Source organism: Pogoniulus pusillus, chromosome 1 (genome assembly GCF_015220805.1).
Source record: "Pogoniulus pusillus isolate bPogPus1 chromosome 1, bPogPus1.pri, whole genome shotgun sequence".
NCBI lineage: Eukaryota > Metazoa > Chordata > Aves > Piciformes > Lybiidae > Pogoniulus > Pogoniulus pusillus.
In genome coordinates this window covers 21,202,702-21,313,179 of record NC_087264.1, presented here as the reverse complement: position 1 = coordinate 21,313,179, position 110,478 = coordinate 21,202,702, and the positions used below count along the sequence as shown (strand labels likewise).

Below are 110,478 nucleotides of genomic sequence, written 5' to 3'. Positions count from 1 at the left end.
TTGCTGTTTCAGTCTCTACTGGGTCTGTGCTTGGGGCTTGATCTTTCAAGTTTCATAGGCTCACAGGATGTTAGGGGTTGGAAGGACCCAAGGAGATCATCGAGTCCAACCCCTTGCCAGAGCAGGACAATCCTATGTAACACAGATCACAGAGGAACACATCCAGACAGGCCTTGAAAGGCTCCAGAGAAGGAGACTCCACCACCTCCCTGGGCAGCCTGTGCCAGTGCTCTGGGACCCTTACAGGAAAGAAGTTCCCCCTTGTGTTGAGGCAGAAGCTCTTTTTCTGCAACTTACACCCATTGCTCCTTGTCTTATTCCAGGGAGCAGTGAGCAGAGCCTGTCCCCCCCTCCTGGCAGCCCTCAGATACATATAAACATTTATCAAATCCTCTCTCAGTCTTCTCCAGACTAAACAGCCCCGGGTCCCTCAGCCTCTCCTCATCAGCCATGCCCTCCAGTCCCCTCATCATCCTCACAGCCCTCCACTGGACCCTCTCCATCTTCCTCTCCTCTTCCTTGAGGATCTTTTGGAATCTCCTAAGTGATCTCCCAGGTGCAACTGGAAGAAGGTTTTCCAGGAAATATTAGGAGCAGCTGGATAAGACTTCAGAAATGATCAACACATGCTGTCCAGACATGGAGTCATATCCCTACCTTACCAAGACCAAGGGAGGTTTGGGATGGAGCAATAGGAGATGTCTGAAGAGGATCACTGCTAGTGTGTCATTTGAACACATCTCCAATTCTAAACCACAGTTTTCTGTTGGCTAGGAAAGTCTAGAGACATCCACACTCAGACAGAGGAGTACTATAAGTCTGCACTCCTGCTTTAATGAACATTCTCTTTCTTTGTATTTCTGTTAATGACAGCAAGAGATGCAGGGCGGTGGCAAATAACTACAGATTGCAGAGGTGGAAATACTTACACCACTTAAATTCACTTAATTGCACAGGTATTAATTACTTTCTTCCTATTAGACCTTAAAACCGTCTGTACCCAGGTTTTTCCCTGCTCTCCTCGCAAAAGCTATTTCACAACCTGCAAGACCTCATTGGTAAAGTGTCATGAGTTACTTTCAGCTTTGTTTTTATCTCTCTTTGGTTTACCTTACTAATTTGGCTTCCCTCCTGCTTGGGTTTACACCTTGCAAATGTTTATAAACTGTTGCCATGTGCCCTCAGAGGCAAGGGCAGCACAGAGTCACTGCAGATCTGTAGGCAGATGCTGAGCTATCACCTTCCTTACCACCTCCTCCCAGTGTGTCAGGATCTGCCCTGAACTGAGCAGTGGGCTCCTGCCCAGCACTTTCCTCCATGCTGCCTGGGCACAGTCCTGATTCCAGTGCATTGCCTTCCTCTTCTCTAATGTTGATATCCTTCTGTCCTCTTACCTTGAGTACTGTGTTCAGTTTTGGACTCCCCAGTTGAAAAGGGACAGGGATCTGCTGGAGAGGGTCCAGCGGAGGGCTATAAGGATGATGAGGGGACTGGAGGGCATGGCTGATGAGGAGAGGCTGAGGGACCTGGGGCTGTTTAGTCTGGAGAAGACTGAGAGGGGATTTGATAAATGTTTATATGTATCTGAGGGCTGCCAGGAGAGGGGGACAGGCTCTGCTCACTGCTCCCTGGGACAGGACAAGCAGCAATGGATGGAAGCTACAGCACAGGAGGTTCCAGCTCAACACAAGGGGGAACTTCTTTCCTGTAAGGGTCCCAGAGCACTGGCACAGGCTGCCCACAGAGGTTGTGGAGTCTCCTTCTCTGGAGCCTTTCAAGGCCTGTCTGGATGTGTTCCTGTGTGACCTGAGCTAGATTGTGTGGCCCTGCTCTGGCAAGGGGTTGGACTGGATGATCTCCTTGGGTCCCTTCCAACCCCTGAAACCTTGTGAGCCTGAGATCCTGTAATCCTATGTTTTGCTCAACAGTTTGACTTTACAGAACTGCTCCCCATTCTGCCATGGAGAACGTTAGTGAATTGCCATTGGAATGGGCTGCCCAGGGAGGTGGTGGAGTTGCTGTGTTTGGAGGTGTTGAAGCCAAGCCTGGATGGGCACTTAGTGCCATGGTCTGGTTGATTGTCTAGGGCTGGGTGCTAGGTTGGACTGGATGAGCTTGGAGGTCTCTTCCAACCTGCTTGATTCTATGATTCTATGATTTATTTCCTCATTGCTAAATAGCTTTTGTTTTCCATGTTGAATCCTATCTCCATCTAGTTGGCAATTTCTACTGTCTCACACTGTATTTACACTGTAGTTGGGAGGACCATAACCTAGATGTCGTGTAGCTCATGTCCTACTTACTGCTGCTTAGACTCCTCCTGGTTTTGCACCAGAATACTTCTGCCCCTTCCTGAGCCCTGGGAATAGGGAGAAGGTGACAGCTTTGGGGACAGGAGAGTATGGAGCTCTCTTGGCATAGTTTTCAGGCTGCAGGCTGCTGGTATCTCCCAGCACAGTGTCTTCTTTCTAGCTGCAGATTGAGCACAAGAACCCTGTGCCTTCCCAAGGGGCAAGAGAATGAATGTGTCCCTTCTTTGCCTGGAGATTGCTCTTGCACCTGTTCCAGGCACAGCAGAGCCTCTCCAGCACAGCCTTCCCTTGTCAGCTGGACAGTTTAAATAGTGGTTTAAAACTTTAATGAGGCATTCAGTCTTACTGATCCCCATCCTCATGTGATTCCCTCTAAACAGTGCCAAAATCCCTTGTTTCCAGTGCTACAGCCCCTCTGTCTGAGCTAATGCTGAACAGAAACTTCCATGCAAACTGAACACACCTGCTTGGTGGACAAGTTCTGAGACCCAGCGTGCCATGATGTCACTTCAGCAACCTGATAAAAACCAAAGTTCTCTGGAAGGTGTCATTGTTGGCATCTTTTACCCACTCCTGTGCTTTGGCTTTTGCCATTCTTTGCTGCTGCTCTGCCTGCAGCCCAGGCACAGCCTGCCTTTGCATTCTGCTGTGGAGAGCAGGGTGGGTGTTTGCTTTCCTCCTGTCACCACAAACTGCCTGCCTGGGAGATGCAAGTAAAGCCTTCCTCCTGCCTTGGGTCGCAGGTACTTTTATTCACCCCCATGTTCCAGTGCAGTGAGCACACAGCACCCTGAGTGTCTTCCAAGTAACTGCCCATGGCCAAGGCACTATCCCTATCACTCGCAGCCCAAATGCTTTGCTTAATGGTGTCATTAAGTGACCTCAACCTCTTCAAATGAGTCTCTAGAGAAATGGACCTTCTGGCTGGGGCAGATGCACACAGCAGAGGGGAGCCAGGGCATGAAGAAGTAGCTAGAGATGGCAATATGTGTCTGAGGATAACAAAGAGGACTGTCAGAAGCAAAATGTTAGGCAGCCACTGAAAACGTATTTGCAGTAGAAATACTATGCCCTCAAAGCCATAGGGTAGGGCCAGCACATGATCTGTGCTGATTCTGAGTTGTTATTAGTGTTCACCTTAGAATCACAGAACCACCCAGGCTGGAAGAGACCTCCAAGCTCACCCAGTCCAACCCTAGCCAAGCAACCGGACCATGGCACTAAGTGCCTCATCCAGCCTTTGCTTCAACACCTCCAGGGACAGACTCCACCACCTCCCTGGGCTGCCCATTCCAATGCCAATCACTATCTGCCAACAACTTCCTCCCAATATGCAGCCTAGACCTGCCCTGGCACAACTTGAGACTCTGTCCCCTTGTTCTGTTGCTAGTTGCCTGGCAGAAGAGACCAACCCCACCTGGCTACAGCCTCCCTTCAGTTAGCTGCAGACAGCAATGAGGTCTGCCCTGAGCCTTCTCTTCTGCAGGCTGCACACCCCCAGCTCCCTCATCCTCTCCTAATACCTTGCTGGGTGACACTATAGTGTGTGCTGTTCAGTGTCTCATCAAAAACACTTCATCCTCAGCAGTGAGAAGGCTTTGTCAGTTCCTGTCTGAGGATCTCTGGACAGTTGTGTTCTTGATTGAGGGCTGGCAGCAGTGCTGCTGTGTGGATGCTTTCTTGGGGTAACATTGAACAGCTCTCTGTTTGGCTTTGTGCAAATCTGGCACATCTGCAGTGGCCTTTATATTTGGCTAAATCTAGCAGCTACCAGGACTGAAAGAAATATGGAAAGCTAGCAGAGAAAGTGCAGTGAAAATGAGGGACCTTGTCACTGCCTATTTCCATGGAAACAAGTACAGATATAAGAAGAGATTTTATTTGCTTTTGAGGATACTCTGTTGTCAGTGGTTATTGCTGGAGGAATTAGAGTGCTGGCATATTTTGGCCTGAACCAAATCCAAGATGCAGCTGCTGCACCTCATGTACTCATTTCTTCTGGTCAGGTTTGGCTCCTTATGGGGAGCTGATGGGTTGCAGGGGAGTTATGGAGCCCTGCACATAGTGAATTATGGAGAATAAGTTTGGCCCCAGGGAAACAGAGCAAGTGTAAGTTGAGGTAAACAGATACATCAATCACTTGGAAATTAGTGTGGGGATGTCTGTGTTATATGAGAGGTCAGAGCTCACTACTGCAGCGATCTGTGCAAGACTACAAACTGTATGTCCACGAGCTATTACCCAGATACTAATAGTGCAGTGACCCAGAGTCACCTCTAAAATGCAAGTGCCACTGAATTTAAACTCAACAGGAAAATCAAATGCTAAGGCTCATTACATTTTCAAGCTGAAGCTGAAATGCAATTAAGTCCCATTAATTTCCTTGAAAGCTGTTGGGTTTAAGCAAATGATCAGTCTTGCCTGCTGCTTCAGTTTCCAGGCTGCACTGTCTGTTCCAGCACAGCCTGGAAATCACAACATGAAGCTATTGAAGGACAGTGGGAGCTGTGACATTGCTCCTCACACTCCTCAGAGGAACTAAAATGCAGAGTGCAATTAAACAGAATAAATGCTTAGATTAGGACTGGAGATTTAAAATTATTCTCATTTTAATTAATCTGAGGTGTTTATTAGTTGAACAGTAAGAAATTCTTTATCTTCTGGTATGAAGAATTCTTTATCTTCTGGCATTTCTACCCTGCTGCTGCCACAGGTTTTAATTGCTTTGGTGAGCTGCAAAAATCTCATGTTGCTTCTCCTTACCATATCAGAAGCCACACCAAAACATAGTTTTCTGTAGAATCATAGAATCAACCAGGTTGGAAGAGATCTCCAAGCTCATCCAGTCCAACCTAGCACCCAGCCCTAGCCAAGCAACCAGCCCATGGCACTAAGTGCCCCAGCCAGGCTTGGCTTCAACGCCTCCAGGGACAGCAACTCCACCACCTCCCCGGGCAGCCCATTCCAATGCCAATCACTCTCTCTGACAACAACTTCCTCCTGACATCCAGCCCAGACCTCCTCTGGCACAGCTTGAGACTGTGTCCCCTCATTTGGTTGCTGGTTGCCTGGCAGAAGAGCCCAACCCCACCTGGCTACAGCCTCCCTTCAGGTAGTTGCAGACAGCAATGAGGTCTGCCCTGAGCCTCCTCTTCTGCAGGCTGCACACCCCCAGCTCCCTCAGCCTCTCCTCACAGGGCTTGTGTTGGTGCAGAGACAATGTAGCAATGAAGCTATATATTAAATATATTAGACAGATTTGGCAGCAGGAGAATCTCAGGATGGTTGGAAAGTAATTTAAATTAATCACAGGATTTTACAGTAAAGGAGATCTTGTCCTTCAGCTTCTGGGAAAGAGAATGCCTCAGACAAGTGAGAGGAGGTCCTCTGTACCTCTTTATTGTAGCACATAGGCTGTCGTATCATCAAATAGATACTAAAGGGGTGGCTATATTCCCAGAACAGGTTTGCAGAATTGAGATCCCATTCTGTGATTCTGTGCTCCACAACCTCCCTGGAGGTGTTCAAGGCCAGGTTGGATGAGGCCTTGAGTGACCTCTTCTAGTGGGAGGTGTCGCTGCCTGTGGTGGGGGGTTGGAACTGGCTGAGCTTTGAGGTCCCTTCCAACCTAAACCATTCTATGATTCTATATATGTGTATGTAGGTCAGATTCTGTAGTTCCTTTGCCTACACTAACAGTCTCACTGGACTTGGTGATTTGGGTTTTGTTGTATGTTTTCTTTTCTCCAGCTCTCCTGCTTTTTGGCATAACCTAAGAACGAGATCCATGAGATGATGCTGAAGAAGCTGGAACACCGCAGTAAGATCCCATGCAGGATGGTGGCTGTACACCAGCACTAGGCTAGGCTGGGGTTTGAGTGAGTTCTCTTGGCCATGGGGTAGGTGCTGGTTTGAGGGTGGCTCTGAGAGGTGAATGAAATACTAAAAATGCCAATGTGATCATTGGACAAAGTGCCACTGGGACAGATGTGGAAGTGCATTACCAGTTGGTGAGGTACCAAAGAGGCCCTGTGCTGGACGCAGTGTTTGTCCAGTATTAGGAAATCCTGCAGGAATCACTCTGGTGTTAAGAAGCATAGAGTGGTTTAGGTTGGAAGGGACGTCAAAGATCATCCAGTTCCAACCCCCTATCATAGACAGGGACACCTCCCACTAGAACAGGTTGCTCAAGGCCTCATCCAATCTGGTCTTGAACACCTCCAGGGAGGTTGTGGAGCACAGAAGCACAGAATGTGATCTTCTGTCCTCCACAACCTCCCTGGGCAATCTGTGCCAGTGTCTCACCACCCTCACTGCAAACAACTTCTTTGATCACATTCTGTGCTTCTGTGCTCCACAACCTCCCTGGGCAACCTGTGCCAGTGTCTCACCACCCTCACTGCAAACACCTTCTTCCTACATCCAGTTTCAATCTCCCCTCTGCCAGTTTAAACCCATTTCTCCTTCTCCTGTCATTACAAGACCTTGTCAATAGTCCCTCCCCAGCCCTCCTGTAGGTCCCCTTCAGATACTGGAAGGCCACTCCAAGGTCATCTCAAAGCCTTCTCTTCTCTAGGCTGCAGAGCCCCAACTCTCTCAGCCTGTCCTCATAGCAGAGCTGCTGCAGCCCTCTCAGCATCTTGGTGGCCTCCTCTGGACTGGCTCCAACAGTTCCATGTCCTTCTTGTGTTGGGGGCTCCAGAACTGCACACAGGACTGCAGGTGGGGTGTGAGTAGAGCAGAGCCATGGGGCAGATTCCCCTCCCTTGCCCTGCTGCCCACACTGCTCTTGCTGCAGCTCAGCACAGGGTTGCTGTCTGGGCTGAAGTGGCTACCAAGAAAGAGTAAATGAAGCCTGAGGCAGCAGGGCAAGTCATTAGCTAGCCGTAGGACGGGACACTAAAAGTGCTCCGGTATCCAAGCCTGTAAAAGGAAATCTCAGGCAGGATGTAGCAGATCTTGACAGCCTCAGTGGGGCCCAGGCAGTTTGCTCAGGCAGTGCCTTTCACACAGCCTGCATTTCACTGTGCTAACCCAGCTGCATGTCAGTCAGCTGCAGCAGTGCAGGCTCTGCAGAAGCTGCTCCTGTGAGAACCAGGCTAGGTTAGCTGTTGACTGCAACGAGAGCAAGACCTACTGGAAACTCTCTTTTCCTTGCTCTGAATAGTTGGCCCTTAAGTGGAGTGGAATTAAAACCATTGTGCTGTGTGGCTTGAATCTAGCACAACTGGAGCAGAAGTCAATTTGCTGTATTTGAAAGAAAATTAATTAAGGCCTCATTTGTTTCCCTCAGAGGGAAAAGCTCTGGGTAATTTCCAGCAGATGCTTTTTCCCCCCTTGAGCTTCTTTGGTACAGGCCTATACATACAGAACAAATGTTGTACAAATTCAAGCCCCAAATCCCTGTAAGAGGCTGTGAGCTGGGTCTTCTAGCTCTCACGAGGGGCTCCAGTGGCTGCTCCACAACCATGCACTGCATTTCAAGCCACAGAAAGGAAAAGTCTCTCGATGCAGTAGAATCATAGAAACATAGAATCAGTCAGGGTTGGAAGGAACCACAGGGATCATCTAGTTCCAACCTCCCTGCTATGGGTAGGGACACCCTACCCTAGAGCAGGCTGCCCTTAAACACCTCCAGCCATGGGGCCTCAACCACCTCCCTGGGCAACCCATTCCAGCCTCTCACCACTCTCCTGCTCAACTTCCTCCTCACAGCCAGGCTGAATCTCTCCACCTACAGCTTTGCTCCATTCCCCCCAGTCCTGTCACTCCCTAACAGCCTAAAAAGTCCCTCCCCAGCTTTTTTGGAGACCCTCTTCAGATCCTGGAAGGCCACAAGAATGTCACCTGGGAGCCTCCTCTTCTGCAGCCTGCACAGCCCCAACTCTGTCAGTCTGTGCTTACAGCAGAGCTGCTGCAGCCCTCTGAGCATCCTCCTGGTCCTTCTCTGGACACACTCCAGCATCTTCACATCCCTCTGGTAATGGGGGCTCCAGTACCTGCAGTACTCCAGGTGGGGTCTCACCAGAGCACAGTAATGGGGGAGCATCACCTCCCTGGCCCTGCTGGTCACACTTCTGCTGCTTCAGCCCAGGCTCTGCTTGGCTTTCTGGGCTGCAAGTGCACACTGCTGGCTCCTGTTGAGCTTCTCATCCAGCAGCACCTGTTGCTGTTCCAAGAAGGGGAATGTCATGGCAGGAACGATGCCTGTAGCCTGGTTTAGCCGCACCTGTCCTTCCTCAGCAAGCTATGAACTGTGCAGAAAGAGTGCTGAAGGGATTTAGGGACGAGGGGCTCAGCATCATCTTCCATTTCTAGAGTGCCCCAGCAAGGTAGGAGTGTGGGTGGTGTGCCAAGATTTCTGTTTGACTGTTGGTTTCCCTGTGTTGCTTCAGTAGGCATTTGGGTATGAACTTCTCCATTTGCTCCTGCTGTGAATATTAATGCATTAATAATGCCCTGTTGAACAGGAAGAATGTGCATGGGCTCCAGTGTGTATGGCCAGGAGGGGTACCGAGGGCTGGCAAAACAGGAGATGTGTGCAGAAGGATGTGGGAGAAAACAGCAGAACAGGAGGGCTGAAATGCACAGGAGACTAATGAGCTGCAGGGATTTCAGGAGCACTTGAAAACTGATTTGCTGCTGCATGAACCCCACTGCAAGCAAGTTGTCAATGAGGTCACATATACCTGTTCAGCAAGAAGGCAAAGGAGCAGGAGTGTGTGTGGCTGTCGTATGTGCCCATGTGGGAGTGATGTCTGGCATGCTGCTGACTCTGGGGAGCAGAAGATGCCTCCAGTGTAATGCCAGCTACCTGCTTTCCCCTGGGATCTGGACGTGTGGGGTTGATGGAGGCAAAGGTGAGTAACCCTCCTGCATCTTAATAATTAAAGTTGAGAGCTGTCTCACTAAGCAGAAAAGGTTTGTGTGGGAGCTCTTTGAAGCCAAAAAGTCTTTGGTGACTGAGCTGGGTGCCTGTAGCAGCTTGTTGTTGGAGTGATGCTGTCCCAGCTTGCTGGAAGGGCAGCTCTGCAGAGGAGGGAGCAAATGACACAGAGCAGACACTTCACTCCCTCGTTGTCTGTGGGAGTGCTGGGGAGGAGGATGTCGCACAGGGTGGTAGTGTTAGCAGGCTCATGGGCAATGATGGGTTGTGTCACAACCTGAAGTAACTGTATCTCTTAGGCTGTTTCTTTTCCCTCCAATAGTGCTTTGACTGTCATGAGATCTTTCCCAGCTAGACACTGCCATCAGGAATCAAATTTTATCTGTGGTTTCTCTCTCAGGAATGATATTAACTTGAAATTGGGGTGATGTTAGATACATGGGCCCTGGGCAGACACTGATAACCTATGAATTCCATCACAGGATGGAAGGGATGGGCAAGTGTGTGTGTGAGGGCAGTATTTGTTTCCATGGGCGTGTGAAGGGCTTTCAGCAGTTTGAAGGAGAGGATAAGAATTTCATGTCTGGGATTATAAAGATGTTGCTTTTACCCTCAAGTAGCAGGTCTGGATCTGGAGGGCAGCTACTGTCCCTGTAGAGATCTGTCAAGGTGTGCTGAACAGAATATACTTGCTGTGCTTGTACTGCTGTGGAACAAAGCTTCTCCAGCTCAGCCTCCCCTGGCATCCCACTGATGCGAGTTTGCCAGAGGCTCTGGGGCAAAACACAGTGCAGGGTGCCAAATGCTCCCCACGTATGAGCTGCCCTCTTATCCCAGCCCTGTGCCAGTGAGTCACATCTCCACCAAATGCCCATTTACTTCTCTTCCAGGAAGGAGCATGTGGATAGAAATACTCTTTCAGTGGAAGAAAAGCACCACCCATAAGCACCAGAGATCAATCATTTGATCAGATGGGGCCACACAAAAATGTGCCTTGCCCTTCTGATGAAGTTTGGTAGCTTTTGTGCTTTAAAGTTTCTGCTACTCAAATGTTTTGATGAATCATTTCCTTTCACACCTGTCCAAGCTGAAAACCTGATGTTCAGTGTCAAGAAAACTGTACCAAAGTACCTGGGTTGAAACTGTAAGATTTTTGCCTGAGAGAGAGGCACTCTGGTGGTGACAGCTCCTGATCTTACATTATCCATGTGTGTAACAAAGGGAAAATATTTCCCCTCCATGATCAGAACCTGGAACCCTAAAGAAACAGAATCAGTATCAGTATAGGTTGGGGACTGGAGAGCAGTGAAGGGGAGAAGGGTGTGGGAGTCCTGGTGGATGGTAGGATGGCCATGAGCCAGCAGTGTGCTCTGGTAGCCAGGAATGCCAGTGCCATTCTGGGGTGGATTAAAAGGGCTGTGGTTAGTAGGTCGAGGGAGGTTCTCCTGCCCTTCTGCTCTGCCCCAGTGAGGCCTCATCTGAAGTATTTTGTCCAGTTCTGCACCTCCCAGCTCAAGAGGAACAGGGAGCTGCTTGAAAGAGTCCAACACAGTCACAAAAATGATGCAGGAAGTTGAACATCTTCCTTGTGAGGCAGATGGGGCTTGAAGTTTGGCGAGGAGTACACTAAGGGGTGACCTCATCTATCTAAATATGTAAGGGATGAATGCCAGGAGCCAGGCTCTGTTGGGTGATGCCCAGTGACAGCACAAGGGGCAATGGGTGGAAGCTGAGGCATAGGAGGTTCCATGTGAACCTGAGGAGGAATTTTTTCCCTGTGAAGGTGCCAGAGTTCTGGAACAGGCTGCCCAGGGGGGTTGTGGAGTCTCCCTCTCTGGAGATGTTCAAGAACCCTCTGGATGCATTCCAGTGTGATTGCTCTGGGTGATCCTGCTCTGGCAGGGGGGCTGGACCAGATGAGCTTTTGAGGTCCCTTCCAGCCCCTGACATTCTGTGATTCTATTCTGTGATTCAGTAGGTGATAAGCACTGGACTGTGAGGAGAGATATACCTGTTTGGGGGGCAGCTTGTGGTATTTACCTCCCCTGAAGCATCAGCTGTTGGCTAATGCTGTAAGCAGGATGTTGGATTAGACAGATCAGTGCTCTGATGCAGTATGGTAAATCCAATGTAAAAGGCATTAGTTAATGTCTGTGCCATACTCAGGTGATATAAAACAGTCCATAAATGCTGATTTCTGCATTTCTACAATAAGCAAAGTAACAAGTACAGCCACCTGGCATTCTCCTCAGCTCTCTGTTCTTACAGAGGTCTTTCCAACCTTTTCCTTCAGGCCTAGCAGCAAAGCTCTGACCAACAGTTCAAACCAGAGCAAAATCCAAGGATGGAAGGGGCAAGAGTGAAGCCATTGGCACACATCCAATATTTCCCAGGCAGGGCAGCTGTGTGGATTGCAGGGTTTGTGTGCAGCTCTAGCACCCACTCTATTCCTTAGAAACATAGAATCAGCCAGTTGGGAAGAGACCTCCAAGCTCATCCAGCCTAACCTAGCACCCAACCCTAGCCAATCAACCAGACCATGGCACTAAGTGCCTCATCTAGGCTTGGCTTCAACACCTCCAGGCATGGTGACTTCACCACCTCCCTGGGCAGCCCATTCCAATGCCAATCACTCTCTCTGACAACAACTTCCTCCCAACATCCAGCCTAGACCTGCCCTGGCACAGCTTGAGGCTGTGTCCCCTTGTCCTGTCACTGGTTGCCTGGGAGAAGAGCCCAACCCCACCTGGCTACAACCTACCAGAAGGCTGGGGAGGGACTATTGACAAATTCTTGATGAGGAGGAATGGGTTTGAACTGGCAGAGGGGACATTGAAACTGGATGTTAGGAAAAGGTTGTTTGCAGTGAGGGCGCTGAGACACTGGCACAGGTTGCCCAGGGAGGTGTTCAGGACCAGGCTGGATGAAGCCTTGAGCAACCTGTTCTAGTGGGAGATACACCCTGCCTATGGTGGGGGGTTGGAACTGGATGAGCTTTGAGGTCCCTTCCAACATAAACCATACTATGATTCTGCAGGCTGCACACCCCCAGCTCCCTCAGCCTCTCCTCATAGGGCTGTGCTTCAGGCCCCTCCCCAGACTTGCTGCCCTTCTCTGGACACCTTCCAGCACCTCAACATCTCTCTTGAGGAGCCCAGAACTGGACACAGTACTCAAGGTGTGGCCTGAGCAGTGCTGAGCACAGGGGCAGAATAACCTCCCTTGTCCTGCTGGCCACACTGCTCCTGAGCCAGCCCAGGATGCCATTGGCTCTCCTGCCCACCTGGGCACACTGCTGCCTCATCTTCAGCTATTCCCTACCAGCACCCCCAGTTCCCTCTCTGCCTGGCTGCTCTCAGCCACTCTGTCCCCAGCCTGTAGTGCTGCTTGGGGTTGTTGTGGCCCAAGTGTAGAACCCTGCACTTGGCCTTGTTCAATCTCATCCCATTGGCCTTTACACCATCCCATTGGAAGTAAACTTCCCTCCACCTTTACAGGAGAGCTACCTATGCTTCCCCTGCTTCACATAAGAGAGAGAAGAGCTCACTCCTTATAGCAAAATGTGAATAATTCATAAGTGCTAATCCAAGGAAGAGAAACGAAAGCAAATAAATATTCCCCATGTGCAGTATTGGGTATTTCAGTGTTGTTTGGGAGGGGCAAATAGAAGATGAAGGGACAGGACACCAGGGAGGTGTGGAAAAATATATTGACATCTATTTACAATTATATACAACTTAGAACTAACACAGAAATCCAATCCTCTCCTGGCAGACAAAGAAAAGTCCAGTAGGAACCAATGCCACCTTCTTCTTCCCCCTCACATAGAAAACCAGCAAGATCTCAACACCTTATCAGTAAAAGGTTAGTACACAGTGTGGGGGAGTCAGAGAGGTGAAGGAACAGTGACAGAGCCCAGAGCACAAGAGCCAAGAAAGTTGAATTGTTTATGAATTGCTGGTTTATCCCTGCTAGCAAACCAATGGATGGTATAGATTTTTATCATGATTATCCTTTTTACAACCAAGGCCCTGCTCATTCAATCTATAGTCAAAAGGATGTCCAGGAAGTTCCTCTCTCATGTGTAATTTATAACCAAATGCTTGCTGAGATGGGTAAGAAAAAGAACTCAAATATAGGTAACAGTAGGTAACAGAGTTTGCTCTTCTGGCTTTGGGCTGCACTTCTCTCTCTCTAACCTGCTGTCTGACTAACCCTTCTGCTTCCTAACCCCCCTGGCTGGCCCTCCAAACTCACCTTGAACATAAAACAAAGTTTGGAGTAAGGTAGAGAGATGGGGAGAGGGTGGAAGGGTGGTTGGGAGTCCCTCCTGAGGACTCTGGTTTCTGGGAGGACTGCTGTGTTTTTGTGTTACTTTTAACTTCTCTGTCTCTGTCTATAGCTGTATAGATTGTAAATACCTGCTTGGATATTGTGCTAAGCTGTAAATATAGCTTCATTTTCTTTAATTTCCAGCCAGCTGGGTGATTTTTCACAAGCGTGGGGGGCAGGTAACACCCAAACCCTGACATCAAAATAGAGCATTAGCTCTCGATCTGCTACAGGATATTAACAAGAACTTCCTTACAGTGAGGGTGATGAGACAGTGGAACAGATTGCCCAGGGAGGTCATGGCTGCTGCTTCCTTGGGTGTGTGCAAGACTTCATCTAACCTGGCCTTGTTAGACCAACCTGGTCTAGTGGAAGGCATTCCTGGGCACGGCAGGGTGGGGTTGGAACTAGATGATCTTTAGGGTCTCTTCCAACCTCAACCATTCTGTTGATTCCTTGGAACTTCCCCCTACACCTGTGCACACCAAACTACCATGACTGTGTTGTTCTCCAGCATGGGCTGAGCCTTGGACCTTCCAGCCCATAACCTTGTCTCCGCTGGTGCTGCCCAGCAGGATGGAGCCAAATGTGCCTGGCGCTTCCACAGCACTGCGGCCAGCAGGGTCCGCGGGCGGGGGAGCCCCAGGCACTGCCAGCAGGCGGCCCGCGAAGACCGAGCAAGGAGAGGATTAAAGAGCAGCTGCCGTGCTGCTGTGCTGTCTTCGCTGCAACGTGCCGATGGCCGAGCCTCTTCTGCCCCCAGACGCTGGTTGCGATGGCTCTCGGCGCTTTACGGGAGCTGCCAGCTCCCCGTGCCGAACGCTCGCCCGGGGCTGGAGTGAGCGAACCCAGCCCCGCTGAGCCCCCGGCAGCACACGGTTAGGCGGGGCACCACGGCGCCTCCTAGCGGCCGCGCTGCGCCACCGCAGGCCGCCGCCCGGCTCCTTTAAGGCCCGCCCCGCCCCACACGCCGCCGGCCGGGGCCCTCGGGGCGGGGCTTGGCGGGCGGCAGCGGCCGGGGCGTTGGGCGGGCGAGACGCTGGGGCGGCCGGGGCGTGCGGCCGCCGACCTTCAGCCCCCACTGCTGCGGCACCGCCGCCCCGCCGCCCCTCCACAGTGCGCCGTGCTGCCCGCCTGCCTGCCTGCCTGCCTGTCCAGCTGCCGGCCTCGCCCCGCGACCCGCCGCCGAGCTGCCCGGTGAGCCGCTGCCGCGGGGGAAGGGTGGTGCAGCCCGTTCCAGCGGCGTGCCCCGCTGAGGGGGCCGCCTGGGCCCGACCGGTGCGCCCGGCGGGGGGACAGCGGCCTGGCTCCGGCGGGGCCGGGAGCCGGGCCTGCCTCGGGAGCGCGGAGGAGCGTGTGTCGCCTGTCTTGCCACGGGTGCGTGTGTGCCGGCGGAGGGCTTGGCGGCGGGTGCAGGGTGCCGGCGAAGGCGGAACGTCTTGGCGACGTTTCCCCGGGTAGAGGCAGAGCGAGAAAGGCAGAGTCCTGCCCGGCCGCCGGCCCCTGCACGCGTGTCCGGGGGACGGCGTTCGCTTCCCGTGGAGCTGAGGGCAGCCACGTCCCCGCCCGGGAGGAAGGCAGCGGGCTTCCCGATCGGGTCGGTTACATAATGTCACCTGTGGTACCGGCCTCTCCCTCGTGTCACGGCGGCATGTGGCCGGTAACGACAACAGAGCTGGCTTTGCTCTGAGGTCTGCGATCTGCGCAGCTTCTCTTCAGGCTGGTGGCTCCTTGCGGTGCGGATGAACCTTCAGGATTGAAAACCCTCGAGAGGGGTAGCCGAGAAGGAATCGTTGCTCTCTTCTTTCAGTAGAGTTTATGGGCGACTGGCAAAGCGGGCTCGGAGATGAAGGTTCATCAGTGCAGGCACTGCTGTAGATGACATAACGTGAGAAACTTGGTGTTCATTAGGGCTTTATCCTTGCTTACTTCTTTATAGTGCCTTAGCAGTGCCTAGAGGTCAGAGCTTCCTAAGCAGCCGCTTTTACATGCGTGTGGTGCTCGGGCTGAGCCCGTACATGCGTACATCAAATCCATCATAAATTCCCTTGAGAGCCTGGAACTCCAAACCAGCCAGGCTGGGCTTTTGGAAAGCAGTTAACTGTTGTCAGTATCCCTAAAATGGAGTAAGAGACGGAAAAAAAATGCCATCATAAGTAGTTCTTGTGGTTTGCATAATTCTATTATAAATGACACCTTCCCCCCCTCCCCCCTTTTTTTTTCTTCTTCTTCTTTGTAGTGTACTTTTAAACAGCTTAATGCAAATATTGCAGTTTCAAGTAGGCTTATTCTCGGGGGGGCTTATGTTATTGTTGGGAACGGATTCTCTATTGTGTGGAAGGAGGTGAGAGGAAGTAAGCATTGAAATTAACAACGTCCTGAGGTCTTCTCTGAAATGCTTGAGAGGTGGACTGAGCTGATGAGCAGAGAGGATTTTGCACTTGTCTGGTTGCACTTCCTAGTGGCTTTTTGTACGTGTTCCCATAAATGCTATTATGTAATGCTGCTTCTCTTGGCAGGAGTCTATTGTCACCGTAATTCCTGAGGTTTCTGGAGCGATGCAGCTTGTTCAGGAGAGTGGTGGTCAGAACAATGGGAAGAAAAGTTCTTAAGAGGAGATTTTTAACCTCCTCAATTTTTCATGCGGTAGGACTGAGCTCAGGACATCTGGATCTCTTCCAGAGTATCTTTACTGTTCAGCTTGTCTTACTCGGCTCTTGGGCTGTGCTGTGGATGTCAGGCACCAGCCTGCTGCTTGCGTCCTGTGTCAGAGCTGGGGAGATACTGCCTCTCTCCTTAGTAATAGCGTCTGTATTTCTCATTTCTGTGGATTTTTTTTCCCTTTCCCCTCTGAGCAGAAGCAGAAGTGATACAGTTATTTTCAGAGCACTTCACTGCTGCTTAGTAAAAAAACTGCTTGAGGTAGTGGGGAAAAGGGACTCTCCCCGCTCTACAGATCTAGTCTGAACTTGTCTGCGTACATCAAAGGGAGGCAAAACGCCTAAGCCGAGAGAGAGAATTTGCATAGCAAATGTCAGTGCTCCGAGGATCAATGCTTTTGTGTCTGCAGTGTATCATGGATTTCATCCACCACCTTCTCTTCAGGTGTCTGTCGTGAATCTCTTTGCAAATCTGTCTGCTTTTCTTTTTGTGCCATGCCATCCTTAATTATAATGGTTACTCTTTTTTTTAATATATATATTTCTGTGCAGAAGGAATACTTCTGTCTAGTGTTGTAATCTGGTGGCCACTTGTGGCAGTGGCCACAGGTCACCCTTTTGCTTCTTTATAACTTGCTCAGTTTTTCAGGTCCACATCCCTTAAGCAGAGCACAGAGCAGAAAATAGCTGTTGTTTCCTTGCTTGAAGCGCCATCTGCTCTCTTAAATTGGTTTATCCTCTTGTATAAATCAGAGTTTCATGGACCACGAGAGAAAAAAGTACTGTCCAAAAGTAGCAAGGTATGTTTCTCCAGGAGGCTGCTGCAATGAAGGAAATGTGCCTGCAAGATCTGCAAGCTAATCTAATTAGCTTTAACAGTCGAAGATGGTTGTTATCACTTTCGGTGTTTCACCTCGTTGTAGAGCAGAGGGTCACATGCCAAGGCAGCCATAACCTCCTCTTAGACAAGGCCCTGTCAAAATCCAGATGCCCCCATGTTCCTCCTTTAAAGCTTGCCTATTTTTTCTTCCCCCATACTGCAGCAGCTTCAGTGGAATGGGGGTTTGGGAAAGTAGTCTTCTTGAGGCGGAAATTTTCCAGCCACAGTGTTACTGTAGCAGGGATTTTGGTGCTGTCACCTCTGCTCTGCTGGTGGTGCAAATTGGCCACCTGTGGTCTTTGAGGAGAGCCCAGTGTCCTTGAGTTGTTCCGTGCGCCATGTCTCTGCTGAAACAGTTTCCAGACTGTTATCAGCAGAGTTTATATTTAGTGCCGTGTGTGAAGGTGGACTGAAATGGCTGCTGGAGCTCACAAAGCTGCCTGGGGAGTCAGCAAGTAATGGTTCCTGAAGTCACTGGACGTGTGACTTGCCTGCAGTGTAGCGATGCTGATGGGGCTGTTTCTGTCCTGTGATCACGACTGTTTTCAGCTGTTTTATTCCCACCTGGAGAATTGTTTCATCTCTTGGAGCAGTCTGCAGTGGTCTTAACTTCAGCTCTGCAACTGTGTAACCTCCTAGCTGCAGATGTGGGTTGCCGTGGCTGTTCGTGTTGCATCACTTCTGCTTTTTATCGGCGTGCTTGCTCATACCACAGCCACCCACTACTACGCCACCCAAATACATCTCTTCCTTGTTCTGCTTTCATGAGAAAGCAGATGGAAGCTGCTGACTTCTGTCAGCCCAGGATGGTTTGTGCCCGCTCCCAGAGTCTGTGTCAGGCCACTGCTGTCGTCTTTTGCCCTTTTGAAAGTTCCATCTCCTCTTGCTGACCTGAAATCCTCCTGAAGAAGCCATTACCTGCTGATAGCTGCCTGAAAGGTCAGTAGCTTGGAAGCTTCAGCATTTCCTAGTCTGCATCCTGTAGTGCACTCTGTCTGGTACGCACTCCCATAGCTCCCTTGCCCTCTAAGCCACTTGTTGGCTGCTCTTGCCAGCTGATCCCAGCTCATCAGGCTTAGCTGGGAGAGATGTGATCTTTGACTGGCAGGGCTGGGCCCTCTTGCCTCAAGGACTGGGGACAGAAGGGCAGAGGCAGCAGGGGTTGAGTTCTACTTTAGCGGTATGTAAATAGAAACACAAAGGCCTTTCCCAGAACAGGGAAACAGAGAAGTGGGGAGGGACTATTGGCAAGGTCTGTAATGGCAGGAGGAGGAGGAATGGGTTTAAAGTGGCAGTGGGGAGACTGAAACTGGGTGTTAGGAAGAAGCTCTTTGCAGTGGGGGTGGTGAGACACTGGCACAGGTTGCCCAGGGAGGCAGTGTGATCTTTGATCACATTCTGTGCTTCTCTGATACCCAACCTCCCTGGAGGTGTTCAAGGCCAGGTTGGTTGAGGCCTTGAGCAATTTGTTCTAGAAGGAGGTGTCCCTGCCTATGGCAGGGAGTTGGAACTGGCTGAGCTTTGAGGCCCTTTCCAACCTAAACCATTCTATGACTCTATAACTTAACCCATATGTAGCAAAGGTGCTTGCTTATGGTGTGGTATTGGCTACAGAAGATTTCTCTTCCCAGAAGCCAGGTAGTGTGTAATGATGTTTTAGCAGCTGTCATGAGAAGCATCATGTCTTTAGAAATGTCATCATGCATGTTTGATCTCTGTTGTGGCGCTATTCTGGACACAAATGGAATTGCTTCAGATGTAATGATGTAACTCCTAGCACAGAAAGCAGTAGCTGGGGACAGGTAGATGAGTTGGATCAAGCACTCACTCTCAAGTCTTTGCAAGCCCTTCTGTGTAGTTCATCCAGCTTAGTGCTTCTGTGGTTACGCACACAGTGTTTTCCTTCACCCTCCTTTCAGCAGCTGCACAAACTGATGTTAAGTTTAAGCAGTGGGAATGCTTCCTGTAGATTTGAAGCAGTGAGTTTCTGTATGTAGAGAGGAATGTTTCCAGCAGCCAGTTGTAAGCTGTGTGTCTGGCTCCTGAGCAGTGGCAGCTAGTGCTCTCTCCTGGGAAGCTTGGTGCTCTTGCACCACTTGCTTTGTGAGGCAGATGGCAGGCAGAGTATTTTCAGGCTCAGCCTAGTGATGCTAGTAAGAAGCTATTGGAAGCCCTGCCTGGTTTTTGCTTGCTTATTTATCTGTTATAAACTAACGTCTGTGTGTTATAATTCAAGGCAGTTCATTGGGGAAGCTCATTCTGTCAAAGAGCTGCAGGACCATGACAGGTCCTGCGTCTGGGTGGGTGCAATCCCAAGCACAACTTCAGGCTGGGTGGAGAATGGCTGAGAGAAAAGGCCCTGGGGGTCTGGGTTGGTGAAGAGCTCAACATGAGCCTGCAGTGTGAGTGCAGCCTAGAGAGCAACCATGTGCTGGGCTGCAGCAAGAGCAGTGTGGGCAGCAGGGCAAGGGAGGGGACTCTGCCCCTTGGCTCTGCTCTCCTCAGACCCCACCTGGAGGCCTGTGTGCAGTTCTGGAGCCCACAACGCATGAAGGACATGGAACTGTTGGAGTGAGTCCAGAGGAGGCCACCAAGATGTTCAGAGGGCAGGAGCACCTCTGCTCTGAGGACAGGCTTCTCTGGAGAAGTTGGGGCTTCCAGGAGACCTTGGAGTGGCCTTGCAGTATCTGAAGGGGGCTCCAGGAGGGCTGGGGAAGGACTATTGACAAGGTCTTGTAATGGCAGGACGAGGAGGAATGGGTTTAAAGTTGCAGAGGAGAGATTGAAACTGGATGTTAGGAAGAAGTTATTTACAGTGAGGTGGTGAGACACTGGCACAGGCTGCCCAGGGAGGTTGTGGGTCCTCCCTCCCTGGAGGTGTTCAAGGCCAAGTTGGATGAGGCCTCGAGTGACCTGTTCTAGTGGGAGGTGTCCCTGCCTATGGTGGGGGTTGGTGCTGGATGAGCTTTGAGATCCCTTCCAAACGAAACCATTCTATGACAGGAATTAAAGGTATAAACCTCCTACCTCAGTCTTTGTGCTTTGGCTGTGCCCTGCCCCAAGCTTCTGACTTCCTCTACCCATGCTGAATGTCAGCAGGTTCCAGAAGCAGTGTGTACACTTGAGAACCTTCTCCACTCAAAAAGGGGTGATGTGGCTCATGTCAGCTCTGGTGATTCTCTTTGTGTCTCATGTCTGCTGTGGTGATTCTCTGAAGGGAACTGCTGTCCTGGCAGCCAGCTCACCCAGCGGTCAGTTTGACTCCTGTGTGAGTGTGAAGTGGAATGAGTTGGTCATCACCTCCGGAGCTGTACTTTGCAGGCAAGGTTAAAGTACAACTTCTGGAGCTGCTAGAGGTGGGTAAAGGGAAGCTGGCTTCTGGAAGCACTGCGATGAGGAGAATGAAACACTGCATCTTCTTGATGCTGTAGACTGGAATGGCTCCAGTCCAGCAGCATGAACTCACTTGCCATAGGAGTGAGTGGGCACTAGGAAAAAGTATTTCACAGCAAGAGTGGTCAGGCACTGAAATGAGTTGGCCCAGGGAGGTGATGGAATCACCCACCCTGGATGTGTTTAAGGGTGGTGGATGTGGTGCTTAGGGATATGGTTTAAGGTGAATCTTGTAGAGCAGGGTTACCTGGGGGAACTGATAGAGAGTAGCTGAAGATGAGGCAGCAGTGTGCCCAGGTGGGCAGCAGAGCCAATGGCATCCTGGGCTGGCTCAGGAGCAGTGTGGCCAGCAGGAAAAGGGAGGTTATCCTGCCCCTGTACTCAGCACTGCTCAGGCCACCCCTTGAGTGCTGTATCCAGTTATGGGCTCCTCAATTGCAGAGAGATGTTGAGGTGCTGGATGGTGTTTACAGGGCGATGAAGCTGGTGAGGTGAGGAGCCTGGAGCACAGCCCTGTGAGGAGAAGCTGAGGGAGCTGGGGGTGTGCAGCCTGCAGAAGAGGAGGCTCAGGGCAGACCTCATTGCTCTCTACAACTCCTTGGAGGGAGGTTATAGCCAGGTGGGGTTGGTCTCTTCTGCCAGGCACCCATCAACAGAAGAAGGGGACACAGTCTCAAGCTGTGCCAGGGGAGGTCTAGGCTGGATGTTAGGAGGAAGTTGTTGTCAGGGAGAGTGATTGGCATTGGAATGGGCTGCCCAGGGAGGTGGTGGAGTCGCCGTGGCTGGAGGTGTTGAAGCGAAGCCTGGCTGGGGCACTTAGTGCCATGGTCTGGTTGCTTGGCTAGGGCTGGGTGCTAGGTTAGGCTGGATGAGCTTGGAGGTCTCTTCCAACCTGGCTTGATTCTATGGTGACCCTGAGGGGCTTTGCCAACCTGCACATTTCTGTGATTCTGTGATTCCTCACAGACATTTGAGCTTTGCTAGGATGCAATGTGCACCATCTTAACTCCATGCTCAGATATGAACCAGTTTCTCCTTGTCTCTGTTGGTAGTATAAAAGCTTCAGAACAATTCTGAGGACTTTGAAGAATTTGTTTACATTCTCTTTAAGTTCCCTTTCTTCCTGCTTTGTAATGAAATGTTGCTGTGGTTTGCTTCCCTTCCTGGATTTTCCCTCCATTGATTTAATGGGGCTTTATAATGAAATGAGTGGGAATTGAAAGAGTCTCTGATCAAGACCAAGTCTGCATTTTGTTTGGCATTGTAGATAAGAACTTAAGGCTGAGGTGTTTGGTCTCTTTCTGCAGGGCTTTTAAGGGAGTCTAAGTTTCAGGAGGGGAATCCTATTGTTGCATCTCTCTTACTTAAAACAACCCAACAACAAACTAAAGAAACTCAAACCAAACAAACCTCTCCAATGCCTAACCCCAAACCCCCAGTTTCTGTAACTGAGCTCGAGAGTGATAGTTTTAGGCTATATATATATAGTCTTAGGCTACATAAAAGCATACATTCTTCAGCAGCTGAATTTACAACTTGATTTGCAGCAGTAGCTACCAAGGGCAGCTTCCTTTAGAAGGAGCTACAGTTTGTACATGTAGTTTTGAATGTATAGATGAGTGAAATGCTTGAATGTCAGACCTGCTTAAGATGTTTGATTTGTCTTTTTTTCTTCTTGCTAAGTAAATGCTGGAAAATCTTCAAGCAACAGATAATGAATCAGCTCATCCTAATGCCATTATTTTGTGGGATTTGCTGAATCCCCCTTGGATGTTGGAGCCTATTTGTGCCCATCACTCTCACAAATAGAATCAGTCAGGGGTGGAAGGGACCACAAGGACCACCTAGTTCCAACCTCCCTGCCATGCCCAGGGACACCCTACCCTAGAGCAAGCTGCACACAGCCTCAGCCAGCCTGGCCTTAAATACCTCCGGGCATGGGGCCTCAACCACCTCCCTGGGAAACCCATTCCAGCCTCTCACCACTCTCATGCTCAACAGCTCCCTCCTCACATCCAGTCTGAATCTCCCCACCTCCAGCTTTGCTCCACTGCCCCCAGTCCTGTCACTCCCTGACAGCCTCAAAAGCCCCTCCCCAGATATTTTGTAGCCCCCTTCAGATCCTGGAAGGCCACAAGAAGGTCACCTGGGAGCCTCCTCTGCTCCAGCCTGCACAGCCCCAACTCTTTCAGTCTGTGCTCACAGCAGTGCTGCTGCAGCCCTCTGAGCATCCTCCTGGCTCCTGGACATGCTTCAGCATCTCCACATCCCTCTTGTCATGGGGGCTTCAGACTGGATGCAGTACTGCAGGTGGGGTCTCAGCAGAGCACAGCAGAGGGGGAGAATCACCTCCTTGGCCCTGCTGTTCACACTTCTGCTGCTGCAGCCCAGGCTCTGGTTGGATTTCTGGGCTGCAAGTGAGCATTGCTGGCTCCTGTTGAGCTTCTGCTCCACCAGCAGCACCCCCAAGTCCCTCTCCTCAGGGCTGCTCTCCAGCCAATCACTGCCCAGCCTGCATTTGTGCTTGGGATTGCCCAGACCCAGATGCAGGACCTTGCACTTGGTCTTGTTGAAGTTAGACCTATCAAGGTGCTTTTAATCCTTTAAATGAGGGGTAGGGGGAACATGAAGATGCATACTGGATATCGTTGCTCTCCAATGAGCCAAAAAGCAAAAGAGAGCTGATGTGCAGTGGAGAAAACTTAGTAGTACTCTATTCTCTGCTGTGAGGGGATATATTGCACTTGAAAGGTAAGAGAGACACTGCCCCTGAAACAGTCTGCATGGGTTCTCCTTCAGCATTGGTACATAGCCTGAAGAGCATCCTTTCTCTGCCAGAATACCAGCCTGGAAGGGTGATTGACAGCTCTGCTTTTCAGGGGAAGCATCAGAATTGCTGAGTGTTGCTCAGAGGGTATGGAAGGCTTCACTTCTCCATCTGCTGCTGCATATGCCACTGGCAACCTAGTGACCATATGTGGGGTCTTCCTGAAAGCTTTAAACACAGCTCCTTTGAGGGCCCCTCACTGCTTCTGAAAGTCCTAAAAGGCTGCACTGCTTGCTTCAGGAGAGAGGCTCCTCTTTTCTCTTTAGGAAAGCCCAGTAGTACCTCTGTGTGAAACTGAAACCTTATTGCAGAGAGCTTGCTGATCCTGAAATGCTGCAGGTTGGTTCTGTTCAACAGAATGTGCTGGGGGCTCATTGCAAGCCTGGCCCTGGCTATGTTGGCAGAGACTAAACCATAGAAGCCTGCTAGCAGAGATCCATTAAAAGCTGCACCATGGGGATGAGGGGGAGCAGGATCGGGGTTTTGTCTTTTGGTGAGCTTGTGATTAAGGTGAGTAAGAGACATGAGGAGGAGTTTCTAGGTTTGCTTTTCATTTGATTAGCTGTGAGAACCTCCATCTCAAGTCCTGTTTCTGGTTTGCTGTCTTGCAGAGCTTGCACACTTGTGCTGACATTTAGATGTGACAATGGAATGTTTAACAACCAAGCAGGTCCTTAAGCAGGCTGGACAAAAACTCCTTTCAGCTGCACAGCTTTTTACTTTCACTTTTGGGCGACCAGTTTGCTCAGTTCTGGGTTGCTCTTGTTTTCTGAAGTGGAGAGGGTTACCTTCTGAAGAGTGTTAACCGTCTTTCCTATTTGTGTTTTGGCATTTTTGTTGTTGCTGCTGAATAAGAAGGGTGTGTGTTGGGGATAAGAGGCGATAGAGCATAGTTATGCTTTCGTTGGCACTGCAGAAATATCCTTTCTCCTATGCTTTGGATGTATGCAGTATTGGTGATCACCATGTTGTTATTTGTAAGTGTGTATTGCAGGCTCACAGGATATTAGGGGTTGGAAGGGACCAAAGGAGATAGAGTCCAACCCCCCTGCCAGAGCAGGACCACACAATCTAGCACAGATCACAGAGGAACACATCCAGACAGGCCTTGAAAGGCTCCAGAGAAGGAGACTTCTCAACCTCTCTGGGCAGCCTGTGCCAGTGCTCTGAGACCCTTACAGGAAAGAAGTTCCCCCTTGTGTTGAGCTGGAACCTCTTTTGCTGCAACTTACACCCATTGCTCCTTGTCCTATCCCAGGGAGCAGTGAGCAGAGCCTGTTCCCCGCTCCTGGCAGCCGTCAGATGTTTATAAACATTGATTAAATCCCCTCTCAGTCTTCTCTTCTCCAGACTAAGCAGCCCCAGGTCCCTCAGCCTCTCCTCATCAGGCATGTCATCTGATGGTTGGACTTGGTGCAATTCTAATCTCTGTATTTCAGGTACCTTCTAAGTTTCTATCTCCTTAAAGAAGAAGAATCAAACAGATAAAGCCCAAAGCACCCCAAAACTTTGATGCTACTGAAAAACGTTTTCAGTAACTCTTCTCTGCTGAAACTTCTACTTGAGATTTTTAAATGGAATATATGAGGGTAGGTTTGTCGGTTCTTTGTTTCTGTATAACTTGTGCAATATATCTCAAGTCCAGGTTTGAGCTGTGCAGCCTGGTCTAGTGGAAGGTGTCCCTGCCAGTGGCAAAGGGGTTGGAACTAGATGATCTTCAGGGTTCCTTCCAACCCAAACCATTCTATGAACCTGTGAGTTTTGCATCTACGCTCTGTACCTGAAGCATAGCTCTGAGCCTGCGTCCCAAACATAACAGAGCTGCTTCTGTTCCTCAGCCCTGAAGCTTTTTTGATTCTTAGCCCTTCTGAACTCACAACTAATACTTTCTTTGTGTATTCCTAGGTGTGTGGATCAACCTGTCCTCACTGAATCATCTCTTTAATCACACTGACTTGACAGCCGTTGTATGCTAGCGTGTCCGGTAAGAGAAAAGCTGATGCCAGTCTTCTCCTCACTCTACTTTTGAAACCTGCATTTTCTGCCATGACTCCTTTGTAGGCTGAAGTCAGAATGTGGTACCTTCCATGTTCTTCTGCAGGAAGACAGCCAGTTGCTGTTAGTATTACTGGTTTCAAGACGAGAGTTCAAAGAGTACTAATCAATGGTGCCAGGGCCAGCTGCAGAGCTGTAACCAGTGGAGTTCCCCAGGGATCAATGCTGGGTCTGGTGCTGTTCAACATCTTCATCAGTGACATTGATGAGGGCACAGACAGACATAGTCTGCTCAGCAGGTTTGCTGATGACACCAAGCTGGGAGGCTTGGCTGATACAGCTGAAGGCTGTGTGGCCATCCAGAGACCTGGACAGACTGAGAGCTGGCCACAGAGGAACCAGATGAGGTTCAACAAGGACAAGTGCAGTGTCCTGCACCTGGGGAGGAATAATGAACTGCAGCAGTACAGGCTGGGAGGTGATCTGCTGGAGAGCAGCCCTGTGGAGAGGGACCTGGGAGTGCTGGTGGCTAACAAGTTACCCATGGCACAGCAATGTGCCCTTGTGGCCAAGAAGGCTAGTGGGATCCTGGAGTGTATTAAGCAGAGTATGTCTAGCAGATCAAGGGAGGTTCTCCTTCCCCTTGAGTTCTCACCCCATCTTAAGTAGTGTGTTCAGTTTTGGGCTCCCCAGTCCAGAGAAGGGCAACGAAGCTGGTGAGGAGCCTGGAGCACAGCCCTGTGAGGAGAGGCTGAGGGAGCTGGGGGTATGCAGCCTGCAGAAGAAGAGGCTCAGGGCAGAACTCATTGCTCTCTACAACTCCCTGAAGGGAGGCTGTAGCCAGGTGGTGTTGGTCTCTTCTGCCAGGCACTCAGCAACAGAACAAGGGGACACAGTCTCAAGCTGTGCCAGGGGAGGTCTAGTCTGGATGTTAGGAGGAAGTTGTTGTCAGAGAGAGTGATTGGCATTGGAATGGGCTGCCCAGGGAGGTGGTGGAGTTGCCGTGGCTGGAGGTGTTGAAGTGAAGCCTGGATGGGGCACACAGGGCCATGGTGTGGTTGATTGGCTAGGGCTGGGTGCTAGGTTAGGCTGGATGAGCTTGGAGGTCTCTTCATGTTTGAGACACCTTCCAGTACCTCAACATCTCTCTTGAATTGAGGAGCCCAGAACTGGACACGGCACTCATGGTGTGACCTGAGCAGTGCTGAGCACAGGGGCAGAAGAACCTCCCTTTTCCTGCTGGCCACACTGCTCCTGAGCCAGCCCAGGATGCCATTGGCTCTGCTGCCCACCTGGGCACACTGCTGCTTCATCTTCAGCTATTCTCTACCAGCACCCCCAGGTCCTTCTCTGCCTGGCTGCTCTCAGCCACTCTGTCCCCAGCCTGTAGTGCTGCTTGGGGTTGTTGTGGCCCAAGTGTAGAACTCTGCACTTGGCCTTGTTCAGTCTCATCCCTTTGGCCTCTGCCCACCCATCCAGCCTGGCCAGGTCCCTCTGCAGGGCTAAGGAAGTGTACTGAGTTAGCCTTTTTAGCCTTTCCTTGGAAGTACAAGGCTGATAAGCTCATCATTCTGCCTCTAAAAGCTGTTTGGTTTGTGATAGTGAGTTGTCTGTGGATAGATGTTGGCAATCCCCTGCGGATAATCTCTGCTGAGTCTGGCTGAGCTGGCCTTCTGGGGAATTTGTAAGAGACTTGCTGTCTTTCTGTTAGGGACTGTTCTCTGCAGAGTGATTTGAGGCCCTCTTTTAGTATCAGTACAGAGTAGAGGCACAGGAGGGATTTAGACAAGTGAAAGGTCATGCCTAGAAGGCAGAGATTGAGTGCCTGCACACAGCTGGGCTTCACACAGCAGCTCAACACTGTGAGACTGCTTAATTTTGACAGAGAATACTCTTTCCTGGTGCAGAACTGGAAAAGCTTACAGTGCCCTAAAAAACTGCTATCTTAGCAATCTGCACAGTTTTGGGCTATGTAAACATAATGTTTAGGTAAGGTAAGCTCAAAAAAGCATGCAGGATGGTGTTGGAGCAGAGGAAGAAAGGCTCCATCGGAAGATGCCCATCCGAGACTGATTTCAGTATCTGAAGGGGGCTTACAGGAGGGCTGGGGAGGGATTATTTACAAGATCTTGTAGTGGCAGGACAAGGAGGAATGGATTTAAACTGGCAGACAGGGGATTTGAAGTGGATGTTAGGAATTAGTTGTTTGCAGTGGAGGTGGTGAGACACTGGCACAGGTTGCCCAGGGAGGTTGCAGAGCACAGAATGTGATCCAAGATCACATTCTGTACTTCTGTGCTCCACAACCACCTTGGAGGTGTTCAAGACCAGGTTGGATGACCTTGTTCAGGACAAGGTTGGATGACAAGATTGTACAAGTGGGAGGTGTCTCTGCCTATGGTGGGGGGTTTAAATTGGAAGATCTTTGATGTCCCTTCCAACCATTCTAAGTGCTTTTTGGTAGTGAGTGTGCACAGATGTGGACAGTCCAGAGTGGCTCCTTGATGCAGACCTATGTTAGAGCATTAGCTGCAGGAAGCTGATCAGCACTTCCTAATGGCACTTGCTTAGGGTTGGTTCTGTTGACCGTGTCTTGAAGAGATGTCAGTAACAGATGCAATGAAACACATTTTATGTGGGCTAGGCATAACTGCCTTTTCTTAGCACTGCTAACCCAACGGGTGTTAAATCCCAGTAAATGCTCATTTTTAGAGTAGTGGTTGCTTTTTTGTCCTGAAAATCATAGAATCAGCCAGCTTGGAAGAGACCTCCAAGCTCAGCCAGTCCAACCTAGCACCCAGCCCTAGCCAAGCAACCAGACCATGGCACTGAGTGCCCCAGCCAGGCTTGGCGTCAACACCTCCCGGAATAGCAACTCCACCACCTCCCTGGGCAGCCCATTCCAATGCCAATCACTCTCTCTGGCAACAACTTCCTCCTAATATCCAACCTAGACCTCCCCTAGCACAACTTGGGACTGTGTCCCCTGAGTGCCTGGGAGAAAATAACAACTGGAAGGCATCTGTGTTGTTTGCTTTATCTTTCCTTTCCTCTGCATTAGTGTATGCAGGGCATTTCCTGCAAATGACTGTCCTGTGCTGCGTTAGTCACATTCTGTCGCTTTTTGTCCCATAGCCTGCTCATCTTTTACGGTTTGAAACAATTATTCTGAAGATACTGGAACGTGTCCAGAGACAGGCAGTGAAGCTGGTGAGGGGCCTGGAGCACAGCCCTGTGAGGAGAGGCTGAGGGAGCTGGGGGTGTGCAGCCTGCAGAAGAGGAGGCTCAGGGCAGGCCTCATTGCTATGTACAGCTACCTGAAGGGAAGCTGTAGCCAGGTGGGGTTGGGCTCTTCTGCCAGGCAAGCAGCAACAGAAGAAGGGGACACAGTCTCAAGTTGTGGCAGGGGAGTTCTAGGCTGGATGTTAGGAGGAAGTTGTTGTCAGAGAGAGTGATTGGCATTGGAATGGGCTGCCCAGGGAGGTGGTGGAGTCGCCATGGCTGGAGGTGTTGAAGCGAAGCCTGGCTGGGGCACTCAGTGCCATGGTCTGGTTGATTGGCTAGGGCTGGGTGCTAGGTTGGCCTGGATGTTGTTGGAGGTCTCTTCCAACCTGGCTGATTCTATGATTCTTTCCACCTTAACATTTCCCACCCAAATGCAACACTTCTGCACTAAGATTCCATTTTTCCTTTCCAGGCCAGGTGGGAGCTCTGTTTTCCCCAGTCTGGCACCTACCTGAGACCAAATGACAATATGAACACAGACTTCCTTGTCTGGCTACAGCAATGCTGACACTTGCCACCCCGCTCTGCACTCTACATAAGCATTCAGGCTCTGTGGCCACCTATGCCCCATACAGATACGAGGTCACCACCTCCTCATGTGCCAGGTGTGGCTGGCACAACCCTACACCAGCAGTCAGAAGCTTGGCAGCCATGCAGCCACACGCTGGAACACCACAACACAACTGAGTCACGGGCCACAGCGCCAGGTGTGCGGCAGCCACATGTCACACGCCCTGTGACACTGGACACTGTCAGTGTTTTTGGAAGTCAAACCACATCATTCCTACTTGGTGAGCTTTTGCTTCCCTGCTTTGGCTACTCTGGTTGGTCTTGTTCTAGAAGTCATCAGGAAAGGTCATCTGGAGTTACAGAGGATTACTTAGGAGATACAGCCAAGTGCAAGACTTACAGAAACATAGACTGGTTTTGGTTGTAAGGGACCTCAAAGCTCAGCCAGTTCCAACCCCCTGCCATAGGCAGGGACACCTCCCACTAGAACAGGTCATTTAAGGCCTCATCCAGCCTAGCCTTTAACACCTCCAGGAAGGTTGTGGAGTACAGAATCACCCAATGTAATCTTTGATCTTCAATCACATTCTGTGCTTCTGTGCTCCACAACCTCCCTGGGCAGCCTGTGCCAGTGTCTCACCACCCTCACTACAAAGAACTTCTTCCTAACATCCAGTTTCAGTCTGTTGTCTGCCACTTTAAACCCATTCCTCCTCATCCTGTCATTGCAAGACATTGTCAATAGTCCCTCCCCAGTCCTCCTGTAAGCTCCCTTCAGATACTGGAAGGCCACTCCAAGGTCTCTTCAAAGCCTTCTCTTCTCCAGGCTGCAGAGCCCAAATTCTCTCAGCCTGTCCTCATCAGAGAGGTTGCCCCAGCACTCTGAGCATCTTCATGGCCCTCCTCTGGACTGGCTCCAACAGTTCCAAGTCCTTCTTGTGCTCGGGGCTCCAGAACTGCTCTCCTGAGACCCTGCCTGGAGGACTGTGTGCAGTCCAAAGTTCATCCTCCAAAGTTCATTCAGTCCAGAGCAGGAGCACCCAGAGCAGATCACGCAGGAACACAATCAGGAAGCTCTTGAATATCTGCGGAGAGGGAGACTCCACAACCCCTCTGGGCAGCCTGTTCCAGGGCTCTGGCACCCTCACAGGGAAGAAATTCCTCCTCATGTTCACATGAAACCAGGCTCTGCCGGGAGATACCCAGTGACAGCACAAGGGGCAATGGGTGGAAGCTGAGGCAGAGGTCGTTCCACATGAACTTGAGGAGGAATTCTTTCCCTGTGAGGGTGACAGAGCACTGGAGAAGGCTGCCCGGGGGGTTGTGGAGTCTCCCTCTCTGGAGATGTTCAAGAACCATCTGGATGCATTCCTGTGTGACCTGCTCTGGATGATCCTGCTCTGGAAGTGGGGCTGGACCAGATGAGCTTTTGAGGCCCCTTCCAGCCCCTGACATTATATGATTCAACAAACCAACACTGCACTTTTTACTGCATCCACCCTATCAAACTCACCACTTCAGGAGATTAAATGACTTGGGGTGCTGGAAGGAGAGAAAGCATTGCCCTGAACTTCTGAGCAGTGATATCTTCACAGAATTCAGGATATGCAAGTGCCCTCAAGACAGTGATGTATTGCCTAAGCTAAATAATCTCTCTCAATAACTCCAAGCACTACTTTAAGTAGGAAGAGGGTGCAAAATTCCCTTATGTGCTGGAAGCCTGTTAAGCAGTTGGCACAGAAAAAGAAAAATCAATGTACTCTTGAGACAGCAGGAATCAGTTACACAGCAATTAAATGCACGCTGCAGCAGGGCTACAAAACAACAGCTCACTCTAGCCAACGTGGTTGCCTGCCACCAAGCATCTCAGAGGAGAAAAAATGCACATCTTCTCACACATCTCCAATTCTGCAAGGATTGTCTGCAACCATGCTTGGATGCATATGCATCAGGCTGTGGATGGAGTCTGCCTGGACTGCAGCAAAGCCTTTGACATCATCTGCCACAACAAGCTCCTGGCACAACTGGCAGCTCATGGCTTGGACAGATTTACTCTGATATGGGTCAAAAACTGGCTGGAGGGCTGGGCCCAGAGAGTGGTGATGAATGGTGCCACATCCAGCTGGCAGCTGGCACTGGTGGTGTGCCCAAGGGATCAGTGCTGGGCACAGTCCTGTTCAACATCTTTATTGACGATCAGGAACAGGGGATTGAGTCCAGCATCAATAAGTTTGCAGATGACACCAAGCTAGGAGCAGGTGTGGAGCTACTGAAGGGTAGGAGAGCCCTGCAGAGGGACCTGGCCAGGCTGGATGGGTGGGCAGAGGCCAAGGGGATGAGACTGAACAAGGAAACTGCAGGGTTCTACACTTGGGCCACAACAACCCCAAGCAGCACTACAGGCTGGGGACAGAGTGGCTGAGAGCAGCCAGGCAGAGAGGGACCTGGGGGTGCTGGTAGGGAATAGCTGAAGATGAGGCAGCAGTGTGCCCAGGTGGGCAGCAGAGCCAATGGCATCCTGGGCTGTCTCAGGAGCAGTGTGGTCAGCAGGACAAGGGAGGTTCTTCTGCCCCTGGGCTCCGCACTGCTCAGGCCACACCATGAGTGCCGTGTCCAGTTATGGGCTCCTCAATTCAAGAGAGATGTTGAGGTGCTGGAAGGTGTCTCAAACATGAAGAGACCCCCAAGCTCATCCAGCCCAACCTAGCACCCAGCCCTAGCCAAGCAACCAGACCATGGCACTAAGTGCCCCAGCCAGGCTTCGCTTCAACACCTCCAGGCACGGTGACTCCACCACCTCCCTGGGCAGCCCATTCCAATGCCAATCACTCTCTCTGCCAACAACTTCCTCCTAACATCCAGCCTAGACCTGCCCTGGCACAACTTGAGACTGTGTCCCCTTGTTCTGTTGCTGAGTGCCTGGCAGAAGAGCCCAACCCCACCTGGCTACAGCCTCCTTTTAGGGAGCTGCAGCCAGCAATGAGGTCTGTCCTGAGCCTCCTCTTCTGCAGGCTGCACACCCCCAGCTCCCTCAGCCTCTCCTCACAGGGCTGTGCTCCAGGCTCCTCCCCAGCCTTGCTGCCCTTCTCTGGACACCTTCCAGCACCTCAGCGTCTCTCTTGAATTGAGATGCCCAGAACTGCACACAGCACTCAAGGTGTGGCCTGAGCAGTGCTGAGCCCAGGAGCAGAAGAACCTCCCTTGTCCTGCTGGCCACACTGCTCCTGAGCCAGGCCAGGATGCCACTGGCTCTGCTGCCCACCTGGGCACACTGCTGCCTCATCTTCAGCTCCTCTCTACCAGCACCCCCAAGTCCCTCTCTGCCTGGCTGCTCTCAGCCACTCTCCCTAGGAGAGAGGTCTCCACTGCAGCTGCCTGAGACAGGGGTGTCCTCTGGAGTGCTGTGCCCCTGGTGAAGCTGCAGGCTGTGGAGGTGCAGTTTCCTGTGATGGTTTTTAAATCACTCAGCGTATCTAGAATGCAAACATGCAGTGGTGGCTGTACCGCAAAGGAAGATTTGTTTAAATCTCTTCTGAATAGAAGCTCAGGATACTTTGTCCTGTGGTTTCAGCTTGAGACCTATCAAATGGCCAAGTCTGGGGGTGTACAGGGCTCTACTTTGGGACAAGATGAATTTGAGTGCTAAGCTATCTCCATTTTCATCTAATAAAAGCATTTCCTCCCCAGGAGGGAACAGGACAGCTGAAATACTTGGTGTGCAGAAAAATTAACCTCTTACCCTGAGGTTTCTGGAATGCCTTCTGAGCAGTGACTACTTCAAGGCACTTAGATCAAGTGGGACCAAATATTCAGGTAGTCACAGTTCTCCATCCTAAGATCACATTGGGTGATTCTGTGTTCCACAACCTCCCTGGAGGTGTTCAGGACCAGGTTGGATGAGGCCTTGAGCCCTGTTCTAGTGGGAGGTGTCCCTGCCCATGGCAGGGGGCTGGAACTGACTGAGCTTTGAGGTCCCTTCCAACCTAAACCATTGATTTGCCATTTTGTCTACTCCTGGTGCTCGACTCTTGCAGTAGGCTGTTGTACTAAGTTCTCTTTTTGACTTAGGCTGCTCAGCATTGCTCCAAAATCCTTCTAATCCTTTTTGCTGTCTCTTTTGCAATGGAAACTCAACTGGCAGAGTGAATACTTGAGCTTGATAGAGGATGTGTGGGTTCAGGTTTGGGAGGAATGAGGAACCTGCAAACACGGCAAGGTCTTGTTTGGACTGAGGGGCTGTAACAAAGGGTGAATTAACTTGTGTGCTGTGTCTTGACAGCTGTTGAGAGACGTGGCTATTACCGGGGTCTTACTGCCTTGCACAAGACTTTCACTAGGTGATAACCACTTACAGCTGCTCAAATAGAAAACACCTTATTGATCCATGCATTAAGATTATCCCTCCTGTATGATCACTTCTTTTCATGGCAGCCTAGGTAGGGTAGCTGAAGCACTGCCTTCTCAGCTCCTGTGCTCACATTCTGCAGTGCACTGTAAAGCATTGCTGCCGCGTGTCTGGCCTCACATTTCATGAATAAAGACAGTTCAGAGCATCCAAGACAACAAATCTGTTGGTTGCAATTCTGGTCAGTACTTCCACGATTTGAAGGTAGCTTCACGGTAACAGTCAAGCTTTGCTGTGCTAATTGTGTTTGCTGCTGCCAAGCTGTGTGGCACAGTTCACTTGCTAGAGGGCAGGGATCCATTCAGAGGGACCTGGACAGGCTGGAGAAGTGGGCTCAGGCCAACCTCATGACATTCAACAAGACCAGATGTAAGGTCCTGCACCTGGGTCAGTGCAATCCCAAGCACAACTCCAGGCTGGGTGGGGAATGGCTGAGAGCAGCCCTGAGGGAAAGCACATGGGGGTCTGGGCTGGTGAAAAGCTCAACATGAGCCTGCAGTGTGAGTGCAGCCCAGACAGCAACCCTGTGCTGGGCTGCAGCAAGAGCAGTGTGGGCAGCAGGGCAAGGGAGGGGATTCTGCCCCTTGGCTCTGCTCTCCTCAGACCCTGCCTGGAGTTCTGTGTGTAGTTCTGGAGCCTCCAGCACAAGAAGGACATGGAACTGTTGGAGCCAGTCCAGAGGAGGCCACAAAGATAACAGAGCTGCTGCAGCTCTCTGAGCATGAGGACAGCCTGAGAGAGTTGGGTCTCTGCAGCCTAGAGAAGAGAAGGCTTTGAGGAGACCTTAGAGTGGCCTTCCAGTATCTGAAAGGAGTTACAAGAAGGCTGGGGAGGGACTATTGGCAAAGTCTTGTAATGGCAGGATGTGGAGGAATGGGTTTAAACTGGCAGAGGGGAGATTTAACCTGGATGTTAGGAAGAAGTTGTTTGCAGTGAGGGTGGTGAGACACTGGCACAGGTTGCCCAGGGATGCTGCAGATGTTCCCTCCCTGGAGATGTTCAAGGCCAGGTTGGATGAGGCCTTGAGTGATCGGTACTAGTGAGAGGTGCCCCTGCCTATGGCAGGGAGTTGGAACTGGCTGAGCTTTGAGGTGCCTTCCAACCTAAACCATTCTGTGAAGTGTGTCCCAGTTCTGCAGTGTGACTAAGCTGCTGGTGACAGAACTGGCCTGGCAGCATTGCAGCTCTGACTGAGCTGTGGCTAAACCAGGCTCCTGGTCGGGCTAACCAAAACTCCTGCAGGAGTGTTCCCATCCTCATCCTGCTGTCCTGTCATGCAAAGCATTCCGAGCTGACTGGACCACGATACTGGCAGTGCTGGCTCTTAAAGCCAGGTCTGGACTGGGGATAATGAAGTTGAAAGAGGGAAAGGGGAAGAGGCATTTCTCCTCTTATCCTGTAAGGAGTGACCTTCTCATTTGAAATGTGAATGAACTCCCTCTCTGTACCCCAGGCACTGGCCATATGGTAGCACTGGTAAAAGCAGCAGATGTTCCTCTCTTGCTGTTTTGCTTTGTTGCACATTCTCTTTGTCTTCCTTCTGTCTTGCTCGAATTTGGCTTGCTAATGTTCAGCTCCAGTGTATCAGATGAATGCCCTGAGTTTCTAAATGTACATTTACAAGTGAGGTGGGGAGTATGTGAACTGTTGCTGGGGTGCTGGGTCTGATGCATCTGTGTGTTTATAGGTGCTGATTGAATCCTGCCGTCTGGGTCGCTGTACTCAGCTGAATAGTTCCTTCTGTCTTGCTGTTACTTTTGGCCTCTGTACTTTGTTCTTCAGCATAGAACAGAATGTTCCACCCTACCTTCTTTGTGGTAGTTTTGTTTGCTTTTGATAGCGAATAGGATTTCTTGGCAAATCTGCATCACTCTGTATCCCAGAGCAGTTTTTTGGTGAGCCAGGAGGTGTTTTTGCACAAGGGGTTGTTTTCTATGCTCTCACTCTGAGTGTGGTTGGTTGTCCTCTTGTGTACTCTTGAGTTGCTGTTCCAGTTGAGTAAGGGAGGATAGATACATAGTGGACTGGCTTGATGGCTGCACCCAAAGAGTGGCTGCCAATGGCTCCATGTCCAAGTGGAAGCCAGTGACAAGTGGAGTCCCTCAGGGATCAGCCCTGGGACCAGTCTTGTTCAGCATCTTTGTGGGTGCCATGGACAGAGGCACTGAGTGCAGCCTCAGCAAGTTTGCTGAGCACACCAAGCTGTGTGGTGCAGCAGCCAGGCTGGAGGGCAGGGATCCATCCAGAGGGAGCTGGACAGGCTGCAGAGGTGGGCACAAGCCAACCTCAGGAGGTCCAACAAGACCAAGTGCAAGGTCCTGCATCAGGGTCAGGGCAATCCCAAACACAAATGCAGGCTGGGCAGTGAGTGTCTGGAGAGCAGCCCTGAGGAGAGGGACTTGGGGGTGCTGCTGGACGATAAACTCAACAAGAGCCAGCAGTGTGCACTTGCAGCCCATTGCAAGGGAGATGTGGAGATGCTGGAGTATGTCCAGTGCAGGGCCAGGAGGATGCTGAGAGGGCTGCAGCAGCTATGCTGTGAGGACAGACTGAAAGAATTGGGGCTGTTGAGTCTGCAGAAGAGGAGGCTCCCAGGTGACCTTGTGGCCTTCCAGGATCTGAAGGGGGCCTCCGAAATATCTGGGGAGGGACTTTTTAGGCTGTCAGGGAGTGACAGGACTGGGGGCAGTGGAGCAAAGCTGGAGGTGGGGAGATTGAGACTGGAGGTGAGATGGAAGTTGTTGAGCATGGTGAGAGGCTGGAATGGGTTTCCCAGGGAGGTGGTTGAGGCCCCATGCCTGGAGGTGTTTAAGGGCAGGCTGGCTGAGGCTGTGGGCAGCCTGCTCTAGGGTAGGGTCTTTCACAGGGGTGTTATGAAGCAGCCTTGGCAGTGATTCCCAGCAGCTATGCTCAAGCACACCTTGTGATTTAGAGATTGGTGGGAAACCTGGAGAAGGAGGTTGCTAAAGGCCAAGGAAGGGGATGTGGCTGTTGGAGAAAGGCCTTCTGATAGCTCATGTGCTCTGTAGTATGCTGAGAGGAGGGTGGTTTGCTCAAAATGCCTTGCAGCATTCTGTGAAGCCTTTTGTTTTCCATCATGTGGGCTTCTCTTTGTCCTCCTCCCACATCCCTCTGCTCGTGGAACAGTGGCTCTGCTTCATGGGGAGAGCAGATCCTCAAGTGCAACAGGAAACAGAAGAGATAGTTGTCCAGAGCCAGCTGTTGCTTACATCTGTTAAATGTCACTCACCCTGACAGTAGTTTTAGATGAAGTAGAATACATATCAAAGCAGGCAGAGGCTGGCCTTTTCACCAGACAGCTTGTGAGTGGCCTTTCAAAAGATGCTGCTGGAGGCCCAGGCAGACCACCAGCGTGATGTTCACAATACCATCTTCCCTTCAGCTGCAACTAGAGATGACTTCCAGGTGTGTTTTTCAACAGCTGTTTCTCTATGCAGAGAATAAATCTTATAAGGAGAGACTGAGGGAGCTGGGGATGGTTAGTGTGAGGAAGAGGAGGCTGAGGGGAGTCCTCACTGCTGTCTACAGCTACTTGAAGAGACATTGTGGAGAGGCTGCTGCTGAGCTCTACTCACAGGTAACTGGAGAGTGAAAAAGGGGGAATGGCCTCAAGGTGAGGCTGGGGAGGTTTAGGTTGGACATTAGGAAAGAGTTTTTCATAGGAAGAGTGGTCATGGAGTGGAATGAGCTGCCCAGGGAGGTGGTGGAGTCACGCAGCCTGGGTGTGTTTAAGGGTGGTTTGGATGTGGTGCTTAGGGCTATGGTTTGAGGTGAGTCTTGTGGAGCAGGGTTAGAGGCTGGACATGGTGATGCCAAGGGGCTTTGCCAGCCTGCATGTTGCTGTGATCCTGTGACTCTGTCTGATGAAGAGAAATGAAATAAGCTCAAAAAACCCCTTGTCAGTTCCCCTGTAGAGTCCCTGCCTGGAAACTCTGCATAATGTATTTTTGTTGGTTATTTTTGCCTTCCTGTGGCTAAGAATGAGAAGCTCAGTTAGCTCGTGCATGGGAGACAGTTGCCAGGCTGCTGATGTGTAGACCTTACTGGAAGACACAGGTTTTCTTCATTTTAGAGCACACCTCTTTGAAGTCGTTGCTCTGTTTCTTCTGCATTGCTGCTGTGCTGTTGCTTCTGCATTGCTGCTGTGCTGTTGCTTCCTATTGCCTGTTCAAGAGATGCCAGAGAATTGTTGAGCAACTTTCTGATACTGTTGTCAGGCTGTTGGCTTCCCTACACACACAGGTAACATCTGTAGTGACTAACACTTGGCTCTCAGGATGGGTTTCATTTAAGTATTTGGCCTTAGAGGAAAAGGAGATTGGTAATAGTTGGAAGATGGAGCAAATGGATTTGGGCTGTTGGTATTGACCTAACCTGCAAAGGCAGAGAGAGATCAGCTTTGGTGAGGACAACAAATATGACTGTTGGCTCTTGAAAACCAAGTTAGGAACAGATGTCGATGTGTTGGAGGGTAGGAGAGCCCTGCAGAGGGACCTGGCCAGGCTGGATGGGTGGGCAGAGGCCAATAGGATGAGATTGAACAAGGCCAAGTGCAGGGTTCTACACTGTGGCCACAACAACCCCAAGCAGCACTACAGGCTGGGGACAGAGTAGCTGAGAGCAGCCAGGCAGAGAAGGACCTGGGGGTGCTGGGAGAGAGTAGCTGAAGATGAGGCAGCAGTGTGCCCAGGTGGGCAGCAGAGCCAATGGCATCCTGGGCTGGCTCAGGAGCAGTGTGGCCAGCAGGACAAGGGAGGTTCTTCTGCTCCTGTGTTCAACACTGCTCAGGCCACCCCTTGAGTGCTGTGTGCAGTTCCAGGCTTCTCAATTCAAGAGAGATGCTGAGGTAGTGGAAGGTGTCCAGAGAAGGGCAGCAAGGCTGGGGAGGGGCCTGGAGCACAGCCCTGTGAGGAGAGGCTGAGGGAGCTGGGGGTGTGCAGCCTGCAGAAGAGGAGTCTCAGGACAGACCTCATTGCTGTCTGCAGCTCCCTAAAGGGAGGCTGTAGCCAGGTGGGGTTGGGCTCTTCTGCCAGGCAAGCAGCAACAGAAGAAGGGGACACAGCCTCAAGTTGCGGCAGGAGAGGTCTAGGCTGGATGTTAGGAGGAAGTTGTTGGCAGAGAGAGTGATTGGCATTGGAATGGGCTGCCCAGGGAGGTGGTGGAGTCACCGTGCCTGGAGGTGTTGAAGCCAAGCCTGGCTGGGGCACACAGGGCCATGGTCTGGTTGATTGGTTGGGCTGGATGATCTTGGAGGTCTCTTCCAACCTGGTTGAGTCTGTGATTCTATGAAATTCACCCTGAGGGAACCCAGCCTCCAGAGGCAGGAAACTGCTTGAGGATTATTGGCTGTGGCAGGACTTTCGTGTTTGTTTGCAAAATGTCTTGGGGGGGAACATAAAGTCAGTCTTCCTTTAAAGGCAGTTGAAGCTGGAGTTTGTGCTTTTCTCAGGAGGTCACTGGGAATTCAGTGATAGAGTTATTTACTTTTTCCTTGAGGAATAGATTGAGTTGGTTATACTTGCACAGGATGCTTGGAGCCATAGCAAAAACACCGGAGTGACCTCTTTCCCAAATGGATGTGCTAGTCAGCTGCTAGCAACCTGTTTCCTACCCTGCAGATAGAGAAGAATTGAATGTACCTGCTCCAAAATGCCTTTTTTAATGGGAATGGGGAAGAGTCTTGTACTTCTGCACTTCATGTGCAAAGGAGCATGGCCAAGAGCTGTCTGTGTGGGGCACTTATTGCTATGGTCTGGTTGATTGGCTAGGGCTGGGTGCTAGGTTGGACCGGCTGAGCTTGGAGGTCTTTTCCAACCTGGCTGATTCTATGGTCTAGTTGATTGGACAGGACTGGGTGCTGGGTTGGACTTGGGCGAGCTTGGGGGTCTCTTCCATCTTGCTTGATTCTGTGATTCTCCCATGGTTCAGGGTACAACATCTCTTATCACACTCGAGTGCCCCACACAGACATGAAGGCTGCTAGCTAATCCCTGGGGTTCCACATGGCTGTGCAGGTCAGAGCATCCTAGGTCTCTGAGTTATTCTAGTTGCAGCAGACAGCACTGCTACAGCTATTGCTGTTCTTATTTTCACTAGCAGGCGTACATGGGTAAAGTCTAAATGTCAGCAAGGCAAGTGAGGGAGAAGTCAAAGCTCTAAACTGGTGTTTTATGAGATGCAGCTTACAGGCTTGAACCATTATGGGTTTGATTCTACAGACTGGCTTCTCAGCTCTTCCTTTTCCCATACTTCTGCTCTTCCTTTTCCCATGCTTCTTTCCTGTAATAACAAAGTGGTGGAAATCTTTCATGCACAGCCTTTGAATGGTGGTTCTAGATCTCAGGAAGCCAATTTTCTACGCTGTCCCAGGGATTCTCTTTGGAGTGCCTTGCTGCTTCGTGGTGTCTGTGCGTGTCCCTTTGTGCCTCCCAGCCTCCTAATGAGCAGCAATCCTTGGAGTTTCTGGCCTGATGCTCTTAGCTTGTGCTGCTCAGATTAGTGTATAATTACAACTGGTCCCTTGTTGGAAAATCAAATTAAGCATAGTCTGTTGAGGGAAGCCAGTTAGATGCTGTGGGGGTCTCCTGCATGTGCACCCTCTGCGAGCTGGTAATTGTGAGTGATTTAAAAGAGAAGAAGCTGTTAGGGCTTTTATTTCCCACCCCTTCCTGCAGCTCATGAGTATTGACTTTGGAGATTAGTTTATGGCATCTTGCCTGGAGTCTGTGAAGCCTGCTTAGGCCACCTTCTGCAGCCATTTCTAGATGTGGCCTCCCAGGAGCAGGTCTGTGTGCAGGCAATGTGCTCATAGTTCTACAGTTCCAGCTGCAAGGGGTTTGTTTGAATGGTGATGTGAAACTTGCTTTTCTGTTTCTTAGTTGTAGGCTAGCAAGAGTAATGTATCTCTGTGGAGTGAAATCTGCCCAATGCCACTGTGGTAACTGCTACAGTGAGAGTCTAGGGCAATGCCTGTGTGTCTGTGGTGTTAGCACAGTGCATCCTGCAGAGGAAAAAAGTAGAAACTATCTTGGGACTTGGCTACTGAGAAAGAAAAGGGAAATAGTGAGCCAATGGATACAAACCTCAGCCATGCTGCTAAGGCTTTTTGAAAGTTCTCTACCCCTCATTGAGAACTACTAAAGCTGTTCTCAGCTATGTTAGAAACCCTAAAACAGCCTGGAAGTCAGAACCAGGATTTGAATCTGTGTGCTTTTGGTTTTCTCAGTTCAGTCATTAGGTTGTTAGAAGTGTTCAGAGGACTTAGAGGGGGAGTCTTATTTCTCAGAGGGTTCCTTTTCTTGTGTGTTGTGTTTTTATCTTTGAAGAGACTTTTGTGCTGACAGCCATCCAAACATCAAGTATTTGTTACCCTGGGAGGTTCTGATACTACGTGTTTATTGCAGAGAACATTCTATGTAAACTATGACGCAAAGGGTAATAAGCACTGTGCAGCAGTTGTCATCATCCCTTGGAAGTGAGCGAGTGGATGCTTTCATGTCACAGCATCACAGGATGTTAGGGGTTGGAAGGGACCCAAAGAGATCATCCAGTCCAACCCCCTGCCAGAGCAGGACCACACAATCTAGCACAGATCACAGAGGAACACATCCAGACAGGCCCTGAAAGGCTCCAGAGAAAGAGACTCCACAACCTCTCTGGGCAGCCTGTGCCGGTGCTCTGGGACACTTCCAGGAAAGAAGTTCCCCCTTGTGTTGAGCTGGAACCTCTTTTGCTGCAACTTAAGCCATTGCTCCTTGTCCTATCCCAGGGAGCAAGTGAACAGAGCCTGTGCCCCCTCCTGACCCCCAGCCCTCAGATACTTATAAACATTGATTAAATCCCCTCTCAGTCTTCTCCAGATTAGAAAGCCCCAGGTCCCTTGGCCTCTCCTCATCAGGCAGTGCCTTCCAGTCCCCTCATTATCCTTGTAGCTCTCTGTTGGACTCTCTCCAGCAGATCCCTGTCCCTCTTCAACTGGGGAGCCCAAAACTGAAGGCAATACTCAAGATGAAGTCTCAGCAGGGCAGAGTGGAGGAGAAGGAGAACCTCCCTTGGTCTGCTGGCCACACTCTTCCTAATACACCCCAGAATCCCATTGGCCCTCTTGGCCAGAAGGGCACATTGCTGTGCCATGGCTAACTTGTTAGCCACCAGCACTCCTGTATCTGGGAAACTTGATCATGAACTTGAGTTGTGTCTCACAGCTGTGTTTTGAGGAATAAACGTGTGGTTATTTATTTTTGGTCTGGTTCACTGAAGTTTATATATAGAGGGCTTTGAAAGGAAAAAAGATTGCCCCAGTGGCTGTCCTCTTCGAATGGCTCTGCTGCCCAGTGGCACCGCAGCTGTGTGGAAAGTAAGCTGGTGCTTGTAGCCACATCAGTTGAACTGAAAGCACAAGTGGTAAGGGCGTGGAGAAGCACATTCTAGCAGTGAGTGATTATAAAGTAAGCCTCTACTGTACATGGGCCTTGTGGTGCATTGCCTGCAATGAATTAACATAGCTGCATAAATGAGAGCAGCAGCCTGCCCTTACCCAGTCCGTCGCTACCTCGAGAGCCCTGCTCTTACCGAAAGGAACTTTGCAAGCTCGTCTGTGGCTTTGAGAGGTTCTGCCTTTGCACAGCTTTTTTTTATTCTCCTTCCCTGAAGCCACTTTACTTTACTGCAAGTTTTCTTTTTTAGGACTTTATTATTTTTGGAAAGCTTACTGGAACATTTTGTGCATATGGTGCTCTGTAAATGTGCTGTTGTGCTGATTAAAGCTGGAAGGATGAAACCTAGCCCTTCTGCTGCAGCGTGGCAAGGAGGAAAGCTTGCTGGAACCAGAAGTTTCCAAAGGGAATGCTGCTCTGCTTTTGAAAAACACCCAAAAAGTGGGGAAATGTTTGTGCCTGAGATGTATTCTTCACTGTGCCCCAGTCTTTCTCTCTCAGATGACAGAGATGCCAGTGTGCTTAGTGATTCAATCCCTTTCAGCAGAACCAGCCTTTCTGTTGTTTTAATACATGCTTTCTCTTCAGTCAATGGTGACATGAGCCCTTTGCTGTGAGCAGAAAGTTGCCTTGCATCGGAGTGGTGAGCATCAACCTGGCTAACCTTGCGCCTCCATGGCTCTGCTTTTCCTTCTTCCCGATGCCTGGAGGTTCAGCTTCTTCCTTATTTGGAAGGGACAACTAAATTTTGATGTCTTATCTTCCCTTATCTTGATGAAAAGCTCAACATGAGCTGGCAGTGTGAGTGCAGCCCAGACAGCAACCGTGTTGGGGGACTGGGGATGCACATTGCGATTTTGCAGTGTTGCTGTCTGCTTTTAACTCAAGGCTCCTTCTGCACCAGCTGCATTCTTGGATTATTATCTGGGTGGGTGCAATCCCAAGCACAACTCCAGGGAATGGCTGAGAGCAGCCCTGAGGAAAAGGCCCTGGGGGTCTGTGGTGAATAAAAGCTCAACAGGAGCCTGCAGTGTGAGTGCATCCCAGACAGCAACCCTGTGCTGGGCTGCAGCAAGAGCAGTGTGGGCAGCAGGGCAAGGGAGGGGAGTCTGCCCCTTTGCTCTGCACACAGTCCTCCAGGTGGGATCTCAGGAGAGCAGTTCTGGAGCCCCGAGCACAAGAAGGACTTGGAACTGTTGGAGCCAGTCCAGAGGAGGGCCATGAAGATGCTCAGAGTGCTGGAGCAACCTCTCTGATGAGGACAGGCTGAGAGAATTGGGGCTGTGCAGCCTAGAGAAGAGAAGGCTTTGAGGAGACCTTGGAGTGGCCTTCCAGTATCTGAAGGGTGCTACAGGAGGGTAGAGGGAGGGACTATTGAGAAGGTCTTGTAATGACAGGATGAGAAGGAATGGGACTAAAGTTGCAGAGGGGAGATAGAAGCTGGATGTTAGGAATAAGTTCTTCTCAGTGAGGGGGGTGGGACACTGGCACAGGTTGCCCAGGGAAGTTGTTCACCCTCCCTGGAGGTGTTCAAGGCAAGGCTGGATGAAGTCTTGAGCAACTTGTTCTAGTGGGAGGTGTCCCTGCCTATGTCAGGGGGTTGGAACTGGCTGATCCTTGAGGTCCCTTCCAATGTAACCCATGCTATGATTCCCAAGTAAAACACAAGAAGTTTCCAGTTAAATTCTGTGACTTTCAAGCAGCTATTTGGGGATCTAACGATGTGTAGGGCTTTATCTCAGACTCTCAGGCTTACCAAGACAAGGAAAATTATTTTTTTTTCTCCCCTCCCCCAAGTCAAATCTTCTGTGACTGGCATGGCAGCCACAGTCCTTGAAATGGGGAAGGATCTTCACAGCACTGAGACAGTTTGTCTTTGTTTCTTAAAGTGAGTGATATTTGAAAGAATGAATCACAGAATTGTCAGGGTTGGATGTTACCTCAAAGATCATCCTTTTCCAACCCTCCTGCCATGGGCAGGGGCACCTCAGGTTGCTCAGAGCCCCATCCAGCCTGGCCTTGAACACCTCCAGGGAAAAATGGGTCCTAGGATGAGCTCTGCTGGGTCCTAGGGTGAGCTCTGCTGCTCTGTGTTTTTTGCTGTGTCACAGCATGTAGAATCAAGTCAAGTGTAACAGAAAGCACTTTGGCTTAGAGGCTGTGATGTGCAAAGAGTATTACTCTGTGGTGATCTCTCAGGGTACCTTGCTGACAGTTTGTCCTCTACATTGGAGTGTCTGATGTGGTTGGTCCTGAAGTGAAGTACGTTTTCTGGAGCCCTACTCTGATGTCTCCTTGGGGAGATGGAATTGTCTGCTGCAGTGCACAGATGTATTTGGAAGGTTAGCTTGGCTAGTTGATTGATCCTTAGATCTTTTTGATGTGCCATGCCAAAGAATGGCAGTTTAGGCTGTAGGAGGTGCAAATCTGTGAACTGTGGTCAACAATGACATAGCAGTGGACTTCTACAAAGTGTGGAGTGACAATGTGCTCCCTCTGGTTTTCCCTGAGGCATCCCAGAATCCTTCACTTTGTATGGTGAATTAATATATTAGCCACATCTTCAGAACACTCGTGCTGGGGCTCAGGAGTCAGGATCTGAGGTGTTGTCTTCTTTACGGTGCTTCTTGGATGTGCCCAAGTGTATTTTTAAGACACTTCAAGCCTGTTTGGGGTGGGGGCTTTGGTTCATTCTCATTGGTTAGGTCATTAGTAACACAGGAAGCTGGTAAGTAAGGTGTCCTAAGGAGCAGCTCTGTGTTGAGGCCCTTGTTAAGCTTAAATGCCCTGTGCTTTACACTCAGCTGAGGAGTGGTAAACCAGTTGGACTTAATCCACAAATGACTTGAGAGCTTCCATCACCCAGTGGACAATGAAGGGTACTAAATAACACCACCTTTCCCCCATGGCAACCTTTCATCTGTTTTTTTTCCACACCTTGAAAAGCCTGTTCCTTCTTTGTTCCTTACCTCTCATGGGACTGATTGGGTTGAAGCTTATTTGGACCTCTGAGCCTGTTGCACATTTATTTCTGTCTGGGCTGCAGCAGTGGAGAAACTCAGTGAAGAAACTTAAGTCTTGCACCTACCTGCTAGCATGGAAGGGAAATAGGTGGGGGAAGGAAGTGGTCCCTGCCTTTTGCTCATAGAAGAATATTCTCTGCTTATCTCAGGGTGACATCTTGAACAACATCAAGGGAGATAAGCAGACAAGCAAGGGAGGGGTGTAAAAGCATGATCTTCGTGCAAGCAGGACTTTGCACTGTGATGGGAAGGGTAGAGAGGAGGAAGTGGCTGGAGAATAAGCTGTGCAAACTACTGAGTCTTGAAGGTTTATTCACTTGGGGTGGGGATGTTGGTTTGACTTTCTGAGTTGTATGGAACTGGGTATCAGTAGTGAAAAATACAGTTTTTTGGCTTAAAGCGTGGAGTGTGCATTAGTGGGGCTGTGGAGGGATAGGTACATGCTGCTCATCAGAGATAAAAGAGCATTTCAGAATTTAGGCTGTCCAGCAGGCTTCTTTCTGAGCAAACTCTGGTGTTTCCTCCTGAAAAATGGGATTTCTGCATCCCCAACAATTGCACTGCTGGTGGAGAAACCACGAGAGAGAGGAGATGAGAGCTATACCAAGATACTTGTGTGAAAGAAACACCTGAATTCACAGGTCATGGGCCAAGCTCTGTGGCACGGTGAGGAAATAAGGAAGGAAATCCAACAGTTCAATTCCCACTGCAAGTTGCAATCAGGTCTTGGTTTGCAAGAGGATGTGGACTGATTCCAGTGCCTGGAATAAGCAGGTCAGCCTGCCCTAATGATTCCTCTCTCTGGCAGGGGATATGTGCAATTAAACCTTCTGCTTTATGCTGTGCCTGTGCTTTGCAGAAATCTGCCTTTTTATAATGGCAAGACAAAGGTGCAAACCAAATGGACCAAATTTGCATGTTCTGAGTCATCTAGTTACTCTCTGTCCATGTTGGGAGTGTTTACATGGGTTGCTTGGTTCTCCTTATTTCCTCTCTTCCTGTTCCACCTTTCCCAGTTGTCCTGCATAATTGAGAGCTGGCTGTAATGAAAAAACAGACGGTTGAGATGTTTCTGAAGTGCCTGCAGGTAACTTTGAATGCTTTGTTGGTTTGGGGGTTTATTTTATTTCTGTCTAGTTAAACTGAGCAGTTAAATGAGTTGAGAAGTGACCCCAAAAATGCAATTCTGTTTCTAAAAGAATCACAGAATCAGTCAGGGGTGGAAGGGAGGTGGTGGAGTCACTGTCCCTGGAGGTGTTGAAGCCAAGCCTGGCTGGGGCACTTAGTGCCATGGTCTGTTTGCTTGGCTAGGGCTGGATGCTAGGTTGGACTGGCTGAGCTTGGAGGTCTCTTCCAATCTGGTTGATTCTATGATTCTGTGGTGGTGTGAGCAGGACTGTCCAGGGAGACAAATGCTGAAGCATCGCTGGAAAGGTTGCTCGATGACAAGGCTGCAAGAAAAGAAAGAGCTGGGGATGGTGATGAGCGCCAGGAGCAGGGAGTACTTTTTTCCCCTTGTCGATAGCGTTCGGTGGGTGGGTGTGTGGCTGGTGACTCTGTGGCCACAGAGGACAGGTTATTTTCTTAACCCTGTTTAGTAGGCGTTTTTCCAACTCCACATTAAGGAGGATGCAAAAAATACCTCTGAAGGACTGTGAACAGAGCAGGATCGCCTCTCCCTCCTTGCTCTATTATGCTAAGTATCATCTTGGGAAACATCTCCCTTTAAACTTAATCCTTCCGTAAGCCTTCAGCCCAGGCTGTGGCATGTGGAATGGGTTCGGAGTGTCCTTGCTCCGTATACTTGTGCCTCGCTGTGTCCACTTGTACCTCGTTGTTGCTGGCACCCGTTAGAGAGCCAGCCCCGTTCTCTGCTGCTTCGGTTCACCCGAGCGCCCGAGCTGCAGCTGCCTCCGGAGGCTCCGGCCAAGGTGTGCGCTCCGCTGCGCGCTGCGGCGAGCTCCTGGAGCTGGAGCGGTTGTTGTGAAAGCTGCTTCCCGCGGAGCTGCAGCTCTCAGCGATGTGTGCAGCAACAGTCAACTTTCGGAGAATTCAGTGTCTGTCTGAATAGCTTTCCCAGCCACCAGCTCCCCTCTGGGAAGAGAGGATATCTTCTTATCTAGCCGGAATCTCTTTCATCGTCTAATTTTGCCAAGGAAAATTCAAGGCTGGGAACGAGTTTTGTAACTTGGTTGAAGCCCCGAGGGAGGATCCTCACAGGCAGTACCTGTGCCCATCGTCTCCTAGCAATGCTGAGGGGTTTCTCGATGCTATCTTCTGCCGAATGGTTTTGCTGTCTTTTGTGTCTCCTTCAAATCCCACACGGAATTAAATCAGCTTAGTGGGATGTCACTGTAGGTTTAGCAGCAGCAGTTGGCATCGATCATTGTTGGGCAGCCTTGTGCCATGATAGGATCCCTGGTAACCTGAACTCAGGTGCCTTGGTAGCTGAAAAGAGATCATAGAGTGGTTAGGGTTGGACTTCAGAAGGAGGAGAAACAGTGCTGTGTTTTGGAGCAATCTATTAGTGAATTGAGAATAAGCAATAACCCATTTCTCAAGGAGGTGTTCTAGCTTCAGGTATCTCTGACTTGGTTGTTCAGTGGCCAGCATTGGACTTCCATGCCTTTGGGAGAGGAAAATGCCTCTGGGGCAAGGCAGCACACCTAGGATGGCTCAACACTCTGATAATTGTCCTCTTTGCTACCTTTCCTTCTGGTTGCTCCTGTATCACCTGGCAAACAATTCGGAGGGCAGGGAAGGACGCCTTTAAAAGATACCTTAGCAAGACTTGCAGAGTTCCTTATACTAATGAGACATCATTAAATTGGAATGAGGAGGACAGGCCTGTCTTGATCTAATCAGGAAGGCCATTTGCTGCAGCTGGCACACTGCTTTGTCAGAGCTGTAATTAGGTGTAGAGCGGTGAGTCTCAGAAGAAAACAGGCAGCTGCTGGCCTGGAGTGTAGGCAAGATGCTGGCCTCTTGCAGTTGAATATAAACTAAATATCCATGCAGATCTGACTTGAGAGGGAAGAGCAGATTTCTAGTCCAGTTGGCCTAACTTTCTTCCCAAAGGAGTATTTTTTTTCATTCTGTGGTCTGATTGTTGCTACAGGAATTCTAGCAGGTGAGTGACATCATTTTTACTTCTTTCTGCATGGCAGGAGTTTGAACAAGGCAGTACCTCCTTGTCCATGGAAGACAGAAATCTAGAGGCTGTGCTGCAGGTGTAGAGTGAGATAGCTTCTCTTCTCTCCCTACCCCCCCCCCCCCCCCAAATGAAGCAAGAAACAAAACGAGCAGACAGTTTATTGTAGCATCAGTTCCAGACTTGCCACGTGGCAGGTTACATGTCATCTCCATGTGACATTTCACAGCAGGGATGTGTGCAGGGAAAGATTCCTTGGTAGAGGCTAAACTAAGTAAGTTGAAAGATCTGCATTTCAAAGGTAGCCCTTTTGTGAAGTCAATATGAGCAAAGCAGTGACATGGAACTAAGGACAATTCTGTTGCCATTAGAATGGGCTGCCCAGAGAGGTGGTGGAGTTGCCATCCCTGAAGATGTTCAAGCAAAGCCTGGATGTGGCACTTAGTGCCATGGTCTGGTTGATTGGCCAGGGCTGGGTGCTAAGTTGGACTGGATCAGCTTGGAGGTCTCTTCTGACTTGCTTGATTCTATGATTCCATTTTATGATTCTTTTTTCACTTATGTGACTTCCAGATTTAGTGACAGATCTAAGTATTCCCTCACATAGTGCAATTGCTTTATTTTTTTTCCCTGAGTACTTGGAAATGTGAGTGTTGGCTGTTTGAGCTGTGTGTTTTGAGCTGCATGTTTCTGTGGTCAGTGCTGCTGTGCGAAGTTCATCCCTGAAGTACTTAAGGATCTGAAAGCCATATTCATTTTGCTGGTAGTAGCAGCACAGGCCAGGTCTGTCAGTGTGTTCTCTCAGGGTTTGAGAGAGTATGAAACCCACCTCTGCACCTCTCAGATTCATTTGGAGTTACCCAGCAGTTTTAAATTTCTGTGGGGAGCTTGGCCAAATGAAGTCAATTTAAACAAAAATCTCTTTCAATACGAATATCCATTTAACCAAAGGAGCTGTGGCTGCCTGGGGTTTCCCTCAAAATGAAAAGTATTCCTAGGGTCTAGTGTAAAGGAACATCAATTTCTGCAATGCTAGCATGCTCGAGTACACCTGGAGTGCGGTGTCCAGGTCTGGGCTCCTCAATTCAAGAGAGATGTTGAGATGCTGGAAGGGGTCCAGAGAAGGGCAGCAAGGCTGGTGAGGGGCCTGGAGCACAGCCCTGTGAGGAGAGGCTGAGGGAGCTGGGGGTGTGCAGCCTGCAGAAGAGGAGGCTCAGGGCAGACCTCATTGCTGTCTACAGCTACCTGAAGGGAGGTTGTAGCCAGGTGGGGTTGGGCTCTTCTCCCAGGCAACCAACAACAGAAGAAGGGGACACAGTCTCAAGTTGTGCCAGAGGAGGTCTAGGCTGGATGTTAGGAGGAAGTTGTTGTCAGAGAGAGTGATTGGCATTGGAATGGGCTGCCCAGGGAGGTGGTGGAGTCTCAGTGCCTGAAGGTGTTGAAGTGAAGCCTGGCTGGGGCACTTAGTGCCATGGTCTGGTTGGCTGTCTAGGGCTGGGTGCTAGGTTGGAGTGGCTGAGCTTGGAGGTCTCTTCCAACCTGGCTGATCCTGTGATTCTATGATAAATGTTGCAATGTGTCTCTGAGTGGCTTTTGTGTGTGCAGAGTTGTTTGGTTGGTTTGGCGGTGTTTTTTTTATGGTGGTGGTTGCTATTGTGGTTGGTTTGTTTTTTTGACTCAATCTCTCACCTTCTTTATCCCAGTTTCTCCTTACTCCTTTGTAAAAACAGTGCACATGGATTTTTGGTCCCTGCTGCCTTTATTGAGCATTGAAATTTATTAGTCATGCAGGCTGAAAGTTATCAGTGGAGTTCCTCTAGGCTCAGATTGTAAGCTGGTGTGACATGCATTCTGTTCAGTCTTTCTTTCTCCTGCCTTTAGAGAGGCCTTCAACCTTGTGCTTGCTTGACCTCCCAGCTGTGCTTTGCACCTGTGTATGGGTCTGGTTTTCCTGTGACAGTGCCTGATTGGCTATGGCTGAATCCCTCAGGTATGAGCAGTGTCACATCCTGCAGTTTTAATTGCTGTGTTCCGTCCTGTCGGAGCATTATACCTGAGCTTTGCAAGCTGTTGTGCATTCCTCCTCGAAGTGTGTGTTCTCCTGCCTGCCTGCCTGCTGCCTGGCAGCTTTGCTGTGCATCTCCAGGTGGCTGAAGAAACATTTGATTTATCCTAGCTGTCCAGTACAGGCTGCTGGGGCTTGTGGACCTTCTGAGAGGTGATCGGAGGCTCTCCTGGAGTTGTTTTGAAACAAATTTCTTCAGATGCTGTATCTGGAAAGCAAGAGCTAAAGTGAACTCTAAGCTAGGCAGCCTTCACACCTGAAACACTGGAGGGTGAGTGAAAAGTCCTGGTCTCTCTATAGAGCAGCTTCTTTTAGTATTTGTTACGTGGGAGATTGCCTTTTCTGCTCCTGTTGCCTTGGGAACTTTGAATACTTGGTAAGAGTTCTAAATGCTAGGACGTGCCGAAAGGTTGCTCTTTGTTTGGTTCTGAATTTACACTTTTTCTTCCCCTCCCCAGATGTTGTAGGTGTTTGACTCCACGCTTGCTGATGCTTTCTTGTTTTTTTTGTAGACCGAGGTGCTCCTGATCAAGCAGATCTTTCAAGGGACCCTTCAGAAAGAACCTTTGGTGGGTGAAAGATGTGCCATGGGATGGTAGCGCCGAAGAGCAGCACAGGGTCGTCTCTTGCCTTGGCCAGCCATGGGTTGCTACTTCTGCTAGTTGTCTTTGGTACCTTTGTCTTGGAAGCAGAGGCCACAGGTAGGTGGAAACTGCATATGCTGGAGGGAGAGGGAGATGTATAAGCATGCAGACCCGTGTGTCTTTGTAAAGGAGCTAGTGCTGGGCTATGCCTCTATACACAGCTTTCAGTCGTGGCAGGAAAACTGCCATCGCTACTTGGTAGGCGGAAGGCAGTGCGTGGGTCACACGGGCCTTGCCTGTCAGTGAATAAGTGCTTGTGCTTTCCTTGTCATTTGTATTCTCCCAGCTTTTTCCCTTCCATTCCCATCCCTTCACTGCAGCTGGGGGCACTTTGGATCATCTCGAGCATGGACCACATTTTGGTCGAGTGAGTTTCTCAAGTGGACACTCTTACCTGTATTCCCTGTAGTGACTGCTCACATGGAGTAGTTTTGGAAGCACAAACTATCTTCAGATCTTTGCACTGCTGTTAAATCTAGCCAGTGTTTCCTTGTGTGCTGTCTTCTGACACCTCAACAGCTGCTAAGTGCACCCTTTTTGTTAGGTTGTTTTGTTAGCTTGATTTTTTTCCCTCTTCCCGTTCTGACTTCTCAATGACTATCTGACGGACAAGTGGTGCAGATGGTGTCAATAGCAGGGCAAACGTAAAATCTTGGCCAAGATGAGAAGTGGGAGTAAGGAGGAGACACACTGCATGATCAGAAGGCAGCAGATGATGTGAAGTAGGTGCCTTTTTTACCTAGTATACCCTGAACTGTGTGATTTCAGAGGAGCTCTGTAGCTTGTTGTCTGTAGAGAGATGCCTGACTGTAAGTGACATGGGATGGAAGGAGCAGAATCATAGAATCAGTCAGGCTTGGAAGGGACCACGAGGATCAGCCAGTTCCAAACCCCTGCCATGCCCAGGGACACCCTGCCCTTAAACACCTCCAGCCATGGGGCCTCAACCACCTCCCTGGGAAACCCATTCCAGCCTCTCACCACTCTCCTGCTCAACAACTTTCTCCTCACCTCCAGTCTCAATCTCCCCACCCCCACCTTTGCTTCATTCCCCCTGGTCCTGTCACTCCCTGGTAGCATAAAAAGTCCCTCCTCAGCTTTTTTGTAGGCCCCCTTCAGATCCTGGAAGGTCACAAGAAGGAGTAACTTAGTGTGCTCCTACACAGCACTTCAAAGGAGGTTAGTCCCAAAAAGACACACGGATTTGACGTCAGCATCTGTTGCAATGTAGAACATGGTCATAGTTTTAAGCAGGACAGATTGCTCTAGTGCCTTTGGGACAAAAAGGGACCCAGCTTCATGGGGGCAGGAGTGGGGCAGAAGGAGACCCAGCTTCACAGGGGCAGGAATGGGGCAGAAGGGGACCCAGCTTCATGGGGGCAGGAGTGGGGCAGAAGGAAACCCTGCTTCACGGGGGCAGGAATGGGGCAGAAGGGGGCCCTGCTTCACAGGGGCAGGAGTGGGGCAGAAGGAGACCCTGCTTCATGGGGGCAGGAGTGGGGCAGAGGGAGACCCCGCTTCACAGGGGCAGGAGTGGGGCAGAAGGAGACCCCGCTTCACAGGGGCAGGAGTGTGGCAGAAGGAGACCCTGCTTCACAGGGGCTGGGGTGAAGTATTGGAAAGTTGAACTGGGAAAGCTCTCCAGGAGCTGCACTGCTGCAGGATTATAGTATTGCAGTGTGTAGTGGTGAGCATATCAAAGCATATCAAAAACAAAGGAGTGCATAATCTGGGTTTAATTTAGAAGCTCATTAAGACAAAAGCTTTACACAAAACCCTCCATCAAACCAAAACCTGGTACTCCTTTTTCCCACCTGGAATTCACCATAAGCCCCAGAGCTCTTTCTTCCCCCCTGTTCCTAGGCTGGTTTCAAGCTGGCCAGATCTGAAACTGCCTTCCCTTAATCCCTGACATTAGACCTAAGCAGACCAATACTGTGCAGAAAAAAGATGAGTCCAGCCTTGAAGTCTGCAGATAAGGCTGAAACCATCCTTCCCCCCACACCAGATAAGGGAGCTCACTGCATCCAGGGATGTGCAGAGGAAGAAAAAGGACGAGTTAGCCTTGCAGCTGACTTGTAAATTGCAATTACAGTTTCCTGAGTCTACTTTCTGGACCTTTCTGGTCCTCCTAGAAGACTCGGTTCTGTGGCTTTCCTAAGGGGCCACCAGCCTCAGACTGCCATGGATAATAGTTGAAAACAAAAGCTCATTTCTCGATAGAACTCAGAGAAGTCCTATTTATTTACCATTTTGTGGCATGTGAAAATGTCCCACGACCAACACTCAGAGCTGGGAAGCTTCAATTGGCTTCTGTATGGTAGAAGAGGATAAATGTTCACTGCCAGGTGCACACAAAGGTGAAGTGATTCAGCATGGAAAAGTCTGATGGTGCTGGAAACTGCTGGAGGAGAAATTAATTTCCTTTTAGAGTCATAGAATCGACCAGGTTGGAAGATACCTCCAAGCTCATCCAGGCTAACCTAGCACCCAGCCCTGTCCAATCAACCAGACCATGGCACTAAGTGCCCTAGCCAGGCTTGGTTTCAACACTTCCAGCCACGGCGACTCCACCACCTCCCTGGGCAGCCCATTCCAATGCCAATCACTCTCTCTGACAACAACTTCCTCCTGACATCCAGCCTAGACCTCTCCTGGCACAACTTGAGACTGTGTCCCTTTGTTCTGTTGCTGCTTGCCTGGGAGAAGAGCCCAACCCCACCTGGCTACAGCCTCCCTTCAGGTAGCTGTACAGAGCAAAGAGGTCTGCCCTGAGCCTCCTCTTCTGCAGGCTGCACACCCCCAGCTCCCTCAGCCTCTCCTCACAGGGCTGTGCTCCAGGCCCCTCCCCAGCCTTGCTGCCCTTCTCTGGACCCCTTCCAGCACCTCAACATCTCTCTTGACTTGAGGAGCCCAGAACTGGACACAGTACTCCAGGTGTGGCGTGAGCGGTGTTGAGGTTAGTGGTTCTGTCTGAGTTGGAAGAGCGAAGCTGCTGACATCAGGTGTCTCAGGCTTGTATGTCTTCCTTGCCCTGACTTTTTGCTTCGCAGGTGGTGAGGAACTGGGGCACACACCTGAGAGTGGCAAGAACAGATAGAGAGAGTGGCGAGGGGCAATGGCTTTCTAAATCTGGTCTGCTCTTGGTTTTGTTCCAGTCTTGCTGTGGGTCCTGATGATGCCACTGCCTCATTTGAAATGCAGGCCTGTCAGCTGTGCTGCCCAGCCTGTAGCTGGAGCGCACTGCCCCTAACTCCCACTGCGCACTGCAGTCTGTAATCAGTATGCAAATGCCTGGTGCTGCTCTGGGCTGCCGGCTGGGGAAGGGCAGCCACAGCATTGGCAAGCCTTTCTAGTACCTTTTGGGTTTTTAGGCATCCAGTCACAGTAACAAAAGCACCAGCTAAGCGTGTCAGAAGGCCTGCAGTCAGTTCTGCATTGTTCCCTTTGGTTTGCCTGTGCTGCAGGACCTGAAACCAGCTGTGCTGCACTGATGAAGGCAGATCATCAGTTAAATAGGATTATGGTGGCTAGGCATGAGCCCATTTCCTGCAACGAAGGGAGAATGTGAGTGCATGTGGAAGGGAGCCCAAGATCACAGTGGAGGGCAAGACACACAGGAGAAAAACCCTGGGGGTGGGGAAGTGCTCACTGAGGGGAGCTTCCGTGTACAGGCTGTGTGAAACTAGGAGGTAGCAACCCAGCTGCTAATTGCTGAGAGGGATGGGGGTGCTTAGCCATGCGTCATGAGCCCAGAGAGCTGCACCTGCAGCAGCATGCCAGCCGTGAGCAACATTCATAAGCGAGTCAGCCGAGGAGCTGAGAGCCAGATGGAGAGACAAAGAACACTGGGGAGGTGCTTGGAAGGTTTACCTTTCCCTCAGCTTAGTAGCACCACCACACCAGCATCCTCACTTCCTTACTTGACACAGTAGAATCAGTCAGAGGAGGCACAGCAAAGAGATGTGAACATGAAGCAAGAGATTGTATTAAATCTCTTGAAGCCACAAAGATGCTGAAGTGAATGGAACATCTCTGTTATGAGGAGAGTCTGAATGAACTGGGGCTGTGCTGCCTGGAGAAGAGGAGGCTGAGAGGTGACCTCAGCAATGGTTACAAAGATGTGCAGGGTGAGTGTCAGGAGGCTGGAGCCAGGCTCTGCTGGGTGATGCCCAGAGACAGCACAAAGGGCAATAGGTGGAAGCTGAGGCAGAGGAATTTTCATTTAAATATGAGGAGGAATTTTTTCCCTGTGAGGGTGACAGAGCACTGGAACAGGCTGCCCAGGGGGGTTGTGGAGTCTCCCTCTCTGGAGATATTCCAAACCTGCCTGGATGCATTCCTGTGTGATCTGGTCTAGGAGATCCTGCTCTGGCAGGGGGTTGGACTGGATGAGCTTTGGAGGTCCCTTCCAGACCCTGACACTCTGTGATTCTGCAGTGCTGGACACGGGGCCGATGTGACATGCTTGCAATTGCTGCAAAACCTGAAGAAAGCTCTCCTAAAAAGCCAGACAAGCATGGAGACAATGGCTGGCCCAGATCTGAGCCACGACACAGACCTTCTGATCCCCTAGTTTAAAACTATATGATGTACATTGTATTGCAGTAATTGTGCTGTGTAGAAATTCTACCGCTTGAGTTGCAGGAGGCCTAGAGAGAGATTCCTGTCATGGGCAGGAATCTGTTCTTATTGCCCACGTGGTTCTTGGAATCATAGAATCAACCAGGTTGGAAGAGACCTCCAACCTCACCTGGCTATGGCCTCCCTTCAGGCAGTTGTAGACAGCAATGAGGTCTGCCCTGAGCCTCCTCTTCTGCAGGCTGCACACCCCCAGCTCCCTCAGCCTCTCCTCACAGGGCTGTGCTCCAGGCCCCTCCCCAGCCTTGCTGCCCTTCTCTGGACCCCTTCCAACACCTCAACATCTCTCTTGAATTGAGGAGCCCAGACCTGGACACAGCACTCCAGGTGTGGCTGAGCACAGGGGCAGAAGAACCTCCCTTGTCCTGCTGGCCACACTGCTCTTGAGCCAGCCCAGGATACCATTGGCTCTCCTGCCCACCTGGGCACACTGCTGTCTCCTGTTCAGCTACTCTCTACCAGCACCCCCAGTTCCCTTTCTTGCTGGCTGCTCTCCAGCCACTCTCTCCCCAGCCTGTAGTGCTGCTTGGAGTTGTGGCCAAAATGTAAACCCCTGCACCTGGCTAGAACCTCCCTTCTGGTTAGTGGAGAGGGCAGAGTCATTTCCAGTCAGCAAGCATCTGGTCTGTCCTCTGGTAATAAACTGATTTTATTTATGCATGGATTTTAAATAGAAGTCTTCAGCCCTTTGTCTCAAGCAATCTATCCAAATATCCTGGAGTGCCACCAGATGAGTATGACAAGTTGCTTAGTCAGAATTTGGGAGACTGCTCCCTTTTCACAGGAGCATGAGTATAAAAATAACTGCTGCACATATTTTCACACACAGTGAGTGCAGCATTTGATGATGGGCAAGCAATGTCACAAGAGGAGGGTTTAGGTAAACTTCAGTGCTCTGCTCTTCAGAATTTTTTTTTTTAGTTTTATTACTTTTGTGCCTTTTTTTTCCCTGTCTGGTAAGTTCCTAAAGATTAGTTGGAGAAAATAATGGAGTTAATCAAACAGGTTCAAAGAGACCTCCAAGCTCACCCAGACCAACCTACCACCCAGCCCTGGCCAATCAACCAGACCATGGCACTAAGTGCCCCAGCCAGGCTGTGCTTCAACACCTCCAGGCATGGCGACTCCACCACCTCCCTGGGCAGCCCATTCCAATGCCAATCACTCTCTCTGCCAACAGCTTCCTCCTAACATCCAGCCTAATGAGAAGGCAAGGAGACTTGGAAATCTTGAACCTAGAATACTGAGGCTTAGTCCCTCATCTGTCTCTCCTGTTTTCTTTGAAGGTTCATTTGGAATGTAGTTAAGAGCCAGAGTACTTTAATAGATGGAGATGGGCATATTTTATTTATTTGTTGCTATGATTTCCTCTCCCCTCTCTCATTTCTGGCCCTTATGGTTATTCTCTAGCTTTCAAAGGCTTTGCATTTATGGTCTTCCTCTCTGGACAGGTTATTTTTGGAAGGGTGGCAGTGGATCAGAGTAAGTTCATTAAATCTTAACACATCTCTAAAATATTCTGAAAGCTTTCTATTGTTTGTGTTCCAAATGGTGTCTCTTGGGTTCAGAGCCTATCAAAACATGGGTTGGGCCTTTCATTGTTGAGAATAGCATCACCCACTCCTGGGAAATGCCAAGATAGGTTCATCACCTATCAGAACATGGCTTGGGCCCTTCTTTGTTGAGAATAGCATCACCTAGTCCTGGGAAGTGCCCAGATAGGTTCATAACCTATCAGAGCATGGTTTGGACCTTTCATTGTTGAGAATAGCATCACCCACTCCTGGGAAATGCCAAGTAAAGGTGTTGGTGAAAGTGTTAAACACTCTGAATTGAGCAAATATCAGTGCTCATGAAGGAGAGAGTTTAAATATTCACCTTTAAAAATTATTAGTAATGCAGGCTCAGCGAATCTGAGTCCATTTAGATCTAGACACGACCTGGTTTTTGTGGCCTGATCACATGTGAAATAGCTCTTTAATTTTGGGGATTGTTGTTGGAGTGATAAATTGAGCTTGAATAAACTGGAAGAGCTTAATTCCTGTGTTGTCTGTGAGGCAAATGCAGCCAGTCTGCTGCTTGCTGTTGCGCGGTCTCTCCGGTTCGTCTGCACAGAAGCTCTTGGATGCCAGCGGTGTTTGTTTGCATTGCACAGAGCAGCTTGTTGGAGTGCACTCCGTCACTGAGCACATCCAGGCTTGTTCCTGTTCTTTGGGAATCTGTGCCAAGCAGAGGTGACCTTTGTCTCTGATTATGCAGCTGAAAGGAAGGCCTTTATACAGCTAGGGATGGAGTCAGTGGTCAGAAAACAAGCATGCTGTAATACTGGATGGCCAGATAGAAGCATAGAGGGGTTCCATGCATGACCAGAAGATCTTGGTGCTAGCCCCAATGTGTGGATTTGGAGACATTACAGGGTCAGCTGGAAGAAGTGTGTAGCTCTCCATGAATTACAGAATGGGTTGGGTTGGAAACGGCCAGAGCTGGACACAATGCTCCAGGTGGTGTCTCAAGACAGTGGAGTAGAGGGACAAAGTCCTTGGAGCTGCTAGCCACGCTTCTTTTAATACAGCCCAGGAGCTGGTTGGCTTTCTGGGCTGTAAGTATACATTGCTTGAGGCTGCCCAGGGAGGCTGTGCAGTGTTCCTGTCTGGAGATATTCAGCAACTGTCTGGATGCATTCCAGTGTGATCTGCTCTAGGTGGTCCTGCTCTGGCAGGGGGGCTGGACGAGATGATTTTCAAGGTCCCTGCCAGCCTCTGACTGTCTGTGATTCTGTGATTGCTGGTTCATGCTGAGCTTCTCATCAACCAGCACCTCAAAGTCCTTCCCCTCAGTACTGCTTTCTGTCCATTCTTGGCCCAGCCTCCTATTAGTGCTTGGAAGAGAGGGGGAAGCTGTTCCAAGTTCTTTCCAGTCACTTTGGAGAGCTCAGTGAAAACAAAGTGGTACAGAAGAGCATGGCGAGGAGCTGCAGAGTAATGGCCAGGCAGCAAAGGTGGGTAGGCAGCAGATGCATGTGGGCCCAGGATTAGACTATTCAAATAACATTTCCTCTTAGTGCTGCCTGGATCAGTGTAGTATCCAAGCTGCTGGCTTGAAGGGAACAATAGGAATCTCAGGAAGCTGCACAGCCAGTTTACTCTTAGCTGGTTCTAATGGTTGAAGGCAGAGTTCAAGCACAATAGTAATTGTGGGTTTTCCTTCTGTCTGTCATAGGTTGGCTCAGCAAATCCAAAGGACCTGCATGTGAGTAGACTTATATTCACTGCTGTACTGCAAGACATGAGTGTGGTATATTACTGGCTAATATAAGCAGCTGTGATCTAGAATTCTTGTTTTGTTGTGTTGGATAGGGTGAGATTTATCTCTGTGCCCCGTTGCCACTTTTCTCCCTTGTGTTTGAGAAAGGTGACTGCCCTCTGTTTTGAGAGAGGGAGAAACCTCCTGTGTTTCACTGTGCTTGAAGGGATCTCAGTGCCTTCTACAGCATTTAGCTTTGGATCATAGAATCAAGCAGGTTGGAAGAGACCTCCAACATCATCCAGGCCAACCTAGCACCCAGCCCTAGCCAATTAACCAGATCATGGCACTAAGTGCCCCAGCCAGGCTTTGCTTCAACACCTTCAGGCACAGCAACTCCACCACCTCCCTGGGCAGCCCATTCCAATGCCAATCACTCTCTCTGACAACAGGTTCCTCTAACATCCAGGGTAGACCTCCCCTGGCACAACTTGGGACTCTGTCCCTTTGTTCTGTTGCTGCTTGCCTGGCAGAAGAGCCCAACCCCCACCTGGCTACAGCCTCCCTTCAGGGAGTTGTAGACAGCAATGAGGTCTGCCCTGAGCCTCCTCTTCTGCAGGCTGCACCCCCCCAGCTCCCTCAGCCTCTCCTCACAGGGGGCTGTGCTCCAGGCCCCTCCCCAGCCTTGCTGCCTTTTTCTGGCCCACTTCCAGCACCTCAACATCTCTCTTGACTTGAGGAGCCCAGAACTGGACACAGCACTCAAGGTGTGGCCTGAGCAGTGCTGAGCCCAGGGCAGAAGAACCTCCCTTGTCCTGCTGGCCACACTGTTCCTGAGCCAGCCCAGGATGCCATTGGCTCTGCTGCCCACCTGGGCACACTGCTGCCTCATCTTCATCTCCTCTCTCCCAGCACCCCAGGTCCCTCTCTACCTGGCTGCTCTCAGCCACTCTGTCCCCAGCCTGTAGTGCTGCTTGGGGTTGTTGTGGCCAAAGTGTAGAACCCTGCACTTGGCCTTGTTCAATCTCATCCCATTGGCCTCTGTCCACTCATCCAGCCTGGCCAGGTCCCTCTGCAGGGCTCTCCTACCCTCCAACTGATCAACACCTGCTCCTGGCTTGATGTCATCTGAGATGACACAGGACAAAGCAAATAGGATAAATATTTAATTAAAACACAAAGAGATGCTGCTTGGCAGTTTTGAGAGGGTGCCAGAGAGGACTGAGAAGGTGGGGGAAGGCAAGCTGAGGCAAAAAAACACTGTTTCCTTCCAGAAAGGTAAACATCTTGTCACAGAGCATGACTCTGGATGTAAGCCATTGCTACTCCTGCTTTTTATTTCTAGTGCTTGGAAAAGTTTAGAATCTTTCCCATGTGCATGTTTGTATATGTACATAACTTTGGGACAGATTGGGAAGCATCTTCTGATTGTGTATCTGCTCTAAATATATAAACATTGTCTAAATCCTTGTTGAACTGTGGAATTTGGTCTGTTTAGACTAAGCTTTCCCCTTTCCTCCAAAGAAGCAAACAAAACAAAAAGACAGGAGCAGAATCTCCTGAGATATTTAAAGATGTGGGTGAGGATTTTTACCACTTAGCAAATTTTGGTCGTCAGAGAGTGGGAGATGGAGCTGATGAAATCCTCTCAATCTTGGATTTTTTGTTCAGTGGCTGAATTTTATTCCTGGTAAGGCAGTCACAGGCACGTATTATAAATGGACCTTCAATTCTTGGCCACAGTTGCTAGCAAGAAAATGAACTGCCATAGGAAATAACTCGAGATCTGTCTGGTCCCAGCTCCCTTTAGCTTCTTGGGCTAGAACGGGAAAGCAGGACACTGGTAGGAGCTTCATTGGAAAGCAGGAGGCGTGCTTCATGGCATGGTTTGCTGTTCAAGAGAAGGCAGTTGTGGATTTCAGTCCAGATTCTGATTCCTCACCATCCCTGTGTCCCTTGGTGACTGCTGCTCACTGGGCTGAAGATACAGAATTGGCTGCCCTTGTATGCAGCTTCCTTCTATTACTGAGTCCTTCCACTTTGTTTCTTGGGCCCACTGCTTGGGAGGAATTTTGGGTTGTTCTTGATCTCATGGGAAAAGTCTTCCCAGCAGGACAAGAGAATGTTTTGCTTGCTATCACCTTGTGCCATTTGACAATTCCTTTTCAGTTTCTGTCCCTTTTGAATCCTGACCTGGCTACCATTGCAGCTGAAGCATTCATTGTCTTTTAGGATATGTGGCCAGTATTTTATCTCTGCAGCCTGTGTCTGCCACTGCTTCTGCAGGACTGGCGTTTCACTGCAGCACTACAAGCAGTTGCCACCTCCTCTTGGTGCTGCCTGTTAGTACTGACCAGAGACAGACAATGAAGCTGGTGAAGGTCCTGGAGCACAGCCCTGTGAGGAGAGGCTGAGGGAGCTGGGGGTGTGCAGGCTGGCGAAGAGGAAGCTCAGGGCAGAGCTCATTGCTCTCTACAGCTACCTTAAGGGAGGCTGTAGCCAGGTGGGGTTGGTCTCTTCTGCCAGGCACTCAGCAGCAGAAGAAGGGGACACAGTCTCAAGCTGTGACAGGGGAGGTCTAGTCTGGATGTTAGGAGGAAGCTGTTGTCAGAGAGAGTGATTGGCATTGGAAAGGGCTGCCCAGGGAGGTGGTGGAGTCGCCGTGCCTGGAGGTGTTGAAGCAAAGCCTGGCTGGGGCACTTAATGCCATGGTCTGGTTGCTTGTCTAGGGCTGGGTGCTAGGTTGGCCTGGATGTTGTTGGAGGTCTCTTCCAACCTGCCTGATTCTGTGACTGCAGAGGGGATGGCAGAACAAGATGAAAATCTGCTCTAGAGCTGTGGCAAGCTTCAGCCTGAGCTGCTACCCCAAATACTGCTAGAGTAGCTGGTGTGTGGTTTGTCAGGCTGTGGAGTAGTTATGTCCTCAGTTTGCTTAGATGGATGATGAAACAAGTGGTAGGGTGGGTAGCTGCACTGTAGAGTCTTCAGCTGTCGTGGCTGAATCTGTCAAGGCCCCATGCTGACCAAGACTGCTGTGTTTTAGATGAGGACTGTTAAACGCTGGTGAGAAGCTGTTGGTAGTTGAGTGAAGGTAGGGTACTGAAGGCACTTGTAGAGCCAACTCAAAACATGCCTGTACTTTCGTGAGAGTAGTTGGAAGCAAGTGACAGAATTATGGCATCGCCTCAAGAGGTTGTACCTGTTTATCTGTGGGCACTGACCTACATCTTCAAAAGCCATTTTCCTTTTAATGAACTGAAACCTCTGGGGTGTGTTCATCTCCCTCTGCAAGCAGGAATTCCCCTGAGGCTCTGCTTCTGCAAACTATTGTACTGGAGTTAGAGGACTAGTGAATTCCTTGCTTCCAGATGTTGGTGAAGGGATTTGAAGTAACCCCTTAGGTATGGAGCTGCTTAGATGAGTTATAGGACGTGCTAGATGGATTGGGCTAGAGGAGGCTTGTTCCTAAACTGTGCATACTAAAAGGAGCTTTTTTGGCCCGGAAAGTACAGTGATCCTTTTGTTGTGGAAGGGGGAGGGGAACTTTTGGACTGTCTAATCTCTAAAGGCTGTGGGGATGCTCCCTCACTGCTTGTGTACTGCCTGGTGCTGGATGGAGGTGCCTCTTGTATTCTTTCCCTGTAGGATCCATTTCTTGGACGCAAGGATAAGAGCATTTGTCCCCTTGGCATGGTAAGAAGCATTTCAGGGAAAGCAGAACCTGTGTAAGTGAACAGAAGGGTAATAAAACACTATCTTTAAACCCTTTGGGCTCACCATTTTAGATTCTGCCAGCTGCCTTAATGCAGTAGTGGAAATCGTGTTTGGGAGCAGAAAGAAACATTGCTGCTGCCTTTGAGGTGTATCTTTAACCCTGTCAGTAAAGGCAGAAGCATGTCTGATTTGACAAGTACTGCATTGATGTAGAGTGAGAGGAGCGCTCTGGTGGATGTTGTCTTGAGTCTAATCCTTAGACAAGGAGGAAATGCAGTAGGACTAACACATACAGAGTCACAACTAGAAAGCCAGAGGCTGCTGCTGCTGCTGCTTTCCTGCCTTGAAACACCCTCTATGTCCTGAGAAAAAACCCATCAGAGTGTGTAGCAAGTGCTGTGTCAGACATGGGTTTAAGCGCCCTTAGAACTGTCCATTAACAAACATGACACTCTCTGGTGATCCTAAAAGTTTTGTTTAGGAAACTTTGCATTTTCTTCTGTTTACCTTTATCAGAGATGTCAGCAATGGGAGCAGATTTAGAATCATAAAATCAACCTCCAAGCTCATCCAGTCCAACCTGTCAACCAGACTATGGCACTAAGTGCCCAGCCAGGCTTGGCTTCAACACTTCCAGGGACAGCGACTCCACCACCTCCCTGGGCAGCCCATTCCAATGCCAATCACTCTCTCTGACAACAACTTCCTCCTAACATCCAGTCTAGACCTCCCCTGGCACAACTTGAGACTGTGTCCCCTCGTTCTGTTGCTGGTTGCCTGGCAGAAGAGCCCAACCCCACCTGGCTACAGCCTCCCTTCAGATAGCTGTAGAGAGCAATGAGGTCTGCCCTGAGCCTCCTCTTCTGCAAGCTGCACACCCCCAGCTCCCTCAGCCTCTCCTCACAGGGCTGTGCTCCAGACCCCTCCCCAGCTTCATCAAGCTAGGTAGAACTAAAATGTTTTGAAGCAATGGAATTATCTGGAAACTCTTCAGGCACAGAAAAGGACCAGAAGCGAATGGAGAATGGTAGGAAACTGGTAGACCAGATTGAAGCTGGGAGAATAAGAACCTAGGAATGTAAAGGGGGAGTGGAACAGCAGAACTAGATGGTGATGGTGTCCATAGGTGGAATGGCCTGCCCAGAGAGGTGGTGGAGTCCCCACCCCTGGAGGTGTTTAAAAGGAGGCTGGATGAGGCACTTAGTGCCATGCTTTAGTTAATTAGAAGGGTTAGGTGCTAGGTTGGAATGGATGAGCTTGGAGGTCTCTTCCAGCCTGCTTGATTCTATGATCTTGGAGATGTAGCTTCAGAAGACTTACCTGATGCTGCAGAGCTGCTCAGCTATCTTTTGGACCTTCCCACTTTATCTTTTTATTTGCTTATTAAATACTTAAAAGGTCTCTTTGACATTTTGTGCTTTGATGACTGTTTCTTCCATGGTGTTTATTGAGCTAGATTCTGCTCTTGGAATAGTTGGTGATGTACAGCAGTGGGAGAGCTGAGCTCTCTGTTGGTACAGAATCCTTGTTCAGTTTTGTGTTACTGAAGCAGTATTGAAGCAGGTTTGGCCTCAGGCAGTTCGTGAAACCAGCAGTCAGCACTGCCAGTGCACTTCTGCTGAGGGGCAGAGTGCTTCATAGTGGCCAGGTCGTTGTCTGCTGGTGTAAGACAATGCCTCTGGAGGGCAAACACACCTGAAGTGCAGCCCCTGTGAGAAGTTCTGCCTTCTCTAAGCACCCTGGAGAACTGACTGCCTCTTGGCATGTGCCTTCAGCTGTGGAGACTCCTCAGGGCTGGATCACCTTTTCAGAGGACTGGGTTGGGTTTTTTTTTTGGGGGGGGGGATTGGTGGTTTTGTGGGCTGGTTTGGTTTGGTTTTTTTGCGCCTCCTTTAACCAGCTTACTCCAGTCATGAGCTGATCCCATGTTGGAGTTGAGTCCTTGGGCAAACGGTGGCAACCAGCAATAGAACAAGGGGACACAGTCTTAAGTTGTGCCAGGGTAGGTCTAGGCTGGATATTAGGAAGAAGTTCTTCACAGAGAGAGTGATTTGTCATTGGAATGGGCTGCCCAGGGAGGTGGTGGAGGCACCGTCCCTGGGGGTCTTCAAGAAAAGCCTGGATGAGGCACTTAGTGCCATGGTCTAGTTGACTGGCCAGGGCTGGGTGCTAGGTTGGACTGGATGATCTTGGAGGTCTCTTCCAACCTGGTTGATTCTATGACTGCATGAGGGAAATTGGACCTTGCAGCCTGCCAGAGAATCCGAATGGTTTAGGTTGGAAGGGACCTCAAAGCTCTTCCAGTTCCAACCCCCTGCCATAGGCAGGGACACCTCCCACTAGAACAGGTCAAAGGTGTACATGCTTTTAATTAGGAGTGCTTTTAGCATCCTTGATCTTCGCTGTCACTAAAACAAAGAGAGGGTGGTGGAAGCTGCTAATTAAAGCTGCTGTGAGGAGAATCATTCTCTAACTACAGACTTAATTATTTTACTGCATTTTCACTCTGGCCACCTGCCACTTGTCTGAGGCAGGTCAGGAGTAATTCATGCTTGGCCATGTGAGGTGCCACGGAGGGATTTGAGAGGATTAAAATGAAGGTCTGTTCTGCATCCTCTTGGCAGCAGGGAAAGATCTATCGCAAAGTCTGTTTCCATCCACTGATCTCTTAACTTAATTAGTTGCTGGAAGTGGAGGGATTTTTTTGTTGTAAGATTGGTTAGTTAGCAGTACCAAGGGAGGGTGCCTGTGGAGTTGAAGCTTCTGTGGTTGTTATTTGGATTTGGTGGCAGCATTGGAAAGTCGATTGCCAGTGCTCACTTCACACGAATGAACACAGACACATTTCCCTTCCCAGAGAGCTCTGCCACCTTTCTGCTTCCTGTGGCAGCAGAGACTGACCTCCTCAGTAAATGCACGTCATAGAATCAGTCAGGGTTGGAAGAGACCACAAGGATCATCCACTTCCAACCCCCCTGCCATGCCCAGGGACACCCTACCCTAGAGCAGGCTGCCCACAGCCTCAGCCAGCCTGGCCTTAAGCACCTCCAGCCATGGGGCCTTAAGCACCTCCAGCCATGGGGCCTCAACCACCTCCCTGGGCAACCCATTCCAGCCTCTCACCACTCTCATGCTCAATAACTTCCTCCTCTTCTCCAGCCTGACTCTCCCCACCTTCAGCTTTGCTCCATTCCCCTTAGTCCTGTCACTCCCTCACAGCCTCAAAAGTCCCTCCCCAGCTTTTTTGTAGCCCCCTTCAGATCCTGGAAGGCCACAAGAAGATCACCTGGGAGCCTCCTCTTCTGCAGCCTGCACAGCCCCAACTCTTTCAGTCTGTGCTCACAGCAGAGCTGCTGCAGCCCTCTGAGCATCCTCCTGGCCCTGCTCTGGACACGCTCCAGCATCTCCATGTTGCTCTTGTCTCAGGGCCTCCAGAACTGGATGCAGTACTCCAGGTGGGGTCTCACCAGAGTGTAGTAGAGGGGGTGAATCACCTCACTGGCCCTGCTGGCCACACTTCTCCTGCTGCAGCCCAGGCTCTGCTTGGCTTTCTGGGCTGCAAGTGCACACTGCACTTACCCATGGAGATACTTCTCCATAGGTAGGAGTTCAAAAGCCTATGACTGAATCATAGAATCATAAAATCAGTGAAGTTGGAAGAGACCTCCAAGATCCTTTCAAGGTGAATTAGTTCCTTTTTCTTTTCCAAAACAGGGAATTTGGACTCCTGTGTATTCTTTCTGTGGTGGTAGAGTAACTTCATGCAATCTCCTAGTCAAGTGGGAGCTGCTGTGTGTGCAGCATTGTTTATGAATGGCAAAGTGTATTAGTTCTAGTTTAAGCTTCCCAGAGACGCAAATATCTAACAGAATCAAAACATTAATAAGATGCCTTCACCTCTTTCTCCTTGGCCTGGCTCAGGAGCAGTGTGGCCAGCAGGACAAGGGAGGTATTCTGTCCCTGGACTCAGCACTGCTCAGGCCACACCTGGAGTGCTCTGTCCAGTTCTGGGCTCCTCAATTCAAGAGAGATGTTGAGGTGCTGGAAGGGGTCCAGAGAAGGGCAATGAAGCTGGTGAGGGGCCTGGAGCACAGCCCTGTGAGGAGAGGCTGAGGGAGCTGTGGGTGTGCAGCCTGCAGAAGAGGAGGCTCAGGGCAGACCTCATTGCTGTCTGCAGCTACCTGAAGGGACATTGTAGCCAGGTGGGGTTGGGCTCTTCTGCCAGGTACCCAGCAACAGAAGAAGGGGACACAGTCTCAAGCTGTGCCAGAGGAGTTCTGGGCTGGATGTTAGGAGGAAGTTGCTGGCAGAGAGAGTGATTGGCATTGGAATGGGCTGCCCAGGGAGGTGGTGGAGTCACTGTGCCTGGAGGTGTTGAAGCCAATCCTGGCTGTGGCACTTAGTGCCATGGTCTGGTTGCTTGGCTAGGGCTGGGTGCTAGGTTGGCCTGGATGAGCTTGGAGGTCTCTTCCAGCCCGGTTGATGCTGTCATTCTCTGATCCTGGGGGGCTTTCCCAAGCAGCATGCTTCTGCGATTCTGTCATTTTCACTGCTGTGCGATTGTTCAGCAGCAGCAAGGGGGCAGTTAGGGACCTCCTGCTCTTGCATTTTTTCATGTCTTCCCCGCGTCCATCTTTGTCCTGGTGTGTGCCTGAGGAGAACACAAGCCCGCAGTGTGCAGCCTCTGTGCCCGGGGGCCCCTTCTCGCACGCATGAATTCATCAGCTTGATCTTTCCACCCCTGCGCCTCGGGAGGGTCGGACGGCAGCTGCGGCTCCTGTCAAGCATGATGCCGGGCAGCGAGCTGCGGGGAGGAGACTTACAAAAGGCCCAGCTTAAATCATCTGTGTAAGGGCACAGTGAAGGCTCTGTCACCCGGACCCCACTGCTTGTCTTCTGCTGCTATGGTTGTAATGACATTAGCATTTCAAAAAGGGGATTACGGCAGCCCCAGGTTCTGAGGGGAGGGCATTGTGTGCCCTTGCTTGGAAAGCTGCTTTCTGACTCTGCTTGCCTTGCCTTTTTTCTCTTAATGTGGATACTGGGGGATTCTTGAGGTGGCCTCACTGTGTTGAAGTGGGTTCTTGCTGCTGTCATAGAATCAAGCAGGTTGGAAGAGACCTCCAAGCTCAGCCAGCCCAACCTAGCACCCAGCCATAGCCAATCAACCAGACCATGGCACTAAGTGCCCCAGCCAGGCTTGGCTTCAACACCTCCAGGCACGGCGACTCCACCACCTCCCTGGGCAGTCCATTCCAATGCCAATCACTCTCTCTGACAACAACTTCCTCCTAACATCCAGCCTGAACCTCCCCCTGCACAGCTCAAGTCTGTTGCTGGGTGCCTGGCAGAAGAGACCAACCCCACCTGGCCACAGCCTCCATTCAGGTAGCTGTAGACAGCAGTGAGCTCTGCCCTGAGCCTCCTCTTCTGCAGGCTGCACACCCCCAGCTCCCTCAGCCTCTCCTCACAGGGCTGTGCTCCAGGCCCCTCCCCAGCCTTGCTGCCTTTTTCTGGCCCACTTCCAGCACCTCAACATCTCTCTTGAATTGAGGAGCCCAGAAATGGACACAGCACTCAAGGGGTGGCCTGAGCACAGAGGCAGAAGAACCTCCCTTGTCCTGCTGGTCACACTGCTCCTGATCCAAGCCAGGATGCCATTGGCTCTGCTGCCCACCTGGGCACACTGCTGTCTCCTGTTCAGCTCCTCTCTACCAGCACCCACAGGTCCTTCTCTGCCTGGTTGCTCTCAGCCACTCTGTCCCCAGCCTGTAGTGCTGCTTGGGGTTGTTGTGGCCAAAGTATAGAACCCTGCACTTGGCCTTGTTCAATCTCATCCCATTGGCCTCTGCCCACCCATCCAGCCTGGCCAGGTCCCTCTGCAGGGCTCTCCTACCCTCCATCAGATCTACACCTGCTCTTGTGAGGAAACCAGTTGTTTGTTGGCCTTGATGTGAGCAGGTAGATATAAAATCATTGTTGATAGCATTCTTTCTGCTGAGTCAGAGTGACTGTCTGAGAGTTTTCTAATAGAATGTTTAAATTAAAGGGTCTGTGTTGAGATCACAAGTGTATGAAGTCACACTTGCAGGAAGTTCAGGTGATGATACTAGTTTGTACTGTGTATTTCAGCCAAAGGAATTGGGCAGCACATGCTTCCTGTTCTTTGTCTGCCTTCCACACGTCTTAGAATCATAGAATCAAGCAAGTTGGAAGAGAGTTCCAAGATCATCCAGTCCAACCTCTCAACCAGCCCTATCCGGTCAACTAGACCATGGCACTAAGTGCCTCGTCCAGTCTTTCCTTGTGGTACCAAACCCACTTTCTGTGTCCAGGCACAGGATTTCAGGGCAGTTCCTTGGGAAAATGATTGTTTGTATAAGGTCTTGTTTGAAACCAGAAATTCCTCTGGGGAGCCTTTACTCCTGACTCTTGCAGCCCTGTCTCATTACTCTTACCTTAGATCAATATTCAGTTGTTCTTTTTTTCACTAAGTTTAACCTGATCTAGTGGAAAGTGTCCCTGTTTGTAGCAGGGGGCTGGAAGTAGATAACCTTTAAAGTCTTTTCCCACCAAAACCATTCTGTGATTCTGTGTTCACTTTTCCTTTCTGGTAATGCTTCTGCTGGAAAGTTTCATCAAGCCCCCTACATACACTGGGCTAGAGGAAAATCCCCACAGTTGCTATCTCCTCTCTATTTCCATGAGAAAGCCTAGCCAGGCATGTTGGCCATCTGGTCCCTGTTGTGTGAGAAGAAGGGGAATTGTCTTGTTTGCCACCAGAGAGAGTCAACAGGTTTTTTCTGCAACCTCTTCAACTGTGTATGGGTCCTAAAATTAGTGCCTGCCCCACAGTGTCAGGAATAGGAGCTGCTTGGCTCAGCTCCATGAACGTGATTGGAAGGCATGTAAGCAGAAGAGTCATAGAATGTCAGGGGCTGGAAGAGACCTCCAAAGCTCATCTGGCCCAGCCCCCCTGCCAGGGCAGGATCACCCAGAGCAGATCACACTGGAAGATATCCAGATGGTTCTTGAGTGTCTCCAGGGAGGGAGACTCCACAACCCCCCTGGGCAGCCTGTTCCAGTGCTCTGCCACCCTCACAGGGAAAAAATTTCTCCTCAGGTTCACATGGAACCTTCTATGCCTCAGCTTCCACCCAGTGCCCCTTGTGCTGTCTCTGGGTATCACCCAACAGAGCCTGGCTCCAGCCTCCTGGCACTCACCCCTTATGTATTTGTAAACACTGCTGAGGTCACCCCTTAGTCTGCTCCTCCCCAGGCTAAAGAGCCCCAGCTCCCTCAGGCTCTCCTCGTGAGGAAGATGCTGATGGCTGCTTGGAGCCTCGTTCTGAGCAGTGTTGCTGGTGGTCTGTGTGTTGAACTTTGAATAAGGATGAAAGGTGTATATTGATGCACAGGTTGCAGTGTTCCCAGGCTTTAATCTCTGCATAGGCTCCTAAGTACTGCTCTGGTGTGTTCACACAGGACGCAGTGCACCAAGCATTATGCAGAGCAGTGCTGGCTCGAGTCACCACTGTCCCTTGGATGTGGGCACTGCTGGGAGTCCTGCTCCTGCACTGGCACAGCCAGAGACTGGCTGAAAAAACTCTGTAGCTGCTCCTGAGGGAGGTGGTAAGGCTGGGCTATAAATAAGCTGTCTCTCAGGGCACCAAGCAGGAGCAGAAGTAGTTTCACCTGTAAATGTGATGTATCACAGTATCACCAAGGTTGGAAGAGACCTCACAGATCATCAAGTCTAACCCTTTACCACAGAGCTCAAGGCTAGACCATGGCACCAAGTGCCACATCCAATCCTGCCTTGAACAGCTCCAGGGACGGTGACTCCACCACCTGCCTGGGCAGCCCACTCCAGTGTCCAATGACTCTCTCAGTGAAGAATGGTACTTCCTCCTGTGAGGAGCAGCTGAGGGAGCTGGGACTGTTCAGCCTTGAGAAAAGGAGGCTGAGGGGTGACCTTATTGCTTGCTACCACTACCTGAGAAGAGGTTGGAGCACAAGTGGGACAGCTTTTTCTCCCTGGTGGCAAGCCACAGTACTAGAGGCAATAGATGCAAGCTGTGCCAGGGGAAGTTTAGGTTGGATATTAGGAAATAGCTTTTCACTGAAAGGGTTATCAAACATTGGAATTGTCTGCACAGGATAGTGGTGGAGTCACCATCCCTGGAGGTATGTAGGGAGTGTGTAGACCTGGTGCTTAGGGACATGGTTTAGTGGTGACCTTGTGGTGCAGGGTCAAAGGTTGATCTAAATGATCTTGAAGGTGTCTTTCAACCAAAGATACTCTGTAACTTGGTATGCTGAGGGAGTCGTTTAACTTCTGTATAAGGAAGCAGGCTCTGTGGAAGGCCTTCCAGCAGTGCAGTGGCTGCTGCTAAGGTGTGTGCTAATTCAACTTATTTCTAACTCCACCAGTTTCCAGACCTGTTCTAGTCTGTTTACTGCTGTGGAGCACACAGCTGTCTATACAATTCAGTAAGGATTGAGTGCCTTAAACATTAGATGCTGTGGACCTTTTGGGTGCCCTGTGCCTCGGGTGAGCTGGGCAGAAAGCACAAGGTGGCAGAGATGCAAGTTGCTGTGGTCACTGTCTTGTCCTCTCTGTTCTCTGTTTCTGCCAATGTGCCAGCAGACACAGCTATGCAAGCTGCCAGCTGGCTGCTGAGAAGGTTGGTCACTGAGCCACTCTGCAGCCACCTCTAGTTGGACAGGCTTTTGAATTTGCAGTTAACTGCTGTGCATCTTTGCTCTGGCTGCGTGAGCTTCTGCATCCTCTTTTTGAAACACCTTTTCTGGCAGTGACTATAGACATTAAGTGCTCAGCGTTATGGCAGGAGCAGGCTGGTGAAGAAATCAAACTGTAAATCCAAATGCTGTGAACTAAAGAATGCAGGAAACAGACAGCCTATTTTCTGAGGGCTGACAGAGTGTTAGGTACTGGGCCTGAGAGGGGAGCCCTTTGCCATCGTTTCCCATTTCAAAGGCAATTACTGTTCTTAGGCTTGCCAGAGAAATATAAGGACAGCAAGAATTAGAATGAATAAGTGCTTAGTGGGATAAGAGCATTAATGATTGTTGTGGAATAAGAGGAGGAGAGGAGAGCATGAAGAAGTAGCTGTATTTCCCTCACTCCCCTGTTTGGAATAATGAATTTAATGACTTGGAAATAGCTAGTAGGAAACTTGTGGCTTTTTTTGCAATGTACTTTTAACCAAGCTGCACATTCTAAAAGACAAAAAAGAGGCAGTTCAGTAAAAATAATTGAAGAGTTGAGAACTTAGTCTCTGCATCCCCCGTTGCAAGGGCTTTTTGTAGGTAGTTGTTCAAGAGGACTGAATTAATACACCTCTGAAGGGGAGAAAGCAGAGCAAGCAGATGAAATTGGAAATGCAGAAAAGCAAGCAAGACCCTAGCTTGCACATAGATCCTTCTAATAAAGCTGTTCTTTCTTTTGTTCCTGTCAGCATGAAATAGAGACAAATATGGAGAGGAAATGGCTGAGCAGATGCGTGGGGTTCTGGGTAGCTAGCAGCAAGAGTGCGTGAGGTGGGGGAAAGGAGGTAGGGCAGAATGCCAGAAAAGGATCTTTGTCTAATAAAGCTGCTGTCAGAAATTCCTCTCTTCTTGATGCCACAGTTTAGTTTCAGTAGCATCTGGAAATCCACAAAGAGAAACTGAAGCTAGCTTTCTTCCAAGGCTACTTGCTGAGTAAGCAGATTGAGGCAGCACTGGGAAGAAGGCATGAATTAATTCCTTTGATTTGCAGCAGTGGCAGCCCGCGCTGAGTTGTTGCAGGAAGGCAGGACAGAGACACTTTCATTTCCTCTTGGGGTTGTGAACCTCTAGTTGAGTGGCTAGGGCTGGGTGCTAGGTTGGACTGAATGAGCTTGGAGGTCTCTTCCAACCTGGTTGATTCTGTGATTCAATTATCTGCACTACAAATCTGCCAGCAGTACAGGAGAGCTTCCCATGTCCAGCTTTCTCAGCTCTGTGATGACAACAGATGTTGCTAGAGCTGGGTAGGCCTGGAACACACTTGCAGGGGAACTTCAATTCTCTGGCTGTAGTTCTACCTGAAAAGGTGCTTCTGTGTTCCCAGTTTGCCCAGCAGCACCAGGCTGTCTACTGCCTTCAGCATTGCACAGCCTCACAGGATGTCAGGGGTTGGAAGGGACCCAAGGAGGTCGTCGAGTCCAACCCCCTGCCACAGCAGGATCAGACTATCTAGCTCAGGTCACACAGGAACACATCCAGACAGGCCTTGAAAGGCTCCAGAGAAGGAGACTCCACAACCTCTCTGGGCAGCCTGTGCCAGTGCTCTGGGACCCTTCCAGGAAAGAAGTTCCCTCTTGTGTTGAGCTGGAACACAACCAGGGAAGCTCTGGTGAAGGAGCTACTATTCCTGTCTTTTAGTATCAGAATGGCTTTTTAACACCTGCTGTTCGTCCCTAGGCTTCCTAGACAGTATGTGTTCAAGACACCATGTTCCTAGCAAGCTTGATAGAAGTGCTAAGCTTGAGTTTGGAGTGCTTCAGTTTGTTTGCATTGCTCCCCCTATAATGCTTATTGTTCTTGATGAAATGCATGTGCTGCTCTCTGAAATTCTGTGTTGGTGCATGAGATCAGTTACAGAGCAGTAACTGATAGCTTCAGTGACTCCTGTTATTTCCTCTGCAACTCTCTTTTACAGTTTGGATGCTAATTTATTACCAAAGTAACCTCACTCCCTGCTGGCTCTTCCTGCTATTTCCCAGGCATAGTGCACCCATATCTATTATTTGAGTGTTCCCAAGGAGTCTGCATACATGGTTGTGAGTTCCCAAGGCTCTCTTGGGAGAAGGGGGAGGCAGCATCTCTGCTATTTTTAGCATGACTTCTTTGAGTCTTCCATTTCCTTTGTGTGAGAAGCTTGGCTAACTGCAGGAGGCTGAACTATCCAGCAAGTGGATCTGAAAGTTTCATGGGAAGCTTTCCCTCCCCTCCCAAGAAGCATCCTGAGCCAGCCCAGGATGCCATTGGCTCTCCTGCCCACCTGGGCACACTGCTGCCTCATCTCATCTTCATCTTCTCTCTACCAGCACCCCCAGGTCCCTCTCTGCCTGGCTGCTCTCAGCCACTCTGTCCCCAGCCTGAGGTGCTGCTTGGGGTTGTTGTGGCCAAAGTGTAGAACCCTGCACTTGGCCTTGTTCGATCTCATCCCATTGGCCTCTGCCCACCCATCCAGTCTTGGTTTGTGTCAGCTGGCAAACTCCATCTGGCTGTGATTCTCAGTGCTTTGTTGCTTCTCTACCCAGCTACCAACTAGAGAGTGCAGGGGGAGAAATTCCAACATCTGCTGCATGGAGAAGGGAGGAAAAATGTATTAACTTATGAATCATCTGTTTAACTGAGGAAAGACTTTGCAGTTCAGGAGCAAAGAGAACAGAGAGAGAGTCAGAATTCTGTAGGAGATGTGGAGGTAAGGCTGGATGACAGTACAGAAACAACAGTAGGGGTATCGCATTCATTAGCATGGGAAGTGTTCAGATGTAACGTGGTGACTACGTGGCCTGGAATCAGTGACCTGCACATCTGGCCTGCCTCTCAGCTGCCTTTCTGCCACACAACTAAGCAAGCCTGAATTGACTCTTGACCTAGGGAGCCCCATGCAAGCAGTGCTTCCTTCAGCTCCCTGAAAAAGCACCTGGGGAATGTGGCTGGGGGCAGCATTGAAGATCTGGGATGCTCTCTGGGCGAAGGTGCCTTGTGGGTCCTGCATTTTTCTTCAAGTGTGAGATGATCTGCTTGTGAGCTGCCTCTTAACAGAAGTGGGGCTTGCTGAGTCTGTGCCCAGGGCCTGCAGATGTCTGCCTGAACCCAGCCTCCATGGGCAGGAGCCTGATGGGGCTTGGGGAGCTGTATGTAAGGCAGGTTCAGCAGTTGGATCTGTACAGGGGAGGAAACGTAGCTGCAGAAACTTTACCCTGGCAGTGGTACTGATACTGAGGCCTCTGGTGAGAGAGCACAGACTGAAAAAGCAGCATAACCTTTCCCCTTCACTGGTTTCAGCTTTTGATCTTATAAGCACTTTTAGTGGAGAAGAGTTGCTGCCGAGAAGGTATGAGGTCAAGGTACTGATACTGGAGGGAGCTGGGATTCAGACACTTGCTTCCTACCACATCTGTTCCTGTGATGATGTGGGAGGTAGATCTGGGTCCAGCTGCATGAACGAGGAGTCCCCAGGGTGTTCTCCTCAGCGTTCATCTGAGCTCTGGCCCCAACTGCAGAAGCTGGGAACGCTCCTGAATTTTCCCCCACTTTGTGCTCAGCAGCAGAGAACTTCCTGTAGGACCCAGGCATGCTGTAGCAGCTTCCTGCACTGCATTCTTCCCTTGGGGACCATCTGAAAAACTCTTTGTTCTCTGGAAGGAACTCCTTGAAGCTGCTTTGTTCTTGCATGTTTTGGAAGAGATGGTTGCTTTTAGCTGACAGGCTATAACTTCTCCTACTGTCTTGGTGGCTCTTGAGTAGTGTTTCCCTTCCAAAGTCTGAATCAGAAGGAGGTGATTGTGAAATCTGTCTGCTAGATCAGTGTCTATGCATGTGTGATCCATGTTGACCAGGGTAGTGGGAAGGATTTTTATGTTCTAGGGAATTTTGAACTTTAAATAATTTTCCTGCACACAATTATTTGTCTTTAGGAATAACCTCTCCACCTGCCCCCTCCCCATTGTCTCTCCAAACACACACCTCTGCTTTCCCTTCCTTACAACACACTCTAGCAGATGATACTTAATAGTAGTTGTCTTCTTCTGTTGTGTGTTTGTTATATGTTGGTGTTTGGTTGGTTTGGGTTTAATAAGAATGCATGTGGCAGGAGAGCAGCCAGGCAGAGAGGCACCTGGGCATGCTGGTAGAGAGTGCCTGAACAGGAGCCAGCAGTGTGCCCAAGAGAGCCAGTGGCATCCTGGGCTGTCTCAGGAGCAGTGTGGCCAGTAGGACAAGGGAGGTTCTTCTGCCCCTGTGCTCAGCACTGCTCAGGCCACACCTTGAGTGCTGTGTCCAGTTCTGGGCTCCTCAATTTGAGAGAGATGTTGAGGTGCTGGAAGGTGTTTGGAGAAGGGCAGCAAGGCTGGTGAGGGGCCTGGAGCAGAGCCCTGTGAGGAGAGGCTGAGGGAGCTGGGGGTGTGCAGCCTGCAGAAGAGGAGGCTCAGGGCAGACCTCATTGCTGTCTGCAGCTCCCTGAAGGGAGGCTGTAGCCAGGTGGGGTTGGGCTCTGCTGCCCAGGCAGCCAGCAACAGAACAAGGGGACACAGTCTCAAGTTGTGCTGGGGGAGGTTCAGGCTGGCTGTTAGGAGGAAGTTGTTGTCAGAGAGAGTGATTGGCATTGGAATGGACTGCCCAGGGAGGTGGTGGAGTCGCCGTGCCTGGAGGTGTTGAAGCCAAGCCTGGCTGGGGCACTTAGTGCCATGGTCTGGTTGATTGGCTAGGGCTGGGTGCTAGGTTGGACTGGATGATCTTGGAGGTCTCTTCCAAGCTAACTGATTCCATGACTCAAGCTATTGTAATGACATTATAAAGTGGAGCTTTAGCATTTTGTTCTGCCCTCTGTCTTTCCCTGTGAAGATAAAATAGTTCTGCAGCTCTTGAAACCAAATTTGTTATGTCCTGCTGGACTGACAAGTCAGATAAAAAGGAGCAAGAATGCTGTTGTTATCCACTAAATACCACTGAAAGGTAGGAAGCCTATTCCTGTAGATGAATGCTTTAAAAACCCAAGCCACCAAAAAACAAAACCAAAGCAAGAATAAAACAAAAATATGCTACTCAACACCTCCCCCCAGCCCCCAGATAACCATAGCAGCTCTTTTATGGAGCTAGCTGTTGAAGCAGGAGTTGTAAATCTTGGCTGATGTGAGAGAATGCTGGAGCTGAGCAAGAATTGTTTGCTGGAAGATGACTGTGAGGAGAAGCAGGACTCTTGGAAGGAGGATGAAAAACTGTAAGAGGCTAAAGAGGGAACTGAAATTTCTCCAGCTTGATGCTGTAAATGCTGGCTGGAAAGTGCATAGGACAAGAAGTAATGAAAATAGTTTCAACCTGTTTTGGTTCTTGTGGTACTCCAGGGACCCAGGGGTTTGTAATTGCATCTGAAAATCAGCTGAGCTGTCTGGAAGAGCCTGGTCTGCAACAGTCTGTTTTCAGTGCAGCTGTGTCCTAGCCCCCGAGGTCTGGCTTGGCCTTTCAAAATCAAGAGTGACCCAGATAAAATGCTGCTGTCGAGGTGTGATTCTGGCAGCCAAGACTCAATTGAACACTTCCACACTGCTGTTACCCTATTAAATGTGTCTTGCCCTGAGAAACACTCTTGCTGCTTTTGCAGTAACTCCTCTGGAACGACTGGTGGTGATGTGTAGATAAGATAGGACTGAAGGAAGCCAGTTGAGAAAGATGGGCAAAGAAGTGTCTTAGAACAATAAATGGGACTTAATGAAATGTCACAAATAATCAGAGAGTGGTTTAGGTTGGAAGGGACCTCAAAGATCATCCAGTTCCAACCCCCTGCCATAGGCAGGGACACCTCCCACTAGAACAGGCCACTCAGGGCCTCATCCAGCCTGGTCCTGAACACCTCCAGGAAGGTTGTGGAGCACAGAAGCACAGAATGTGACCAAACACCTCCAGGGACAGTGACTCCACCACCTCCCTGGGCAGCCCTTTCCAATGCCAATCACTCTCTCTGACAACAGCTTCCTCCTAACATCCAGCCTAGACCTCCCCTGCCACAACTTTAGACTGTGTCCCCTTGTTCTGTTGCTGCTTGCCTGGCGGAAGAGCCCAACCCCACCTGGCTACAGCCTCCCTGCAGGCAGCTTCAGACAGCAATGAGGTCTGCCCTGAGCCTCCTCTTCTGCAGGCTGCACACCCCCAGCTCCCTCAGCCTCTCCTCGCAGGCCTTGTGTTCCAAGCCTCTCCCCAGCTTTGTTGCCCTTCTCTGGACACATGTGAGAGTGTTTGCTTGGTTTTTTGTTGTTGATTTTGGTTGGGTTTAGTTTGTTGGGTTTTTGCTTTGGGGGGGTTTTGTTGGTTGGCTGATTTGTTTGTTGTTTGGGTTTTTTTAAGCTCTAAGTTGTGGTATTAAACAAAGAACCTGCCTAGGCTACCAGGGAATAGGACTAAGAAGCAAGGAATATGTATAGTCTTGTATTTCTTGTTGCTTAAAAGCAGTGAAGTGCAAGAGAGTGGGATTGAAGCTGAGCAGTCCTTGAGGAGCTCTGGTTGCTTTCCTGAGTAGTTACACTGCAGGGCTTGGGGCTGTGTGTTTTATAATCCCTTTTTGTGTCAAGCAAAAGGAATACTATTTCATCTCTCCTTTTGTTTTTTGTCAGGCATCTAAAGCTACAAATGCATGCTGTCTTGGCAGTTGCTACCTCTACTTTGGTCCTATGGCTACAGAGAAAGCATCAAGGGGCAAGCAGTGTTTAAAAGTGAGAATTTCTACACTCCTGGCTGAGTGGCTCCTTCTGAGCACTTCCCTTGCCAGCTGTGGAAGGAGCTTGGTGCTTTTGGACAAATTCCCAATTGTGGCTTGTTTCAGTTCATCACTGTGATGGTTTGGGTGTTACCTCCCCCACACACACTTAAGAAAATCACCCAGACTAAACTCGGTGGCTCTGGAAATGGAATGAAGCTTTACATTTACAGCTTAGCACAACAGACAAGCAGGTGTTTACAACAGATACAGCTATAGGCAGAAATAGACAAGGTCATATTAATAAATTAAGTTAAAAGTAACACAGAAACACAACAGCCCTCCCAGAAACCTGAGTCCCCAGCAGGGGCTCCCAACCACCCTTCCACCTTCTTCCCACCCCTCTACCTTACCCCAGACTTTGCCTTACGTTTAAGGTAGAGTTTGGAGGGTTGGCCAGGGGGATTAGGAAGCAGAAGGATTAGTCAGACAGCAGGTTAGGTTAGAGAGGAGGAATGCAGCCCCAAAGACAGAGAGCAAACAACTGCCTTATCTATGTTCTTACCCATCTCAGCAAGCCTATGAGCGCAGCAGACATCACCACTGTTTCCTTTTCACAGCCTAGCATCTAATTCCTCTCACCAAAATATCCCAGCTAGGCTCAGACTAACACAGTCACCCTATGGGTGTTTGGGATGAGTAGCTTAGAATGGGAGATTTCCTGTTTGCTGCTGAGGATGAGGAGCTTAGAAAGGAAGTTTTCATGTTTGCTGTTAGGGATGAGGAGCTTAGAAAGGAAGTTTTCATGTTTACTGCTGAGGATGAGGAGCTTAGAAAGGAAGTTTTCATGTTTGCTGTTAGGGATGAGGAGCTTAGAAAGGAAGTTTTCATGTTTACTGCTGAGGATGAGGAGCTTAGAAAGGAAGATTTCATGTTTGCTGCTGAGGATGAGGAGCTTAGAAAGGAAGTTTTCATGTTTGCTGTTAGGGATGAGGAGCTTAGAAAGGAAGTTTTCATGTTTGCTGCTGAGGATGAGGAGCTTAGAAAGGAAGTTTTCATGTTTGCTGTTAGGGATGAGGAGCTCAGAAAGGAAGTTTTCATGTTTGCTGTTAGGGATGAGGAGCTCAGAAAGGAAGATTTCATGTTTGCTGCTAGTATTGCTTTTGACAGTTTGTTAGTTCATATCCATTGAGTTGCTTAAAGCACTGTTAGTAGCTACTGGGGAAATGGAGGTACAAACCCAAGCACTTGGAAGCTGTTTTATTTGTGTTCTGAGACTCTTTTCAAAGGAGGTGGTTGAAAACCTGAATCCTTTTATACACTGCATTTGCAAGGATTATATTAAGGTGCCATTTACTTTCTGAGTACCACTTGCTGCCCAACAGTCTGAATGGGTGGAATGTGTGGGACTCAGGCTGTTCTGACAGCACTGATGGTGTCTCCTGTGACTGGTAAGTCCAAGTAACAGCAGCATCACACCAGACCTTGATATGCCTCGTGCTAGTCATGCCCCAGGCACAAAGCAAGCTTGCTGATAGCTTCACTGTGTTACCTCCCTTCTTTCCCAAACCCACTCTCCAGTTATTTGCACTGCCAGTAAAGGGAGGAGGTCCTGAGTAGGTGTCAACTTTCAGTGCAGGCATTGCAGTCTGACATCATCCTTGCTGCTGTCACCTTGCTAGCACTTGAATTGCCCAGCAGCTTTGGCAGTGTTAGGCAGTTTAGCAAGGTGCATTGTCACAGCTAGCTCGCCTCAGCACAAGAGACCTTGTCTTGTTTTGAGGCTTAGTTCTTCAACCTCACTTGGTTGGACAGGCTGCAGAGCTGTGCCCAGGCCAACCTCATTGCATTCAACAAGGACAAGTGTAAGGTCCTGCACCTGGGTCAGTGCAATCCCAAGCACAACTCCAGGCTGAGAGCAGCCCTGAGGAACAGGCCCTGGGTGTCTGGAGTGGTGAAGAGCTTAACACAAGCCTGCAGTGTGAGTGCAACCCAGACAGCAACCCTGTGCTGGGCTGCAGCAAGAGCAGTGTGGGCAGCAGGGCAAGGGAGGGGATTCTGACCCTTGGCTCTGCTCTCCTCACACCCCACCTGGAGTTCTGTGTGCAGTTCTGGAGCCTCCAGCACAAGGAGGACATGGAAGTGTTTGAGCCAGTCCAGAGGAGGCCACCAAGATGGTGAGAGGGCTGCAGCAGCTCTGCTATGAGGACAGGCTGAGAGAGTTGGGGCTCTGCAGCTTGGAGAAGGCTTTGAGAAGACCTTGAAGTAGCCTTGCAGTATCTTAAGGGTGCTACAGGAGGTCTGGGGAGGGACTACTGACAAGGTCTGGTAGTGACAGGATGAAGAGGAATGGGTTTGAACTGGCAGATGGGAGTCTGAAATTGACTGTTAGGAAGAAGTTGTTTGCAGTGAGGGTGGTGAGACACTGGCACAGGTTGCCCAGGGAGGTTGTGGAGCACAGAAGGGCCCAATGTGATCTTTGATCACATTCTGTGCTTCTGTGCTCCACAGCCTCCCTGGAGGTGTTCAGGACCAGGTTGGATGAGGCCTTGAGCGACCTGTTCTAGTGGGAAGTGTCCTGGCCTATGGTTGGAACTGGCTGAGCTTTGAGTTCCCCTCCAACCCAAACCATTCTATGACTGTGCTCTATCTTAGAGCTTTTGACTCGTGGTCTGCACTGAGTGTGAATCAGCTAATCACTTCAGGAAAATGCAGCTGAGCTGGGTCGGGTTTGCAGCATGACTGAGAGTCCCTAAGTGTTTGTGGGCTCTGGGAAAGCTAGATTTGGACTACTTCTGTCTCTGTGCAGTCTGAGGTGCCTCCCACTTGGAAAAGGAAGACTTGCCCCACTCTAGGGCTATTTCTGTTTTCCTGGCAGATGTTGCTCAAGATGCTGAGCTCTTGTAAAGCTAGTAGAAAAGAGGACTTGAATATTTACAGCCAGCCTAACCACATCTAGAGTGAAAATATGAAGTGTGCTGAACAAAGTCTTTCCAGTGAGACAGGACTAAGCTCTTTGCAGTTCTGCCCAGCCAATGGTAAATGATTTGAGTGCTTGTTCTGACAAGTCCCATGACAGAAGTGAGTCATTCTTACCGGATAAACCAATCTGCCCAGATATTAGATTCCAATGGATTCAGTGCTCCTGAACAAAGGGCAGAGGAGAAATGGCATAGCAGGGTGAAAAAGTATTGTCTTGTGTGTATGTGTCAGAGTGAGGCTTCAGGATTGCTCTCCTAGCCCACCTCTCCTCTGCAAAACTGCCTGTGGACGTGCTACAGAGGGAATCATCAGTGCCCTAAGGCTTTCAGCTTCCCACTTTGGTGCTCTCCTGTGTGCCTGCCATTACTAGATCAGCCTTATCCCAGCTTCCAAATTAGTACTTGTTGGATAGGCTGACTCAGAGGCAAGAGCAGCTGCTGCTGAAAGGTTGAAAAATGAACAGGCTGCAGAAGGCTCATTAGTGAAGAGAGACCTCCCAGGGCAGAGCTTTAACATGACTTGACTCGTGCAGGGATCTTTCCATGCACGTGTAAGAAACCAAGGCTCCTTTCTAAACTGTCAGATTCTTGCTTCAGAGATTCCCATGTCCCTTCAGAATCACAGAATCGGTCAGGGTTGGAAGGGACCACGAGGATCAGCCAGTTCCAAACCCCCTGCCATGCCCAGGGACACCCTACCCTAGAGCAGGCTGCCCACAGCCTCAGCCAGCCTGACCTTAAACACCTCCAGCCATGGGGCCTCAACCACCTCTCTGGGCAACCCATTCCAGCCTCTCACCACTCTCATGCTCAACAACTTCCTCCTCACAGGCAGTCTCAATCTCCCCACCTCCAGCTTTGCTCCATTCCCCCCAGTCCTGGCACTCTCTCACAGCCTCAAAAGTCCCTCCCCAGCGTTTTTGTAGCCCCCTTGAGATCCTGGAAGGCCACAAGAAGGTCACCTGGGAGCCTCCTCTTCTCCAGACTGCAGAGCCCCAACTCTTTCAGTCTGTGCTCACAGCAGAGCTGCTGCAGCCCTCTGAGCATCCTCATGGCTCTTCTCTGGGTGCATTCCAGCATCTCCACATCCTTCTTGTCATGGGGCCTCCAGAACTGGATGCAGTACTCCAGGTTGAGTCTCAGCAGAGCAGGGTAGTGGGGAAGCATCACCTCCCTGGCCCTGCTGGCCACACTTCTGCTGCTGCAGCCCAGGCTCTGCTTGGCTTTCTGGGCTGCAAATGCACACTGCTGGCTCCTGTTGAGCTTCTCATCCACCAGCATAATTTAGGATTGCCTCTTGTGGAAGTTTGTGGTGTCTGCCTGAGTTGGGCAAGGGAAGCAGTGGGCTCCTCCTGCTGTTAGTGTTCCCAGCCAGGTGATGTGCAGAGTTGGAGTGGCTGTGCAGGGACACATTTGAGGAACTGGCCATAGCAAGGACTTCTAATGCCTTATTGGAGAAAGGAACCTGATTACCACAGTAGGCTGAAGTTGTAGTCACAAAAGCCACAAGCAAACGACGCCTCCTGAGGCACTGCTGGATTTCAGGCCTCTTGTGACTTGCTGGTAGAGATGAGTTTTGTTTGGCTGGATCCTGAAGGTGTGTTCCTCCTGTGACCTCAGCTAGCACAGGTAGAGGAGCTGTGTTTATTGGAATGGGCTGCCCAGGGAGGTGGTGGAGTCACTGTCCCTGGAGGTGTTGAAGCCAAGCCTGGATGGGGCACTTAGTGCCATGGTCTGGTTGCTTGGCCTAGGGCTGGGTGCTAGGTTAGAGTGGATGATCTTGGAGGTCTCTTCCAACCTGGTTGGTTGATTCTGTGATTCTGTAATTATTATTTTGTTGCTATATATTAAGCTTGGATGAGCAGAGAGGCTCCTGATGAGTGTTAGCTGCCTCTGCCTGGTGTGGCAAACACTTTGAAACTCTTTTATATTTCTTAATAATGAGAATTTTAGCCTAATGACTAAAATTTAGGGGACTCCTCTGAATCTTTGAAAAGGGGGCGAAACTCCACCCAACTGGCCAGGTGCTACTTGTGAGAGTGGGTGGGGGTTTCAAAAGCAGAATTGCCCAATATTCTGCTTTTGAAACTGATTATACCAAATGTCATTACAGCACTTGCTTGATTTTTCTGCTGCAAACACGTGGAAGTAATTATGGGGTGGCTGAAAGAAGGCAGAGGCAGACGGGAAGCAGCCCTGGAAAACAAAAGCAGATGAAAGGTGTGTGCCACTTGGAAAGCTCTGCTGTGCCCAGGGTGGGAGCAAGTGTCACAGAATCAACCAGGTTGGAAAAGACCTCTAGGATCATCGAGTCCAACCTATCACCTAACCCTTCTTATTAACTAACCCATGGCACTAAGTGCCTCATCCAGCCTCCTCTTAAACACCTCCAGGGATGGGGACTCCACCACCTCCCAGGGGCAGCCCATTCCAATGCTGATCACTCTTGCTGTGAAGAATTTCTTCCTAATGTCCAACCTAAACCTGCCCAGGTGCAGTTTGAGACTGTGTCCTCTTGTCTGTATCAGGCTGGTTGTTCTGAAGCCTCTGTGCTGCTAGCTCCAGCTGCAGCCCAGATGCAAATTGTTTACACTGTCCTGGCAGGGTGAGACTCTGTAAAGCCCTGTTCAGCTGTCTTAGAATCAACCAGTTTGGAAGAGAGCTCCAAGATCATGCAGTCCAACCTTCATGTGTGTCCCTCAGCAAGCTGCATGAGCTTCCAGAGACGTGACCAGCAGCGGTTCGTATTTGTTTGTGTGTTGTGCAACAATGAGATTGCTTTATCAGAAGATCTTTAAAGCACTTCTGCAGTTGTTCCTTGTTTGTTTCCCCTTCCTCATTAATGTTTCCAGAATGAATTTGTCAATCCTGGCTTTGTTGAAAAGCCTCAGGCCGTTGTCATCTGATTTGGCCTTATCCTGATGTCCAGAGTGCCTGGATGAGAGCCCTGCCGCAGCCAGCCCTGCGCAAACGAGAGCGCAAAGCCAGGTCTGGAAGACTTGGCAGGGCTCATCTTGGGGCCTTCCAGGCTGAATCACTTGGGAATGTGTCCAGAGGGGTCTGTTATAGGTGGGCCTAATACAGGGAAAATAATACAGTTGTCACAGTGAGTAGCATTCCACCTGGGAGGCAGAGCTGCTGCTGGAGCGCAGTTGTGTTTCGGTTGCTGCTTTCCATCCTGAAATCTTTTATCACAGATGTGGGGGTTTTGTAAGCCCTGGTTTTCCCTGTCTGGGCTCCTGTTCTGTAGTGGGGAAGGCATTGGAAAGGCATAACATTTATTTCCCTGCTAAAATTTCAGTGACAGGAGGAGTTGTCTAACTGCAACAAAGCTTTCTAAGGGGCAAGCAGGGAGGTGAAGCAAGTTTGCTGAGCACACCAAGCTGCGTGCTGCAGCAGACAGGCTGGAGGGCAGGGATCCATCCAGAGGGACCTGGACAGGCTGCAGAGGTGGGCAGAAGCCAACCTCAGGAAGTTCAACAAGACCAAGTGCAAGGTCCTGCATCTGGGTCGAGGCAATCCTAAGATCAAATGCAGTCTGGGCAGTGAGTACCTGGAGAGCAACCCACAGGAGAGGGACTTGGGGGTGCTGCTGGATGAGAAGCTCAACAGGAGCCAGCAGTGTGCATTTGCAGCCCAGAAAGCCAAGCAGAGCCTGGAGAAGTGTGGCCAGCAGGGCCTGGGAGGTGATTCTCCCCCTCTACTCCTTTCTGGTGAGACCCCACCTGGAGTACTGCATCCAATTCTGGAGCCCCCATTACAAGAGGGATGTGGAGATGCTGGAGTGTGTCCAGAGAAGGGTCAGAAGGATGCTGAGAGGGCTGCAGCAGCTCTGCTATGAGGACAGACTGAAAGAATTGGGGCTCTGCAGTCTGGAGAAGAGGAGGCTCCCAGGTGACCTCCTTGTGGCCTTCCAGGATCTGAAGGGGGCTTCCAGAAAAGCTGGAGGAGGACTTTTGAGGCTGTGAGGGAGTGCCAGGACTGGGGGGAATGGAGAAAAGCTGGAGGTGGGGAGATTGAGACTGCCTGTGAGGAGGAAGTTGTTGAGCATGAGAGTGGTGAGAGGCTGGAATGGATTTCCCAGGGAGGTGGTTGAGGCCCCAAGGCTGGAGGTGTTTAAGGCCAGGCTGGCTGAGGCTGTGGGCAGCCTGCTCTAGGGTAGGATGTCCCTGGCCATGGCAGGGGGATTGGAACTGCCTGCTCCTTGTGGTCCTTTCCAACCCTGACTGATTCTGTGATTCTACAATCAGTGAAGTGAGGCTGTGCTCCCCCTCCCCCTTGCAAACAAACTGTCAAGTAGACATCTTTTGGGTTCCTCTGCAGCCATTCTGTCTCATGTTACGTAGAAGTCAACTTCAGAGCTGAAGATGTGATGAAGAGAAATTTGATGCCCACACACAGGGGTTTGGAACTAGATGATCCTTGTGGTGCCTTCCAACCCTGACTGGTTCTATGATTCTAGGTGTATTTTTATCATAGAATCAACCAGGTGGAAGAGACCTCCAACATCATCCAGTCCAACCTAGCACCCAGCCCTATCCCATCTAGACCATGGCACTAAGTGCCACAGCCAGGCTTGGCTTCAACACCTCCAGGCACGGCGACTCCACCACCTCCCTGGGCAGCCCATTCCAATGCCAATGACTCTCTCTGGCAACAACTTCCTCCTAACATCCAGCCTGAACCTGCTCTGGCACAGCTTGAGACTCTGTCCCCTTGTTCTGTTGCTGGTTGCCTGGGAGAAGCGACCAACCCCACCTGGCTACAGCCTCTTAGGACAGTCTGTAGCACTCTTTCAAGGCACCAGTGGCAGCTTCCTCTGGCCTCAGCATTTCAACTCTTGTAATCTGTAACTAGCATTTGCATTTTAGAGCAAGCTTTGATGACAGTGGTTTTCTTTTTTTAGGAGGGAGATAAACCCCTGCCCAAAAAACCTTGAAGGATTGTATTTCTATTAGAAAGATAGACAAGCCCCATAATTGATGTTGCACTAGCAGGCTTCCTCCGTGGTTGCCTAATCACAGCTGAGTGTTAATAAGCATAGAGTTCCTTTAAATACTGTTGTAACATGTTAATTAAGATAATTTGGCTCCATGTGTCTCTGGAGTTACCAGATGGTGACTGCATTGGTGGAAGGCTGCAATTAGTGTCTTTGCTTGCTTGCTTGCTTTTTTTTTTCCTTCCCCTGCCCTAAAGGGGAAAAAAAAAAAAGAAAGAGAAAAGAAAAAGGCAGCTTTGGGGTGTGTGTGTGTGGGGTGCCTGTTACTGTAAGCAGTGGAAGTGCTTGTGGCTAATTATATCAATGCAAAGCTGCATGATTATATATACAAACCCCTTTGCTTTGGCTTCTGTTTATGAGATACAGAAAAATAAGCCTCCTCTTCAAGGAGTGTCCTTCCTAGGGAAAGGTGTCCAGAGCAGGGCCAGGAGGATGCTCAGAGGGCTGCAGCAGCTCTGCTGTGAGCACAAACTGAAAGAGTTGGGGCTCTGCAGGCTGCAGAAGAGGAAGCTCCCAGGTGACCTTTTTGTGGCCTTCCAGGATCTGAAGGGGGCATCCAGAAAAGCTGGGGAGGGACTTTTGAGGCTGTGAGAGAGTGCCAGGACTGGGGGGAATGGAGCAAAGCTGGAGGTGGGGAGAATGAGACTGCCTGTGAGGAGGAAGTTGTTGAGCATGAGAGTGGTGAGAGGCTGGAATGGGTTGCCCAGGGGGATGGTTGAGGCCCCATGGCTGGAGGTGTTTCAGGCCAGGCTGGCTGAGGCTGTGGGCAGCCTGCTCTAGGGTAGGGTGTCCCTGGGAATGGCAGGGGGGTTGGAACTGGCTGCTCCCTGTCGTGCCTTCCAAGCCTGACTGATTCTATGGTTCTTTCACTTTCCCTGTGAGGCTGCAGTCCTGCTCAGTGTGCTCCTCTGTGACTTCAGAGTAAGCAGCATCTGGAGCCAGTAAGGACAGAGGGCTTCTTTCTCCAGCGGAGTTTGGCCAGGGTTTAACACAGGGAGCCCAGAAGAGGGGCATGTTTTGCAGTGTGTTCTTAGGAAAACCTGAACTATTTCAGGGGCAGGGCTGGTGAGAAGCATATGTGCTCACAATGAAGGCCTTTTAGTGACTTCTGCCTCCTGTAAGGAAAATATAAAGAGCTCCTTTAGTCTCAGCTGTTGTGCCTGGGCCCCAGGAGCAGCTGCAGTCTCGGGTTGGTCCCTCTGGGAAGCAGCCCATCTGCTCCTGTGCTACAGCCAGCCAGAGTGCTGAAAAGGAGGAGCTTCAGAATCTGTTCTCCTGCTTCCAGTCCTGCTTTCCACCATGAATTACAGACCAAGGGAGAACCTGGGCATCTGGTAGTGTGGCTTTCTCGGCGTGAGTGCTGCCTCTGGCCGCAGAGACAGTGAGTTCTCAGCTGCTTGCTGCTGGCAGAGGGCAGTTTCAGTCTGGACTCGCTGGGGCTCTGCAGTTACTGTGTTTCTGTGGTAAAAACGTTCAGGTTAGCACACTTGTGGGCAATAAGCAAAAAAGAAAGAAAACCCAAAGCAGCTCTCCACTAGCACCTCCATCTGCCTGAAGCGGGAGCAGGGAGCGGGCTTCATGTCCATCAGGGAAGACCCAGTCCACCCTCTCAGGAGAAGGCTTTCTAAATACTGCAGGAGACCATGATGGAGTGTCATGGGCTGAAAACTGTCTCCAGAAATGTGCCCATGATGCTGCATACAGGGAGAGGGTTGAGTCTCAAATGTGATTCCCGCTGGTGTGCTTCTCAGAGCCAACTTGCCATGAAAAACCCCAGTCATAGAATCAGCCAGGTTGGAAGAGACCTCCAAGATCATCCAGTTCAACCTAGCACCCATCTCTGCTTGACTCTAGAAGCCTCACCAGCTTCCTTACCCTTCTCTGGAGATGTTCCAGTATCATAGAATCAAGCAGGTTGGAAGAGACCTCCAAGCTCAGCCAGCCCAACCTAGCACCCAGCCCTACCCAGTCAACCAGACCATGGCACTAAGTGCCCCAGCCAGGCTTGGCTTCAACACCTCCAGCCACAGCAACTCCATCACTTCCCTGGGCAGCCCATTCCAATGCCAATCACTCTCTCTGACAACAACTTCCTCCTAACATCCAGACTAGACCTCCCCTGGCACAGCTTGAGACTGTGTCCCCTTGTTCTGTTGCTGCTTGCCTGGTAGAAGAGACCAACCTGGCTACAGCCTCCCTTCAGGTAGCTGCAGACAGCAATGAGGTCTGTCCTGAGCCTCCTCTTCTGCAGGCTGCACACCCCCAGCTCCCTCAGCCTCTCCTCACAGGGCTGTGCTCCAGGCCCCTCCCCAGCCTTGCTGCCCTTCTCTGGACACCTTCCAGCACCTCAACGTCTCTCTTGAATTGAGGAGCTCAGAACTGGACACAGCACTCAAGGTGTGGCCTGAGCACTGTTGAGCCCAGGGGCAGAATAACCTCCCCTGTCCAAAGCAGGTGGCTGTCCATGTTTGGCACAGAGCTGCTGTGACAAGCAGTGGCACACTTGATGAGCCATTTCCCAGCCTGATATTCATCCAAACACTTGGACTGGGGAGGAGAATGCAGAAGCAGAGGGTGCATGGTGGGAAGCTGCTGCATTCAAACCATGAGTGCATCCAGGCAAACATCACTGTATGGGAACCTGGAGCTGTTTGTCACTCTAGAGATGGAGCTTGCACCCTGACTGGCTGCAGCGTGTGGTTGGAGGTGACTGCTTTCCTATCTACCACTAAAACCAACCCCCTGGCGTTGCATTCTCAGCAGGAAGGAAGCTGTGGGTGGCAAGAGGCAGTGCTGCTGATCAGAGCCTGCCTAGGTGCTTTTTCTCTGCAGCTCATCTGCCTGGGAAGTGGGTTTGCTTTGGGAAAATATGGTGTTTGGTTGACGTAGACAGTCTGAAAAGGGTATGGAACAGAAACAGTCTCCTTCCTGACTAAAACCAAGCTCATCCCAAAGTGGCTTCTGGTGTTTGTCTGCTGGTTTGTGTGCACAGGGGAAGAGAAGCAAAACAAGGCTGCTGCCTGTGTGGATTTCACATTGGGGGCAGGGCTGGCTGTTCCACTCCCCCATCATATCTCATAGGAAGAGTGTGTCTAGCAGACCAAGGGAGGTTCTCCTCCCCCTCTGCTCTGTCCTGCTGAGACCTCATCTTGAATACTGCCTTCAGTTTTGGGCTCCCCAGTTGAAGAGGGACAGGGATCTGCTGGAGAGGGTCCAGCTGAGGGCTACGAGGATGATGAGGGGACTGGAACACTGCCTGGTGGGAAGAGGCTGAGGGACCTGGGGCTGTTTAGTCTGGAGAAGAGAAGACTGAGAGGGGATTTAATCAATGTCTATAACTATCTCAGGGCTGGGACAGGCTCTGCTCACTGTTCCCTGAGATAGGACAAGGAGCAATGGGTGTAAGCTGCAGCACAGGAGGTTCCAGCTCAACACAAGGGGGAACTTCTTTCCTGGAAGGGTCCCAGAGCACTGGCACAGGCTGCCCAGAGAGGCTGTGGAGTCTCCTTCTCTGGAGCCTTTCAAGGCCTGTCTGGATGTGTTCCTCTGTGATCTGTGTTAGGCAGGGGGTTTGGACTGGATGATCTCCTTGGGTCCCTTCCAACCCTTGACATCCTGGCATCCTGTGAGTACTAGTCCCACATCGGGCCGAAGGAAATGTCATGTGCAACTGAGTGGTCCTGATTGAAGAGAAAAAAACTCCTGACCCACAGAGGAATTGGTGGGAGTTTTTTGTTCTGCAGTCACTGCATCACTGCAACATCCGTGTCTTCCTTCCTTCCCTCACAGGGTGATGCAGCAAAAGCCTTGGACTAAAAGAAACCTGATAGGTCTGGGAATTAAATGGGATCAAATTGGTGTCATTTTTGTATTACTATATCTTTTCTTTATACTCCTTGAGGCAGCAAACCACTTTTTAGCCTAGACTCTTCAGGGTGTAGAATTAGAATCAGTCAGGGTTGGAAGGGACCACAAGGATCAAGCAGTTCCAACCCCCCTGCCATGCCCAGGGACACCCTACCCTAAAGCAGGCTGCCCACAGCCTCATCCAGCCTGGCCTTAAACACCTCCATCCATGGGGCCTCAACCACCTCCCTGGGCAACCCATTCCAGCCTCTCACCACTCTCATGCTCAACAACTTCCTCCTCACCTCCAATCTCAGCCTTCCCACCTCCACCTTTGCTTCATTCCCCCTGGAAGCTGATGTGCTTCCTTTGTTGTTGCTCAAGAAGCTGTTAAGTAAGCTTAGCAACTGACTGGCTACCCTGCTGCAGCTGGTGCCAGTAGTCACACTGCTGTCTGGTCGGGTGACATTCATGCTTCTCTGAGTACCAGTGACAGAGGTTAGAAGTAGATCCAATAAATAGACTGAGTTAAGGGAGGAGTGAATTGTTTCCTTATTGCCTTACCAAACACCTGGGAGCTTAGTGGAGAGGCTGGGCAGGGCCCTGCTGGCAAGAACTGAAGTCTGCAAAGAGAAAACAAGGTCTTGTGTCCTATTAGCAGATGTGCCCAGAGCTCTTCATGGGCTCACAGGATGCCAGGGGTTGGAAGGGACCTAAAGAGATCATCCAGTCCAACCCCCCTGCCACAGCAGGACCACACAATTTAGCTCAGGTCACACAGCAACACATCCAGGCAGGCCTTGAGAGGCTCAGGAGAAGGAGACTCCACAACCTCTCTGGGCAGCCTGTGCCAGTGCTCTGGGACCCTTCCAGGAAAGAAGTCCCCCTTGTGTTGAGCTGGAACCTCCTGTGCTGCAGCTCACACCCATTGCTCCTTGTCCTATCCCAGGGAGCAGTGAGCAGAGCCTGTTCCCCTCCTCCTGACCCCCATCCCTCAGATACTTATAAACATTGATTAAATCCCCTCTCAGTCTTCTCTTCTCCAGACTTAGCAGCTGCAGGTCCTTCAGCCTCTCCTCATCAGCCATGCTCTCCAGTCCCCTCATCATCCTCATAGTGCTCCGCTGGACCCTCTCCAGCAGATCCCTGTCCCTCTTCAACTGGGGAGCCCAAAACTGAAGGCAGTACTCAAGATGGGATCTCAGCAGGGCAGAGCAGAGGGGGAGGAGAACCTCCCTTGATCTTGCCACCAAACCCACTGTGTTGCTCCCAAAGGAGAAACTCCTGTTGCTTGTCACCCCCGAGTGGGGTCTGCTAGGACTGTCAGCCCCTGCAGAAGCCTAAGCAAGCGTTGTTGCTGCTCTCTGCCTCAGGCTTCTAGCTGTGTGTCAGCTCTGTGTCAGGCTGTCACACTGCTCTTGTGAAAAAGCCTTGTGTAAAAAGAGGTGGAGCTCTGTGTATGAATTTATAAACTAAGAGCAACTGGAGAAAGCCCCAAACCTATTGGTGGCAGCCAGCTGAGGACACCGAGAGAAGGGAGAGGGTGAGCTTTGTTTTCAGCGTGGTGCTCTTTGAACCTGGGCCTCCAGTCTGAGGTGCTGAAAACACAGTCTCTGCAAGAGGCTTCAGCAGCTGGTGGTCCAGACCACCCATCTAGCTGGACCCAGGCTGCAGAGGGAGGATTACTCCCATGGGTGCTGTAGGGAGTGTGAGGCTTTCTGAAGGTCCTTGCCAGAAGTCAGTAATAGCTTTTGTAGCTCCCTCTTGTACTGAAGTGATGTGCACGCACAACTTAAGTTCCTATCAGAGACCTCCACAGCAGGGACAAGTAACTGGAAGATGGAGAATATCTTGTGGGGTTTTTGGGTGCTTCTCTAGATGTGTTGTTTGTATGGCTAGTGGTAAGCCCTGGCAGACAGAATAAAGATGGTAGAACCAGAGACTAGAGCAGAGAAGATCTCCTTGCCACCATGGAATGCACTGCAGCACAACTTGGAAGAGAGGAAATGGGCAAAGGAAGTGACAAAAAAGATATACTTTAAGGCAAGACAACCTTTTGTAAGCCATTCTACCAAAAAACTACTGTAGAGAAGTGAAGGTAAAGTTAGGACACAGCTTCAGAGGGAGCAGCGTGAAGGAGGTGGTATGGCCTCTGGTGTTGTGGCTGTTCAACCAGATGCTTATGTGTTCTGCTTCACAAAGATGCTTGCTCACCAGGCAGGACACAATGGCATGAGACAATCATGGCAGGTTTAACCAGACCAACCAGGGGAATGTTTGCCTTGTTAGATCAAGTGGGTGGGTTTTGTTTGCAGGATGTCTTTCCTCTGTGAGTCTAGGTGATACTGGTTAAATAGAGTAAATCTTGTAGATGAAGAAAGTAAACTACTTAGCTTCATAGAATCAACCACGTTGGAAGAGACCTCCAACATTATCCAGTCCAACCTAGCACTCAGCCCTAGGCAATCAACCAGACCATGACACTAAGTGCCCCAGCCAGGCTTGGCTTCAGCACCTCCAGCCACAGCGACTCCACCACCTCCCTGGGCAGTCCATTCCAATGCCAATCACTCTCTCTGACAACAACTTCCTCCTAACATCCAGCCTAGACCTCCCCTGGCACAACTTGAGACTGTGTCCCCTTGTTCTGTTGCCACTTGCCTGGCAAAAGAGCCCAACCCCACCTGGCTACAGCCTCCCTTCAGGTAGCTGCAGACAGCAATGAGGTCTGCCCTGAGCCTCCTCTTCTGCAAGCTGCACACCCCCAGCTCCCTCAGCCTCTCCTCACAGGGCTGTGCTCCAGGCCCCTCACCAGCCAGGAGGTACCAGTACCTCAACATCTCTCTTGGATTGAGGATCCAGCTTAGTATCTTGCATTTCCATTCTTTGCATCCCTCAATAGCTGTGGTGTGTCTGAAAGCCCAGGTGCTAACATGTGAACAGGGCTCATGTTCAGAGGATGCAGTGAAGCAGTCATTGTTTACTCAAATTACCTCCCAAGTGCTGCAGCATTGATTCCTCTGAGGCTGCTCTGAGAGCTGTCAAACATGCCAGAGCCCTTGGGCCCTCTGAAAAAATTCACCTGAGGCTCCGTGCCACTTCCTGCTGGAATTTTGGGCCTGATAAACATATAAGCAACAACTTCATCAAAACTGTTCCCATCCTGACTTTAGTGACCCTCATGTCTTTCTGTGGAGGAGGAGAAGAAATGTTACTGGGTGGTCAGTGCAAAACATCCCTCAGTTAAGTGATGCTGTACCCATCTGTCCACCCATGGAAGGTGAGCAACAAACTCCTTTGCTCTCCCTCAGTTACAACATACTCTAGCAGATGATGTGTAATAGTAGCTGTGCTCTTCTGTTGTGTGTTTGTTACTTGTTGGTGTTTGGTTGGTTTGGGTTTACTAAGAATGCATGTGGCAGGAGAGCAGCCAGGCAGAGAGGCACCTGGGCATGCTGGTAGAGAGTGGCTGAACAGGAGTCAGCAGTGTGCCCAAGAGAGCCAATGGCATCCTGGGCTGTCTCAGGAGCAGTGTGGCCAGCAGGACAAGGGAGGTTCTTCTGCCCCTGTGCTCAACACTCCTCAGGCCACCCCTTGAGTGCTGTGTGCAGTTCCAGGCTCTCAATTCAAGAGAGATGCTGAGGTACTGGAAGGTGTCCAGAGAAGGGCAGCAAGGCTGGTGAGGGGCCTGGAACACAGCCCTGTGAGGAGAGGCTGAGGGAACTGGGGGTGTGCAGCCTGCAGAAGAGGAGGCTCAGGGCAGACCTCATTGCTGTCTGCAGCTACCTGCAAGGAGGCTGTAGCCAGGTGGGGTTGGGCTCTTCTGCCAGGCAGCCAGCAACAGAACAAGGGGACACAGCCTCAAGTTGTGCCAGAGTTCTGGGCTGGATGTTAGGAGGAAGTTGTTGTCAGAGAGAGTGATTGGCATTGGAATGGGCTGCCCAGGGAGGTGGTGGAGTCGCTGTGGCTGGAGGTGTTGAAGCCAAGCCTGGCTGGGGCACTTAGTGCCATGGTCTGGTTGCTTGTCTAGGGCTGGGTGCTAGGTTGGACTGGATGATCCTGGAGGTCTCTTCCAAGCTGGTTAATTCTATGATTCTATGATAGTAGCCCACCCCAGGCACTCTGTTCCTCTGAGGACAGTTCAGGCAAGCTGGAGATGCCAGGGGATGCCCAGTCAGGTTGAGTGTTGATGTTTTGGCTACCTGATCCACATGTCCTTAAACCTGTTTTCCCAGCACATAAGCAGCGATTTTCTATCATGCTGGAGGAGACATTATAAATGCTCGTGATGCTCTTGGATGCTGTGGTGACAAATAATCTAGGGAGGTGGGGGGGGAAGGAGAGGTGACTAATTCTGCAGTCTCTTCCCTATGTGAAGTGGACAAGTCAAAGACAACTGACTGAACACACTCATCTGCTGCTGCTTTCCTTTTGTATGCCAAGTGGCTGCAGAACTGAGTAGGAAACCAATCTGCAGCTGTGTAGCTGCACCTCCTGAAGCCCTTGTGTGAGAAACCCCAGCTGGACTTCTGGAGGTGGCTGATGCAGTGGTATTTCCAAGCCTTTAAGAGAGCTACTGCAATGCAAAGGAGTCTCTGTTTACTGCTGGCTGGCTGCTTTCAGTGCATTACTGGAAAACCTCCTCTGCATTGGTGGCACTTGAGAGTAGTACTGAGCAGTGAGCTGCCACTGTCTGCATGCCTCAGGAGGTGGAGGAACAGAGGGAGAGAGTCCAGCTGAGGGTTACGAGGATGATTGGGGACTGGAGGGCATGCCTGGTGAGGAGAGGCTGAGGGACCTGAGGCTGCTTAGTCTGGAAAACAGAAGACTTAGATGGGGTTTGATAAATGTTTATAAGTATCTGAGGACTGGCCAGGAGGGGGGGACAGGCTCTGCTCACTGCTCCCTGCGATAGGACAAGGAGCAATGGGTGTGAGTTGCAGCACAGGAGGTTCCAGCTCAACACAAGGGGGAACTTCTTTCCTGGAAGGGTCCCAGAGCACTGGCACAGGCTGCCCAGAGAGGTTGTGGAGTCTCCTTGTCTGGAGCCTTTCAAGGCCTGTCTGGATGTGTTCCTCTGTGATCTGTGTTAGATAGTATTGTCCTGCTGTGGCAGGGGGTTGGACTGGATGATCTCTTTGGGTCCCTTCCAACCCCTAACATCCTGTGAGCCAGCTCTGTTTGCTCCAGTTGGTTAGCAGAACGATGCTGAGTGCAGCTGCTAAGCAATTCCAGGTACCTCCTGTGGCATAAAGTGGTGCAGGGAGTTGTCTCTGCTCCTGGGTTTTGGCAGCTGCTGGCAGAGGCAGCTTTTCACCGCAGCGCTCTGCTGTTGCCTAGGGAGGTACAAGGTGTTAGACTGCTGAGAACATTTCTGGTGCTCAAATAGGTCCCTGCAGTTTAGCAGGAAACCTCTCTCCTGGGTTGCAGGGAGTTTGTCTGTGCGCCACCAGTCTGTCACTTCAGCTGATTGTTAGTGTTGAAGTGAAAGCCTCATCATGCAGAGGGTTAAAACGGTGGCTGCAGGCTGGGAAATTGTTGAAGAGAGGAAAAATTACGCCAGCGAGGCAGCAGTTAATACTCCTGTGCCATGGAACAGTGGCTTCTCTGAGGCTTGTTTTAAGAATAAAGCTCCTCAATAACAAAGTCCTCTTGAAGAGCTGCTGCTTAGACCCCTGTTAGGGTGATGAAGCTGGGGAGGGGCCTGGAGCACAGCCCCGTGAGGAGAGGCTGAGGGAGCTGGGGGTGTGCAGCCTGCAGAAGAGGAGGCTCAGGGCAGACCTCATTGCTCTCTACAGCTACCTGAAGGGAGGCTGTTGCCAGGAGGGGTTGGTCTCTTCTGCCAGGCAAGCAGCAACCGAACAAGGGAACACAGTCTCAAGCGGTGCCAGGGGAGGTCTAGTCTGGATGTTAGGAGGGAGTTGTTGTCAGAGAGAGTGATTGGCATTGGAATGGGCTGCCCAGGGAGGTGGTGGAGTCGCCGTCTTTGGGGGTGTTTAAAAGGAGACTGGATGGGGCACTTAGTGCCATGGTTTAGTTAATTAGAAGGTGCTGGGTGCTAGGTTGGGCTCAATGATCTCAAAAGTCTTCTCCACCCTGGTTGGTTGTGTGAGGTGAAACTGAGCAGTGTTCTCTGTGTTGCAGCCTTTCTTCTCAGTTTTGGTAGCTTCTAAGTCTAGTGGGTGTTAGGCAGACCTTCCACCTGCACTGTGCCCTGCCATGGTCTAGTTGATTGGATAGAGCTGGGTGATAAGGCTGGACTGAATGAGATTGGAAGTCTCTTTCACCCTGGTTGATGTCTATTCTATTCCCTTCCATTCCATTCCAACCTTTTCTTTCAAGAAGGAAAGAGAATTGCAGTTAAAGAGGTGGCAGAAGCTGTACCAGAGAGTTTTGGCTTCACTCAGCGCTTGGTGTCAGGGTTTGCTGGCATTTCCAAAGCACTACCTGTGTGATGCTTCCAGGCATGTGAACATGGTTCAAGGCTCCCTCATCCTGCAGCAATACAGCAGATTTTTCCACAGTGGAACAGATTGCTGAAGTTTGCTTTTACTTCTTAAACCTTGCCCAAATTCCAGTTGCTTGAACTTTGCCCAGCTGTTCCTCCTTGCTTGGTCCACAGTAAGCAAACAGAGGCAGAATCTGGGAGTGTGTGCTCCAGGGTGTAAGGGCAGCCTTGGAGCACCATGCTGTGATAGCACAGGGAAGGTGGGTTGGCTGTTTTTCCATTTCCCAGAATATCTCAAGAGGCATCTCTGATGTGTTTTCTTTTCTGGACATTTGGGAAGTTGATGTAGATTTAAAGGAGAAGGTCTGGATTTCTCCTCCTCTCAGCCAGGCAGAGATGGTTCCAGCAGGGGATGTGGAGACTGTTCTGCAGGGTCCCTGTGGCCTGCCAGAGAAAAGGAAATCTGAAGACCCTGGAGCACAGCCCTGTGAGGAGAGGCTGAGGGAGCTGGGGGTGTGCAGCCTGCAGAAGAGGAGGCTCAGGGCCTCACTGCTGTCTACAGCTACCTGAAGGGAGGCTGTAGCCAGGTGGGGTTGGTCTCTTCTCCCAGGCAACAGAAGAAGGGGACAGAGTCTCAAGTTGTGGCAGGGGAGGTCTAGTCTGGATGTTAGGAGGAAGTTGTTGTCAGAGAGAGTGATTGGCATTGGAATGGGCTGCCCAGGGAGGTGGTGGAGTCGCTGTGGCTGGAGGTGTTGAAGCCAAGCCTGGCTGAGGCACTTAGTGCCATGGTCTGGTTAAGTGGAAAGTGCTGAGTGATAGGTTGGACTCAATGATCTCAAAAGTCTTCTCCACCCTGGTTGGTTGTGTGAGGTGAAACTGAGCAGTGTTCTCTGCGTTGCAGCCTTTCTTCTCAGTTTTGGTAGCTTCTTAGTTCAGTGGGTGTTGTGCAGACCTTCCACCTGCACTGTGCCCTGCCTGGTGTGCAGCAGATCTCATCCTCCATGGTGCCTTTTGTTTTTTTTTCCAGATTGTCCCCAGCCACCACAGCCTGAGAATGGAGGCTACAAATGCCACCCAAGCCCCTGCAACAACCCTCTGACTTCAGGCAGCGTCATAGAGTACCTGTGTGTGGAAGGCTACATGCTGAAAGGAGATTATAAATACTTGACCTGCAAGAATGGAGAGTGGAACCCAGCTATGGAGGTCAGCTGCAGGCTCAGCCCGGGTGAGTGCTCCCTGTCTGCAAGGGCACAGTCAGAATTGCCCTTGCACTGACTTCTCAGCTTATCCTTCAGCACCGAGGCAGTGTGATGCTGAGGAAGTCCATACTGCTGCCTCTCACTGCTCCAGCAAGTCCACAAATGCGGCTCTCTTCTATAACAGACCATCAGGTGCAGGCTCAGAATCCCTCACACAAGGAGACAGCCCCTGGAATGTAGTATAAAGGAGGGAACTTATACACTTACCTGGAGCCTCTTATTTTGACAGCTGTCATCACAGCAATAGGAGAGGCTCTAACTGAAGCATCTCCCATGCTACCCAGTTTTGTTCCTGAGAGGTGTGACAGTGCATTCCCCCTCAGTGGTCTACCCTTCTGGGTGTGTCTGCCTTGCAAACAGGATGCTTGGCCTCCTGTGGCAGACAGCTCCATGGTTCTGCTTTTCACTGCACTGACAGAAGGCTTCCAGGAGACCTTGGAGTGGTCTTCCAGTATCAGAAGGGGGCTACAGGAAGGCTGAGGAGAGACTTTTGACAAGATCTCATAATAACGGGATGAGGAGGAATGGGTTTAAAGTGGCAGAGGGGAGATTGAAACTGAATGTTAGGAAGAAGTTGTTTGCAGTGAGGGTGGTGAGACACTGGCACAGGTTGCCCAGAGAGGTTGTGGAACATAGATTTTAGGCTGTAGGCTTAAAAGGCAGTGGTTCTCTAGCTTTTTTCTTCTCTTTGCATTTTGTTCTTCTCCTCATCCCTGTCTGCATGTGTGTCCTGCATTGCCCTTCAGTTTGAGACCTGTGTTCCCAATGACTGTGTTGAATGGAGAGGAGAAGGCTCCCAGGTGACCTTATTGTGGCCTTTCAGTATCTTAAGGGGGCTACAAAGAAGCTGGGGAGGGACTTTTTAGAGTGTCAGGTAGTGATAGGACTGGGGGGGGTGGAACAAAGCTGAATGGGTAGGTTCAGACTGGTCATTAGGAAGAAGTTCTTCAGCATGAGGGTGGTGAGACCCTGGAAGGGGTTGGCCAGGGAGGTGGTGGAAGCCTCATCCCTGGATGTGTTCAAGGCCAGGCTGGATGAGGCTGTAGACAGCCTGACGTCATGTGAGGTGTCCCTGCCCGTGACAGTGGGGTTGGAACTGGCTGATCCTGTGGTCCCTTCCAACCCTGAGAGATTCTATGGTAAACCATATCCACAAGCACCCTGTCTGAACAACTGTGAAACACATCCAGAGTTGCTGACTCCATCACCTCCCTGGGCAGCCCAGGCCAATGCCTGACCACTCCTGCTGGGAAAAAATGTTTCCTAATTGTTACAGTTCCTCATTAAACTGGGCACAACAGGTTTTGGTACAGGAAAGCACAGCTCAAACAAACTAAACCAATATGAAGACATCCTCCAAACCCTGGGAGTCAGCTCAGCCTTGGGGAGGAATCCCTCCAATGGAGAAAGCTACTCCAAAGGGATGCAGAGCAGTTAACTCTCCTGTAAAAGCAACTGGGACTACAGGCTGTGGGCAGATCAGAGTCTAGACCAGGCAGCTCCTCATTAAACTGGGCACAAAAGGTGTTGGTATAGGAAAGCACAGCTCAAACAAACTCAACCAACTTGATCCTTGTGGTCCCTTCCAACCGTGATTGATTCTATGAATGTAGCAAAAGGGGATTGAGGAATCAGGTCCATAGGAAAGTCCTGGAGGTGAAATGCAAGATGGTGTTTGCCAGTGGGGAGATCTTTCACATCTGCCTCAAGATGGAAATGAGGGGCAGAGGCAACAGACACAGGCAGTGGTTTGCTCTGGGAGGATGTAGCATTTTAGGCACAGCAATACCAGCTCTGTGTTGCACTCTCCGCTCCTGTTTTGCAAGGCACCTTTGAAAGTCAGGCTGACTCTTGTCCAGTGGCACAGTTGAGGAGGGATAGGAAGGAGCCATGTGAAGAGGGCAGATGCATCCAACACTGAGAACTCAGCATCCTGAAGCAATATCTGCCTTCCCTCTCTGCCCCCTGGTACTTATTTGTGTGAGAGAAGCCGAATACTTACTGCATCTTGAATAGACACAGCTGGGTGACTTCCACCCCTTCCTTTGGGAGGCTGTTCCATTAGCCAAGAAAAAATGTTATTTGGAACCTTTGCTATTGTTTGGCCTAAAATATCCTGCTTATTGTGCCAGACAAGTATTGGCCTTGCTGATGACATCAGGACTTGGCTTTTGCTCAGCCAGATCTATGTAAAACATGACCCTTGGCCCCGTCTTTGAGTTCCTGTGGCCTGCTTGCACTGCTTTTCTGTTTGGCTTGTCTTTTTCCACAGGACCCTTGTGTGGGTGTGTTTCATTTCAGGTGTGCTCTAGAGCTGATGGAGAGGTGTCAGCCTGAGCTCTGAGCTGTCCTCTAGGAGATGGCCGACGTGCCTCGGCTGTGCAGAAGCTTGGGCTCCTCACACGTGCACCCAGGTGTAACTCATGAGAGCAGGCAGTGTGGCTGCTTTCCCTTCCCTCTGGCAGTGATTTAAGGGAGCAGATCATTTTACCCTGTGTGCCTCTTGATTTTCTAGAGAAGGACTCTCCTCCAGCGATCGGCGTACCCACGCTCTCCATAGTGGCCTCCACAGCAAGCTCCGTCGCCCTGATTCTGCTCTTGGTTGTGCTGTTTGTTCTGCTGCAGCCAAAGCTGAAGTCCTTCCATCACAGCAGGTAAGGGTAGCTGGAGTTAGGGGCTCAGACCCGGCCTGTTTCTTTGCAGCAGAAACCCATTCACATACTTGGTGTTAGGCCTTCATTTGAAGATAGAACAGAACTAAATGCAGTACTCCAGGTGGGGTCTACTCTGCTCGGCTATGACCCCACCTGGAGTACTGCATCTAGTTCTGGAGCCCCCATTGCAAGAAGGATGTGGAGATGCTGGAGTGTGTCCAGAGAAGGGCCAGGAGGATGCTCAGAGGGCTGCAGCAGCTCTGCTGTGAGCACAGACTGAAAGAGTTGGGGCTGTGCAGGCTGCAGAAGAGGAGGCTCCCAGGTGACCTTCTTGTGGCCTTCCAGGATCTGAAGGGGGCTACAAAAAATCTGAGGAGGGACTTTTCAGGACATCAGGGAGTGACAGGACTAAGGGAAATGGAGCAAAGCAGGAGGTGGGGAGATTCAGAGTGGAGGTGAGGAGAAAGTTGTTGAGCATGAGAGTGGTGAGAGCCTGGCATGGGTTTCCCAGAGAGGTGGTTGAGGCCCCATGGCTGGAGGTGTTTAAGGCCAGGCTGGCTGAGGCTGTGGGCAGCCTGCTCTAGGGTAGGGTTTCCCTGGGCATGGCAGGGGTGTTGGAAATGGATGATCCTTGTGGTCCCTTCCAACCCTGACTGATTCTGTGATTCTGTTTTAGAGCAACTTACCTCCTTACTTCTCTGCTACTCTTAATCACCTCATTGGCTGTAAAGGGTTATTCATTCTGGGGGTGATCTGAACCTAACCCCAGGTCTTCCTGACTCCTCCCTGGGGATGGTCTGAGCCTGAGCCCAGGTGTAGTGGTTAGCTCAGTCCCACTTCCTGTCTAGACCCCCTATAAAACCAGAGGAACTGCCTCTCTTTTTCTCTCTTTGCCCTCCCTTCCTGCCTGATAGCACCACCCTTGTTCCTGCTGTTCCTGTTTTTGCCCTACATGGTGGGACCACCATCTCCTGAATCTACCTCCATCCATTGCCATCAGTCTGCTTGTATATATATTTTTGTACTTTGTTTCCCTTCCCTGTCCCTCTTTGTAACTCTCCTGCCTTAAATACCTTTTATTTATTGTCAAAGCTTTTCTTTGAACTTCCAAATGGAAGCAAGACTCTTCTTTGGGTGATTTACCCCTTTTCACTCTCATCATTTAATTCCTTTCTTTCCAAAAAGGGGAAAGGGGAAAGCATGCTGTTAATGTATTGTTCTCTTAGCTGTATTTGATTCTCTGGGAAGCTCGAATCAGACCACTATGGTGGCACTTCTACCCCATGGTCCAGCAGGAGCCCAAAAAGGTGGTCTGTGATGCAGATGCAGACCCCATTCTAACAGGCTGAGTGGCTTTCTTGCTCTTTTTTCCCTTGGCTTTGAATGTGAGAAGTTAATGATCCCTACTGGCCTGGCTACAGATGAATCTCCTGCCTCTTCTGGCCTTGGATAGCTACCAGAGGATGTGTCTGGACACGTATGTGCACCTGGGCAGTCTGTGAGGTCGTGTGAGGATGAACTCAGGCAATCCTGCTGATTAGACACACCTGCAGATCTGCCATTGTTCCCTGCTATGGGTGGAGAAGCCTCCTGGCCTGGCTTTGTGGATAAGAGGAGGGACCCAGCTGAGGTCAGCAGAGTCGCTGTGGACTCTCTCTTCTGACCCAGCTACTGCTGCTGCTTCAGTGAGAGCAGAGATGTGGCTATCCTTCAGCAGGGAAGCTGGCAAGTGGGGACCTGGAGTCTGCCCTTTTCTGGGGAAGTCCCAACCACTGGAAAAGAAAGATCCTTTTCTCAGGACTCTGACTTCTGAGTCTGGCTGATTCACCCTCTTCCAGGGTAAGAGCTCTCTAACAGAGGCTATCTCACCAGCAGCAAAGGTGGCAGAACAGGCAGCGCTGGGCGTGGCAGTGCAGGGAGCCAAGATCAGCAGTGGTCAGAGCTCTATTTATCTGCCAGCTGTGACAGCAAAAGGTTCTGACTCATGATCTTCATCAGATACAGATGTGGAGGCAGACGAGGTGGGAAGCATAATAACCTTTTCAGCTCCTGCTGTGAATTGCAGCCCTTGCTCATGGCTGTGGCAGTTCACAGTAGGGCTATGGTTGCCTGCCCTTGTTAAACAACCAGTGGTGTTTCACTGTGTGTACATGCAGAAGATAGTAGCTGAACAGGAGCCAGCAGTGTGCCCAGGTGGTCAGGAGAGCCAATGGCATCCTGGCCTGGATCAGGAGCAGTGTGGCCAACAGGACCAGGGAAGTCATTCTGCCCCTGTACTCAACACCACTCAGGCCACACCTGGAGTACTGTGTCCAGTTCTGGGCTCCTCAATTCAAGAGAGATGTTGAGGTGCTGGAAGGTGTCCACAAGGGGGCGCCAAAGCTGGTGAGGGGCCTGGAGCACAGTCCTGTGAGGAGAAGCTGAGGGAGCTGGGGGTGTGCAGCCTGCAGAAGAGGAGGCTCAGGAAAGACCTCATTGCTGTCTGCAACTTCCTGAAGAGAGGCTGTAGCCAGGTGGGGTTGGGCTCTTCTGCCAGGCAAGTGGCAACAGAACAAGGGGACACAGTCTCAAGTTGTGCTGGGGGAGGTCTAGGCTGGCTGTTAGGAGGAAGTTGTTGTCAGAGAGAGTGATTGGCACTGGAATGGGCTGCCCAGGGAGGTGGTGGAGTCGCCGTGGCTGGAGGTGTTGAAGCAAAGCCTGGCTGGGGCACTTGGCGCCATGGTCTGGTTGATTGGCCAGGGCTGGGTGCTAGGTTGGACTGGCTGAGCTTGGAGATCTCTTCCAACGTGGTTGATTCTGTGATTCTATGTGTGTGTGTGTCTAAGTATAAATGCTCTTTTTTTTTCTCTTTGTTGTGTTTTTTCCCTCCTGCCTCTCTCTCCCTCCCCCACTTTGAGGCGAGACCAAGGTGTGTCTGGAGATCAGGTCTCCATCGTGGTGGATGGCGTCCAGGTGGCATTGCCGTCGTACGAGGAAGCAGTGTATGGCAGCGCAGGGAACTGCATCCCACCCTCGGACTCCCGGGTGCAGATCGTGCTGTCGGAGGGAGCTGGGCAGAATAGAGCCAGAGAGATGCAGCAGCAGGACCAAGGGGCTTGCAATAGCTTTGAAAGAGAAGATGAGGCCCCGGGACATTCTGGACTGTGTGAAGCCAGCGGCTCGCGGCGCTCTGAAACCGTTCTTGTGCATCAGGCTGCCACCTCTTCCTGGGCGGCTGGCATGGCTGGCAGCAGAGCTGTGCACAAAGAAGTGCAAGATTCAGAAAGCAGTGACATACAGAGCCTTTTATCACTCACTTCCTCCGAGGAATACACAGATGGTAAGTGACTTGGGCAAGGAGCACTGGATGGGACCCTTGAAAGAGTAGGTTCTGTACTTGGCTGAAAACGAGAAGGAAGGGCCCTGAGTATGCCAGGCACCAGAGGAGCTTTTGAAAAGGTCTTCCAGTCCCCATGATGTGTTTCACAATGTAGATGTGCAAGGGGTTTAATGTTACCTTCTGAAGCATGCAGCACTTTCAGACTGAGAGTCCAGGACGGTCTGGAAAGACTGTTGGAGTTCTGCTCACTCTTGACTTAGCAGAGGATTTGCAGAGAGATGGCAGCCTCCAGCACAGCATCACAGAGTTAACCAGGTTGGAAAGGAGCTCCAGGATCGTTGAGTCCAACCTATCACCTAACCCTTCTCATTAACCCATGGCACTAAGTGCCTCATACAGCCTCCTCTTAAACACCTCCAGGGATGAGGACTCCACCACTTCCCTGGGCAGCCCATTCCAATGCCAGTCACTTCTCTGCCAACAACTTCCTCCTAACATGCAGCCCAGACCTCCTCTGGCACAACTTGAGACTGTGTCCCCTTGTTCTGTTGCTGCTTGCCTGGCAGAAGAGACCAACTCCACCTGGCTACAACCTCCCTTCAGGTAGCTGTAGGCAGCAATGAAGTCTGCCCTGAGCCTCCTCTTCTGCAGGCTGCACACCCCCAGCTCCCTCAGCCTCTCCTCACAGGGCTCTGCTCCAGGCCCCTCACCAGCTCTGGCGCCCTCTTGTGGACACCTTCCAGCACCTCAACATCTCTCATGACTTGAGCCCAGAACTGGACAGAGCACTCCAGGTGTGGCCTGAGCAGTGCTGAGTACAGGGACAGAATGACCTCCCTTGTCCTGCTGGCCACACTGTTCCTGATCCATGCCAGCATGCCATTGGCTTTCTTGGCCACCTGGGCACACTGCTGGCTCATGTTCAGCTGCCAGTCAGTCCCCCCAGGTCCCTCTCTGCCTGGCTGCTCTCCAGCCGCTGTGTCCCCAGCCTGTAGCACTGCACGGGGCTGTTGTGGCCAAAGTGGCAATGCAGTAAAATATCTGTGTTTGTGGAAAACAGGTTAGTGGGAGGATATGCCTGCAATAAAGCTCCTGTGAGATGTTTGGGCTCTTTCACTTTCAGGCTGTTTCAATAAGCAGCTTACTGCCCCAGTGCACACAGTGCTGCAGCTTAAGCATGTGGGAAAACCTAGAAGGGATGTGCTTGAGCTTACTGTGCAGGGCAGAGAGGCAAGTCTGCTAAACAGCTGCTGCGTTTGCATTCTTCACTTTTGAGTAGCTTTGTAATGCCAGGGTTGAGGTGAAGCTGCAACTTAAGGCTGCTTCTGTAGAAAATGCTATGTCTTAGAGCAGAAGTGTAGCTGTAGATGAATTAGGGCAGAACTTCTCCTTTCTGTGGCATCAAGTCCTGCAGATGTAATAATGCTACCCAGAACCTGTGCCGTAAAAAGTTTAGAGGAGACTTCCACTGCCAGGAGGAAATGGAAAGGTGTCCTGAGAGATGGGCATGAGACCCATATCTGTCATGTGAAGAGCAGCAATCTGGAGGTGCAGCTTAACAAAACGTGCACAGCATAGAAAGCAGAGGGTGTTACTGCTGTGCTGTCACCCTCAGCACTGCCTGCGTGCCTCTGTTGCCTCTAAGGAGTGCTGTGAGGTCTGCAAGTTTTGCCTTGCAGCAGGAGACCTGAAAGCTTGTGTTTATGGCTCAGAGGTGAGAGAGCTGCAGCTGCTGCAGGAGGCTGCAATTCTTCAGGGTAGGTAAGGGCAAGGGTAACCCTGGCAGTGCCAGCCATTGCAGTCATGTAAGACTCATGTCTTGGACAGATGGAGGCACTACAAGATTGATGAGGTCGTGGGAAAGAAGGAAACTGTCATTTGTAAGGGAAGTGACCTTACCTCTAAACAACAACATCTAATCAAGAAAAGTGTGGAGAAACTGGACAGGCTCTGTTGGAGGCCTGCCAAGATAGCCAAGGGCATGTGGGGAGTGGCTGAGGGAGCTGGGCTGCTTTGATCTGGTGGAGCAGCAGCCGAAGGCAGAGCCAACAGTTGATTACAACTGCTTTATAGGGAGTTGAAAAGGTTGTGGAGCCAAACTCTTCTCAGCCAGGTGATACAACATGGGGCAGCGGCCACAGGCTGTGACTTGATAGATTGATATTGGACATTAGGAGGGTAGTGCAGGATCAGATGGGCACCCAGAGAGGCAATGGAGTCTTTATCCTTGGAGCTTTTCAAGTCTGGAGCTGGTGGTGCTCCTGCTCGTTGGGCTGGGTCGGAGCAGGCTCTTCCAGAGGTGCCTTTTGTTGTGTTATGATGGCAGGAGGAGCGCTGCGTTACCATGTCATGGAAGTGGGAGCCTGTCTGCTTTCGGCAGCAGCTTTTCTGGTGCGTGCTGAGCTGCAGAAGTTTGACTCCCTTTTTCCTTTCTTTTTCTCTCCCCACCATCCAGATATTCCGTTGTTGAAGGAAGCATGAGGCCTGCTGCGTTTGTTCAGCCTTCTCCCTCTTGGATTTCTTCCTCCCTCTCTTGCACCTGCCTTCAGGACAGAAGCACTCTGTGCAGCCTTCCCCATCCTTGCAAGCTGTGCCCCGGATACCTCCGAGCAGAGATGCCCTCAGCTGAAGATCCAAAGGATGTTGCCAGGTTGCCTCCTGAATGCACCAGTGGAGTTGGTGCAGCGCTGGCTTCCCCATTCCATCAGCATCAGGGGCTCAAGGAACAGAGTGGATCTGAGCTCTACTCTCCTCTTCCCCAGCCAGATGTTTGACAGCAGTCTCTGAAGAGCTGCTCTTTTCTCGTGCCTTTCTCCTCCTCACACTGGCTTGTTGCAGCTTAGCAGCCTTTCCAGCCCTTCTGCTGCCCGGAGAGCAGGGGCTAAAGCTCCTTGCTCACTGCCTGCAGACACAGTTTATGTCTAGGTGTATATGTTACGTAGGCTCTTTTCTCAGCATCCTCTGTCACAGGGCCAGACGAAATGCGTCTCTGGGACTGAAGCCGGGCTTGAGAGGGACCCCAGCGAAGGGGCAGCTTGTGACGCCCAGAAGCGCCTCTTGAGATGGACTGTGACAGCTGAGCTGTGCAGTAACAGCTCGCTGAGAGTTGCTGAAGGCTGAGCAGTCAGTGTGTGAACCACCTGCAGGAGTCCCTTCCTCAAATAGCCTCCTTCTCCTTCCTTCTCTGCCCATGCAGCCTGCTTAATTGTGCTGTTTGTAGAGGCTAGGACTGGGGCCGTACTGCCAACAAAGCAGCCCCCTTGGCTGCCGGGTGGTGCCAGAGCAGCTCCTGGGATTAGGTTGTCAAAGAGCCGTGGAGAGTTGCCAGTGGTTAGCAAGGTCCAGAGAGCTCCGAGGATGTGACTTGGAGTTCACCCAGCCCTGTGTGAACTCTGAGTTGACCCCATTGGCCAAGAGACACCAGGGCTGTAACCAGCCTTGTAGCCCTGCTCTCCCGAGCAAAGCTGTGCATCTCAAAGCTTTTCCAGTTCAGGTGCTCCTGCACCTAATCTTGGGTTCCTTTGGACAGATCTCCAGGCAGAGGCAACACTTACGAGGTGTGATCTAGGTAACTACTCTGTCAGAGGCTCACGTGTCCTGCCAGCATCCTACAGCAGGTGTCTGCTGTTGTATCCTCATGGGCTTCCCTAGGCCCACAGAAGGGCTTCTTCCTTGTGGCTGAGGGTGAGCAGCAGTTACAAGTCTCTCAGAAACACCGCACAGTTGCCTGTTCCTGCGAGGGGAGGTTGGCCACATTGACAGCAGTGCCAGAGGACACCATAACTTATTCTTTAACCTCTGTTTTGAAGATATTTCAAGTTCTGATAGCAGGGAAAAGAAAACCCAAAACTATCTATACCTCTGCCCCCTGCCAAAAGCTCTCCACAGCAGGTGAGAGTATCCTGGTTGCTGTTACTAGGACTCTCTTTTTTGCAGGAGGCCACATTTCATCTGGGGTAGGTGATCACATGACAAAAAGCATTCTCTACACCCAGGAGGTCTGGACACTCTTCTGTGGGATTGGTTTCAGCAAGAAGTTGGTCTCTTAGATGCATGTTCCTTGTCATAGCTGTCTTGAAGTAACCAGGGAAGTGTTTGCCCTTGAAGAAGCTGCTAAATTTTTGAGTTGAAGGAGCAAAATGTCATGGCCTTACACATCATGTGGTAATGTACAGGTAAATAGGGATGCTGTCTTTGCTGCTTTGCTTTTGGTTTATGATCCTCACCACCCTCCTTGCTCTAGGAATATACCATCCTGGCACTTGGTACAAGTGCCACACCACCTTTATGCATAGAATCACTTTGTCTTGGCTCCAGTTCCTGGACGCAGAGATTTGCCATAGCGTCCAGCCACCTCCTGCTGCTTCCATTCCTGATTAGCTGTTAAATCCCAGGGCATCTGTGATGAGAGCACATGCCTGTGGATGGAAGAACCCCATTTTCCCTATCTATGTTTCAGAGGGATGTTACTGATTTTAAAATGCAGTACTCAAACCCTCCCTCCCTGTTGCTGAAGTTACCTTGCACTAACAGGAGGCTATGAGAAATGCCACGTGGGTGACGTTCTGTTCCCCTTGGCTGGTGACACTGCCACCAGTTGTTTGGCAGTGGCTGCAGGGTCTCAGCTTCGGGCATTGTGGAGGGCAAAGGTCACTTACATGTCTGCCACTGGAGTTTGGGGAAACAAGTATGGGCAGGTCTGTGTGTTGGTTTTCTCTCCCACCTTGGACGTGGTCTAAGCTCAAGCAAATGTTGTCATCCACTGGTTTATCAGGACCAATGGAGGGGGCAAGTGAATGTAGTCATAAGGGAGTGTGGAGGGAAACCTATCTGACTTCCTACCCAACCATGTAGGTCTTACTCAAACTGACCCTCAGCAATCAAGGTGTAGAAGTAGTGTAGGTGCTGCCTTCCTGCAAGAGCCAGAGCTTTGCCTCCCTGTTAGCAGTGCTTGCTGAAGGCTCATGCCAAGGCCTGACCTTGCCCTGCGCCAGTGCAGGATGCATGCACTGTGTCGCCCTGCCTCCACCCTCTGTTGTTGTAAAGCAAGCAGTGCCAGCTGGGAGGAGAAAATTCTCACTGGGAGAAGAGCTGGGAGAAAGCTGCAAGGAAGAGTGTTTTGATTTTGTTTCATTTATAGAACTGTGGGAAACAGCTTGAATCAGAAGGGGGAGAGGTGTGGAGGTGGAGGGAAATATGCAAGCGTAGATCTTGAGATCAGGCATAACAGGCACCTCCTGCTGGCTTGCTGAGGGTAAACCATCAGCTCCCGGGCCAGGTTCTGCTGTGCAGTGCTTGCAGAAAAAGCCTGTCCCTTGCAGCAGTGCTTGCAGGAACAGGGCCCAAGGACTTGTGCAAGCCAGGACATGGAACGTGGTCTGTGGGCATCACATTGGTCTTAATCACATCTTCAGCTTTGGAGCTGACTTCCATATAACATGAGACAGAATGGCTGCAGGGGAACCCAAAAGATGTCTACTTGACAGTTTGTTTGCAAGGGGGAGGGGAAACACAGCCTCACCTAACTGATTGTAGAATCATAGAATCAGTCAGGGTTGGAAAGGACCACAAGGATCAGCCAGTTCAACCCCCCTGCCATGAGCAGGGACACCCTACCCTAGAGCAGGCTGCCCACAGCCTCAGCCAGCCTGGCCTTAAACACCTCCAGCCATGGGGCCTCAACCACCTCCCTGAGCACCCCATTCCAGCCTCTCACCACTCTCATGCTCAACAACTTCCTCCTCACCTCCAGGCTGAATCTCCCCACCTCCAGCTTTGCTCCATTCCCCTCAGTCCTGTCACTCCCTGACAGCCTAAAAAGTCCCTCCCCAGCTTTTCTGGAGGCCCCTTCAGATCCTGGAAGGCCACAAGAAGGTCACCTGGGAGCCTCCTCTTCTCCAGACTCAACAGCCCCAACTCTTTCAGTCTGTGCTCACAGCAGAGCTGCTGCAGCCCTCTGGGCATCCTCCTGGCCCTGCTCTGGACACACTCCAGCATCTCCACATCCCTCTTGTAATAGGGGCGCCAGAACTGATGCCATACTCCATCCAGGTGGGGTTTCAGCAGAGCAGGGAGAGGGGGAGAATCACCTCCCTGGCCCTGCTGGCCATGCTTCTGCTGCAGCCCAGCCTCTGCTTGGCTTTCTTGGCTGCACGTGCACACTGCTGGCTCCTCGTTCTTGTTTCTATTCATTACACAGAGGCTGAAGGATTGGGGAACATTTTGGACAGAGATTTAGGTAGAACTCTAAATTGCACAGCCTTCTCCTTACTGCTGGGAGCCAGGGCTTGAGGCTTGAAGACCCTTTTCAGGTTGTGAGCTCTGCTTTATCTCAGGAGCATTCGTTACCTCTGAGCAGAGTTCCCTCTTGTCTTCTTCACCTGTGCCACAGATACATGCAGCCTGGTCTCAGCATGGCAGATGGGCACAGGGGCTGAGCCTTGCAAGATGTAACACTGATTATTTTTATTGGGTTTTTGTGTGTGTGATGGGGCCACAACCTCCTTTGCCTTTCCCTCTCACCTCTGTCTGGCACAAGAATTCAAAAAGGGAAACATATTTTTTTCTTACTTAACATTCCCAACATAATCCTCTCATGCTGGATCCTGTGATAGTCAGAAACATTAAAATGCCATCATGACATCAGAAAACCCAAACCAAGTAGCACGTATTTTGAAGGCTTTTTGGAGTCTGATAGGTTACAAAACCCAAGGCATTTCAGGAATTTGGTGTGTGTGGTGTGCAAGAAAAAGCCCTCCTCGCTCTCCCTTTCGTTGCATAGTTCAGTTGTGGAGGGGATTTTGTTTGAGGGGGTTTGGTTTGGTTTGGTTTGTTTGGCTTGGGGGTTGGGGTTTTTGAAATAGATAAAGAAAATACACCCCCCTGCAGTGTTTTCTCCCCAGGCACTGCAGAACTGGACCAGCCCAAGAGAGCCAGAAAGTGAAGCTGACAACTGTGTGTGCTGGTTGGAAATGGTTTGCATCTCCCCATCAGAAGAGGTGAAAAATGAAATCAGGAGGGGAGCTGTGCTGCAAGATGTGAGCCTGTGGAGTTGCTGCTGGCTTGCAGCTTTTCTCCCTCC

General features: G+C 50.5%; 1 protein-coding gene across 5 annotated transcripts; it reads left to right on the top strand.

The window, feature by feature from the left end:
• The first annotated feature begins 14,554 nt into the window (after positions 1–14,554).
• Positions 14,555–109,275, top strand: SUSD6 (sushi domain containing 6). 5 transcript variants are annotated; one of them, XM_064143443.1, is made up of 9 exons: positions 14,555–14,727; positions 25,196–25,274; positions 50,292–50,451; positions 50,693–50,881; positions 58,685–58,714; positions 97,193–97,390; positions 99,940–100,078; positions 102,976–103,397; positions 105,853–109,275. In XM_064143443.1, exons 4-9 carry the CDS (start codon positions 50,761–50,763, stop codon positions 105,876–105,878), a joined length of 936 nt encoding a protein of 311 aa, XP_063999513.1. In that variant the 5' UTR covers positions 14,555–14,727; positions 25,196–25,274; positions 50,292–50,451; positions 50,693–50,760; the 3' UTR covers positions 105,879–109,275. The 5 variants fall into 5 exon arrangements, with proteins under 5 accessions (XP_063999513.1, XP_063999504.1, XP_063999533.1 ...); XM_064143434.1 differs by lacking the exon at positions 50,292–50,451; XM_064143463.1 differs by lacking the exon at positions 50,292–50,451 and having other exon boundaries at positions 14,555–14,907.
• The last annotated feature ends 1,203 nt before the right edge of the window (positions 109,276–110,478 follow it).

Bases quoted from the DNA above. Each gene is read 5' to 3' on its own strand.
- SUSD6 (XM_064143434.1), top strand. From the start codon at position 50,761: ATGTGCCATGGGATGGTAGCGCCGAAGAGCAGCACAGGGTCGTCTCTT. The intron at 100,079-102,975 runs GTAAGGGTAGCT...CCCCACTTTGAG, and splicing joins AAGTCCTTCCATCACAGCAG to GCGAGACCAAGGTGTGTCTG. The intron at 103,398-105,852 runs GTAAGTGACTTG...CCCACCATCCAG, and splicing joins CTCCGAGGAATACACAGATG to ATATTCCGTTGTTGAAGGAA.